This window comes from Gallinula chloropus, assembly GCF_964237585.1.
Source record: "Gallinula chloropus genome assembly, chromosome: 7".
Taxonomy (NCBI): domain Eukaryota; kingdom Metazoa; phylum Chordata; class Aves; order Gruiformes; family Rallidae; genus Gallinula; species Gallinula chloropus.
In genome coordinates, this window is record NC_140092.1 from 29,936,792 (window position 1) to 30,080,970 (window position 144,179).

Below are 144,179 nucleotides of genomic sequence, written 5' to 3' on the forward strand. Positions count from 1 at the left end.
CTCACCGCTTCTCCACAAGGTTTGCGACTGAGCCCATCAGGAGTCTCAGCCACAACGAGGAGCAGTTACCTGCTGGCTGCAGAAGAGACGGTTATGGTCCCCTTGGCCACCCATGGCCACCCTTGCCCCTTGCCACCCCTGCAGCCAGCAGAGCCGAGCTGTGCCTGTTGCTTGCCCTAAACCCATGCAAATCAAGCCCAGCGTAACCACAGCAAGGCATTGCCTTCCTTTGGGCTTGCCTATGAATACCCAGAGTCCTGCAGCCACCAGGCCCTCCACAGCGCTGGCCCTTAAAGCTGGTCTATGGCAGGACCTGGAAGGTCTCTAAGGGTTTACACATCACATGCAGCCCCTGGGAGGATTGTAGGCATAAAGTACAGGGACTGGTGAAAAGGAGGGCAAAGTGTCTGGGTTTAATTCTGCCCCTGGATGCTTTCACTCAGTAGTATTTCAGCAAGTGGCACGTGCTAAGCATAAGGCAGAGGGGTACTGGCTCCCGGCATGAGTAAATCTGAGTCCTCCTTTCAATGCTTCTCCCATCTTCCATACACCTCAGGAGGCATTTTTATCATACTAGTGTCATGAAATCTCGTACACACCCTCTCTGGGGCAAAGAAAAGGTTAACCAAGAGTTACAGACTCTCAGCTGGACCTGTACCTGAATGAAATGTCCAGCCTGAGAGACCACAGTTCACTTTGGGTTATTTATTGCTTTCTGAGGGTCTAATATTAACAACAGGCAGGCTAAACGGAGAGGGCCACACACGTGGGGTCACCGCTCTCATCATCAGTCCAGCCAATGGGACCAGGAGAACCCGTGTCAGGTGAGGAAGCCACGGTCCCTGGGTGCGTGTCTGGGCTCAGGACCTCCTGCGGCAGCACCAGCAGCATCTCCATCAGCTGAAGGTCAGCCCAGGAAGCTCACTGCCTCAGCTGAGGCAAGGTGGGACAGCTGATCAGGGGCAACCAGGTGAGGACAAGGGGTGGAAAGAAGGGGCTCTGTGGGCAAACCACTCCATGGAGAGAAGGTTACATCTGCCTTGAGCCAGCCGTGATGCCTTGCATCATGCAGGAGAGGCGTGGGCTGTGTGTTTGAGGAAGCTGCTTTTAGCTGAATGGGATAAAAGGGAACACAAAATGCTCTGGGTTTAGTAGCAGAAGTAAACAGGGAGAGAAAGAGGAAACGGCTGCGTCTGTCAAGAAGGGCCCTACAAACTTAAATCCCCCTCTAAGTCCGTGCTCAGTATCAATTGTGTTTTGGTACAGAAGAGTGCTGGTTCTTTCCAACACCCTCTTCAGAAGTCTTGTGGTAAATAGAACCAGTATTTTCTTAATGGCTATGGAGTACTATGGTAGTACTCTTCACCCATAGGTAGGTTTTTGCATGAGATGATACTTGCACAGCACTCAGCTAATACTACTACAGCTTTATGCACACACAGGAAAACCTGTTACCTGGTTCTCCCTCAGAGGTGGTGAGATGACTGAACAGTCCCTTTCTGTGTACAGTTTGAAGCCCAGAAGGCCACGTAGATTGGTCTTCTACACACCCCCTGCTGAATTTCACTAGGTAAGTCCCTGTGATGCTCACCTCTGCCAGTGAGGAAGAAACGTTTAGGTCTCCTGCACAGCGGGTGCAGCCCCATTGCTGGTTCTCTGACATCAGGGCACCAGGGGTGAGGTGCTGAATCACAGAATCACTACGTTGGAAAAGACCTTTAAGGTCATCAAGTCCAACCTTTCCTGTCCTGTGCTAAACCTTATCTCTAAGTACCTCATCTACCCATTTTTTAAACACATCCAGGGTCCGTGACTCAGTCCCCTCCCTGGGCAGCCTGTTCCAGTGCCCAAGAACCCTTTTGGTGAAGAACTTTTTCCTAATGTCTGATCTGACCCTGCCCTGGCACAGCTTGAGGCCATTCCCCTTCTCCTATCTCCTGTCACCTGGCTGAAGAGACCATCTCCCACCTCTCTACACCCTCCTTTCAGGTAGTTGTAGGTGGTGATAAGGTCTCCCCTCAGCCTCCTCTTCTCCAGGCTGAACACCCCCAGCTCCCTCAGCTGCTCCTCATAAATTTGCATGCTGATCTCAAATACTGCCGTGAACACTATAAAAACCCACCAGCCCCCTTTTGGGAAACGATTGCTGTGCACCTTGTTTTCTTTAGAGGGGCTTTAATTTTTTTGTGACTGTCTTTGTGACAGAACATCTTGGTCTCCAGCGAAAAAACCTCAACAAACCCAACCTTGTGTTTTATTTGGTTGGAAAAATCCTGTCTGTGTTTTTTTATTTGTGATTATCCAGGATTACCCTTTCACAGTTCCATTTTTAAGACATAAAAATAAAATGTAAGAGCTTACAAGGCACATTCTTCTCTCTCTGTTTCCAGGAATTAATTGCCTTTCACTACGCTGGCAAAGCAAGCCATGGCACTACCCTCCCACTTAAACACACCACAGGGATGGCAGAAGCTTTCTTGAAGGGTGTTGGGGGATTTGCTATGAAACATTACAAGACCATCAGTGGTAGAGCAGGGATCTGCAGGGGGAGATGCTCCACACTCAGAAGTGCCTAGGACAGCAGAGATAATAACCCTTTATGCCTCAAAATGAGCCAATTCTGGTTTAATTGGATGTGCAATGAGAAAGGTGTGTATGGCATGTGGGGGGGGGGTGTTGTTCTTGGGGAGCAGCAATGTGGATGTTCTCACCTCTTTGGGGCTGCAGGTCCCAGGATGAAACGACCACTCCAGCTGGCACACAGCAGCCAACCACTGAGAGCTGGGAAAGGGTTGCCTCATGCTGGAGGCTTTCGGGTGTTTGGTTGCAAAGTCCTCATCAGTGCGAGTTCTGGAGATGATTGTGCTATCTGCAGTGACACCCTGTGGTGCTGGGGCAGTAGTTTATCCCTGACCCCGCTGTCTCAAAAATAACCAAGAGTTCTGCTGTGACCACACTGATCCTGTGGTCATACACAGCCAAAAGGTAGTTTTTCCCCGTAACAAGTAGTACTCCTTATAGGATCTGAGGGTACACGTCTTTTCCTGCTGCTTATTATAATTTAACCATTATTATTCACATTGCCACTGTTCCTGAAAGTGATTTCACAGAATCACAGAATTGTAGGGGTTGGAAGGAACCTCAAGAGATCACTGAGTCCAACCCCAGTTTCGTCTGCATACTGCCCAGTCTTCACAGAAAGTGAATAAATGTGAGATTATGGTTAAAAATATAAATTGCCTAAGAGTTATGAGGAAAGGCTGAGTGAGCTGGGGCTGTTCAGCCTGGAGAGAAGAAGCCTGAGAAGGGATCTGATCAATGGTTATCAATATCTGAAGTGTGGGACACAGGGGGACATGGGCAGCCTCTTCTCAGTGTCTGTGGGGACAGGACAAGGGGCAATGGCCTCAAGTTGGAGCACAGGAAGCTCCACACCAGTCTGGGCAAGAACTTCTTCCCAGTGAGGGAGCTCTGGGACAGGCTGCCCAGGAGGTGTGGAGTCTCCTTCTCTGGAGATATTCAAGATCCATCTGGACGCTGACCTGTGTGACCTGTCCGACCTGTCCTAGGGACCCTGCTTTGGCAGGGGGGTTGGACTTGATGATCTCTGGAGGTCCCTTCCCACCCCTACAATTCTGTGAATCTGTACAATAATGTAGTTTAAAAAATCAGGAGAAACCATGTATAATTCCCAGAAAAATATGTTACATATATAATAGCACTAAATAACTTGCTGACCACCACAGATTTTAAGTTCTGTGAGTTTTCTTCTGTTATGGAGCAGAGTACCAAAAGTGTGGGTGCTGTTCTCAAGGACAGGCTGTTTCCTTAGGACTTCCAGTGTCAGGGTTTGTCCTTTTAACAAAAGCAGATCTGAAGCATGCACTGTCAGAGGAGGCTGTGGGGAGAGGGCAGACTGACCATGTGCACTCGTTCAATCATCAGAATTTGCTTAGGCAGAAGAAAGTACTCAACCTGGTATAAACCAGGCAGCATGAGCTGCCTCCCTGGTTTCAGCCCCAGGGTCTTTCGTTTCTTGGCATCAAATGCATTAAAAAAACCCCAAACACAAAAAAACCCCAACCCAAACCTATTATTTATTTATTTTTTTAAGCTTTACTAGAGAAGCAAATGTTAGCAAAACCCAGTAAGTATCTCATACGCTACTTCTGCTCATTTCATCACTGATTTATGAAAGGTTTGTGGTCCTGGTGACTTTTCAAATCACCAAATTAACTAAGATCAGGTTATTTAAGAAGCCTTTTGGGCACAATTTAATGGGTGATCCAGTTCAACACGTGAACACATGGATCTTTAGGTGAAAACATAGGCACGTGTTTTCCAGCTGAGCTTGGAAACTGCAGCCACACTTGGCCTGAAGGCCTCCCCCAGGGAAACAAAGAGCTGGTTTGTATCAGGCAGTGTAGTCAAGACACTTTGAGGCGAGTGCTCTTCCCCGGCTTTTCACCACTGGTCTCTGAAGGCCTCTGTATTTAACACTCATTTCCTTCCCCTTCTGGGAAAAAAACAAACCCAAACACCAGTCTCCCTCACATCTCAGGTTTCTCTGACAGCATGCCTCCCAAAATTGTTTATTCAAAGGATATGTATTAGGGAAAAAACCTTAATCAGGCTGTATCCAACAGCCGAAGAGAGGTAAGGCTGCTGCAGCTCCATGTCCAAGCTGTAGTAAGGCTGATGCCCACACAAACCTGGGAGGGGTGGCTGACACCCCCGAGGGCTGTGCTGCCATTCAGCAAGACTCAGACAGGCTGGAGAACTGGGTAGGAAGAAGTTTAATGAGATTTAACAAGGGCAAGTGTAGGGTCTGGCATCTGGGTACCAGTATAGGTTGGGGACTGGCCTGTTGGAGAGCAGCGTAGGGAGAGGGACCTGGGGGTGCTGGGGGACAGCAGGGTGACCATGAGCCAGCAATGTGCCCCCATTGCTAAGAAGGCCAATGGCATCCTGGGGTGTATGAGAAGAGCTGTGGTTAGTAGGGCAAGAGAGGTGCTTCTCCCCCTCTGCTCTGCCCTGCTGAGACCACACCTGGAATATTGGGTCCAGTTCTGGGCCTCAGGACAGGCTGAGGGAGCTGGGGCTCTTGAGCTTGGAGGAGACTGAGGGGTGACCTTATTCATGGTTATAAATATGTAAAGGGTGAGAGTCAGGAGGCTGGAGCCAGGCTCTTCTCAGGGATGGCCAGAGACAGGACAAGGGGCAGCGGGTGCAGCTGGAGCAGAGGAGGTTCCATGGGAATATAAGGAGGAACTTTCTCCCTGTGAGGGTGACAGAACCCTGGGACAGGCTGCCCAGAGAGGCTGTGGAGTCTCCTTCTCTGGAGACATTCAAACCCTCCTGGATGTGTTCCTGTGGGATTTAGTCTGGGTGATCCTGCTCTGGCAGGGGGTTGGACTAGATGATCTTTCAAGGTCCCTGCCAACCCCTAACGTTCTGTGATGCGTTCTCAGTAGGCACACACATATATACACACACTGGTAACACAGACAATGCTCACACTGACCCAGCCAGCACCATTGGCGTCATCTTGCTCCCCTCTGACTGAGCAGGATAGAGGTCCGTAAGCAGGAACATACAGACACTCCTCCTGCCCCGCAGCCAAGCCTGGACCCCAGACTCCCCCTGTTGCTGGCACCTGGACATACAAGTCCTTTAGGCTACAGCCCTGCTTCAGATGCAGGTAAAAACTCTCTCACACAGGGTACTGGCCAGGACTCTCCTGGTGCCCCGTTAGCCAGCTCCTCCTGTTGCCTTGCCTGTAGACATCCCACCACCACAGCCTCTGAAGCCCCTTCACCTCCTGCCTGGCTCAGTCCTCACGGGTACTCACACCCCATCACTTGTACACCCCCAGCACATGCTGCACCATGAGTACAGGGCTCCGACCCTCGGTCCTACCCCTGGGGCTGTCACCCACTCGGGTCTCCTTGGTCACCGGCACGCAGGTTTTTCAGGCCATGGTCCCAGCCCAGCTGCTGGCACCCAGATCTGCATCTTCTCTGGGGTGCCTCCCACATTTCCCATTCAGCCCTTTTTATCCCAACACCTCTATGTTCAGCCATTGTTTCTCTGCAAATCACCCAAATCCATCCTTTCCCCTAACTTTGGTTCCTTCCCTAAACAAATCCTGTAATAAATCCCATGCAAACCCCAAGTACTCGGAGAAGACTCCAAGAGGAGTGGCCTTCCAGTACCTGAAAGGTGCCTGTAGGAAAGCTGGGGAAGGACTGTTCCCAAGGGCATGGAGCACTAGGACGAGGGGTGATGGTTTTAAACTTGAAAAAGAGAGATTTAGATTGGGTATTAGGGAAAAGTTCTTCACTATGAGGTGGTGGATCACTGGCACAGGTTGCCCAGAGAGGAGGTGGAGGCCCCATCCCTGGAGATATTCGAAGTCAGGCTTAATGGGGCTGATAAACCTGATCTAGTGAAGGTGTCCCTGCTCACTGCAGGGGGTAGGACTAGATGGCCTCTAAAGGTCCCTTCCAACCTAACACATCTATGATTCTATACTGTATACAATACTCTCAAGCAGCTGCTCCTCAGCTTCAGGCAGTAAGGCAGGTGGGGAAGGGAAATAGTATCCTGAGAAAAAGGGACATAATGAAACTTAAAATATCAGATCCTAAAGAAATAATACACACAGCCAAGCATGATACAATTTAGGAAACAGTATTTAATTTAAGTTGGAAAAACAGCCCTTAATGTCTCACGTTTGTTGAGGTTTTATGTCTTGATTTGCAAGCACCCTGTAGTCATTTACCATCCTGCCTTCCCCTGATCTCAGAGACTTCCACGACCTCAAACATCAACCAACACAGCTTAACAATTCTGTTAAAGCCTATTCCATAATATTCAGAGTCAAAAGATGCCAACTGACTATTTAACACATTTTAGCTAGAGTCCGATCATTAACTGAGACTGCTATTAGATTTAAGAAGTGACATCTCTCCAGTACCACAAATCTAGGTTTCCACACAGATTAAATGTGGTATGCACAGAGCCCAAAGCAAACCCCCTCTTATTTATGACCAGGAGGAGAGCAGACTATTTGGAATGTAGACTTCCTTTTGCACCAACTCTGATAGCCCAAAATATGCCCCAGCAGGTTCCCCCTTAGGGGAAAGAAATTCTGGAAGTATGGTCCCTTTATTAGCCAGCTCCAAGGTCAGAATACAAAAATGACTTAGAAACAGCTACTGTGTTGATATAATGGCTTTACCTGATACTCCAGAGTTATAAAAAAAGTTATAAAATTATTAGGAAAAAGTGACTGTTTTCTAAATATGCTTCCTAATTGTACACAAAACCCCAAATGGCTGTTTTCTCCATACTTTATGCCCTAAGTTATAAAACCAGCTTAGGTTAGTTTAGAACCTAAACTTTGAGAACTTGAGTTAAGAAGAAATGTACGATGACACTACTATCATATTACCATCACTAGTAAACATGTCACATTCTCAATATTCTTCCCATCAGCAAAGACACAAAGCAAAACTATTTACAGGAACAGTTTCTTTTCTCTGCCCCTTCAGCAAAGTGATATGTAGCACCAAATAAATCTGGTAAGTGATCCAATCTTTCTTCAGTTTCCTCTTCCTAATTTTCCTTTCACTACTGTGAAATATGCCTGCACTTCAGCTACTCACCTTTGCATTTCTAGCATAGCTATACTATGTTTTATTTCTAATAATGCACATATCTAACTTTGAGACAGTTCATTATGCCATACAGTGTAGTGAACACTAACTCAGATTTAAAAGTGGTATTTTCCATACTAGCATTGCATATAAATTACAGGTAAAAACATGAACTGAAAAATTACAGGGTGAAATCCTTTTAGCAAGGAAAGTAAAATTCTTTGGTGAGCATAGAGACAATGCATGGAATTTGCTTCTTGGCATTAAAATCCCGGCGAGTCGAGCAGGACTCGTACTCTGCCACCCTGCGATTTACACGAGTCAGGATCTGCATGAGTTCAAGTTTCCTTCCATGTTCCTTCAGCATTTTACACAGTGACTGAATGAACCATGAGCCTTCAGCTGAATTCCTCCAGGAGTAATAACCTGTGGGAGAGAGAGGTGTCAAACTGACCAGATGCAGCAGCCCCTGATACAGGACAGGATAGCAATTAAGGGAACAAGGCATCATTTCAAGTAACAACTAAACCCTGAAAACCACCAACCAACAAAATAATCTCCCCGAATTCCAACTCAAAAAGACTTTTCTAATCCTCTCATCTTTTCTTAAGAAAACTTTAAGCATGTAGAAAATCAAAAGGCAGGAAAACTGTTGACTTCTGCAACAGTCTTGGCCACTAATCTCTTGCTACTTCTTTATATAGAGTATGTGAACAGGAAGGAGAGGTGACAGATCGATGGAGCACAGATGCAAAATGGCTTTTGGTGTCACTATCTGCAGGAGTACATGCATGAATCAATGAGCAGATCCCACTTCTGGTAACTGATAATGTAAAGGGCCACACTAAGGGCTCTGCCACTGCTAATTCTGTGTAGTGATGCATCAGAAACCCAGTTGATAAACACCAGCATATTTTTTGCCTATCACCCACTTCTGCATATACACCTACAGAGATCCAACTGTTCTGTTCTCTCAGAACCAATACCACCTTTTACTTCCTGCTGGAAATTATTTGCACAACTCAGATTACCTGAATTTATAGCAGATGAACATTTGAGGGTTTGCAAGTGAGATATATGTATTACTTGGGGGAGGTGGGTTTGTAGGAACTGAGAATAGCAATTACCTCAAAAACTCAAATCAGGGACGAAAAAATGACTGTGGAAAAAAAAATACTGTATTTGCATGGAAGAGACCAAATCAAGAAGTTGCCTGCTGATGGGGTGTGACTGCAACTTGCCATTTACAATACCAATAGAAGCTGATGCATCTCTCACCTGGAGCTGTAGAATAAGCATACAGGAAGTCTGCTTCTACAGGTATTTTCTGACACATTGGTTCATCTGATCCACTGTCTGCCTCAATACCAGAATCTAATTCTGTTCCTCTACAAGCCTATTTGGTGGAAAGAAGAATGAAAAATAAAATTAAAAATAAAGAAATAAAGGCAGCAATCATGAATGTGGATTTTTTTATCCATTTTAAAGACAAAAATATCCTGATTTTAAAAATTTCAAAAATAACAAGAATTTCTGTGTCACATTTCCATTGGATTCAGAAGAAATTTAAGTAGCATTTACTTAAATCAGCTGTACAGTTTAAGATACTAATTCAAACGTCCTCTCAGAACCTCACTATAGTATTCACTAGTGTTCAGAAAGATTTTGCATTACTGTAATTCTATGGATTAAGTAATCTTAGTTTACAAGTCACAGAATCACAGAATCTCTGGAATTGGAAGGGACCCATAAGGACCATTGAGTCCAACTCCTGGCTCCACACAGGCCCAGCCAAGTCAGAGCATGGGACTGAGCGCATCATCCATCAGACTGTGACACTTCTGGCCTTAATAGAATCTTACTGTGAAAATAATTCCATTTAAATCAATTTTAGGAATAATTAACTTTTTTTCACCAATAATTAATGGGAAACTTTTTTTTTTTTTTAAAGTATCCAGCTGACTTGATGCTCACTGTCCTGGCTGTACATCACCTGAATGAAAAAGAGCTTGGGTTTTCCTGCTAGACTTCTGCACCGGTCGCCTCTGAAAAGGCTTGTGAGAGCCTTCAGCTCAAGAGGGCCGTCTGTACCGTAGATGAATCCTTCATCACCATGGCTCAGCAGCACGCAAACGAAACTGCTTCGCTTGCTGTGATCTTCTTCAGAAACTTGGAAGAAAAAAAACAGAATTATCAGCTTAACTTCTTGCACTCCACACAGGCTTTGAACAGTCGATGCCTCCTACGTGACAGGAGGCTTTAGGAACTAATTCCTGTTGTTAGGAATTTCCAACCAGTTTTCGCTTCTGAATAGAAGTGAACTTTACTTCAGAAGGTTGGACAAAGGAAACCCCAAGTTAAAAGGCCAACCCTACCTATTCTAAGACATGGCCTGGAACTTGGCCTGGAACAGCATGAGGATATTCCCACAATGCCTCAAAGCCTGAACGGTACACCTCGCTCCTGCAGGAATGGTCAACAGTCAAGTGTTCTGGGATCGGACTCATGGGAAGTTCTGAGTGTTGGGAAAGGAAGGGGATCCCGCTTCTCCAATCAAAGATGCTTCAACTACTTGGATTACAGGGGAACTGACTGAAAGCAGCAGGGACCTAGATCCTAGTACTACCCCTCGCCCGCTGACTCTTGCCCTACAGCAAAGTTCCAGAAGATTTTTCAAGCTTCTGAACGTTGTGTAAAGTCACTTAGTCTTCATATAAAGTGCTTGTAGATTTTTATTTGTGTTTCCACCTCGAGTATGAAAAGAGCATAGAACAGATACCCTCCAGTGTCTTCTGTTGCCTGGCATCATGTATGAAAAGACACAAACACGGTTTAAAAGAAAGGATCCAAAAAGAATTCTGAGTGGGAAACTCAAGAAGATGCAAGAGTTTGTAGATGAAGAGTGTAACAGTCCCAAAGGCTGAATTCTTCTGTTTAAAGCTTGCCAAACACTGATTTCTATTCTGCAAACACTAAACTATTTAAACTTTTCTCAAGCGATGCACACTCAGGTATTGCTACAACCCACAGACAAGCACTGCATCTAGAGGAGTGAGGAAAGGTTGTTTTTGGGGAATCTCTAGTTAGGCTGCAGTCTGTACTTTATACTGTGTATCTGAATGCCTCAACCACAGGTTAAGACAGAGACCTTTCCACTTTCTACTGCTATGAACACACAGGTTACAACTATACCAATAAATTAACCATGCCTGGGAGCATTCTCTTGCATAAACTTTGACTGGCACTACAGTACTTACATCTGCATCAGCAAACACATTAAAAAAAGAAACAAAACCCAAACCAAAACCAGACACACACAAAAAGCCCCCAAAATTGCTACAGGCTACCTGGCTGTTGGGAATAAACCCTGCAACACTTTTACTGTTGAACTGTGACCTGAACCAGTCTGCAAACACACCGGTAAGCATGAGCCACAGTCATTCAGAAGATCCTTCCAACAGTTAACTGGAACAGTCTGTGTTCCAGGAATACAGATACCCCCAGGCACCATTTAATTTACTGGTTCTAGACGTAGCCAACCTCAAAAAAAACCACGACTAACACAAAGAGTAGTAGAAAGCTCTCACTTGGTAGTAGGGTGTTTTTCACAAGTCTAAACAGTCCTCTAAAAGAGAAACTCAGTCCACACACCCGCAGTTCAGGTGCCTAGGACCAGAGCACCTCTTGAGCCACACCACTAAGCATCAGCACAGAACCCCACTACCCAATTCAGCAGGTTTCTTTCCAACTCACAGCGTTTCAGTCATCCCTGGGTCAGAAGATAAATCAGTCTGCATTTAAGTTTCAGCCTTTTCTCCAGCCTTTTTTAGAAGATGAGAAAGGATAGAGAGACAACAATCGTGGCACAAAAGATGGAGAGACAGTGAAGATGAATAAATACAGAAACTATGACATAATGTCATCCTCTGCAATAAGCCACCAGTAGGTGGTAAATACCAACTAAAAGAACCACAGAAGAAGCGATGTGAGGGCTAGAGATGTATTTGGATACAGTGGCTGATTTAACACACACACACTGAACACATTATTACTCACCATTTTTCAGTAGTTTAAAAATGTCCCCACATGAAAGATCATTGTTGATCTTTATTTTATACCCCAACTTCATAAAAACTTCTCTGACACTCGCAGCATCCGCATCCGTACCCATACGGGGTAACATCCCTACAAATAAGAGAGATCTGTATTATTATTTTAGATGACATAGATGGCATGGTCTGACTGAGCTGAATTCCTTTCTCACTTAAGCCTGTATTGGACAGGAATATTATCCCATTATCCCAGATCCACTCTTAACAGAGAAAACATTGCACTGCTACACACGCACATCCCCTCCCTCCCTCTGTACCTATACTCCAGAATTACTTACTCCTCATTTTTATATCTCCCTAACTATATAAAGACATAAAAAAGGATTTCATTTACAAAACAGAAATCACAACTGAAAAGTAGGCTGGACTCATACTACCTACCAAACTCTCTCCTCATTACTATTTGGAAGAACACACTGAACTGAATCGCAGCCATTCAAGCCACCTAACTGTAAACTGTGATCAGAATTGGTCTGCACATTGAGTTTTGCCACTAAATTACCCAAGTTAAGGAAAAAAAAACTTAGATATTTGAAAGTGGTACCAGTCTGTCTGTGGAAATTCTTATTGTTTACGATCACACATTCCCCCATCTCTGGATAATCCATTTTGTAACTGTAGTCAGGCAGAATTCCAGAGTCCATAGACTTGCTAGCAGGTAGGCTCTTTCTGTATGGAAATCAGACAAACTTGAGGTATTAACTTATGTGTCTCTTCTCTAGTTTCAAAATAACAATACAATAAGATGATTTTTAGCAAAGCCACTGAAACTGGTAAGGTTTGCTACTTGTTCCCCAGAAATTCCCTCAGGAAGCTTTCTGACGACACCAAGCTGTGTGGTGCAGCCACCACACTGGAGGGAAGGGATGTCATCCAGAGGGATCTTGACAGGGTTGAGAGGTGGGCAAGGGTGAGCCACATGGAAGTTCAACAAGGGAAAGGGCCTGCACGTGGGTCAGGACAATCTCAAACACAACTACAGGCTGGGTGGAGAATGGATCGAGAGCAGCCATGAGGAAAAGGACTCAGCGGTGTTGGTGGACAAGGAGGTCAACATGACCTGTCAGCATGTGCCTGCAGACCAGAAAGCCAGGTCAAGGGAGAGGGCTCTTCTCTATTCTGCTCTCATTAGACCCCACCTGGAGTACTGTGTCCAGCTCTGGGGTCCTCAAAATAAGGAGGACATGAATCTGCTGGAGTGAGTCATAGGAGGGCCATGAAGATGAGCAGGGGCCTAGAGCACCTCTCCTACAAAGACAGGCTGCTAGACTTGGGCTTGTTCAGCCTGGAGAAAAGAAGGCTCTGGGAGACCTTAGAGCAGCCTTCCAGTACCTGAAAGGGGCTACAGGAGAGCCAGAAAGGGGCTGTTTACAAGAGCATGGAGTGATAGGGCAAGGGGTGATGGCTTTAAGCTAAAGGAAGGTAAATTTAAATTAGATATTAAAAGTTTTGGGGGTTTTTTTGTTTTGGTTTGGTTTTTTTTTACAATTAGAGTAGTGAGACCCTTATCAGGCTGCCCTGAGAAGCTGTGGCTGCCCCTGAATCCTTGGCAGGCTTCAAGGTCAGGTTGGATGGTGCTTTGGGCAACCTGTCTAATGGAGGGTGTCCCTGTCCATAGCAGGCGGACTGGAACTAGATGGGCTTTAAGGTCCCTTCCAACCCAAACCACTCAGAATGGTTCAATGATTCTAAGTTCTGTCTGTGAAATCAGTTGGTAGAGCTAATTTAAGACTAGTGTGGACTGTACCTATCCAGAGGTTGAAATAAATAAAAGTGCTTTGTATAGTTATGTTCCCAAATCAAACTTTTGTATGTGAATATTTTGCCAAACTTTAAACACAAATCATTTAAATTAAAAAGTGAAGAGTCATTTGCATTTGTAGTAATCTCCTGTGCAAGTTGTAACAAGCTTAAAATGTAAAGAATCAAGGAAGAACCGTGTCTGAAATGATAACGTGTCTGCACAGGAGAACAAGAAAAATTAGTTTAAGGAAACCAACTGTATCAACAAGAAATCAGCTGGGTGTTTTTACTATCATCTTTTGAATACTGTGCACCTGGAGGCAAGATAAGCTCTGAGGTGTTTAATCTGAATTCTAACTAAAAGTTTTATTACTGTTGAATTTTCACAAATAAATATTCAAAGCCTAGTAAAAGCAAGAATCTATATGCAGCTGTAATTCTGCTCATGGGTTAAGTGATTTCAAGACTGGAGCCCACTATCATATTGTATTTACATACAAAAAGCCTGTAATGCTCTTAAATCTCGTTTTCATTGAAATATTAAACAGAATGGCTTCAGAAACAAGTTCCCAGAGAGATCAGAACCTGAAGATAGGGCTACACCATCATAACTGGCTGTCAGCAGGAAGAACATGCCTGCGTTTCCTCCCTTCCACCACTCTTAAGTTACCACTGCACTTGAGCTTCCACACATATAACCCTAGGGCAGGTCTGCCACAGGCTGAGGAGAGCTTTAGCAGTTCAAGGAAAGGGGGGAATGTTTATAGTCCAGGGTGAGACAGAGCAGTCTCTTTTCAAGAACAGCTAACCACGTGATAACACTGTTAAGCCAAACCTAACTGCACTGTGTCCTTTAGTTCCTTGTGCATACACATGGCCTGTTTTCTCAGAGACCGTATTTACAAAGACAGTACAACTCTAATAGTTGTTTATGACTGTTCTGATTTACCATAATTGAAAATTTTTCCTTCTAGCATTATTTCTTTTAAGGCTTTTGCCTTCTGTTACAGCACAAGATTCCTCAAGACTTAAGTTGAAGGGGTCACTTACCCTTTGGAACCAAGAATAGATTTTGCATCTGTCAAGTCTTCCCCTGAATATGGTCCATCTCCTGTGTCTGCCATTATGGCTTTCAATTATTGGCTTGAAAACACAAGAAAATAGAAATACCTGACAGTTAATTTTCACAGGACACAGTATCTTCAGATTGCTTAATTTCTTATAGGTTTCCTTAAAGCCTTACGTAATTAGAGAACAGTTTTTTAGAATTATAGAGAAAATAGGAATGTTAAAAGGGGATATTGACACAGAGTAACTTCAGCCTAGGAGTATCAGCAGGCAAAAATTAGCATTTCTGAGTAATCCCTACATATCTCATATCTGAAGTTGTCAGATGCGAGCAAAGACATAGATTAGATTTTGGGTTAGGAGCGATTTCTTTGCATTCTAGTTCAAATGAATCATCACATCTAATCCCAAGTGGTGTGTGTGTGTGTGTGTGTGTGTGTGTGTGTGTGTGTGTGTGTGTGTGTGTGTGTGTGTGTGTGTGTGTGTGTGTGTGTGTGTGAAGGCAACTGAAATATAAATAACATAAACCCACAATATAACTTTGAATAGCTGATGACATGAACTCTATTCTGTGGACTGCTATTTGCTTTTGATCAGAACACAGGATAAGAACTTATGAACTATAGCAAGCCAAAAGTCAATTTAAAAGTAATAAACCTCACACCAAATTACTCTGTGTGTACTCATGATGCACATTATCACAAGTTACCTTTAACTCACGATTCAGAAGAGGATTAGGCACCATAAAGTTAAATTGCCAGATATGCCAAAGTAAGACTTAGAAGTGAAACAAATGCTTAGACCTCAAGAAACACACAAGGCACTGTAAGGCAAGAACTTTAAAGAAATTTGCTTAGTGGTATATTTATGGTAAAGAGAGAGGTATAAAGAAACAGACCAAGTAGTAAGTTTTGCTGAAGATTCTTATTTGAGGCTTAGGTTCTATGGTAGAAAACAATATAACAACATGATGATGCAAGATATAAAGTCTCTTTACTTCACATCTATACTCAAGCTATTACAGCGTGAACGTACATTTTCTGTGGCAACAATTGCTGATGCATCAGAAACTCTAATGTGGGTTATATATAAACCTCTTTCTTAAAAGATATTTACTTACATTTTTAGTGACTTCCAAAGATCTTCAAGGTAACTCTGAATACAATCTGTTTGTATCCTGGAGCACTGATGTAGTTAAAAACAATCTTCTTGTTCACAAAATTATGCTAGGGTTGAGAACTATGTCGTGTAAATTAGCAGCACACAGGGAATTTCCTGAAAGCCAAATTACAAAAGGATCAAATAAGCTTGATATTTTAGAAATAAAACTTCTAAAATCACTGCTTTGTATTTCAGAAATTCACTTTAAAGGCAGTATTATGGGGCAGGAACTACATCTATGATGCTGAATTTGCCTGCCCAGCACCACGATCTGGATTCATTCATCCCAACTTCCAAGTCCTGAAAAGTTCCCTATGTGAAAAGGGACAAGCACAGCCAAAGGATAATTCAAGTACCCAGGACCTGTGGCACCAGTGATCCAGACCTGTGCCTTATCATCGGGCAGGGAGCATTTGCACTGACAACAAAGTCTAGTCCAGAGTGACAGCTGGCGTGTCCACCCGGCTGCAACAGGGCTTCTGATCCCTGGGCATCGGAAAGGATGGCTTTCATTGACCGGAATGCTGCAAGTTCCTCTGCTCTAGCAGAGCCCAGTTTCCATGAGTTCCTATGCCTCTTTCAACCCTCTCCCTACCAAATCCACCCTTGGCTTTGTTTCCAGCCTAGCACTTTGGAGCACAACTTTATTTTGCTGGAAAACATCCGACCAGACTGTCGCACAACTCTGATGCAACTCGTGCTGTCTCTTCTTCTGGAGAAGCACTACATGCAGAAGCCCAAGCTGAACCCTTCACTGTGGCTGGGACTAGTAGGAGAGGGAAAAGGTTGACTTTCTTCCTTGTTTGCTCTTTGTTTGCCAACAGCAACGAAGAACCATACCAGCACAGTATCATATACCAAGTCCATTATCAAAACTAGTCAGCAGGTGTACCCAGAGCACTGCAGCTGTATCAGCATGGAATTCAGCTTCTCCTAAAAGCCCAGGTGTCTATCCCAGCCATCCAGCACTGTGAAGATCTGCAGTGCCAGTGCTGCAAGGACACGAACCAGCTGGTGTAAATGAGTCAATATGTGCCTATGTGAGCCATGGGCACCTCCTGTCTATCAAATAAGCCAGTGTGGGCTACCAGTAACTACCTGGAGAAAGACTGAGCTAAAGTATAGGGAAAGCTAACAATAATGGACAACAGGTGAGTCTTTGGAATCATTAGGGGGGATCTTGGGTTCACATCAGGTGTGCTCCAACCATACTGGACTGGTTTTAGCAAGCTGGTGGGAATAGCACTAGTGAACAGCAGCAGACTTACACAGGCAAACTGGAGACCTAACAGTCTGGTACGACTAATGCTTTCTGTAACACAAACGTTAAAGCATGCTGCACACAATAAAATCATCAACATGTAAGTGACCATAAATTAAGGCTTATCTCCCTGACACTTCTGCAACCTTAAAACTCTGGAACTGCTGACCTTGATCCAATGCCAAAGACACAATGAACTCTGAAGCAGTGATCAGCAAAACCTACAATTATATCGAGGTACAGTATTTTGTTTCTGAAAAATGTAAAACACGTTTTGTAGTACTGTATCATACAAATGTCTCACTAAAGCCCTTGCAAGCCCACCTGACAGCCTAGAGTTTCATTTGCTTAATAAGGCATTAGATCTTAGTGCATTCTACTGCACCACGATTGGAGCTTGTCTAAGAGTCTTTACAGAAGCTAGAGAAAGAGGAGAAAAACTGGGTATATAATACATTAGGTATTGAAAATACACATGCTTTATCTTCAGAATACAATCCATAACTCACCTTTAATCAACTTCTGAGCACCTTAACACATCAAGTCACCTGCACTCCTTTGAAGAACAAAAGACATCCACAAAGAGATAATCTGTTTTGTTGCTAGGCACTCATGCACATTTTAGTCAGCACTACGTTTTCTGCTCAGCAACACCAGTCAGGGTAGCAGCAACGCTCTCTGGAGGACAGTGCTGACTCTAACAGACCACTAAGAATTGCCTCATCTCGGTTTAGGTAATGCAATGATGTCATGCTCTGTCAAGCAGAATGCACATTTCCCGGTGGAGGATGATCTCATGCTCTCGGGATGGGGGGGCAGGACAACTCACTAAGAATTCAATCAAAAAATTGTTGCTCTGCTCCTTGATACTATTTTCTCTGAAGGTTTAGGTAAGATGTGCTTCCAACTGTAAGGAAACTTAAAAAACCCTAAATTGCTGACATAAACAACAGTCTTTTTTATAAGACAGCAAAATATGTTCTGTAGGCTTTAGGAAGTTTATTTTACAATACTTTATCTGAAAAAAAAAAAGCTTTGTTTAAAAAACCCCCAAGCATAGGAGACAGAGACAGCAAGTATAAAGATGATGCTACAGTGACCTTTAAGGGCACTAAGTAGCAAAAAACCAAAATTCAAAAGGGTCTAAAACTACGCTCAGAGAGCTACCAAAACCGACCAGTCACTCTGTGTAGCAATAAAAGCAAAAATATCCTTTTCCATATAGAGATGTGGTTCCAATGCTTTTGATATGAAAATGATACATAAAACAATGTTTTTATTACATTCCAGTCTGGATTTACTTATTCTATCCGGATCTAACAAAAAATAAACTCACATCATCATATACTGCTACTGCCATAAGAACCACCAAGTTTCTTTTTAAGCAATATTTATTTGAAAAGGGAACCAGAAAAGGTAAGTTAATATTGTGATAAAAATAATACCAAAGCTTCTCAGTCAGGGAAGGAAGCAAGTAACTGAATTGTCTGTAGTTAGCAGCTGTATCTTGAAATATGCAAACCAGAGGAGACAAGCGCACACATGTTCAATATATGTCAGCTGCTACAAAGCAACGATTGTAGCAGTATTAAAACACACAGCCAGAACAGAAACCAGTATTGTAAAACGTCCCCTAAAAGATTAAAAAAGGGGCAAGCTTCCACCTCACGTGGCTGCAAGAGAAAAGGCCAAGCATTCCAAGAAGGCACTTCATGTGCATAGACATATACACAGCACACTGCAATGCTAATGCAGATTGGCAAATTAAGAGATGATAACTAATGTTTATGTAATCAACAATGGAAGCTAAATATAGAAGGTGACTGCATGAAAAACCTAAACCCATTTGAAATAGACCACTATGTTTTCTGTGAGCATTATAACCCTATTAGGTACTGCTGTCACTGATGGAATCACTCCAACACAGCAACAGCCCTTCACATCATGACTGGTCCGGATGTGGTTGTTGGAACGCACTGATGCTGGGGCCAGTACTCTGACCCTCCAAATGCAAACAGATTTTTGGCTAGTCAGCATTAATCTGCAAAATCAGCACGACCTAGAATTATTCTGAGAGTCGATGGGACCCTTGCTTATCAATTTACCTACACCTATTAATCACACCACCACCACAACGGGTAACAGCCTTGCCAGGCTCCTTAGTGCAGGTGGTGCAGCCCTTTCAAACCTACCAACTGAAGAGAAGCAGGTAATTAAAGGAGAGAATTAGGAGCTGGAGACTAGAGATCACTAGTGCTACCTGTCAACCCAGCAGGGAACGGATGGGACACAGCAGACAGGATGTCCTACACGCTGTAAAGTAAATGTAAGTCGTAATGTGAGGGTCTCGGGTATGCTTTCCCCTGCACTGGCAGGGCCAGGCCAACAGAGGTAATGTCCGTGCCATTACTGCCCCTGTGACCCTCACCGTGGGATGATGCCTCTCAGCTATGGCACACTCACTCTTTGTCAGCAGCCGGGTGGCTGCAGAGCTGGTTTCTAGATGAGGTTCGACCCGCTACCTCCAAAGCTTTATTTTGGTAGATCCACGGGCAGAATTTGACCCCACGTTTCCAGCCAGTTATCAGCTGAACGCCAGAGAGCAGCCTAAAGCTCCTCCCCTTCCTCCCCCCTTCTTTTGTTTATGTTGTTCTTCACAAAAACGGCCTCAGAGGAGCCAACTCTCTGCCCCGAGCTTCTGGGAAACTAGTAACCGAGCCCCTGCGCCCTCCCTCCGGGGAGGGGAAAGCGGCGAGGGCTGGGACGGCGCCGCGGCCGGTCTCCTCTCGCCTCTCCCGGGAGGCAAAGGCGCTGAGGGGGGAGACACACACATCCGGCCTCACAACCGACCGACCGCTGCCTCCGGCAGCCCTGCCGTGTGGCAGGAGCCCCGCGGGCAGGCGGGGGAGCGGGAAGGCGGCGCTCTGAGGCGGGCCCGCCCCGGGAGAGCGGCGGCTCCCATCCCGGCCGAGGTGCGGGGAGGCTCCCGCTCCCCTCATCCAGCTCCCTGCGGGACAGGCACAGGTAGGCGGCTGCTCCCGCCTGACCGAGGCCCCGCGGAGCCGGAGAGCCGCAGCGTGGTGCCAGCCGGGTGCCAGCCGGCCTTACCCCACCCCCACGGCTTTGTTCGGCCCAGCCGCCACGCCCGCAGCCCAGCACCCCCCGGCCGCTGCCGCCGTCCCCCACCGGCTGTCACCTACCCGCTCCGCCGGCGCTGCGCTCTGACCGACCTTCCTTCCTCTCGGCTCAGCTCGCTGCGGCGCGGATGGAGTAAAGCAGGAGGAGCCCCGAGGCTACCGACCGCCTCGCAGCCCCCCTGGCTCCTCCCCGCGCAGGGCGGGGGAACCCGCCTTCAAACGGCACGTAGTTCAAACGCCAGCGGCGGCAGCGGGCGGGTTGTGGCGGTGAGTCGGTGTCGGCGGGCATTGCCTTCCCCATACTCCCCGCAGCAGTGTCCCGCCGTGCCCCGAGGGCAGGGGGTGCGGGGCCGGGCCGAGCGCCGTGGCTGAGGAGGCGCGCGGGGCGGCCGCCTGCCCTCGCTTTCCCGCCGCCTTCGGGAGGCCGTTACTCCTTCCCGCCGCTCCCGCGCTTCCTGCCGCCGGGCCTGGCGCAGCGGGCCGGGGCCCTCGGGCGCGAAACATCAAGCGACCGCGCCCTTCGGCTGCCGCGAAGGCTGCGGTTGCCCCGCACCGGGCGGTAGCCACACGAGCCCTGTGTGGGTCCTCTCGGAGCTGCCTGAGGGTGCCGCGTTACGCTGCGCGTCGTGCTCTCCCGGTTTGCAACCCAAATCCTCTCGTCCCTCATGTCTTTTGTTTTAGCTCCTCCTCCTGCTGAAAAAACTCCCCTATATACAACGATAATCCCCCATCTTAAATAACGTGTGGGGGTGGTTACCAGATGAGGGGCGTCCTTCACGTTTCAGCGAGCTGGGTCAGCGCAGATCACAGAATCACTGGGCTTGGAAAAGACCTTCAAGACTCAAGTCCAACCATCATCAGTCCACCGTGTCAACTAAAACGTGTCTTGGAATGCCACATCTACCCATTTTTTAAATGCTCCCCAGAAACTCCACCACCTCCCCGTGCGACCCCTTCCACTGCCTGGCCACTCTTTTGGTGAAGAAGCTTTTCCTATCCGATCTGAACCTCCCCTGGCGCATCTTGAACCTGTTCCCTCTTGTCCTGTCACTAGTTATTAGGGAGAAGAGGACTGTGCCAGATCAAGACCTTCCACTTGTGATGGGGATTATCTACCACCGCTGCGTGATGAAAGCTTGGGAATTGCACAGCCGATTCACAAGTGTAGTCTGAACGCACCGTCCTGCTAGCATCCTGCTGCCCAGGCGTTCAGCCTTACACAACAGCTCTCTGAGGCTGAGGGCGAGTTTCGGCTTCATCATCAACTCTCAGGTCAGTTGGTTTCGTATTTGTCCGCTGACATTCAGTAGCAGGAGTTAAGAGGAAGTTTCGCATTAGAGACTAAGCTTTCCACACTACACCAGTCTAATCACCAGATCTCATATCCTGCAATTTGCAGAAAATTCCTCACATCTCAATTGTAGAAGCTATGTCCTCCTTGTTACTGTTGAGGGAAGAGGAGTAGTGTTTGTCAGTATGCCACAGTTTAGTTCAATATAAGGGTAACAAAGCTGTCAACATGAAATTTAGCGCTAGGGAGGTTATTCAAGATGTTCTTCTAAGGCTGAATCAGTAGCTTGGAGAAAACCCCATGGATTTATTGGTGTTTTAGAGTGTGAATTCTGTCACAGAGCTATGTTGCATGGTACGTGCAGGCCAGAAAACTTATGTATCATGTTATTTTGAGTCATGGCTGATTTGCATGTGTAAACTTCGTTTCTCGGCAGGTGTGGATAGTTTGTTTTGTCAGAACTGTTACATGGGTTGGAGCATGCACTTCTATGTATTTTTAAACTGAAATGTAGGGACAGGTATGATGAAGTCATGCATTTGTGTTTGTCTTTCCCCTGTGGCACTGGGGGGGTGACAGTTGCCACTTCTCAAATAGCAAGTCCATTTGTTTAGAAGCAAAAATTTCAACAAGTAAACCCCAACCTTCCCCCCTCCCTCCTGAAATAGAAGATGCCCACTGGCCTCATCACTAAAAAAACCAGAAGTAGCCTTCCATCAAAAGGGGGCAATGAAATAAGTTAAGTCATATCACAGGAGATCTGTTTTTCCAGGATCTTCATGCAGTCATTCTGCTGAGTCACAAACACTAAAGTCCAGATGTGTTGGTGACAAAATTTCTTCCTGGCAGCTAAAAATAAAAATAAATAGTCCCCTTACTTCTGGTGAGATAGAAGAGAGGAAGATAATGTTGGAATTTCCCAGTGAGCTCAGAAGTCTGTAGTTACACCTAGTGTGTAGGTTTAAGTTGTACGTGCTTTAAATAGGTGTGTGGTGATAGGTATAGTTGATACAGGACCTGAAGTTACCTTGGAAAGACCTGACATGTTGGGCTGCTGAGAATCCAGGAATGGTTGGACTCCAAGACCAGTGACAAGATCTCAGTTTGAGTAGTGATCATTAGGTTCAGATATCCTCCCAGCTGTGTTTCTGAAAAATCTTGTCCTGGTCTGACTATAGGACATTTAAAATCAGTAGAGAGCTATGGGAATTGTCCTTGACTTCCCTTCTTTTTAATGGACACCTTGTGGGAAAGTGCTGGTGTAGGCACTGTCTTTTGCACCCAATTAATTTACAGCAGGGCTGACAGCATCAAAATGAAACTGAGGGTTCAGCTGACTCTTCTGAGAAACACTGGTTGCTGTCTGTAATTCAATTCTTCATTCCCAAAAAAGAAACTACTTGCAGGAAATTCACAGGTCAGGAGACTGACAAGGCCTATGGAGATGATATGTCTGACCCCATCCTCCCCCAAGAGAAAAAACCCACTCTGTTACTTAGACTTGACATAGGCACTAAACTACAAAAACATGGGCAAGCTTAAATGTAGTATGGACAGAAATGTAGGTCTCCAGGAACCTGTGGAAAATTTTGAGGGGGGTTCTTAGGATCTAAGATTTGGGCTTTGGTGCCCACAAGAGTATTTAAATATTTAAAGTCAATCTGTGGATCCAGCTTGTTAAAGGTTTGAATGCTTTTGAGTGTGAGTTTCATTTTTCTCCTTCATTGCAACAGGGAGTTTGTTAAGAGAACCAAGTGGTTACACTGAGCTGAACAAAAAGATGCATCTTCATCATTGTTACTTCTTGCTCTCCTCTTCCTTGCTCTCCTCTTCCTGTGTCACAGTTCCTTAGCAATGCACACTTGCAGGAGTTCAGAAGGGCAATGAATTTTTCCAGAAAAATAAAGTTAATTAAACTTACAAGTAGTTACAGGTGTCCTACAGCCTGTGCTTTTACTACTTTTGGATTCCTTTATGTGAAGTTTAAAGGTTGCAGAGATAGCAAGCATTTCTGTGTCAGGCTATTTCTTGGAAAGAGATAAGATTGCTACCTCAAGCTTGTGAGAAAGTACACGAGCTTTTAAAGCAGGGGAAGGTGTCACTGGTCCATAGCAAAGGTTGGCAGCAGAGAATGGAGCCCTCATTTTGGGTTTCAATTCTTTGAGATACAGAGCCTGGAGTTAGAGTCACTGAGATCTGACTTGTTCTCAGGAACTCGATCGCTGTGCTACTCATACAAATTAATTATCTCATTTGTCTCTCCAACCATAAAGCAGAAGTAATAGTATTTTGCCCTCTCTACCAATGTTGTGTGGCTAGTAAACACAGTTTGTGTACTTTTTTGAGGAGGAATGTAGTACCATTCTGTAAACAAAAATGAAAATTCACAGGCCTTCCCTTCTTATGCCTGTTCTGTCTACCTTGAGTAGTTTTAATACAAAAATCTTTTACTTCCAAAAATGTGTGGAAGGAATGAATGTTAAAATGAGTCTCACAGCAAGGCTGGGTGTTGATTTCAAGTATCAGCTACCCTCTGTTAATAAATAAAGTACAGAACTGGGATCAAAAGCAGTGATGGGTACAGGATATAGTAAAAGTCAGACACAAACAGAAATTGATACTGATTTGACTCTTTGTAGTTGCTTTAGGACAAATGAAGAGAAAATGGGAAGAAAGACTGAAGAAAGTGGAAGAACTAGCATCTCACTATGAAAGAAACCCCTTTCCTCCAGTTTATAGACCCAGACTGGCCAAACCCTCTATGCCATCTTCAGTTTGGAAAATGTTTTGTCGTCAGGCTGAAGCTTTTGATTATGCCAAAACCTGTGATGAGGTAAATTATTTCTTAGATGAATGTCTCTGCTCTTTAGGTACTTCCAGTGTTGAATTGAACCTAAAAGCTTGTTTGACAGTAAAGTCTTTATCAGATTGCAAGATTATTTTGATTTTTTTCTCCTTTTTTTTTTTCCCCTCTTCACAATCCTGAAACAGGCAGGGTTTTTTGGTTTGGTGTTTTTGTGGGTTTTTTTTTTCTTTGTAGGAGATCATAATACACTGGAAGAAGCTCTAAGAAGTACTAGTTCAAACATATTAATTGTTTGGTGCTATTAACCTTTAAAACTAAAAGGCTTTTTGAGTAAGATTGTAGTGGTAGATCTGTTCCTTCTGAAGGTGAGGTAAAGGGGAAGGTACTGGAAGTTGAGTAGTAAGAAGGAGGAGGAAAAGAAAACAAGGAAGAAAAAGATGTAAACAAGAGGCAGAGACAAAATGAAAACAAGATGACTCTCCAATGGCATCAGAGTAACAAGTTCAGATGATAAGAACTTAGGAGCCAAATAAATGTTTTGCAAAATACACTCTCCATTTTCAGTTTAATACTTCTCAAACTGCTGCTTTTAAAGGAAGTGCTGGGTTTTCTTCTGTGCTGTTTTAGGTGTTTAATCCTGACAGTCTGTTTTCCAAAATGCACTCTTGCTGGCTTGGCAGTGCTTGCTTTTTCTTGGGTTTTTTTAAAATTTTCTTTTCAGATTTCTGTTTTTGCTTTAAATAATACAGAGTCTAAAGAATACTTCCTGTAAAGCCATCTATGCTGCTATCATGCCACGAGACTGCTCTGGTCGGTATATTGTTCCTCCTCCAGTGACATGTGCTTGCCACTCATCAGATAAAAGATGATTTTACAGAGAAAACAGAGTTTACATTAATGCACAGCAAAGGGAAAAAAGCTTCCAGTTTTTACCAATTTAACTGAAATCAAAATAATGATCTAAATTAGAAACAGATGCTACTTTGGTTGAGAAAGGATGTGACCTACCTATAGTTTTTTAGTATTTACTAACCTGTGACCATAGAAATTAGCATCAGATAGGAACTTCTGAAGACTTTAATTGTTTTGGGTTTTTTTTATAAAAAAAACCTCTGAACTTGAATGTTTTTATTTTGAAAGGACGTTCATGTATTTGCTTTGGAAAAGAGTGCACAGAGTGGACAACGGTTTTACCTTGTGACAACATATTATGAGCTTTGGTTTTATTACACGTGAGTATAGGAAAAGGTATCCTAGATGCTACTGTAAGATAGAAGAGTACTGGATATCCAGTTACCTGGTAATAGCTGTTACTGGATTCTTGTCTCCAACAGTGGCCTGCTCTGACTAGCACTGAACTACAGTGGGTTGCCTGAGGTTTGATCTCAGCCATGGGGGAGGGAAAACAACTATATAAGGACAAGCCACTCTATTCTGTCAGGGTTTTCAACCTTCTTTTGAGTAGCAGACTGCCAATATTTCCTGTGAATTAAGGACCCTGTCTGCTGAACTTAAATCTAATGGCAGTAGATTTGCTTTTGCTCTCAGCTTTCCTCAGGGGATCCTATCCACATGTAACACAAACGTATTTCAATTAGTTTTATATTTATTTAAATAGGCATTAATAAAAATGTCCAGTTACTGATTTGTAGTTTTGTATGTGCATGATGCTGTTTCAAGCATTGGCAATTTGGTGATGCACTGAACTTCTTTTCCCAATTTTTTCTTTTACTATAAAACACTTGTTTATCAAGTAAAAGAAATCTAAGAGCCAAGTTTTATATGAAATTTGAACTTTATAATTTTTTTTTCAATTTGAAAATGAGATTAAGTTTTTACTTAGTTGGGAAAAAGTGTGTGTGATCTCATTTTTAGTGCTTAAGACATAGAATCATAGAATGGTTCTGGTTGGAAAAGACCTTCAAGATCATCGAGTCCAACCATGTATCCAGCCCAACTAGGTCCAACCCTAAACCATGTCACCAAGTACATCATCTACTTTTCTTTTAAACACCTCCAGGGATGGTGACTCAATCACTTCCCTGGGCAGCCTGTTCCAGTATCTGACAACCCTTTCAATGAAGAAATTTTTCCTAATATCATATAACTGATAATAAGGCTTTTTACTGTAGTTTCCCTCATTCCTTAAACTCAACAGCATTTCTGTTGGTAGTATGAATTGTAAGACTTGGCAGGGTGGGGAGGAGAATACTTTACAGAACTAAATTCTAGGCCAGACAAATATCTTTTTGATATTTGATGCTGAAGTTAGTTACATGTTTTTCAAAGCATTATAGAGCTACTACATTTTTTTTTAATATTGGTGGTTGATTGAAAAATAAAAGAACATTTAGGACTTGTGGGGTCCTTGTTGGCAACTGATAAGTATATATAATGTTTCTCATAAGAGGTTGTGATTTGGTTTTGGTTTTCTTTAGGAAAGATTATAAAACAAGTCTTATGCATTGCTATGAAGTGATTCCTGAAAAAGATCCTTGCAAACTTTATTTTGACTTGGAGTTCTACAAACCAGCAAATCCCGGTGCAGACGGCGAGGTCATGGTTGCAAAGTTAATTGAGGTAAACCAGAGCAAGGTCACCTTGTAGATTAATGTGAACTTGTTGTTTATTTAATTCAGAACCAAAGTATTTGCCACCTCATATTGTTTATTCTGTAGTAAAACAGAAAAAGAACTGTGGACCTGGTGGTTGTTTTTGATGAAGTAAAAAGTCCTGTTGTAATCAAAGCAAAGGTTCTCTCCTTTGAGTTGAAAGATAAAGGTGAGAATTGTGGTTTGTAGAAATGCCTACATTCACTGTGGGCTTACTGATATGAGGAGTTTGCTTTTGCAGATTGTTTTATGTGCTCTGCCACTTCAGAGCTGTAAAACTGAAGGAGTGTTTAGGTGTTCGTCAGAGCGGCGTCGACAAAAGTTCCATTCAGATATTCCTCAGCTCATTTCCTTTGCAGCTGGTGCAGTCATAGATCAAGGCTTAGATAAATACCTCCTGATTTTAGGTGTCTTCAGGTGGCAGTGCAATATGGCTGAGTTATATCACAGTGTAGAGAACATCAGGTGATTGCACCTACCAATGTGGTACCTAAAGTTAAAAGTCTTTGCTAATTATCAATTTCATTTAGTAGTGCAAATTTCCATTCTGTTGCAAATTCAGTATAATAGAGGTGGAAAATAAAGTGGGTTTTTAGAATAATATCTTCTTTTCCAATAAAAGCTCTTTGTGAGCGGGCATTTGTGAGACTTCTGACGCTAGAAAGGAAAGACAAAGATGATCAAGGTTGTTCCTTTGTAAGGAACCCTTCACTGATAACAGAATCTGGAGGGATTTACTCCACTGGGCATCAGTTCTGAACTCTAGAGAATCTTCAGGTTAAGAGGAGAACTTTGGATTTGTTGGGTGGGGAATCTGAGATGCTAAAATCCTTAGCTTCCAGATCCTGAGGGTCTGAGTCCTAGTCCTAAACAGGAGTAATCACAAACTTATCTTATAAAAAGTCTGTAGAGCTGTTTTAGAGCCAGACATCTTGGGGTTTCTGCTTAGTTAGTGCTCATTGGGTTGTACCTATGAATTAGCTAAGCCCTATCAGTTAATTAACATACCAGCCCTTTCTATCATGTTAGCCTCTATCTTCTGCTCTAGATACGCCTGCATTGCAAACATTGTCACTGTGGGTGTTAGCTGCTTTGTGGTGGTGAAAAAACCCTAGAAGATAAAGCCACAAAATTAGCCTTTGACCTGAAAATCTGCTAGAATGTTGACTTGCTTATTTTGGGAAATACAGTTTATGTCAAATTTGGTAACAATTTGCTATGTTATCAGTTAGTTTGAATTAGTTGTGTGCTCAAGTGAGGAAGGAAAAAAAACACCTTGAAAAAAGGATGTAGAATCTTGTTAGGATTTATAGATACCACTATTAAAAATGCTAAACAACATAGCCTAATTAATGTTTATCATTTCAGCTTGTCAGCCAAAAATTAAAAGAACTTTATGATGTAAATTGTTCAGCCAAAGATGTCTTGAATTTAGATTCCAGCACTGACGAAAAATTTAGTCGACACTTAATATTTCTACTCCAAAGGACTGTATTTAAGGATAATACTCATGTTGGTAAGTATGTTCTTTTCTCTTACACCTAGAAATAAAAGGTGAGGTTTTTACTTTGTACACTGCCATCTCACACTTGAATGTTTATTTCAATCAAATTTCTATGTGGAAAAGAGTATGTATTCCCTGCAGAAATGACTACCTATTTCTGTTTCATTAAGGCTCAGTATTTCTCAATTCACCTTCTACTTCCTTTTTCTATAATTAGTGTTTGTGTTGGCAGATATGTAACTTTTCTTTGTGCCTGTATGTTTTATTTACAAAGCTACTGGCAAGGCTGGCTTTTGGCCTGAAAATCATTTTACAGTATGACTGCTGAATGTTCAGGTTAATGTCAGTTTTCACAATTAAACCTACGAGCTTTGGCTTTATATGCAGTTGGTGTGTGCTCAGCACAGGGCCAGGAAGGCAGGACAAATATGCCACATCATGGCATAACCATCATTAATAGGAAGCCCAAAGCTGTTTTAATTGTTGATGTAAGTTGGGATTTCGTGGGATATGGCAACTCCCAACATGAAGAATTGATGGTTCAGGGTTGTCTTGGCTCCATTTTTAAAACAAGTATAATACTACTTTTTCATTTTGTATGTTTTGAAAATACTTCTAAAATGCTGGTTTTGAAGCAGTGAGGTGATCAGGCTGCCCAGGGGGTGTGGAGTCTCCTCTGGAGAGATTCAAGACCCATCTGGATGCCAACCTGTGTGACCTGTCCTAGGGACCCTGCTTTGGCAGGGGGGTTGGACCCAATGATCTCTGGAGGTCCCTTCCAGCCCCTACAGTTCTGTGATTAAGAAATGTTAATTTAATATTAATATTATATATTCTCTCTGGTGTGTGGTAAAACAGGCTTATAGCCATACATTGAGCAATGAGGGCACAGTAGGATATTAGCTGAGTTTTGACTGAGTGCAGCAGGAACTGATGGAAAACAACTGGCTCGGTGGTGGAAAGAATATCTGTATCAACCTCCAAATGCAGAAGTTTGGGTTCTTTAACACTGTACCTGCAGCCTTTGTTTTGGCATTTCTTAAAATTTGAGTGTTGGATTTTGTAACCTTTGTTCCTCTCTGTGTTTTTCAAACAAGCAAATAGGGTGAGGGAGGGGATGCAGAAATACTTCTAGAGATCCCTATCAGAAGCAATGAAATATGTATGTGTGAGGTTTAGCTCTACTGTTTGTGTTCAGCAGGAACTGTGGCAACCACAGCAAGGTTACACGTATCAGAAATTCATTCTGTGCTTTGCTCCTGGGTTTTCACTGGTAGTAGGATGGAAAGAGTGCAGGATGTTGGGTTCACCATTTTTGTCCCAGTCGGATTCCCACTTTTATTCCACTGTCTGCTTGGTCACAATCTGTCCAACTGTCTTGGTACCCAGCCTCTGTTTTCCTTTCCTGCCCTTACCTCTCCTCCTAGCTCTGCACCTTCCCTCATTCCAGTCTTAAATAATATTCTTTTTTCTTCTTTTATACCTCCTGTGGTTGTAAAGTGCCTTCTTACTGTGCATAGTTTGAGTCCTAGCATTGCTGTGCTGTCATTAATGACACACTGCTGGGCTACTTCCTAGCCCAGTACAGCTTTAGAGCTGTTTCCCTTTTCAGTTGTCTAGTCATGGGGAGAACACGTGTACTGCTGGATCCAAGTTGTGTAGGGCAGACACGTGGTTTTGTGTTGCTCTGAGGAATCATCTGTGAAAGGTCTTGTCAGCACAAACAGCTGGAGGAGGGGAGCAAACTGTACGGAGAGGCTGGATTAGTAAGCCTGGGTGCATCTGTTCCCACTGGAGCCTCCTCTTCTCCAGGCTGAACAAGCCCAGCTCTCTCAGCCTGTCCTTGTAGGGGGAGGTGCCCCAGCCCTCTAATGATTGATATCCAGGGTCTGAGTTCATGGCTCATGTCAGAAAGTGCAGGAGACGGTGTAAGTCCACAGGGAAGCTGTGCAGACCAGTGCATTTGCTTTGATATTCACAGCTGGCAAATCCCAAATATAAAAATACAAAATACAATCAGGATGCAAAAGTGTGAAACACAAAGCCTGGCTCCAACATCTGACCAGTCAGAAGAAATGTGAGGAGAGAAAACAAAGGGGTGTGAATGATAAAAAACTCACCTCAAACTAATCTTTCACTCACAGAACCCTTGCTGTTCTGACACCAGGGTAGTTCTTACTTAATCACACACCCAAAAAGGAATATTGCCAGCCAGGACTTTTACAGATCTCAAACTTGGTCATTGAGATAAACTACAGTTCTGAGAGAGGTGCATTTTCTCCCTGAGCTGGAGATCCAGGTGACTTCTGTCCCTGACCTGAAAACGCTGTCTATGACAGTGAATCATTTGTATGCCTCCCTAGTCCTGTAATGAATTACAAGGATGCTGGTACAGATGCTTGATGTGCAGAGTCACTCTGCTGGTATGTAGCACAGGAGGACTGAGAATCATATTCTTTCAGGTTCTCCCCTTGCCAGTCCTTCCACTTCCTAGTTCTTCTTCCACATCTCTATTTATTCTCCTCTTTCTCCCTGCCAGTGATTTGGCCATGGTTTTCACTTGTTTCTCTGTCGTTATACCATCCAGCAGAGCCTGGAGTACAGCAGGTCCTGGATCACAATACTGGGAGTTTGAAAAGTCGTTACAAAACACTTGTGTGAAAGTAATTGTTGTTTGAGTAAACCCTGGTCAAACTGTTACATCAGTTAATATAACATAAAGCTGCCAATAAACCTTAATTGTTCTGAGATTAAAACTAGGGAAAGCAGCAGTGAGAGGGATGAACACAAGCTCTCCAGAATCCTACATCTGAGATTGTTGGTGTCACTATGTGCTGTGTCATGAACTACTGCAGAAATACTCAGCAAAATGAGTAAAAACTACCTATGATTGGATAAAAACCCCCAATTGTGTGGTACCAAAGCTATGTGAATGCTTTATTATACAGTTCCACTGACCAGTACTTGAAATATTAAACTACATTTTATAAAGGACCTTGATTATTTATTTTTTCAACATCACTGTCATTAACAAAAGGGTCCTTCTGTTGGATTAAGTCTTACTGGTAACAGCCTAGGTCGTATGCAGAAGTGTTCCTGCTAAGCTGGCATGAAGACCCAGTTTCCTGGGTCAGTAAGTTCTGACACTCTAGTGGGAAATTAATGTTCCCAGGAATGTCAGTGTGAAAGTCTTCCTGGTATTATCCATTAAGTTAAGTCTGTGCTGCAAGCATGGGAGCAGCTCAAGATCTTGTCTGTCAGAGGCTTTAGTAAGGGCAGCAGTACAGGTGTTGGGATGGGTAGGAGGAATTCTCTGGAAAGATTTCAATTTTGCACATTTATCCAGGACTTTGAGTTTAGTTTGGGAAATTGTAGCGACAGCCTGTGCACTTCTGTTTCCTTATGTTGCCTTGATTTCTCAAGGGGAGATGGCTTCTCAGTTCTCTCTTCTCAGTAGTGAAGCTGCTGAGGGGAAGATTGTGGCTGTATGATATGATTGCTATAGGAAAAGTTATTTTCTTGTGTTGTTTTTCTTTTAAAAAGAAATAGTTCAGTAAAAATTCGTACCAAGCATGTGTGTCAGACACCTGCCAGAACCACTTGCTGCATCGGGCTGGTTGGAGGACTTTTTCTAAAAATCCAGAAGGGGAAATAAATAAACCTCAAACTCCAACCAGTTCCATCTCACAGGAGCTATCGGGTGCCTTCTTGACATTACCTGCCTTTGTGGGGGGGTTGTGTGTGTGTGTGTCTGTGTTTTGCAGGTAACTTTGTGAGAGCCGTTTTGCAGCCTGCCATAAGGTTAATGGAGAGCCAAGCTGCTGTTGAGGTTGCAGGAGGAGCAGCAGGACAGCATTCTACGGGAGCTGGATCAGATGGCTCTCTTCCACACGTGGGAGATGCCTCAGAAGACTGTCCAGCCGTTGCTCACAAAACAAAAGATACGGAAGCATCACACCAGGGAGAACAGTTGGAATTTTCCTTTCTCATAGTAAATGGTAAAGGAGGAGACAAGCAGCTGTTTGTTGATCTAGGTAAATATGCAAAGTGCTTTTAAGCATCTTTGATGTGCCACAGCGGTGAAGAAATGAGATGTTCCTTAATCTTTGCTGGCAGACAGTGAGAACAAAGTGTTTGTTGTTGTCCCTACAGTTGGAATTTAAACCACACACAATACATGCCCGAAGTGTCATCATACAAATGCTGCACTTTAACAGAGCCTGAGATTCTTGGTCCGTGGAACTTCTTATATCACTACATCTAATTACTCTGAAGTTTGAAGAAACCCTTGCCATATAAGACTCTCTTTGTTAATGTTGTCCCTAAGGACTTAATGCTCCTGTTTCAATTAAAAGAGGATAGTACATATTGCTTGTTTGTTAATTTAGAAGTTGCTTAATTGTGGAACGAATCTTACAGGTGGAGCCTTCTGTATTGTTCCACCTCTACGAGTTGAGCCTTCTTCCCCTCTCTGGAATGGCAGTTGTTAGGTTCTAATGGCAGAACAATAGAAATTAAGGGTTGGGCTTTTCATGCCCCGTTTGTGCTCAGCCTGATCATGGCATTAAAATGTTAAAAGCCTCCAGGGAGCACAACGCCTGGAGTCGGCCTGATGTGTGAAATTTTGCCCTTCCTTCATCCCCACACCTGGTCTCTCTGCTCCTTTACCCACAGCAGCCCGTTGTGTACATGAGAACTGTTTACCAACCCCTTCCTAGACAGGTTAGGCAGCGTTTACCATACCTGTTGATTTTTCGGTGGTGGTTTTGAGGTTGGGGTTAAATTTCCCGGGTGCATACTTGGCAGACTTCACCTCAGTGGTGTCTGGTACACCAGACCCGGGGCGTTTGCTGAACAGGAAGCACTTGCTGGTTAGAATGGCTGTGTAAAGCAAGTGATGCTCAGCCGCATTTCACAAAGTGCCTGCGGCTTTATACTGGGAGAAACTTTTAGCAATCGAAAGGCTTAAAGTGCCTGTGTAGAGCTCTTAAGTGTTTGTCTGAATGCTTCCATACCAACAGTGTGCCTGGGGGCATGCTCTTGCTTTGTTGTCTTCTTTTTATCTGTGGGAAGCCAGTGATTTTTTCCCCATTCCTGACAACCTTAGCTGGGTCTAAGGAAAAATGTTTAGTTCACAAGTGCTAAGTACCAGAACTCCCAGCCAGCATTAATAAATATTTGGTTTTCCCTAGGAGTTTATACAAGGAATAGAAATTTCCGGATGTATAAGTCATCAAAAGCAGGAAAAAATGTGATCCTGAAGATAGCAGAGGATAATAAGTTTGTCCCTGACTGTGAAGCAAATGTTTCCTTGGAAGAAGCTTATTTTCTTTCCTCTCTGATCTGCAACGTTAGGTAATGAAATGTTTCATTCCAGCATTATTTTAAAATAGGTATTACAGTGATGTTTGGGTTTTTTTTTTTTACCAATAACTGCTGTCAAGGGGCAGTGAATGTTGGTAGTGAAATCGAGGCATTCCCAGCAGAATTCTTTGGGTTTGAAGGATTAATTTCTTGGGACTCCTTTTATTATTGTTTTTTTTTAACCTACTTCCTAATGTGTAAAAAACAGAGCATGTGGTAGGGCCGCTGAGTTGGGCCTGGTTTCTGTGTACACACTCAGGCTGCGAAATGTAACTGTTCCTAACTTTGGTCAGGTTCTGGAAAATGTACAGATTCCCAGTCAATGAGATATGAAAAGTCTAAATATTTTCCAGTGTTTGATATAAAAATAGCAAAAATATGTTTGCATGTGCTTACTTGTGTATCACATTTCCTGGTCCAGGGATAGAACCCAAGGGAACAGCATGAAGCTGTGACAGGGGACGTTTAGGCTGGATGTCAGGAAGAGGTTCTGTACTGAGAGGGGGGTCGGGCACTGGCACAGGCTCCCCAGGGAAGTGGTCACAGCCCCGAGCTGGGCTGAGCTCAAGAAGCGTCTGGACGATGCGCTCAGTCCCATGCTCTGACTTGGCTGGGCCTGTGTGGAGCCAGGAGTGGGACTCCATGGTCCTTGGGGGTCCCTCCCAGCTCAGGACAGCCTGGCATTCTATGGAACCTCCTTAGGTTGGATACTGGTACACACAACAAGGAACCTTTCTGTATCTAGTCAAAATCTCTGATAGGTGTTGCCCTGCACTGGCTGGATCTTAAGATGATCCTAATCCTTACTGCAGCAGAAAGAAGGTTAAAAATGGCACACCTATTTGTATGAGAGCATGTCTGATATTTTTTTATCAAAATATTTCACTTCAGTCACTGTCTTGAACTGGTGGCAGGAGCCCTGCAGCACACACAGTACGTGTGGAGCATGGTCAGACCAGACATGTTGGCTGAATCTGCCATAAGTGTGGACCAGAAATGTGGCCTTGTGCAGTCATCTGGCTTCCAGCTACTGGTGTGGCAAGGAAAAGCAGTTCATTGCTTAAAGCCAAACAAAGCCAGTGCAACCTGTCAGAGGATAAGTGTGTGTGCGTGCGTGCGTGCGTGCGTGCCAGCCTTGGGTGTACTGGGGTCTGGGATTTTTGCCAGGAAACCACTTTTGCTGTTCCTTTGGAGAAAACCAAGCTCTATGATTTCCTCCTAAGCCAAAGGAAGCTGTCACAATGAGACGAAAAGAGCGCTGCAGGGACAGTGACAGGTGCTGTGCAGGCTCAGGGGGTGGCTGAGGTTCAAGTCATCTGGTCCAACCAGCAGGGCCACCTGGAGCTGGTGGCCCAGGACTGTTACCCCATACTGTGCTATGCTGTAAGAGTTACACTGTTTCCCTGTTACTCTCTCTTCAGAGTGAAGGATGACACAAAAGTTCTGTCAGCTGAGTTTTCAGAGGAGGAAAGAAAAATGTCTGCTTTTTCAAAGAGTAAACCCCCCGGAAGCAGTAAAGGTACCTCAAGCCTTGTCTACTCTATGGGGTAGGGGGAAGTACTCAAATTAGATGTACTGTGACCTACTGACTTGATAAGATTTAGGAGAGCTTTTCTCCAGTGAGCTCTCTGTGGGAGGCAGAGTTTAGTGGTACTGAAGAATGCTCTGCAGCACATCAAAGTCTTTTCCCCTCCTCTCCCACTCCCGTAGCTGTCATGCTCTGTCCCACTTCCCTCTGTACCTTAGGCTGGGGGAGCAGGTGCTGTTTAAAGACCTACAGGAAAAGAACACTGGATTTATCTCTGGTTTTATGTAATGGTTTGCTGTGATTCAGGGACATTTTCTGTCTGTGGTCTCTATATAATGTCTAACAAGTAGCCATCACAGTGACAAAACCAGTAACAGCATCCCTGGTTTTTCTCTTTAACAGATTCCATGGAAGGTTATCAGGATTCACCATACCCAGAAATTGATTGCTTTGTTCGTTCTCTGGTGAATAAAGACGGTGTGCAAGGAAGTAAAGACCACTTTATTAATTACAAATGAGAATTCTGCAGCAGTACTTTTAAAGAAAGAAAAATTAACTATTGTTTTCTTTCCCCCCAGGGATACGGCAATGGAATTACTTCTTTAAGGAGGAACTACTGGTATATGATATTTCTGGTTACCGTTGGTGTGAAAATATTGGAAGAGCTCACAAAAGTAACAACATCATGTATGTTCTTTAACTGTTTGTTCCCTACTTCCTTTAAAAGCACCTGCTTTATTTTCCTGCTTAACTGTTACCCTATAAAAACACTGGGAAACTCTTAGAGATAGACTGAGCACTGCTCTGTCACTATTTCTGCTGTCTTGCTCTGTGGGGATGCCTGGTGATACCTGAACCTGTGTTTCTAACACCTCCACGAAGCTGTCACGCCGTTTAAAATACACACCAGAAGAGGCTAACATACAAGTCAGAGTGTGTTTAAGCTCTGTGCTTTGATGCTTCTTGGCCAGGAAGCTGAGCAATCAGAAATAAGATAAAGAGAACAGACTGTTTTTAATTACAAACCCTAAATTCCATTCTTACGCTATTAACATGACAGAGGTAACTCCTGTCCCCTTCAGTCAAGGTGAGTTTTGCTGGTGACTTTACAAGGGCTCAGCCTGCTTACAGTTCTAGCAACCTAAGCATTGAAAAGTCAGGGGAGTTTAGAACTTAGAATTGCAGTATATCATTAGTAGAAACATTGTAACTTCAAAATAATTGTGCAGAACATTTTAAATCACGGAAAAATAAGGACTGTGGGTTTTGAGAATTACAGGTGTTAAAGAAACAACCCTCTGCAGCCACTGTACTAGATGAAGTTAGTGCTTCTAGCAAGCTGCTTGAAGCCTGGTGTTTGTAAAGCACAGCTGGAGGAGCTGGGTTGTCTCAGCAGCTGACAGGAAATAGTTATTTTATCTGTCTTATAATGAAATTCTCTGTAACAGCAGCAGTAACATTTTGCCTTATGGTTAGGGTCTGTATGCTAATCTTACTTTTATGACTTTTTCTTCCAAGCCTAACGTAATGAAGTTAACTAAAATTCACTATTGGATGTTAGTCTTAAGATATATATCTTAAGAAGCCTGAAGCTTATTGAAAAAAATAAGCCTGCAGAAAACAAGTAAGCAATAAGCATGTCCAAGTATGAAAGCATTGTCTGTAGACAGGGGCAGGCCAACCTCGGTCAGCTTTATACTGTGTGAATTCACTTTGGTTACATCCTGCTCCTAAAAACTCAAGTATTTCACTCTTAGGATCCTGGTAGATCTGATGAAGGAAATCTGGTATCAGAAATGCCACGATCCAGTCTGCAGAGAAAACAACTTCAAATCACAAAGTACGTATTCGCTGACCTCAAACCAGTTGCACTTAATGCTTTGTGAGGTGTTACCTTTACTGAATGCCATGTATTTGATTTAGGTTTTCCATTACCACTGGAGATTCGCCTCCCTTCTCTGTTCAGAGAGGTACGTTCCTGTCCTGTCAATATGCCAGAGTTCTTCTGGAAGTGATTAGAAGTCCCTGCTAGCACAGCCTGCTGAGTGCTGTACAGTAGGTAGCTCCCCATGCTGCTGGGCTGGTAGCTCCATACATGCCTTTTGAAGTCCCCCAGCAGCAGATCTAGCACAAAAACTGTCACAGGTGATCACTTAGGTGACTGAAGAGCCTGCCCTCACCTGGGACCAACGCTTTGCTTCCATTCCAGTGTGAGCTGAAGTTCCCTGTGCATAAACAGCAAGAGCAGGCAGGGGCAGAATGGAAAAAGGGCCCAAGTTTAGCTCTGCTCTGCACGTTTGACTACAGCAGACCTGCTCCTGGAACGTCACTCAGAGTCAGATTGAAGTCAGAGACCTTCACATCTGACGTCACTTAACACCACTTTAGCGATTCAAGCAGTTATGTTTAAATATTCTATGTGGGTGAACTGACCTGATGCTGGGCCCAGAGTCCAAGCCTGGAACATAACAGCTGTTCTGCTGAGTCAGCCATTAGAGCTGGCATCCTCACAGCTTGAAAAGTGTGGATTTAAAATGCCACACTGTAGCAGGGCTCACTAAGCACTGCCTAAGCAGAGTGTCAATAGCTGCTGGGCTTACTTCACAGAAACAGTAATCTGAATGCAGGCTCAGTACCTTTAAACAGATGCTAAAACTAGTTTTAACATATTTTTTAAGCTGTATTCAACAGACTACTATTAGTTTGCTAGAGAAGCAGCAAATTTCTATGAAAACAGGGTAACCAGGTGCACCACAGGGCAACCTGGCTTTAACTTAACCTGCAGGTGAGCTCAGAGCAGTTAAAGGCATGAAGACCACTTGCACGGGGAGTAAATTGTATTGTTGTTTCTGAAAGGAAGAAGAGGATTTGCTAATGGCTGAAAGGGGGAAGGCAGAAGAAAAAGTAAACCCACCTCCCAGTGCATCGAACCTAGAAAAAAGCTCCTCTCAAGTCTTCCCGGTGTCAGGCAGCGAGTGGGACAATGCAAGCGATGATGCCTGGTTCCTGGAAGCTACTGAAGATGTGGAACTAGCTGAAGCTGCAAGCCACAGTCTGGATTACACCATGGAAGACATTCCTGAGGAAGTTCTTTCAGAAGCATTAAGGAAACAGGACACTGGCACTGAGGAAGACAACTAACTGCAGCCTGGGCCAGCAGACAGACTGCTGGCGATGAAGCCTGTGTATCACACCAGAAATGCTGTTCCAGAGCTGTAAGGCAAAGCAGTGAGTAACTGTGAACAAACACGTGATTTTCAGCAGGCACGAGGAGACCACAGGAGGTTACAGGGGGCTGCAGAGCACTGGACTGAAAACTCGTGACGGATGCTGCCCCAAGTTTAGCACTTTTAATACTTTGCTGTGTGGTTTGTTAGTTGTATATCTGAGCTTTACTGATGAACCCAGTAAATAGATTTCTTCCAGAAATGGGAGAAAAATCTTTTTATTATATTTCTATTTTAAATAAATAATTATTGCGCATTCAACCTAAGCCTAAGAGTTCTCTTTTAAAATTGCTTTCAAGGTTACACTACTTTAATCTTGGCCTATCAAACCCCAAGACTGTTAACAGAGCAGAGAAAAGCTTTAGTACTATAACTGGAATTGCCATTCAGTGATTTCACTGACATTCTGAGCGAGTTCTCACAGGGACTATTTAACAGTCGAAGGACACAATCTCTGATAAAGTCACTGACTTAATCATTGTTACTGTTCTCTTCCATATTTAAACAATCTTCAAGCGCTATCCACTCTAATAATTGCCTCTAATGAATGTCAGAAAGTCTCTTAAAGAGCACTTCATGTGTCTGACAGCTTCTCTCTTTGTGCAGCCAGAGCCCCTTCCAATTTCACGTTGATGTTGTGGAAGTGTCTCTCTGCCCGTAGAATCCCCCGTGACTCCACCAGAAGAGCGGGCAGGCTGGACGTTCCGTACTGTTGTTAAGGAAATAAAATCACAAGGCACATTTTTAACTCCTGGCAAAGTCACTTCCATCTCTGTACTGATTTTTACTTTTATCTGAAATGGTGCAAACGTGGTTTTTTATTTTTAAAAGCAAAGAACAGCCCAAATTAGAGACTCTTCTGAAATGGCAGGGCTGCCCTTACGCATGGCACTGGCAACGGGAAGAAACCCACTGGCTGAGTCAGGGTAGAAGGGGAAGAAGTGACTCTGGTCATGAAATACAGGTGCTGTTCTGCGTTAAACAGTACCTACCAGAGCCCTCCCGACCTTTGAACCATAACAAGAAACTGGTTACTTGTTTCTCACTATTAACCTTTCTTCAGTTTACATAAAAGCCTTAGACCTGAGACCAGCTGTTATGTTTCCATGTCACAGAACTTTAGGGGGTGGGAAGGGACCTCTGGAGATCATCTAGTCCAACCCCCCCTGCCAGAGCAGCATCACCTCAAGTCTCCTCTGAATTCCTCACCACAGACAGCAAGGGAGCAGAACCCTCTCTGAAATACTTTCGCTTCTAACATCAGACCCAAAATGAGGAGTTAGATGCTGCAGTACAGCAATGATCCTCGAGTTGCCTCCCCAAGGACAATTAACAAATTATTGCCATTCAATTTAAGTTAATCATTAATGGAAATGCCCATCAGTCCAGTGGGGGAAAAAATAAAAAATAGGGTTCTGATCTAGAACAGCTGAGAAACACACAGACCAGGTACTTACTACCACTTTTGCTTTTGGGTTTTCTTTGTATTTATAATCCAAGCAGTCTTGCTGTAGCTCCTTTAAATCAGTCAGTAATTCAGTTGCTTGCTGCAAGGAAGATTGCCTTTCCTGTAGCTCAGTGTATTCTCTTTGTAGTTTTACCATTTGTGTTTCAGGTCTGGAAAAGATCAAGGCTTTGATGACGCTATTTGATATTTATTTCATGAGTAACTGGGAACATATTTCCCCTAAAGAAGGTGTAAGGGAGAGAGGTTGGTCAAAGCCCAGGTTACTGTAACACGCTGGTTAATCAGAACAACCAGCACAGTATTTAAACAGGAGCACAGCTCCAAATCCACAAAAACCTGCCAACTCTTTCCCACATCCCACCTTTGAGTCTGACAATACAGCCCCTCCCACTTAAGCACTCGAGCTTTTCAAGAGAGGTTTCCTAAGCTCCTGGTGTGCTGCTGCTCTGCACACACCTGCCATGGGCTGAGCAATTCGGGGCTTATGCTGAAGGATCTACAAACTCCACACGCCTCTGCCTATGTGAACTGGGAGGGCTCATCACACAAACTCAGTGCCCCCAAAACCAACCACCAAGAGCCATTTTCATTAATGGCCTTGCACCAGAAAAGCTTTCTTAAAATGATCAAATGAATGGTTTTAAATTGGAAGAGGGTACATTTAGATTGGCTATTAGGAAAATATTCTTCACTGTGAGGGTGGTGAGGCACAGGCACAGGGTGCCCAGGGAAGCAGTGGCTACCCCCTCCCTGGAGGTGTTCAAAGCCAGTTTGGATGAGGCCTTGGGCAGCCTGGTCTAGTGAGTGGTGTCCCTGCCCATGGCAGGGGGTTGGAATTTGGATCGGTAAGGTCCCTTCCAACCCAAACCCTTCTATGATTCTATGATTAAAACTCAACTAATTAAAAACCTGAAGACAGTTCCAATCTGTGCAGGAATTCAAACCCATAGAGGGATGCAGTGAATGATTTCTTGGACTGAAGTTTACCCACAGCATGGCAAAGGAAAGCGTTGTGGCCACAGAGGAAGGCTTCAGTCTGCCTTCATGGACCCAACCCCACGGCTCCCTATGGAGTCAACACATTATGGTACACACAGCTTCAGTATAAAGCTTGTCACCAGTAACCATCTGGGTTTGGGGCAGTTTAATGGTTCTTCCAAAGGACATTAAGTTCTAAATTGTGTCTCTAACTGATACTTAAGATTCATGGCAAGTTAGAGAGGGGGGATTGTGTGGGCCCGTGAGGTGGAAGCAAACCACGTATTCAGAGGCAGCCCTGTGACAAACTGCACAGGTGAAACACATTTTCCCACCTCAAAACCAGAAGAGCCCCCTGCATTTCCTCTGTAGATTCATGATTCATCACCTTTGTGTTTGAAATTGTAACATCAGTGGGGGGGTTATGAACACGGGGTCTGAAATACCACCCCAGGTACCTGTTAGTTAAGAGAACTTGCAAGAACGAAATACAGAAACGAGAGGTTATCCTGGGTTTTAGCACAACCAGAGACCCATCCACAGCAGATGCAGCATTTCATCAAAAGAGAAGAATAAAAACAATACCACTTGCACTTCTGAACTATAAAATACCAGACTCCTGAAGTTCTTCAGGCTGTTATTGTGCATCATTAGAAACGTACCCAATTAGCTTGTCTCTGAGTTGCAACAGATGCTGCCTTTTCTTTTTGATGTCTGTTATTACCTGAAACAGAGTGAGGAAAGTCTTTGAAATGCTTTCTGAAACTTCAAAGACAAACAACTGAAATGCTACTGGCTTTTGTCTTTGAGGTTTTGTGCTTCTGATTCTCAGTGTGGAGGATTCCAAGACACCAGACCTTATAAAACTGCCATATTTGAAATTCCTATTTCAGGCATTTTTAAAGAACTTTAAAGAGTTGAGCTCTCATTCCCATCTAAAATTTCTCTTGAGGAGCACTGGGGTTACAAGCATACAAAAGGAGTTTGTCACATTCTGAACACAGAAGTGACCAGCTCTGGCAGGTTTTTGTTTCTCTGTTTGATAAAGAGTAATGAATTTATGTTCATTATGACTGTCGTAGGTAAGGAACTCAGGATAATTAAGTTTTCTGTAACAAAACATCCAATTTTAAAAAAACCAACCAAACAACTAATTATAAATTTAAATTTAGCATCTAAAAAAAATTTAAAACAATTCTGTGAGACAAAATAAGGGTATTTAACTCTGAGAGGCTGTGAATGGTAGGTGTGTGTTAACAGTTTCATTTCACGTGCAGGGTAGCTTACTGTGTCACCTCAAATTAACAAGAGTTCAGCACATTAATTGCTATGTCCCAGAATAAGCTGGACTCATTAAAAGCTGTTTTGTCATCAAAAAAATGTGTGGAAGAGGTTAATCTTGGCAGAAAGCCTCTGGCAGACAGTGCCTGCCCTGCTCCAAATACCTCTGCTGCGGGGCATTCACCTCTCCTGCTGAAACCACTGCACTGTTGTGCTGCTCTTAGGCTGGTTCCTCCTCCTCCTGACATTCCCCTGTGGCATTTTCAGCCAATTACTGCTGGTTCTGGAAGAACAGAGGAACCACCACCTTCCCAACACAAATCTTGTACATTTAGGGAATGCAACTTCCCCATGACTTCTCTCCTCTAAGCTAAGCAACCCAATTCTGTCCTCGTGGGTCACCATCTTTGCTGCTCTCCTAGGTGTTGCAGTCATCAATATTTCTTGGCAGTCAGCCCTCACAATTTAAGTGGCTCTTCAGTGTCTTCCCTGGTGATCATGAAAGAGAAGAGTAATCACATGCCTGGACACCTGCACACCCCATGTACTCCCTCTCTGCACACCAGTGTAGCAGTATACGTATGGAGTTTGCAGTCTCTCCTGTTTCCTCAGATCTTTAAAACCCCCTCTGTCCTCTATTCATGCAGCTGATTCTGTAGCACAATAGACTTTTTTTCTGAATTATTTTCTTTCTTAGTCAACATTTTGACATGTCAGTGGCCACCTCTGTGTGTGAGGCAGCATGTCTTTCAGCTGTGTACTTACCTTAGCATTTTTCTTCTTCATATTCTTTAATTCCTGCACGCCTGCTATCTACAGGGGAAAAAGAAGAATTACAGATTTAATGTGGGTCCAGATTTCATTTCTCTCCTCCTAAAAAGAATTACAGTTGCAGGAATTACTTCAGAGTAACATAAAAAGCTATTTAAAAGAACCCATACCAGATGAAAGGAAGATTACAAGGGTATCAGTTGTGTATCAATTCTTTCCTCACTCACAGGCCAGAGGAAAGCTGTTACACAAAATTAGTTGTGATGCACTAGTTATTGCAAGTAACATGTCTTGTACCAATCAGTGCAGTAACTACCTAGCATCATTTTTCTATAACTTCAGATCAAATGTATAAATCTAGTAATCTTAAAACTTGCTCCTTCTAATGAATCACTTAGAACTGTAGTTCTAATTCTTACCCACTGTACTTAACTCCTCCAAAGTTCTTAGTTTACTAGATGTAATTAGTCTTCCAAGCTAACAAGATTTTTACAGTTAGGTTCAAACTGCTAATTATAAAAATAAAAGGATGATTTCCCCTGAACTATATTTGAGGCCTGACTCAGGAGTGACTGAGATGCGCTAGAAAGATCAAATCACCAACTTTGTAAAACTCCAGTCCACAAGACTTTAATGGTGTTTGACATAACTTTGCTCATTCAAATTCTGCAGCTCCCCAGTTTTACTACACAATGCTGTAGATATGCCAAGCACCTCAGGATTATTAGATGCTTCCAGATTCTTCTACGTGCTGTGTGTGAAGGCAGCTCTCCTTAAAGCCAGCACAGAGGCAGTGAATCAGAACCTGCAGGGAGCAGACTGCCTTCTCCTAATATCTGTCCCAACAGGAGATTAGATAATGTAAAGTACACGTGTAAAGGACAATATAGAAGCATAGGGGGGTTGACTACAGTGTACTACACAGCTCTGTAAATTGGTTTTATTTGTGGTGTACTTACAAGATTGGTGATCTGGTCCCTGAAAGCAGCACAGAAGCCATTGACAGCTCTTCGCTCAATGCCTGATTCTATGCTCTGCCTGAAGAAGTCAGAGGCACAAAACACAACCCATTTGGTTTAGTAAAGGAGAAACCTCACCCAAAAAGCATTCCTTTGAGTAATGAATAAAACCCAGTGTTAAGCAGCTGGTGGTATAAGACACCATAGATCTTTCTTTCAGGAAGCGCTTCATTTCTACATTGAAAAGCATCAGCTGAGATCTATTGTTCTTATGGTTGGAAAAACATCAAATCCCTGGAGACCACCTCAAGATCACACACAAAAAAACACACAAAAAATGTCACAGAGACCTAATGGTCACTGAAATAACGTCAGAGTTCGATGAAGCAATACTGCATTCCATAAAGGACAGCCCATTTGGACACCCACAGGCAATCTGGTTTTGAAGACTTGGAGTGTTCAGCTGTAGGAAAGCAGAATATGTACCTGTAATCTGCTGCTGTCTCCTCAAACTCAGCCAGAACAACATCCAGTTCTGTAATATCTCTAGGAGATCTCTTCAGCTCTTTGGGGCACCAAATGGGTAAAGAACAGGGGCTACCCACTGAAACGAGATGCCACAGGTAAGCACTGCATGGCTGTGGTACATGTCCCAAAATAACAGAGAAGTTCTTGTCCCCACCATTAAAAAAAACATCTAGAAGTTAGGAGTACTTCAGTATGAAACTTGAGGAGAGGGAGATGTGAATGACTTCATCTCTCTGAGACTAAGCAACTATATTCATCTGGGAACACTTCAGAATTCGGATGACCCTTCGTATACAACTGACTCTTCATCATTTCAAGGAAGTTCAGGACTTGACCAGCTACACAGCAGACTGTAGATACAGCTGTTTGTGCTGTAAGAACTAGCAGCCTGACTTTGGGCAACCTGCATTACTCTAAGAGTCAGGAGCTGTTGTAGCCTCTTTGTATACATTTTGTATTAATGCCACACATACTTCCTGAAAAGCCTTACTTCTGTAAACTTTGTAACAGTGTTATTCACCAATTCCACAAAAAATTAAACCATGCTTCCTTATGCACCCCCAAATGTGACTCTAAGACTTGACCACAATGGGTCACTGTTCCAAGGAAGCAAAGTGACAGAGAAGAAAGTTCTGCTCTGCTGAAAAAATGCCACTGCCTTGAAGCTCCTTATCTTGAAGCTGGTGTTTGTCCTACCAGCTGTGCCTCTGCTGTAAGTCAGGGGCACTCCAAGCTCTGCCCCGCAGCTGGTGCTCCAGGCTTCCAGACCATGGGATGTACTGAAGTGTCTTACAGCTCCATATCCTTGGACCCACACTTCCCGCCAAAGGGAGGGATAACACACACCTACACTTCCCCTTCAGGGAAGCAACAGGCAAGTCCAGGGACACAAACCACGGGGATCATGGTTCTAGCTGGAGGCCTGGATCCAGTGGAGTCCCTCAGGGGTGGGTACTGGGACCTGTACTATTCTATACATTCACTGATGACCTGGGTGAGGGAATAGAGTGCACAGTCAGCAAGTTTGCTGATGAACACACAAACCCAGGAGGGGTGTCTGAGACCCCAGAGGGCTGTGCTGCCATTCAGCAAGACTCAGACAGGCTGGAGAGCTGGGCAGGGAGAGCTTTAATGAGATTTAACAAGGGCAAGTGTAGGGTCTGGCATCTGGGGAAGAACAACCCCAGGTACCAATATAGGTTGGGGACTGGCCTGTGGGAGAGCAGAGTAGGGAGAGGGACCTGGGGGTGCTGGGGGACAGCAAGGTGACCATGAGCCAGCAATGTGCCCCCGTGGCTGAGAAGGCCAATGGCATCCTGGGGTGTATGAGAAGGGCCGTGGTTAGTAGGGCAAGAGAGGTCCTTCTCCCCCTCTGCTCTGCCCTGCTGAGACCACACCTGGAATATCTGGTCCAGTTCTGGGTCCCTCGGTTCAAGAAGGACACAGAACTCCTTGAAAGAGTCCAGTGCAGGGACACCAAGGTGATGAAGGGAGTGGAACCCCTTCCTCATGAGGAGAGGCTGAGGGAGCTGGGGCTCGTCAGCTTGGAGGAGACTGAGGGGTGACCTTCTTCATGGCTATAAATATGTAAAGGGTGAGAGTCAGGAGGAAGGAGCCAGGCTCTGCTCAGGGATGGCAGCGACAGGACAAGGGGCAGTGGGTGCAGCTGGAGCAGAGGAGGTTCCATGGGAATATAAGGAGGAACTTTCTCCCTGTGAGGGTGACAGAGCCCTGGGACAGGCTGCCCAGAGAGGCTGTGGAGTTTCCTTCTCTGGAGACATTCAAACCCACCTGGATGTGTTCCTGTGGGATTTAGTCTGGGTGATCCTGCTCTGGCAGGGGGGTTGGACGAGGTGATCTTTCATGATCCCTTCCAACTCTTAAAGTTCTGAGCTGTGTGGCACAGCAGAACCCCAGTTTAACCACTGCTAATGAGGATCAGATCAAAACTGAAACTAAACCCTCTCATTACTAGCAGTGGTATGTTGCTACATACCAAAAATAAAACCTTCTGAGTTACAGAAAAGCAGTCATCTTGAATGAGGAAAAGCTATACGGGAGATTTGCAAAGTTTACTTTACCAGAAGGATCTGATGTGTTCTTCTCTGAAGGCTGCTTCCTTTTTCCCTTGAGCTGAGTAGTATGCAGATCCCTCTGTGATATAAAGAGCTTACTGATGACAGACCAACACTCTGTACTGAATTTCACCACACGATTTTCAACAATTCCAATAAATCCCAACACAAAAAATAAGCCTTTATGCAAACTACTGCATAGCTCCTTTTACCAGAAGCCACCTTCTTCCAGGTCTGCAGGTCGCTGACTCTTCCTTGAAGCTAAGCAGGAGCAAAGCATTTTACACCAATAGCTGTCTAAGCCCTAATTCAAGCCCAAGTGGGTTTTGCCCAGTTCTAATATAGATTCAGAATTACCTTTGCCAATGAAAAATTTGATTGTCCCAAATACATTCTTACTTCAGTATGGAACACGTACGAGGGAGTTACATTCCCTTCTGTATGCCACTCTTTAAGAAAATACATTCCTGTTATAAAGAAGGTATTTGAAAGAGAACATATTCCCAAATGAGGAAGAGAATGGGGCTGTGGGACCCAGGAATGCCTGGCTACTATATTCGCCATGGACATGAAGACTCTAGCTTTAAGCAGGAATACTTCCAGGACTAATTAAGTACTAAGTACATTCGAAGAAACAAATGAAAGGGCTTGCTTTCCTCTCCGACGCAGGCACAGCATGAAATAAGTTAATATTAAAGAGAACACCAGCCTCCTGCAACTTCTTCCATACCTCCTCCTCCTCCTCAGAATCAGTCGTGCTCAACTTCTGAGCAGCACCATCAGGCGCGTTCGGGCCACGTGCTTTTGGACTAGGAAAAGAGAAACACCCGGGTGTAAACCTGCTGCACGCGGAGATGAGCACTATTACTGTCTTAATGTGTCATCCAAGTAAGAACTAGTTCAGATTTAAACCAAATCTGATTTAATAAATGAGAAATATACCAAATTTTGTATTAAAATACTTTAAAATAATTTTGTCATCCGTAATTTAACTGGCTTCCACCTATTTTACAATTTTTCCACCTTTTAACTTTAAAGACACCCTCACTTAAAGAGCTAATCAGTGCCTCACTGAAGTATTTCAAAAACCCTTCCATATATAACAACCCCCCCCATAAGTACTTAACTCGATGCACTGCTTACAAAAGCCAGGCTCAGATTTAGTCTTCCTTTCTTTTCCTACATCCCTCCACCTCACTCTTTTGGTTTCTCATCTGGGAAAGGTTAAAGCAGCTGTTCAAAAAGCAACTAGGGAAGCTTGACAAACACAACATTTCCCCCATTAAATCTAAAACAAAAAAAAACCCTAAAGGTTAAATTAAACCCTGGCAAACATTTATTTCACCAGACCTTTCTGTGTTTCTCCCCTGGGGAGCTGAAACATGACCAGGTGACTGACTTTGTTCCTCTCCATAAGCATCCACGGCCGTGCTGTGCAAGGGGTATTCTGTAAGGAACAGAAAATAAGCCACGTGAGAACTGTTCCCATCCGTTCAGGCAGAGAGCATGGACACACCAGCACTGCCTGCCATTAAGCATTTAGTTGGTATTTTTCTGGTTTTCCCAAGGAAATCCCATTAAAAACACTATTTCAGGATTAGGAAATATATATATATGTAAAAAGTTAAAAGCTTCACCATTTCCTTACTCAATCCACCTGCTATTCCTTTGCAAACTGAATCCAAAGCTGCCAATCCACGGCAGCTCAGCATGTACGTGTCTAGCAAGCAAAACATTTTACACAGTTTATTTAAAGTCTCTCTTTGGTATTGGCACCCATCAACCTCACATACATTTAAACAATGACTTCCTAAATTTAACCTTGTTTTTTCTTTAAATACAGATCTTTGGCTGCTTTATTTGATGCTGTAAGACAGTCACAGCTGCTACATAAAGTTTGAAAACGTACAATTCCTGAAGGTAGTTACAAAAATTGATTAAAGCTCCAAGAACCTTAAGGTTTTACTCTGCTTTCAAGCACAGAAATCTAGTGTTATCCCACATCAGTGTTAGTGTGCATCCTTTGTATAGGTTTTAAATACAAGCCACGTAAGTGAGGGAGGAAAAAGTCTTTAATTTTCAAGCCTTTTCCTTACAACAACCCTTTTCCCATACTGTCCCTTATTTTCAATGTTGTTTCTAGCAGTCACGTGTATTTCTGTGATTTTCATAGAGTAATAAACAGTACAGCTGACAAACAGCTCTTTGCATTCCTTCTACAACTTTACACAGTTTTTCAAGGATTTTTCTTAGTGACATTGACATATAAGATATATATACACACACCTATAATAACAGAGGACTTCACACAGGGCCACCTATTCCATCTAAGTCAGGTCTCTTCCAGTATACTGGAGACTCACTGCACAACTCCCACATGGAGCACGAAACCCTATGTTTGTATATTATTTTACTTAATTAGAACAACATCCCCTGTGGACATTTAAGTTTGCTGCTGTGCATACTCCTACACCAGCAAAATTTTCACTTCATAATTTGTGTAATTAAATAAGAGTAACTTAAGGCACTGAGCTTTCCTTTCAGAACACCAATTCCTATACAAGTGCCATGTTATATTGCCCAAATTCCACCATGCCGACAGCAAGACTTGAATTGATGGTATTTTCCCATCGACTTCTACTTGCTCATATTCTCTTGTTATTCTCATGGCTTCCTAAAATATTACTCTGCCAATATTAGGGGCCAGGTGGTGTTTGGAAGCTAGGTGCCCACCAAAGCCACTCTGTCACTCCCCACCTCAGCTGGACGGGGGACAGAAGGTAGAGGGAAAGGCTCCTGGGTTGGGATAAGAGCAGAGAGAGTTCACTCACCAGTTAGCATCATGGGTAAAACAGACTCAGATGGGGGAAAATTAATTTCATTTATTACAAAGCAGAAGAGAGTAATGAGAAATAAAACTAAACCATCATGGTCACCTCACCATGGTCTTCCTCACGGACTGCAGGGAAACTCTGCTCCAACACCTGGAGCACCTTTGGCTCCTCCTCTTTTACTGACCTGGGCTTCTGCAGAGCTGTTCCTCTCACATCCTCTCGCTCCTCTCTCTGGCTTCTATTGCTCCTGATATTGTACAGTTTTCCCCCTTCTTAACTGTTATCCCCAAGGCACTACCACTGGTGCTGATGAGCTCAGCCTTGACCAGTAGCAGGTCCATCTTGGAGCCAGATGGCATCCGCTCTGTGGGACATGGGAGAAACTGCCAGGAGCTTCTTGCAGAAGCCCCTCCTGTAGCCCCCCCACTACCAAAACCTTGCCATGCAAACCAAATACACCCTCAAAAATACCTCTCTCTCTCTCCTGCCCATAAATTTCTCTGGCAAAGAAACAATCCATTTTCCTAGGGAATCATTGAAATATTTTGCCCATGTGTTCTGTTCATGAAAACCACACATTAAATGGCACTGCAGCCGATACTAACCGAATGAGTCATCAAGCTCCTCAAGTTCATTTTGTTCTGCTACCTTCAATATCCTGGAGACATCTGGGTCCTCAAGCGAAATCGATCTCCGAGGAGGATGAGAGCTGGCTTTGTGTTCCTGGACGGGTACGACATCAATAGCTACTTCACCCAGCTTTTTGTGTGTAAAACAGATTAAACACGACAATGAATTTCAAGAAGGTCTGACTAGAAATAAACACTTAACCTGGATGATAGTGACTACTAAGGCACAAACTATTTGAAGCATGTTTATTTCTTAAATCAGGCTGGGTTTTAAGGCCTACATAGCCTACTATTTGATACTACCCGATAGCACCACCTTTGTCTACTAAAAATAAGTGCACAAGTTCAGAAATCTTATAACACTCTAATACCTATTTTCTACAGTCTGCAGCCTTTTCCTTTTCAGGTATTGAAACATTTCTTCTATCATCTCTATGCTCAATGAATTTCCGTCCTTGTCCAATTTAATGGCTCTCACTTTAAAAAAAACAACGAACAGCTAAGTGTAGCTTCTTATAAAAGGTGGAATTTAATAAGGACTATGCAGACACTTCTGTAAAGCAGAAGGGCAGCAGAGAATGGCAGCAGTTTATGAAGTATTTGTCGACATGTCATTCACGCCCTAAGCACGGGAGCCAACCCCCTTGCTCGTTGGTGTCCAGGCGTGGAAAGGGAATTGTGAGAAGAGAGCACCGACTCCCTGAGCTTTTAGTTTTACTACTAGCACACGGCAACAGGGGCTGTGCTACAGCTGGGAGCACAGGCACGTCAACTACTCTCTGTAGTTTTACAGGGCTGCTTTCAAAGCTTTTGGCTGTTTGAGAGCCAAAAGGCCCGTTCTGCCCCTTGATGTACCTACCCTCAAAAGGAAAACAACCCTAAAACAACACAAAGCAAGACAAACAGTATAAAAAGCCCAGGCACCCCAAACCCGGCCGCACGGCGGTGCCAGCAAACCCCGCGTCAGCGCCCACGCATCTGCAGCCAGAGCCGATGTCGGGGAGGCACCGTGAAACACCACTTCTTGTTTTAAACGAGCAAAACTTACCTTGAATTTACCTCCCAGGTGATTCCTCTTCGTTTTCTTCTTTGAGGGCATGTCACTGCTCAGGACAGGGTTACTGAACCGCTGTCCCTACACCGACCGGCCTTCTCCGCCTCAATACCTGGGGCGGAACAGGAAACCTCTGTTAATTCGACGTGTTTTGTGGCAAAACTCAGCCCGTCAGATCAGCCCGGCGCCCGCCGCAGCACTCAGGGGTCAGCAGCACCCCGCCCGTGGTAAGAAGCCCTCTCTTAGCACCGCTTCTTCACGGCTGCAGCTCCAGGCCTCTGCACTCCGGAGGGACACAAATGCGGGCAGGGCCGGGCCTGGGAGGAGAAGAGGCGGGCGGCGGCCTCACCGGGCTCCCCGCTCCGCTTCGCGCCGCCCAACAGCCGCCGCCCAGCGCGGGGTCCCCGCAGACACCGCCGCCCCTCAGAGGACCCGGCCCGGCTGCCTCAGGGGGCCCATCCGCCGGCAGCAGCGCCGCCTTTCCCGCCGCGATTCAAACCGGCCGCACAGCCGGCGGGAAGGCGGGTGGGGAGGCGGGAAGAGGAGGCGCGACGAGCCGGCGCAGCGCCGGAAGGGGAAACCGAGGGGGCGGCGGAGGCTCAGGCTGTGTCGCTTCATCACCGGCCCCTCCCGCCCCCAGCCCTGGCGCGCACCCGGCCCCGGGGACCGGGGCGGGGGTCGCAGCTGTAGTCGTGGGAGAGAGACCGAGGAGAGGCCGGGGTGCGGGAGGGCGGCTCCCCCCGCGCAGGCTCCCGTTCCCGGGGCAGCACCAGGCGGGCAGCGGCAGCCTTTGGGGCGAGAGCGCTTGCGGCGGGGGTAGCGACAGCGCCCAGCTGCCTTTTTCTCTTGCGTTTTTGAGGAGGTGAAGGAGGAGAGTCCTGGACTTGGCGCTCCAGTACAGGTCACCTGACAGGGCTCTGCTGACCCCTCCTTCCCACCGGCCAAGCCCCCCCCTCTGTCCCAGGCACGCCCCAGATAGACGCTGTGTAGGGGTGGCAGTCCCTCAGCTGGCCGAGGCGGTGTTTGCCTCACCTCTGCCCGCCTCGAGAAACAAGCGACCAGGGTCGCTTCAGTTAGCAGTAACCTGACCAGGTCTCAGCCACACAGCAGTTCCCTTGACCCAGCACTGCTTTTAAAGAGCAGCTGCAATAACGGCATGCTGAAAGCAAAGCAGGCAGGCTTCATCTGGAAAGCTCACAATTCCAGACCTCTCACAGTTGCACAGCAATGTAATGGTTAATACAACATTTAGCAATTTGTCAACTAAAGTCCCTTTATCATGTAACAGATCAACTGCAGGTAGAGGGTGTTCTCCTGGCTTCTCCCCCCCCCCCCCCCCCGGCTCCCTTTTCCTCAACCAATCCAGCCAAAACACAGGGAAATTGCCCTGAGAGTGGTCTCTCTACTTCTAGTTTGCTGGCTGTAGTATCCAGCCCCATGGAGCAGTTCCTGCAGAACAGACTACAGCTGCAGTTTTGTTTCTGTAGTGATAAACAGCTCCTCCAGGGAGCCACCTTTGATGGGACGTGTAAGAACATAAACCTTAGATGGAGCTCTCAACCATCTCCTGTAGGAGAAGGTGGGGTGACACTTAGTCTTTCCAAACAGCTTGTGTGTGGTCACAAAAGTTTGGTTTAGAGCTCCAGCAGTAGGGAAGAAGTTTAAAAAGGAACATGCAAAGGTCACTTGACTAGGAACAGAAGTGGGGTTGTTTCACAGTAACGTCAAAAAGCATCACCACCAAGCCACTATTTACTGATACGCCTGACTAAAGCCAGATGCATGGTATAAGGGGGTGGAGGAACAACAGAAGAGGAAGGACAGCCACCACCACTCAAAAGCAGGGTAAGTTTGAGAAGCCCAGATTTCACTCAAAAGTTGAAGAACAGTACTGAAGGCAGAGTAAAGATTTTTGTTTACGAATACTGAAAAAGCAAGTGCCATACAACAGCATCCCTGGCTAAGATGGATTAGCCACAGACTTGTAAGTATCAGGCAAAAGCAGAAAGTTGCTTCTCAGAAGTAATGTGTCACATGCAGCACTGATCTGCTGTTTAGCTTGGCTGTAGCAGTGGAGTCTCAAAGCTTGTCAGAATTAGCAATCAGAATGCTTTGGGTTGGAAGAGATCTCAAAGATCATCTAGTAAACCCCCCTGCCACCAGACCAGGGTGCCCAAGGCCCCATCCAACCCCCTACAGTATGGGGCTTCCCTAGCCTCTCTGGGCACCCTGTGCCAGTGCCTCACCACCACCCTCATAGTAAAGAATTTCTTCCTGGTGTCTAACCCTGCCCTCTTGTCAGCTTGAAGCCCATTGCTCCTTGTCCTGCCACTGCACCCCCCGGTGAACAGTCCCTCTCCCACTTCCCTGTAGGGCCCCTTTAAGTATCGGTACACCACAATTAGGTGCCACCAGAGCCTTCTCTTCTGAAGGCTGAACCAGCCCAACTCTCCCAGCCTGTCTTCACAGGAGAGGTGCTCCAGCCCCCAATCACCTTTGTGTCCTCCTCTGGACTCACTCCAACAGCTCTGCATCTTTCCTGTACTGGGGACCCTAGAGCTGGATGCAGCACTGCAGGTGGGGGTCTCATGAAAGCAGAGGGGCAGAATCCCCTCCCTGGACTTGCTGGCCACGCTGTTCTTGATGCAGCCCAAGACATATAAACAAAGACTTCACTGAGTTGAAATGCAGAAATATTTATTTTGGTTTCCTTCATTGGTTTTGAAAATTGTTTTGGTTTTATAAAACATAGAAATAGCCAACACTGAGCAAACATTTGAATTCCAATGTAACAAACTACTGCTCTAACCAGTCGACTCAGATTTGTGTACCTTAATTGCACACATGTATGAAATTATGCTACAGAGTAGTGCATTACAATCACACACAAATCTTAGTGCAAACCTTGTTGTGCTTGTATTTTACATATATCCATGTTTTCAAAAAACAGCAATGAATGCTAATGCAAAACCAACTCCGTTAAGGATAGCAAAAGACTTATGCTGTAATAAGGCTTATTTCTGCTGATTTATCAAACAAAAGGTAACTAGTTAACTTTGTAATTTAACTGGGAATTAGGTTTTTATCCCTGAACAAATACCCATCCCATGCCAACACACAGTTCTGTTGGTATATATAAATACTTCCAATTGCTGCAAAGCATCAGGCAAAAAAAACCCCATTCTACCTGACCTATTCTGCTATTCAGTGAAGAATACTCAGTGGCTCATACATAAAGCACAGAAAACTGAGAGGTTATGTCAGAAGCTCTTCTGCTTAGAGAGGATCTGGCACATGTTTTAAAAACACATGTTAAATACATACTCATTACAGGTAAACAAGTGGCTAGTAGGGGTGCAGTGTTTACCTGGCTGTTAGCATAGCCCAGCCTCCAGCATGGTTTTGGTTTTAGGTCTCTAGATTCCTTGCCAGAGTTAGGATCTCTTCATTTACAGGGCTGGCATTGCTCTGGATTTGTGTTAACGTAGCGAAGGCTACATTTGCTGAGTTAACTGCATCCACACTTCTAGTGCAGAACTGCCAGATGCAGGACTTACCCTTGCAGAACTCGTATTCACCAGTCTCCTTCGTGTGGAATTCTGGCATCTACCTTATAAAAGTACACTTCAGAACTGGCTGAATATAGGAGGGAGACAAAACACACTCAGATGCCTCACCCCAGTTAGTATTATGCAAGACATGATACCAGCTAAAAACCTGTCAGGGCTGGGTTTGGTGCTTGTTTGGGTTTGGTTTTTTTTGAACAGATTAAGGAATCTTTCTGAGGATGCAAGATACTGAGAGGCATTTTCAAACCTGCCAAATCCTTTGTGGAACTGACAACTGCGAACAGCAAACATGCTGGCAATAAGAAAAACCTTAGCTCCTTGGTGAAGGACAGTCCCATTTTTGGCCAAGGAAGTCTTAAATAACTTACATATATAGTTACCATTTATAGTTAAGGCTCTTTTTGGAAATTGTAGGTGACCATAAAAACAGTATGCAACACAACTTGACAGTAAGGCAGTGTTCCATTTCTTCAGCGTTCCTATGGCAAAGTACCCATTTGCGTACAAGTCAGCGATTGCACGGTTTCCTTCCCTATGTTTGCTGTAGTCAAATTACAGATACGAAGGCCAACAGTAGACAGCAGACACGTGCCACTTCCCTCACTCCACTGGCAGTTACATTTTGGCATTAGCATAGAGTTCATCTATCTGTGACTGGAAATACTTCCGCAGCTCTGGTCTCTTCGCCTTCAGTGTGGGCGTCAGCAGGCCGTTTTCAATAGAAAACATTTCAGGGTGCATGAAAATGTCCTTGACCTGGAAAGTAAAACCAGTTACTAGCCAAGCTGCATTCCTTAAGATAGACAAGGCTGTGATTTCTGTCCCTTTTCAATAGCAAAGCCCATCACTTGAAATATCTTCCAGGTGCAAATGAAAAAGCAGTTTCTGGAGACTCAGATTATATCGGTGTTGAGAAGTTTAGAGGATTAGGTGTGGAGCCCCCACAAGCATCTTACCTGTTCAAATGATTTCAAACCAGATTCTTTCCCAATCCTCACCATGTCTTCCAGAATGTGTTTTTTTAGGTCCTGTGGATACAGGAATACAATAATATAATTTATAGCTTGCAAAAAAAAGAGATGATGCAGAACAACTAGCTGTTTAGTTAGATACAGCTCACCTTGTTTCTGCATAGCTCTTCATATGAGCCTTCAAATCCCTTTTTCTTAGCCCAGCTGTGCAAAGTCTCAGGATCAGGTACCACAACAGCTACTAAGAAAGCCTAAAACAGGAATTTCTGTTACTTTTTTTCTTTAGAAGTCAACACATTAGTTCTTACATATTTCTTACTAGTCAGTGTTAGTGTTCAGACATTTCTGATCCTGCTGTAAAGTCAGCAGCTTTCTGCTACTGAACAGAGGAATGGAGTTCAGAAGCTTGTACTTCAGAGAAATACTCTTGTTACAAACCACATTTCCATTTATACTTGCAAAGACCTGGACAACTTGTGGGTTTTGTTTTTTTTTTCCCTGCACACTGTTAGCAACTTACATCAATCATTAATATCCAGTTAAATTAACCCAGCTCCTCTACCTGGTCTGGAACCAAATCCAGAAGCATGGTAAACAACTGCTAGAGTTGTAAGTACAGTCAGAATCAAAATATGTAGTGTTAAAAAATTTAAGATTCCAGTCCTAAAATTTGTGGAGTGGAGGGGATGGAGGAATAGAAGACTCTTTTCTGCAGTCTTCTTTTGCATTCACTTTTTAAGTTCCTGAAGAATGCTTACCTGCAAGCTCTCTCCATGGACAAACACCTGGGCAAGTGCTTCACATCTCAGATAGATGTTCTCTATTTTCTCTGGTGCGATGTATTCTCCCTGGGCTAGTTTGAAGATGTGTTTTTTACGGTCAATGATCTTCAACGTACCGTTCTGTTGACAGAAAGAGCTTCCACTCAGAAGAGGCACTTGAAGTGAAAAACCAATCTACACAGCTTAAGAGTGCCACGCTACTACAGTAACACACTGCTAGAGCCAGAGCGCCATCTAACTAATGCTAGAAGAAAACAGGCTTTGCAGCTACCTAACTGTAACTAGGGAACGCCTAGGGATTGACACTGCTAATACTTCTCCAGCCCCAGGCACACAGATTTATTAACAGTGGTAACTATCTCCCTCTAAAATGTCTTTCTTTCACCTAATGCATTGAGTTCAGATTCAGATTAGACATTAGGAAAAAGTTCTTCCCTGAAAGAGTTGTGGGGATGTGGAGCAGGCTGCCCAGGGAGGGGGTTGAGTCACCATCCCTGGGTGTGTTTAAAGAAAGGGTAGATGAGGTACTGAGGGACATGGTTTAGCATAGGACAGGAATGGCTGGGCTTGATGGTCTTAAAGGTCTTTTCCAAACTTGTAATTCCGTGAGTTCAGTACCAAACATTTCCTATTTCATTACATGACTGCTAATATCTACACAAGTACACCACAGCTCTACAAGTGAACTTACTGGTAGCCATTTCCCAATGTCTCCTGTATGAAGCCAGCCATCTTTGTCCAGAGCTTCTGCTGTTTTTTCTGGATCCTTCAAATAGCCACGAAACACGTTTGGCCCTTTCACACACACCTGAAAACAGCCATTTGTTAGTACACCCTCCTATGAGAGGTTAACACACACACAGTTTGAAATGAATGCTTTCTCCAGCAGTTCTGTCCTGGGTTTGGTCAGGATGGAGTTAACTTCATTTGTTGCAGCGGATGGAATGCTGTGTTTGGGTGTTAAAGTGAGAGCAGTGCTGATAACACCCTGATGTCTTTAGTTGCTGTCAGACAGTCAAGGACTTTCTCAGCTCTTCATATCTCTCTATTCATGAGAAAGGAGGGGATGAAGCCAGGACAGGTGACCCAAACTGGCCAAAGAGAGTATTCCATGCCCATTACGTCCTGCTCAGTATAAAGGGGGCTGGTGGGAGGAGGAGGGGGCGGCTCCAGGACGCGTGGCTTTTGGGGGACGGTCAGGTTCTGGGACAGCTCTGGGTGGCACGGCCTGAGCTGTGGGTTGGGTGAGAAAATGCATTGTGTAGCAACAGCTTCATAGATTTTTTGCTCTAAAGTCCTGTCAGCATTGTTATATTGTATCTTTCTGCTATTCTAGTAAACCCTCCTTATCCCAACCCACGGGCTTTTGGTTTTGGGGTTATTTGCCCCTTCCTTTTCCCTTCCCTTGCCTCACCCCCCCCATCTCTCCCTCCTTTTTTCCTTTAAGGAGCAGGCAGCTGAGTGGGTCTCGGCTCTCAGCCAGGGTAGAACCACGACAAGTTCTCAGTAACCCCAATGAAAATGGCAGTATGAAGTTTGTGCATTAGCACAGAAATCTCTACTCATGGGTCACTGGAGAGCTCGCATTGTCTGTTTGTAGGGAGTAAAGCTGTGATTAGAAGTATCTGGTCTCTTCCAGTCCAGCAGCAGTGTTCCTACCTGCTATGTGAATAATCTGAATTTTAGAGGAAGTTCTTTATCTGAAGAAAACCTGCTGGATTCAGAAATGTTACCCCTCAGCCTGTTAGTGTGTTCATTTCAGCTTTGGTAAGCAGCAGCACTGTGATAAACCTCATGACTGAAGAGCTGTGTATCAAGCAAGTCACATGTTTGCTGTCCAAAAGTAAAACTGTTAATAACTCAGGGCTTGGACCACTTGGGACTTCTCCATAAAGCAAAGGACTTCTTTATAAAGGAATCCTGCAACTTCTTTAAATTGAAGGTTGTCTGGATTTGGGTACCAAGTAGCAAACCAAGAACAACTTATCTGGATATAACTGGATGCAGAAGCATTACTAGGATCAAAAAAGTGTTCTTGTAAGGTATGAGTAAAGGACCAATGGGATAAAAGGCTTATATGAAGAGGTTGCCTGAGAATCAGGTCAGACCTTACAAGCTAAGTTAAACAGTTCAGTGAGTACCTGTCAGTAAGAGAAAAAGTAAAGCAATTAATCAGAAACATGGAGTAGAGCCTGAAATATCCAGAGATGATCCCACATTTCAGTATTTTCTTCTCAATGTAACACCCAAGGCTGGGTAAATTCTCTTTGGTGGGGAAGAGAGGGCACAGGACAGGACTTAGAGACCAACATGATAAAATACCTCCTTAGAAGTGAGGAGAGAATAGGAAAGATAAACCAGATTGAAGCAAAACTTAATGATGCCCACTGCACACCACTTTGGGAATCAGGAGTCCAGAAATCCTTGAAAGAGTCCTCAAGAACAACAAAGCATCCAAACCATCACACCAGCTCAGGAGTGGCATGGCACACCTGGATTACTGGAGACAGCAGGAAGGATCCTGGACTAGGTCCTGAACTATACAGAAGAATGGGATAGAAAATCCAGTTTAAAGATATTATCCATTTGGCTTCATCAGTGGGGGCTGATAAAACATTAGGCCAGTTAATAGTCACAGGGATTAGTACAGTTATGAAGTGGGCAAGGAACTGGCTAAAGAATCTTCAGGCACTAGAAGCAGTTTCTCCTAGTCTGAGAATTTATTATATAGTTCACAGGCCAATTACTGGAAGAACTCATCCCAAGTATTTTCAGTGCTTGCTGCAGTGTAGAATACAGATAAGCCACTGAACTACACCACAGTGACTGGGAGATGTTGTTAACAGGAGGGAGATTAGAGTACTGGTGAGGGTTCTGATAACCCTCTACCAAACTCATGACCAAACCAAGACCATGTTTTAGGAATGTTTCTGCTATAAAACAAAGTGTATGTGGAAGGATAGAAGTAAGAGAACTGCACATGTCCCAGTCAAAAGCTGATGGATCAAAGTGTTTCATGTGTCACAGCTCCTGCAGTCACAGGATGGCAGCAGCTGACAGCTTTCCCCAGCAGACACAAACATCTCTCTGTATCCTGTGAACTGGCACTAAGACCTCATCTGATGCACACCAGCATATGGGACTCTATTCATAAGTGTTTTTCATGAACATGGGTAACTAGCAAAAGCAAAAAGCAAGGCTGACAGAGCAGATACTACTGAAAGCTTGCTCTCAGAAAGGAGGACTTGCTAAGTGTTTAATCCAGCCAAAGAGCACGCAGACAGTGTGGAGGAAGATCTATTTTGGGCAAAGGATAATGAGAGTCAGTTCTATAGCTATGGACAACCCCTGGTCATTAAATTCAGAACAGTTCACCGTAGGATGTTAGAATTGAAAGACTAAGATGGTACCTGATATATTAAGGGGCTACCATATTTATTCAAGTCTAAAGTAAATCCTAATGCAGCAGACTTTCACAGTAAGTACAAGCAAAACATTTAAAACTACTTTAACTGTTTCTCATTACAATTTAAACCCAGTTCCTCTAGCTGACCAAGCTTTAACAGCAAATTTTAAAGTGAACCAAAAATTGCTGACAGACTAAAGATTGGGTCAAGAATCTGCATCCAAGTGGAAAGCAATGTTAAGTTTCCCCACCACGCCCAACTAAAATCCTCAAGTATTTCTGGGAATTAAAGCCCAATGATTTGTCTCTAGTCTCATACAAGTTACAACCAAAAGAAGTGATTAATATATTGTATGCAGTCACAAGTTACTTGCTTAAGCTACTTTGTATCTATCAATTTCTCACCCCCAAGGCCTCCCAAAACACATATAAAAGAGACCACAGTTAATTTGCTTTCAGGGCTTAGGGAAAAATAAATTACTACATGGACATCTATTCAAAGCATATACAGGAAGGTGAAGCTGTGTGTATTTTACTTAGGAAAAAACACAGAAGGCAACAGCACATAGTATTAACATATAATGCAGAGTCCTCAAAGCACAGTCTGTAAAGCTTCAGTGTTCAGTGTGTGCAGGCTGCAGAAAACAGCTCAGAAGAACCTGCAGGCAGCTGTCACAAGCCACCAGCAGCCTTTATGGTATTTTATCTCCGTTCCTTTTAACAGCGTTCAAGCCACTTTAAAATTACCTCCTCTCACACATCACAAGCTGGGTAAGGAGCTACTTACATCAGCTGTTCTCCAGCACGTGGTGGGGGCAGGGAAGCCCTCTCTGCTAGTATCTGACTGAAGAATGACTGCAGTACAAAGTAACTAGCATGCAGCATGCCACAGCAAGTTCCCTGACCACCCCGCAGCTGGAGGATGGCACACTGATCACACAACCGTACCTCCACGGTGCTTTACTATCCTGCAGTAAGCTGCTTTCTCTCCCCTCTGATACACTGCTTTCAGGCTTGCTTCTGCAAATCATTAGCTGCCACACAGGCAAGGCAGGTGTCCAATTTTAGGTAGCAGGCCACATTTAGCACTTTCAGGAAACTCAGCTAGTTACTTCAGGAGCAAAAGCCATTTTCCAGGACTTCACAACAGGCTCATATTGACCTTTCAAAATTAACTTACCTCACCCTCTCCTTTGGCAGCCAAGTAATTCATTTCTTGTACATCAACAAGCTTGATGATGCTGCATGGCATGGGTGCTCCAACGTGACCTATTAAGTAGAGCAAGAATTCAAGAGCCAGAACAGCTTTTTTAGTCAGGTTCTTGAAACAGGAAGCCAGAGATGGAAAACTGGTTTCTGGTAGTATAAGACACCAATACTAGTACAGTAATAGCTTAAACTTGCAGGGACTTTCTCAGGTATTCCTAGAATTTAGAGAACAATCACATATTCAGGCTTTTTCTTATAATCAGGATCCTCACTCTGTGGACATGTCCAAGTACCAAAGTTCCACCATAGTATCAATTAATCAGTATTATTTCAGTTAGGGAGCTAGAGATGTAACAGCTGATGGAAATACAAGTTGGTTGTTCCAACACTAAAAAATGCCACTTAAGTTTCCAGCACCATTGATTTACATATTAGGAATCTACTGGGTAATTACAAGGGTTGGTACCACGACCTCCCCTCTCCTAAATCCACTTCAGCTTAGAAGGACATTAAAAGTTTGGATTACTGAATAGTCCTAGCTATTTAGGGGTAGAAGCTTCAAGAGATCCTTTCAAAACATGTTAGTTCACTTGGAAACATGAGATCCAGGCTTTTTTCCTCTTCATAAGTGCACTGAAGACTAATGTGATCAGTGAACTCCACAGCATCCTGAAATTTAACAGGCAGGCAGACAGACCATTAAACACCATACCTGCTGTCCAGTCACCAGGCAGTGACAGGGAGCATCCAGCTGTGCACTCAGTCTGTCCATAGCCTTCATAGAACTAGGACATAAAACAAAGATTACTTCAAAATCTTACTCTTCAATGTAGTTTCTTCATTAAAATTAAGTATTATGCTTCTTTTTCTAGCTGTTCAAAGTTGAGCTTAGCAAAATCCCCACCATCTTCTGAAAGGATTATCACTACATTACACAATACAGTTTTGAGTGCTAATATACTACCTTTGGTTCCCATATTTACTCAGTTTCACATTCACGCGCCTGAATAGATCAAAACAAAGCAACCAAGGGAGCAAGAGGAGGAAACTAAGAACAGCAGCACTAGCAATGACTTCATTCACATCATTTAAGGACAGGTGTGTCCAAGACAACCACAAAAAGAATCCCTATGCCCCATCCCAGACAAGATGAAATACAAGAGAAGCTTCCCTTTTCTATGCAGAATGCAGTAGTGTGCTGGTGCAGCAATGAAGAACGCAGTAAGTCAGAGGCCTCACATTTTGGAGTGTAGTTTGTGATTTCTGTCCTTGCAATATGTTTCAGCACATTTGTTCCATCCTGTGCTACTGCTATTGAGATTTTAACTCAAAAAGCATACACTTTAAGAGGCTCTGAAGATAATGCAGTGTGTGCACTCTGATTCTCCCCAGTCTTGTCTTCAAACCAACACCACTACAACATCCCCACATTGATTAGATTTTTACAGTAGTTATAAATCTTTCTGTAAGGGATGCCCCAGAAACATAATCCAAGAACATTAATTATTGCTTTCAGCAGTCCTCCAAGATCTTCCCCTTCAGAGAGTGACGCTGGTTACTTCAAGTTGTAATAAAGACTTTGGGATGAATACAGAAATCTCAGGGGACAGAGAGAAACTCTGCAAAGGAGTACAAACTCATGTAGTCTCCAGGGAGAATGCCAGAAAGAGCTAACCATTTAATCAGACAACCAGAGGTGCTCTAAGCATCAAAGATGGAGTGAGGTACTACAATCTTTATGGGTTAGGATTAAGGCCAGGAAACTCACCTGACAGCCAAGAGCTGTTCTCAAGAAGGTCAGTACACTTGCAGACACTGGTGCTGCTCCTGTGACCATGAGCCTTACTTTTCCTCCCAAGCTTGCCTACAACAGACACAAGATACTGTGGACACCAAAAGCAATTTAGAGAAGTTTCCAGAGCCTTTTTCCATCCCACCCTCAGCCACTGGTCACCTACAGTGCCACCCACAAACGTTAGAGATCAAAGTTCAGTCTCCTATCACAAGCTGTCTTGCAGTGTTTCATTAACGGCTGGAAGAAACAGTATCTCAAACATACAGTATCTACAAAGACTATGCACACTCAGCCAAAACCTAAGTCACGGCCTTAGAGCAGTGGCTATTTTTAGCTACCTTCTATCAGCTTCTCCTACGTCCTGAGTGCTATAAAAAGCAACCACAGGGGCATGCTGTACAACCAAGGTTAGGGCTGTAGCAAGCGGGTGCCAGATACAGCACCAGGCACAGCTTGCTAGTGACCAACAGCGAGGAGCCTGCAAGGGCTGCAGGTGGCACCGAGTCACATTCAGCATTCCACCTTCAGAAGGACAGTGCTGGCTTTTGGAATGGTGAGAGGAGCACCAGACTGGTTTAGAAAAACCTCCTTAATAGTTTGCTGTTATTACAAAGGGAATTGAAAGACAAAGCTGGGAATAAGACAGTTTGGGGGGTTATTCTGAGTAGCCAGGCAGTCTGTAGTCAGTGCTGAGAGCCACACCATTCATACAAGCCTCAGCAACTGCCACCTGATGCCTATAAGCTAGCACATAGGTAAGATACATAGTGATGCTTCATGCTTCCAGTACTGAAAACATGTCAAACCACTGCTCTGTGACACAGAAAGCACATTTGAAGCTCTATTCTGAAAATAATCACAAGCAAACAATAGAACAGCCCAATATCCACCATACAAAGGCTCTCAGACCAAGGCTTCCAAGCTTACCTGTATCTTGCGGAAGATGACTTTATCCCAGAAGCTGTTATTTCTAACTATACCACTTCTGAGTTCTGCTTCTTTCCTCTTGGAAGCAAAATCCAGCATCCACCTCTTCAATGAAGTATCTGCCTGTCCAAAAATCTATCAAAGACAGACAGTCTGTGGTTAGAAGCCTCACAGATTACCACTCTATGCATATTTCTCTAAGAAAGGGAGACTCTTAACAGTGAGAGACAAATAAATTAAACGATCTTTATTGGAAACATCTTAATTCTGGTAAGCAACACAAGTATTTTGACTTTGGCCTCTACCTCAGTTCAAGGCTTAACTAATTGTTAGTTAACACCACTTAATTGTTGTTTCCCATGCACTGGTGAGACGCTTTTTTCAATGTATGGTTTCTTCATTAAAATGTATAAATGAAAGCAGATGCTGCAGTTTTCTACTCCAGGTGGATCAAAAGTCAAATTAAATGTAAACCTCAGCATACTCTAAAGGCCACAGTGTGATACATGAAGTAACACAGGGTTTTCTGAGGGGGTGCAGGTCCCTTCAGAAATACCAGAAAGATCTGTGTTGCGTATATAAACTTGCTTTTTAGATCACTTTTCAAAGGCTGCTTCTGGTTGCTCGCTACAAGTCAGAGCATAGATCAGTATATTCACTTGGAAAAACAGACCCAGCAGCTCTTCAGCATTAGCCACCTCCCTTGCCCCATTCCCCACTTCACATACTAGGTTACTGCAAGGCTGGGTGAGGTTGAAACAATGCCATGGAAGCATGAAAGCCTCTGGGCACCAGAGTCAACAAAACAAGATGACATCATGGAAGAGGAGAGTCCCAGGCTTTGGCTCTGTTTCTCAAACTCCAGTACAGAATGCACAAGCAGAATAAGGGTCTAAGTTTTAAGCACTATAGACAGAGCTCAGAATGTTCTTCCCTCCAAATTTATCTGAGTTGCACTATTTGTTCCTGGGGCTGAAGAGAACCTTGTATTACTTGCTGTTCCTCTAGTCTCATGATTAGGGCAATGTGTCTTAGCTAAGACAGCACAGACACATCTGTCATTTCTTCAGCATTCACAGGATTTCTTGTTCTAGCCTTCAACTCCTTTGACTGTACCCTGCAGAGTGTCAGTCATCCACATACAAAAATATGATTAAAATCTTAAGTTCAAGAAAGAATCTACTTCTGAATTCCCACCTCAGATGACCCTAAGAGGGGAAGCAGCAGGCACAGTGGACTAGGGCTGCTGACACACCCTCTCTGCAGCACTCAGGACTGGCTGGTGTATAGTTCTCCCTGTTAGAACATGCTGGCTGCTGTGTAGGAAACTTGTCTGTGTCCATGCAAACACCTGACCTTGGTTTGCAAATTCCACTCCATGAGTCAGATGCTAAAAGCGTGGCATGCAGATGCTAAGCCTCAAGCTCGTGTTGTAGACTGGACTTACTGTTTTACTCTGAGCAAGTCATTTAAGTCATTAATCAAGCTAGAGAGAACTAAGTCCCCTAGTCAGCCTTCCCAGCAGCAAACACCAGTGTTGAAAAGTGGTTTGATACAGCCAGTACTATTCACTGTACTCAGCTCTGTTTTAGAAGAGATACACCAAATTGCTGGCATGCTGATTTCACATCCAGAGCACAAGAGTTCCTCCTACCATGTCAGCACAGACTTTGCAAAGCCTCTTAAAACCTCTGTGCAGCTCTAAACACAGGCCAGTAGTCTTACCTTATCAAACATTCTGTTCAGCAGCCTTGGTACTACAGGAAACACAGTTGGCTGCAGTGTTTTTAGGTCATCCATAAGTAGCCTGATGTCCCCTTGAAAGAATCCTATTCGAGCTCCATGGCACAGGATCACACACTGTTAGAAAAAAAGCATAAGAGAGTCAGAAGACACAGCATGTATGGTGTCATACACACACATCTAGAACAAAACTATGCAGAATGGACAGTGCAGCATCCACCTTAAGTCCTCTCAGCTTCTGGACAAGTTCTGCAGCATTCCAGTCTCATCCCATAGTCCAAGAAAGTGTAAGTAACAATACATGCCTGGTATACACAGGCCACACACTTTGACAGAATGAGATATAGCATAAAAACCCCTCTCCAAAAAGGGGCAGGTGGCCAAATAAGGCAATTCCAGCAACTCAAGGGAAGCAAGAGACTGAAAAGCAGAACTTTCCTATTTTAAGTATTTATCAGGAATATTTAAATACTTGAACTTTTTCAGTACACAGCAGGGAACAAAGGCAGCTCATGCTATGCACTGGTCTGGCAGAGATTCCTGATTTGTGCTACCTGCTTTTCATTCTCTTGTACTCTGGTTTTCCTTCCTGTTTCACTAGACTAATGCAAAGAGATCTGTCAGTAGGTGATCAAGATGCTTTCTTGAAGACTAGCAGAGCCATTCATTACTTGTGCATCACTTCAGACCTACACCAAAACCAGCAGACTTAATCCTGTCATGTTTTATATCCTTTATGGTAGAATCTAGCAGCTCTACCTCCCCACTCTTGTACACCCCTTTTCTTCATATTTTGTTTGGGTCATATTTATTCTTTTTAATAGCCCTACTCTTGAGTTTCTCTGAACCTACTTGGTTTTATTTCTTCTGCTTCCTGCATAACACCTCTTCTTTCATTCCCTGTCATCCACTCATCTTTTCTGCACACAAGAGGTACTACTGTGTCATTTTCCCCCTTCACCTGTGCTTTGCCATCATCTGCTAAAAAGCTGCAAATGCATCAGTCCAGATGGAGTAAGCAGCACCTGCAGTGCTAGGTGGGAATATGTTTGCCCTGTCAAGTTCACTGACCCTCTAACTTCACCAGGAAGCCCCCCCACCCCCCACCCCCAAAAAAAAAATCAAACCTGAACTTTACAGCAGGTGCAGACTCTTAAGACTCCTCATCAGAGTCCATGTTCATACCTACTGTAAACAGTGACAAATCTTCTCTTTTCTACCAAAGGTGTCCTTGTTTAATTTCCTTATATAAATATACATGTAAATACCTACTTTGTAAATACCTCAAACAGCAGAGAAATACTGAGGTCCAAACGTTTTCTTCTCCTTTTGTCCTTTAGAACAAAAGCTCCACCCTGTTTCCACTACATGATCAAGAGCTGAACACTAACCTACAGAGCCTGTACCTTCACATGCAAGACAGGCATCAGTAAAAGAGATACTGAAGTGTAACTGCTTTCCAGGTTACCAGGAAGAAAGAGAGTGCTGAAAACCTAAGGGCATCTATACATACCAGTTAAGTTGTATTCCCAATCTTCATAGAATACATACATACATAAAATTTATGTACGCATATGTATCTATGTGTGCATATAGGTAGAGCACTCAGGATTCTTCACTGAAAGAACAAGACAATTTCTGGCTCCCTGTACCTTTTCACACTTGCATGGAGGCTGTTTATTTCCCTATGTAAACTGAGACATGGCTGCAAACATACCTGCCATCTCACCCAAGGTAAATGTGTTAAGTCTACTTCAGTAAGTACAGTAATTAAACACTCATGCCCCAACTGTATACAAGGAGCTTCAGGAAATTCCATCCTTTCATGAATGGGCTTAGAGTTCCTTATTAAGGCTGCTGGTATTAAGACAACCTGAGCTCCCTCATCCTCCAGAGTAAAGCCCCAGGTTTTGCTGCATGTATCCAAGGAAACTCCAAAGGCTGTCATTAAATGGTATCAAAAGCCATCTCTATTTCCTGCAGAGGAACTCCACTGAAACAAAAATCACTCCCTTTTTATGAAAGTTTCTTAGAACCTACAGTAAGTTTATCCAACCTAAAATTAGCTTTGTTTAAGCAAGCAGGATGCCACTTTTTTTAAAGTCTGCATACTAAAAACCAGCCAGGATTTTAATAGTTCACTGAGTGTATTACAGAGAACTTCTAAGCAGTGTGCATGTGCTAAACTGATTTGCTAGAACATTAACAATCCTTTATTAACCCTATCTCTAAGGCTAATGTTTGTATTTCAGCCTGAAAACCAACTGCCTAGTAGTCACTAGATACTGTTTATGTACTGGATATTGTTTTCCTGAACCTCACCTCAAGGTTTCATTCACATGTGCAACAGGAATAAAAAGGAATAGCATGTAACCAGGATTCAAGAGACATGCCTTATTTAATAGAAGGGAGCTTCCCAATAGTTCTGAGGGAGCTGGGGATGTTTAGCCTGGAGGAGGCTGAGGGGAGACCTTATCACCACCTACAACTACCTGAAGGGAGGGTGCAGAGAGGTGGGCGATGGTCTCTTCAGCCAGGGGACAGATGGGACAAGGGGAAATGGCACAAAGCTGCACCAGGGCAGGGTCAGATTAGGTGTTAGGAAAAGGTTCTTCACTGAAAGTTGTCAGGGCCTGGAACAGGCTGCCCAGGGAGCTGGTTGAGTCACCAACCCTGGATATGTTTAAAAAAAGGGTAGATGAGGTGCTCAGGGATATGGTTTAGCACAGGACAGGAATGGTTGGACTTGATGATCTTTAAGGTCTTTTCCAACTTTGTGATTCAGTACACACAGATGCTTACCTCAACAATTCTCTCAAACATATGAGCCAAGGGCAGGAACGATATCAGAACGTCATCAGAGGAAGGCAAAAATGTTTTCTGAAAGTGAAAATGTTAATAAAACTAAATTTAACTCTCCTTGATTATGAAATCTGTCATCTAAACTCTAGAGCACAGCCCTTGCCTCAGTTTTCTGATGAAGCTGCGTTGCCTTTCCTTCAAAAATATTACATCAATGGCTTCTAGCATGCTTAAGAACACTTTGCAGAACTGGTCATCTTTTATAGTTGAGTGGTGACCAGATTGATGCCATTTACCATTCATATAAGTATGAACAGAAAATTGTGAGAGAAACTACAGAAAGTTCCATTATACTCACTGATGGGGGCAACAAAGGACGTGTGCCACAGGGATTTTAAAAAATACATTCTGATCAAAGGTGAATGCTAAGTTTGCTTATGCAATTTACCATCAGGTTGCTATCAATATCTTATAAGACCAGCTGTGTAATTTAAAACAATCCTATATGCAGAGTACTTGACAAAATAAGTACAACTTTTTAAAATTACATCTGTATGCATTAGATCTTCGACTCATCATATCAGCCAGCCTACAGATGAACTGTAGCAGTCTACTGTAAACTGAAAGTTAACACTGTATCAAGTAAAAAACCCCACAGTCATGCTTCCTGCTCATTGATACCAGGGTTTTAGTTATTTCAGGGGGTTAAAATACATTATAGCTGGTCCCATCCTTAGTGCAAAAGGTTAGCCTCTGCACCAACCCTCTGATACAGAGCTTGCACTACTGACAGATACTATAAGCCCGGGGCAGAATATAATTTATAGTCACTTTAGGACCTTTATAGTATTTTGCTTGGATCAGACTAAATTAAGTCTGTCAAGTTCTTGACCCTGACAGACAAAACCCATAAACACTGGCATCTGACCTAGCATGGTCAGAGTGCTGTCAAGTTTTATTTTCACTTGAATCTTACTAAAAGTCAAGAGCAAAGTTACTGAGATTTTAACATTTATTTTACTCCCAAGATTCTTCCCTTCAGGCATATCCACAGCATTAACCTTTGCAGCTTACCTCTGTAGTCTTCACAAAAGCTGAAGCATTGCTGACTATGTTTTGATGGGTGATTATAGCTCCTTTGGGATTTCCTAAGGAGAAAGCACATAAAAGATGAAACAATGAAGTTTTTTGATCCTTTAAGTTACTAAGCAAGAATAAAACTAATCTAATAGCATTTCAATCAGTCCTTTCATCATCACTATCTTTATTTGTATATTAAACCAAGGTGCAACTTGCTACCATGCTTTCAAGAACAGCTGGTAACAGTTTAGTAACTTTGTGTTGAAGTTCAAGTTTCATAAGGAGAGCAGATCTTTAAGATTTGATTTTCATTCAAATTTCAACACTTCTGTGAAGATGCAGCTATTGAACCCAGACTAATTTCTGCTCTCACATCTGCTTTAAAAATGTAGCTTGTCATAGTACTCTTCCCTACTGCTCCCTTCCAGTGCTGGATATTATATTAAGCCACAAATATCAGGCATATAACATCTAGACAGTCTTTCTGCTGTGAGGTTGCTTAGAGCCAAGGAACAGATTTTGCTAATACAATACAAAAAAAAAAGGACTATGTAAGAATTAGAAGCCTAAAGTCTGATGCAGAGCCCTTATGAAAATACAGGTTCAGTACTTACTTCCAAAGCCCAAAAATGTAAAGCCACCACCCACCAATAACTTTGTACTGAACAATGGGGGAAAAAAATAATCAAAGGGAGCCTTACCATAAAACTTCCCCAGCTACTATTTGCCAAAAAGATGCAGCAGCAGGGGAGAGTCTTGGAAAAAAAAAAAGTAGGAGGGCTTCTGAATTAATTTGTACATATGGGATAATAAATTCTGCACAATGTAATTAGGTGTACCTGTCGTTCCACTGGTGAAACAGATGACTGCTAGATCTTCTGACTTTGGAGGCTATGAGAGTTAAGAAAGTATTAGTATGGTTAAGATAGCAAAGGAAAAAGATTTTTCCTGGACAAAACACTAAAACTAGTGTTACTTTTGAGCTATGGGAGATAGGGAGATTTGCTAGTTTGATCTACAGAATGCTATACAGCTTCAGATTGAACTTACCATAGGTTTTTGCCTGTGTGTTCTTCCCAGCTCCTACAGAAAGGAGAGAAGGTGGAGAGAGAGAGTTTAGACACAAGCATGTAGTTTTTCTGGCTTTCAACCTACCAGGCAAGCACTACCAAGCACCATAATATTCCTTTTAGCCTATTTAGGCATTTTAACTTATTATAAGAGCAACAAAGTCTTTAAAGGTCATTTTAAAGATACATGGAATAATTACTATGCTCTACAAATAAAAAAGTGATAGCTAATCTAAAACTCAAGAGGTTTCTTTAGCTAGTAAGCCAGAAGCCATTCACTGGAGAAGCTCAAGGTTAAGTAGTGTTATGACAAGACACAGCAGACAGTCAATCTTATACACCAGGCAGAAGACACGTGCCACTGACAACTGTTGAACAGATGAAGCAAAATTGATCTCAGTAAGGATCTCACACCAGCATCACTGCTTGTAAGAAGGAAGACTGGTTTCCCCACAAATGCTCATTGATGGTTTGTACTCCTTTTACACTGAAGAGCAGAGATAAAGCACAAGACTCTCTCCCCTTAGGATTATGTAGGTTGTCTAGTGTTAGGCCGAAGGAAATGGATACCAAGATGATCCTTTTATGATCAAGGATATAATGACTGAGTAAAGATTTGAAAGCTGATGTTCAGTATCTGACTTACTGTCAAGCCTAGCAATAACACTAACTTAAAGACTTAAAAGGTCCATTTTAATTTGCATAACTATAGGGTTGGAAGCACTCTATGGGCAGACACATCAACTTCACCACTGCTTTTACACTCCAAGTACACAATAGCACTAGACATTCCTTTATTAGCCCTAGACTTGAGGTATGATGTACCTCTAAGATTACCCAAAGAGGTTTAAGAAAAAAGACATGTCTGGAAACCCAGTTAACATTCCCATACCTGTAAGTTTACCCTTTTGAAACAAACAGTGTAGTTATGCAAGAACTTGTCAGTATGAAAATGCAGCTGTCTGCTCAAGACAACAGCAACTGCATTTCAAGTACCACCACAAGCTCAATCCTTCCCTCCAGCCTGTTTTGAGTAAGCTCTGTTATTTACTGAGTATACAGCCAAGTTCTCCACACACTTCTTTTCATCTCCTAGATCAGAACTCCAACAGCTTTTCCCATTAAAGAGCTATTTATTTACAGCTACTTAGCTATAAATAAGCACAGTATACACACAAATATTAGACATCAGATGCCAAGCTTACAGCATCTGGGAGATACACTGACAGACTGGTCACATAACCTATAAGCATAGTTGAGCAATAAGCTCAAGGCAGAAATACAGAAAGCAAGTACTAAAAGCTAGAAATAGTAATTTTATTCTAATCTAGGCTTCTAAACAGTTCTTAGGTGCCTTTCAGGAGACACTAAGAGCCTCTACCACTTGGGGCAAAACTTGTTCCTGCTCACCAAGACATTAGAAATCTTTAAGCTTGCCAAACATCTCAAAATTAGACAAGAGGTTTTTGGATCACCTACTACTGCATTAATCTAAACACCAAATATCTTTAAGAGTTACAAAGTACTACTGGAAGTCACCATTTAGGCATCTAAACGATAACTTAAAAAGAGCATTTACTCCTGTTTTTCTGTAGCCAGCTGATCTAGTGCAAAGCATCTTCCTCTATCAAAAACTGGTGTTCAGTGCAAAGAAGCTGATTTTAGTTTATCAACTTGAAGCTGGGCCAATCTTTCTCCAGGTTTAACCTAACCCTTTTGCCAGTGAGCTGTAAGCCACTTATCTGCATAATGTTTTTAGCAAACAGGGAGCCTTGCTGAGGCTAGCTAGCTATGACACATCTTTTGAGACATGCTGGCTTTTTTCTACCTTTACCAGAAGGTGGCCCTGTTAACGTAACAGTTCAGGCTGTGAGACCAAGTTCTGTGAAATGCATTTCACACCAGTTATTGACACCTGCACAAGACCACACTTCTTTGGAGATACTCAAGTCCTAGTGAGCCAAGCCTTCACCAGAACCCCAGCCAGAACCAGGCCAAACCCCATTTCATAATCTCCCAGTAAAGTTGTACCTTATGCAATGTAATCCTGGGACAGAGTTCTCCAAATAACTGGTGAAGTTACGAAATAAACTTGCATAAGAGACCTATGCAGACAAAATAACTACAAGCAAAACTAAAACTGGAACATTAGGTGGCTAAATAAAATGGTTTCTATTTCCAAGCCTTTAGGTCTCATTCCCCTACATTACCATAAGCTTATCCTGGAACAGCTTTACTGCCATTTTCCTTCTCACCCTCAGGAAAACATTTTGTAGATTCAGTGTAAAGGTGAAGATCCTACTTTTCACAAGACCAAAAACTTACTTATTTCAAAAAGAGCCTGTGTATTTCTGAAGTATTAGTCACAGCATATAATTATAGTGTTACTGCTTCACAGGGGCAAGCCTTAACACTCAGATTTGATGTTCTGTCTGGACTATGTTAATAAGCTTTCATTCTGTCATCCTGGCACATGCACTTGTACATTTGGAGCATTGTGAAACACCATTAATAAGTTACTTTCCTCATTTGTGTTTAATGTATTTGTATAAACTGTCTCTTGGATTGAAGTGAATTATTTTGAAACTAATCCACCACATTTCTTCTCAGTCCTAAAAATCTGTTCAACAGACCATCTTCTTCCTCCACAAGTAAATGCAATGAAAGCAACCAAACAGGTCAAGCATACTTGCCTCTATTTCTCTCATGCTGAAGATTTCCACCCCACACTTTTTGCCACGTTCCACGAGATCCATGCCAAAAGATTCCATGATGACAATGGTGTTGAGTATTGGAGCTTCCCCCTTTTCCACGCTGGTAAGCAGAAGTTTGGCCTTGTCAGGTTTGTCACAGAAAACCAATGACAAGTCAGCTGATGAAAGAAAAATTATCAATGTGAAAAGTGGAGTCTAAACTAGGTCCATGCATACTTCAAGCCATGTTAATAGAAGATTCTTCTGGAGAAGGCTACAGCTCTGCCCTCAGTCAGCTATGCCATCATACATTCAGTTGAACTACTTAGTGTCCTACCTTTGTTCACAATGTAGGTAATTGCCTCAGTTCCCAGTGTATCGTAGAGTGGCACCACCACCATGGAGAATGCATAGCATCCCTGTTCAATGATAACCCACTGCACAAGAGAGATTCAAGTCACTATGTGTTTGCTTATAACAGACCTCCAAGATAAACTCACATTTGTAATCTAACCAATAAACTAATAAAACAGCTCATTTGGACAAGTCTTTCTTAAAAAAAAGTGCCAGTTTGCATTATTTGTTTACTTTGGAGACCTACTAAATTTTTATCTGTGGAAGGAAGAGAAAACAAACAATAAGGAGCTATGGGAAAGCATCCTATCCCATGAAATCCAATTCTGCCTGAGTGTAACTTTAAGGACTTTAGAAAAACTGTACCTATTAACAGAAAGGCTCAGTAAATGTTACACTAAGTACCAAAGTACAAAAATACTTTCTTCACTTTAGGTTACTGAAGTAGCCAAAGCCTTCAATATTCTGTATTACCATGGTACATCAATCAGTGAAGGACTTGCTCACATTAAGTTTACGTGCACACAGTATTCTTAACTCTACACTATCAGCATCTCATTTGATGGCCAGACATGGAACTTTAAAGTCCTTTGGAAAGCCAGCTCCAGAAAGTGTCTCAGCATTTCTCAAGACTAACCACCCTCCTTTAAAAGAATCTAATCTGAAGAGTTCTATGAAAAGTGCAATTACATCCCTGCAAGCTGCAATAAGGCTTTGCCTGCTAACAGTGTCAGTACTCAACACAATGAATATTGCAGGCTTACTGTGTGCAAGGTAAGCCAGTGAAGCATTACAGCAAGCCTGACTTTATCCAGAGCAACATCAAGGTAAGATGGTCATGCAATTCTTCCTCCAGATAGTAGCTACTGAGGGAGTTTGTAAACATCTAGCTACACCAAAATATGGGGTAACATGCAACTCCTGAAGTTGGAGCTGACAGACACATGAAGAGGCCAGTGGAACTGCAACATTTCTGTTTTTCCTCAAAGACAAGTGAAACTCTCAGACAAAGCTTGTATTAACAAGGGTGCTCACTCCCCTTCCCCACACCCAAACTTTGTCACACTCTCCAATGTTTTTACATGACACTAGCCATTTACCTCACCCTGATGTGGTTTAGATACCATTCAGCTGGTTATTCAGTATAATATCTAATATAGAGGCTATGTTAAAGTTGCTAAATCTCAGTTTATTAGAGTTAAGTTTCCCCAAGTAAGTTCTCTATTGATTGAGGCAGCCTTAGAGGCAGGGAATTTTAATTAACATTATATACCTCTTGTCCAAAAAGACTTCTTTTAGACTAGCACAAGGCCAGCTAATGGGTAACTAGACTTTCACACAGGCATCAGACATACTGGTAAGTCTAAGCAGGCACATCTATACCAGCTATGTAAGAATATACTGAATATTTCTTCCTGTATAGGATCTACCTGTACACATAACAAGGGGGCAGCTGTATTGCTGTTCAGCAGCCTGAAGTTTATTTTAATAAGGTGGGGGTCTATTGTGGTTGACTTCAGAAGCTGCACACAGTGATAAAAGCTTTCTGCTGCAGTCACCAACAACTCCCACACCATCATTCTCAATACAACCAGCATCATTTACTGCATTAAAGAAATTTTTCTTCCATTTAACTTCTAAAATCAATAGTTTTTAAATACAAGTATCAAACCTTGACATCTGAGTTCTCTCTCCAAACAGAAGCAAGCAACTAGTACTGAATACAGACAGCAGTCTGAAGGTTTCAATTTGTTTTCTGACATGACTCTGAATCTATTAAGGGACACTGTACTTTTCACTGTCCTGTTTCTTTTTTTTTCCAATCCAAAACAGAGCTTCCTTGCTTGCAGAAGAGAGAATCTGTTTTCCAGTTACTCAAAAAGAAAGTGATATTTATTTATAAAGCCAGGTTTGGGGTGTTTCTTTTTAGTGAACATTTAAGCAAGTAGCATGCTGAGATTTTCCCCATTAGGGGATTTCCCAGCAGCTTTTCCCTGAATTGACAAATGGGAATCATTTCACACAAAAAAGCCCAGTTCACATAATCTCCTGTCTGGGCTAGTGATTAAGTTGGGGATGTCACAACACCCATCCAGTAGTTTTCAGTAGGGAAAGTCCCTGATTTAAAGCTGCTGGTTTAAGCAAGCATTCCTAGCTCATTCCTGACCCAACTCAAAAGCCCGCTGGAGCAATGCAACATCTTGTCTGTGACCCAAGAGCAGACAAGGCTATTGTGCTCTCCCTCCAGGGAATCCATTGACCCAGCAGTCAAAGGCTTTGCACCCAAAAGCCTACAGAGAAACAGTTCAAACTGGCACACCACCAACATCTGGCTCTTTTTTACTTCCAGTTCCTCTTGCTATAAGCACAGGAGAGTGAACTGAAGAGTCTGCCACACCACGTCACTTAACAGCTTCCTAACTGGAGATGTCCCAGCCTTTATTACAGAAATAAAACTGTAGTCACTAGAACTAGAGTTCCAAAAGGAAAATCCGAACTACTACAGATTTAAAAGCCTGGAAAAAATGTGGGTTTTATCTTCATCCATACAAGGCTAAAGTTAGGGGCTTTGTGTGGTGTGGGTTGGAGACAAGGAAGAGGGTCAAGGGCACTTGTCACCCAGCTTGCATTTTAGTGACAGCTGGAAGGCTGTGTTACAAACTGAAATCAGAAGGGATCCAACAGCAAGCTGTTGTCCAGTACAACCAAGGCACTGATACAACTTCTAACCTGTCAGCACTGTAGATGGCTAATCAAGGGGGACTGTGTATTTCAACAAGTTACCTCAGGTCTGTTCTGTGAAAAGATTCCTATATACTGAATCTGAGAGGGTTTGAAGCCTCGGTGGAGTAACGCCGAGCCCACACATTCAGCTCGCTCTGAGACCTAGAGATGCAAAGAGAGAGAAGATAAAAATGAGTAAGCTTATCAGTATATAAACATATTTCACCTTCAATCTTATCCAAAAAAAGGCAAATAACTAGTATGAAGCAGACTGAGATTTTCTAGGCCATTTCAGATGTCCTCTGTGACTTTGATAACCGAAACATTACAGTGCCATTACGCTGCAGTGATTACAGAAACTTCTGTTGCATATTGAGTACAAGGGCAGCAATAATTCATCCAGTTGAAAGCATTAAGTGTAAGTTTAAGTGTTAAGCTCACACACACAGAAAAGGCTGATTTCTTTTATCTTTATTAAACCCCAGAAGTGACAGAGCAGAAATACAATGCTAAGTGATTCCAGACAGCCACTACGTATACCATCACCCTCCTTCATTCAGCAGCTACAGGAACAGTATTTCTCCCTTCAAAGAGTGGGGGAAAACAAGGCAACCCCAGCTAGTTCTATAAACAAAGCTTGGGAAGGCAACTTTATAAATTCTTTCCATATAGTACATGACCTGAATCCATATTAGTCACATGGACTCAACAAGAAAGCCTTAAAGAGGTTGCACCTAACAAGTGCCCAGCGAAATCACCATGGAAAACAAGGTCTGCTACAGAGTGCTTAATGACTTTAGTAGCATACAACAGGCAAGGTTTATGCAAATCTGGAGTTAGTAACTGATTAAATCAGAAATGACCCAGAAGTGCACACCTGTTAAGATTTGCATAAAGGTATTTTTAGCAGTTATGAAGGAACATACTACTACTTACAAGCATATCCATTAACACCCTGTTCAACCATCCTCCAGCACTACAGAGACAACAATCGTCTCCAAATTTGTTAAGAAGCACAAGTAACATGTAGACAGGACTTTTCCTAGTGTACAATGAACTTCTTAGAAGCAAGTACCTAAAGCAGTGGCTGCAGCTTTTCAGAAGCAGTGTCTAAATTTTGAACAATGCAGCTAAGAGATACTAAAAGCTGCCAAGGTAACCACAGAAAATTCCAAAATAAAGTTGTTAATAAACTAAAGGCAGGAAATATTTCTCTCTCCCTTGCACTTATTTGAGGCTGTTCCTTTAAGATACTTCAATAGGAACTAGAGCCTTTCTGCAATATTCTGCTACTGCTTTAAAACATTTATAAATAATTAAAATTTGTTATATCACATTACTGGATGTTGTAGCAATGGTCTCAGCAAGCAAAAACAGACCTAGCACTATGTTAGACTACTTACCTCCTTATAGGAGATCCACTCATATGGCTGGTTTGGTTTTCTAACACCTAGACATGGACCATTATCTAAAAATGACAAATCAAAAGTTACTCAACATTTAACCCCTGACACCATGCTAACTACACTCTCCGTGTCAAAGCCTCTAGATTATTTGCAGACATCTTCAGAAGACAAACTGCTTTTTTAGAGGGAGGCAGGGAAGGAAGCTGGGTAAGGGCACAGCAGCAACAAGGTTGGCTTAGGCTGAGCAGCACAGTACTGACTTTATTCACACAACTCTGCTTCCCAGGAAGTCACAGTAAAATTTGCTGTTGAGAAGGCTCTCATCCGATACACTTACTGCATGGCTAGGCAGACACCCCCTATCACCAGCTATACTTCTAGAGAGCCCAGACTTTTAGTACTTGGCATATTATTGAAAGAAATTATCCTATGGACTTACTTGATACTTGCACACCCCTTTGGAAGATATCATAAACAGTTCTCACATCATCATAGTAGTAAATCAGTGGTTCGTCACTGTTAAGAAGAGAAGACCTTCGAGCATGCTCACCACCCTAAGAAAAACAATTACAAAGGTTACAGACACTTGGTTATAAACCAACAGGAGTTTCCTGAAGGAATGAAAACCACCACATCCATTAAGTTTGTCATGAGCCTCAATAAATTCTGCTTGAGACAACTTCAGTTCTTCTCACCAGAGATCTGCAAGGTTTCCCGTAGAATTGTTTTAAGAGTCAGACTGTTCCCTGGATCACTTAAGTTGACAGATGAAATCTTATTCCTCCACTAACTATGAGACAGCAGAACAAGTAAGAATGACAAAATGCTCTTTGACACTTCTTAGACACAGTGTTTTTCTTAAGCAATATTTTACTTTCTTATTGCAGTATATAACAATTAATTCCATCAAGCTTTCTAAATCTCTCCAGCCCCAGAGCTCTCTAGATACATTAATGCTGAGATCCTAATCTACTTTTCTAATTAAGATTACAAAACATAACCATGTTTGAAATGCTAAATGATTTTAAAAGGTGGTCAACAACACCCTAAACTATCATTAAAGTACTCTATGCCAGATAAAAATTCAGTCCTTTAATCCAATTTAGAGTTCCACCTTACAAAAGTTTCCTCCTGATCTAGAGGCAGTCAAGAAAATACTACCTTGAGGACTAAAATCACTGTTTTCAGCAGGTTAGCATTTACAGAGGCTACAACTGGAAGTCAATGCAAGAACTTAAGAGTTTGTGCTTTTAACATAGCCTTTTTAAAAATGATAATATCATTTTATATCAATCAGTTTCACAAACAGCAGTTATACAAATGCTATTGGGCCACGTTTATTAGTCCTGCTATGACAACAGACACCTCCAAGCAAGGTCCTCACAGGAAGAGCCTAGTTGATCAGACAAGGGGGTCTTGGGTAAATGTGTAAGATTCTCTATCAGTGGTTGTATTGGACTCCTGGCTCTTTCACAAAGTCAAATCCTGGAGTAACAAATCTGTTGTCTGAATTGTGCCATCACCCACATCAAAAACATATTCATATGCAATCACAGGCTCTTTCCAGCCACTGGTTTATTTCCCTGTTTCCAAAGTACTCTGGAAGACTAGAGACCATTTATTTGTATACAAACTAGATAAACACAGGTTTATCTGCAGATGATGTCATAATGCTCACATCCACAGAAAGGAGTTAGCACAGAGGCAGAGAGAAGAAAAAGTGCATTTTAAGATGTGTTTTGTCTAACTTGGTTTAGTAAAACACTAAACATAGTACAGTATTTGCCACTCCTTTGACAATAAGCAAAAGGTGTGCCCTGTGAACATGACCCACACATTAGTGTCTGGCTTACCTCTGAATATTCCTGACACTAGAAATTCAAGAGCATACTTGCACTCAGACCAACATCTAACTCTACGGGGAAATGAATAGATCACTAGGACATGTCTCTGCCTGGAAAGAAAAGCAGCACTGCTTGCTTTATTACACTTTCACAGACACTGGATAACCAAGGTTAACTTCCAGATTTCTCCCAGTTTTACCACCTCTGGAGCTAACCTGAGGAAGACAGAGTTTAGTTTGTAACCAGCCATAGGTAACATTGCACTTGTTGATGTATTAGCACCATGTTTGATGTGCTACTTTTCTCTTCAGGCAGGAACTGTAACACCCCTAAGCCATTCCCTGGCAACAGTCAAGAAATAACTTGTTTTCTCCTCATCTGAGCTACTACTGTTTGTTTATACCCTATTACTCAGCACCACAAAAATGGTTTTTGCAGGGCCTGAGGCACTAACCAAACCTGAGGATGAAGTATAACACTGACAGCACACTGCTTAGATACAAGACCAACTGCATTGTCCTTCTGAAAAGCAACCCACCCAACTCTGTAACAGACTGCTATCAAAATACTTCATCAGCTCTCCTAACTTCTCAGTGAAGGGAAACCTAGCCAACTGAAGATTCTGCTTACTTCATTAATTTCACTTTACCAGGGGAAAACGAATGGAGTTTAACAGCCCTAGAGATAGGAGTTTTGCTGAAAAATACCCAGCTCCTCCATTTTATTTTTAGAAATGCACCAAAACAAACCTGGATATGCTCAAGATCATTTCAGCCTTATCTTACACTCATGGTCTGAGTTTGATCTACCCAGCAGTATTATGGCATTGGCCAGCATCTCACTTGGGAGCAGCAAGAAACACCACTGGGCTTGTTCAGCCTGGAGAAGAGAAGGCTCAGGGGGGCCTTAGAGCGGCCTGACAGCACCTGAAAGGTGGGATAAGAAACCTGGGGAAGGACTGTTCCCAAAGGCATGGAGCACTAGGGTGTGGGGTGATGGTTTTAAACTTGAAAATGGGAGATTTAGATTGGATATTAGGGAAAAGTTCTTCACTGTGAGGTGGTGGATCACTGGCACAGGTTGCCTGGAGAGGTGGTGGAGGCCCCATCCCTGGAGACATTCAAGGTCAGGCTTGATGGGGCTCTGAGCGACCTGATCTAGTGAAGGTGTCCCTGCTCACTGCAGGGGGTAGAATCACAGAATCACAGAATGGTCTGGGTTGGAAGGGACCCCAAGGATCAGAGAGCTCCAACCCCCTGCCACAGGCAGGGACACCAACCTCCAGGCCTGGAGCTACACAAGGCTGCCCAGGGCCCCATCCAACCTGGCCTTGAACACCTCCAGGGACGGGGAATCCACTACCTCTCTGGGCAGCCTGTTCCAGCACCTCACCACTCTTTCTGTAAAAAACTTCCCCCTAATATCTAATAGGGTAGGACTAGATGGTCTCTAAAGGCCCCTTCCAACCTAACACATTCTATTATTCTAAGAGCCTGTCTAAAGGAGTCCTGAACCAGAATATTCATGCAGTATCAGGGGAAGTTCTGTTTACAGCACACTTTTCTAAATATCACTGGTCATTACAACCACCAAACATCTGAACCTCAGGGCTAAAGTGTCTGGCTGATTTCACACAAATTATTTGAATGGGATCTAACAGATTTGTCTAGTACAAGGGTAAACACTCCAAAGGTTTGTCAGTTTTACCCAAGTGTTTTTAATAACAGGCAATAAAAATCTTACTAATGTGAGAACAGCCTCTGGTTACTCATATAAGGCAACCTTTGCAGCAGCTCAGGATATTGCTGTGTAATGGGTCCATTTCCTGCAAGTGCTGGACATCAAGTTAAACCTTGGCACTGGTTCAGAATAGTAGTAGCTGAAGGAAACAGATTTATTCTACAACAGAAGCCTACTCTAGAAGTACATATTTGGGTCACCTAAGATGCTGCTTCTGTTCAAGCCAGAAGTTTGCTTCTTGCTGACACAGGCTGCTCAGAACTACCAGTACTGTCGAAACACACTGCTGGCTTCTCCATGCCTCAGAGGCAAGAGAGACAATTCCCATTTCCCTGAGTGGAAGAGTGTATTAGCAAGTAGTGCTTAGGTCACCAACACACACATTCCACGCAGCGAGCAGCACAAGGTTGAGTTTTCAGACCAGCCATACAATTTTAAGTATGCTGCTGCACACAACAGCTAAAATTGATCACTTAATCAGAAGACCAGGCCATATCTAATCAAATGATTCCTGAAAGACAAGGCAAACTAGCATTCTGGTAATGCATCAGGAGAATGCAAGGAGGTTTAGAAGTTTTCATGAGGTGAGTACCTCTCCATATTTCAACATCTTTTAAGGGAAGAAAAGCCAGAGTCAAATCCAAACTCTTACTACTAGAGAACACTGACACCCTACTATCTATATGCTGTCCTTCCATTGCCTTAGCAGAACTTAAGCCAGATATAATTATTTGGGGGTTTAAAGCAAGATTTAATAAATTTGACAGCCATCTACCCTGCACTCATACCAACAGTCAAAGTTGCTCAGCTATCAGTCAGAAATGGAAAAGGCAACCCACAAGCAGAGAGACCCAGATGTGCCTATAATTAGACATTAAAGGTGCACAAGCTTTGTGAAACACAGGAATAATACCCTTTTGCTGTCACTACTGTAGCACTGAAATTCTTAATACAGTGTCTGACTGAGCATAGCATGAGTCTCAGCAATGCAGTCTCACACTAGTCAGGTTTCATTTAGAACTGTTCTTCATTAATGTCTTCTCTCCACCTAAAGATAAGGGATTCAAGTGGATCCTGAAAGATTTCACCTATATATACACAAGAAGTATCCCTAGAGAGACCAGGCTGGGAGCTTTGAAGGCAAGAAGGTTACTTTCCATGAAATGTAACTGCAGCATGCATACTTTAAAGACCACATTCCACATCTTTAACTGTAGCATATACTCTAGAAGAACCAATACCATCAATAAGTCTTTGTACCACTATTCAACTAAGCATGCAACCTTCATGCTCACTCAGTGATGGTTAAAATGGGTGCTGACCTCCCCCATCAAATCTTTCCAGAGATGGGAAGTGACTTGAAACAGCAGGAAACAAGATTTTTCCTCCCTTATAAAGTTATTCTGATAATCTCCATATGTAGAAACCCTACTCTAGTCACTGACTTCACTTAATTTAGAGGCCAAGGAAATAAGTTGCAAACAGGAATTAAACAGTTTGTTTCTAGTTCAAAACTGTTACTGTTAATGAGTGGGTAGCTTAGATATTAACACCATAGAGAAGCAGAAATGCCTTCTGCCATGACTTTTTTGGAGCACACTGCTTACTCCCTAGACCTTTTCACATTGTGTTGCTTGAGAGTAGCATTTGATATTTTCCTTCTGTGGAATTGACAGTGCATCTTAAAACACATGTAAAGTAGTAAGTGAAGTGAAATGAAGCAAAGTGTAGTCAGCAACTGGATGTTAAGCATTGTATTGAGAGCTCTTGTTACTATTGTAAAAATGCCAGTTCCAATACACACTTGAAACGTGCTTCAAAGCATGTATCCTCATTTGATTAGTGAGATACAGCCCTTAGTGCAGTGTTCTAAACTGTATCTCAACTGTCAAAACACAAAACTGGACAGATCTTGGTCATTTCAATTTGTTGTCCAAGTTTAAGCTCTATCACCCAGACATGCTAGTACTCAGCTGTTTTTCATTTAAGTTTTACTACTGTCCAGTCTTCCTATTAAAATACATTTTCCTGAGACAATGAAACATAGTGCTGTTACACCTGTCTTGCTCTGTACACTATACATTAATGATGTGTTAAGTAGAGAAGTCTCATACTACCAGTGATTTTGATCAGAATCCAGCAGTGCCAAGCTTGAAGAGGTACAGTCCATGAACTGAGACTGCTGTCAAGAGTTTCAAGCAAATAAGCACTTGTCCCTGGTTTTAGGGTCAGTTAAGAGCCACCTTCCAATGCAAAGCCCCTCAAACCTGATGAATTCTGTACTGGCTAGTGAGGCCCTCCACAGCTGGAAAGCTTTCACTACTGGTTTATTAGTCACCAAAACATGCTACTACTCCACCTACAGGCTAAGTGGCTGCTGTCAGAATTGAGAAAGCTCACCAAGAGAAGCAAGATCTAACTTCTGGATCCTTCCTCAACTCTTTAAGGAAGAAGTGTAATTTTTTGCAATCACCATATTTCCAGAGCATGGGGTTTTTTCCCCCCCTTCTTTGCCTAATTCTAATAGCAGACCACTACTTGCTACCATTAACATGGCATGTCAGTAAGCTTACTGTATACCACGCTGGGAAGAAGATTAGGAAATAAGTGTACTAACTAAACTTTTGAATGGAGGGGCCAGCTAAAGCTTCATTCTTCAATTTCAGTATCATGAAACATTGCAAAGAAAGTGTCTGATTTGAGGCTATGACAGGAGTTTGCTTCACTACAGTACATGAAACTTTACCTGCTGTACATTTCAAACTGCCCTGACACATTTGTTTACATCAGCTGGTAGTCACATCTACTCTTAAGCACAAGCAGCCATGTTAATTGCACTTGATACAAGACAACTGGATGCAGTCTATCCACACAGAAGAATGCACTGTAAAGGGAGACCTGAGTTGTAAGTGTTTATGAATATATATAAATCTATATATAATGCATTGCATTATATATCTATATATATGTAATGCAAGAAACTGGCAACCTTGTACTACATTTTGTAAGTAGCTCACTTTATCACAACCTTTCAAATATGCCTCACTCATTCAAAAAAGGAAGCACCTTGTCTACCCTGAAGAAAAGGAGAGGCACTTTTGAAAGAATTAACTGGTAAAAATCTTTATTCTGTGAATTCCTCTGTGAGCAAGGGAATTAATACAACTGCTGCTCAGGAAACCCTGGACATGGAATCAGTTGTCTGTCTGCTTCTAAGCAACAGCTCCTCTCAGCCAGACTGTTTCCATATTCAACTTCACTGTTAGAAATACCACCTAACAGCAACTCTTTCTAATGCTAAGCTAGCATATCCAGAGTTTAGCATGTGGTTACTTTAATTTCAATTTACTTCATGGCTGGGATCTCTTGGCAGGATTAATATATCATCCTACAGACCGTTTGAGGACAGTTAGTACTCTCATCAAGCTTGTAACCCAATATAAAGTCTCATCTGTCAGCTATTATAAATATTGTAACAGAAAATTATTAGCCTAATCAGTACTCACCAACACACATATTCTGAACCCCAAGACCTAATTTAATAGGTCACGTGTCCAGGAATTAAAAATTAGACTGGACAATTCTAACATTCACAAGTTTTCTCCCATCAGTCTGATCAGCAGCTCAGTTCTCAGCACAAAGTCTTTTTCTCCAGTACTAGCTACCAACATAACAGACTCAACCCTCAAGCTGGTTTTCAAATTCAGAGAGCCAAAAAGCCTAGTTCAAGTCATACTTCAAAAAGAAAATGAACGTGCCCTGAGATGTAGTGTGGGAGAGATACAAGTTGAGAAACACCCTCATGGAAATCAGCATTTGGCCTCTCTCAATACTGCCTTTATGCTTCGAGACTCAGCCAAAACCAGAGCCCATTACGTGACACTCACCTCTACTTCCACAGATTGCATTGCCAAATCACATGGTGGTTTTAGTGCCTTGGGTCTCGTCGCATACCAGTAGGTTGTGAGAGCTGCGAAGGCGCCGAATCCCATCAGCGTGTTCGTCGGGAGGGTGCGCACGTACTGCCTGACGTCCCCAAGTTCTGGCATCCGTAGGTGTCTGAACAACTCATGTGCTTGCATTGCAGTTCAGTGCAGTTGTCCCAGCGCTGGAATCTGTTGATATGAAATAAAGTTACACACAAAGATCTGTAACCCCCTTTCAACTGGCTGTTGTTGTAGGAGAGCAATGCATGCTTTGTCCTGCTAGCTTCCCACTATCAAAGTAATTTGTTCTGACACCAGGCAGGCAGTATCTTTAGACTTCTGTGCAGCAGGTAAGCAAGCAGCTACTGGCTCATCCTCTAGAAAAACAGGCGGGCCTGACAGAAGGCCATTTCTGCCAGATTTTAATATTGCTTTTAACAGACAGTGCATTTTCACAAATCTTTCACCTTTCTTTTTTTGCAGGACAGCATCTCATAAACACTAAATATTTACTTGTAGAGTAACTGTTTGAGCAGCCTTACAGCACAGCAAGTGTCGAACTGGGGTGTCGAGGAGAGGGAGGGCAGAGGTGCAAGATGTTAACTTGCCTACATTAACCCAACAGAAAGCATCCTAATCCTGTAACAGCATAGCAGGATTTCTCATCTTTAACAGACTTAAAGAAACCCGTTCTGTTCTGTGCTCCAACTGCACACAGCCAGCTCACTACAGCAAGCTGCTGGTATCTTCCCATAGCTGATATCCTCCCACAGTTCCTCTATGTTAGCAAGCTTCCTATTTCCCCTGCGATTTTCCCCTGGTTGTGGGGCAGGCCCCTGAGGCGGCCCAGGGCAGCAGCAGCAACGGAGCACAGGAAGCACACTTGATCTGTCACGTTCACGCAGAAGGAAGAGCTGAAAGGCTGCTCCCGGACACGGCTATCCCACAGCACGGACCAGCTGCAGAAACCAAAGGGAGCCTGCGGGCAGCTCGGCTGGTGCTCCGCTCCGCAGCCAAGGTCCCCCGGGACGCGTGTCACATGCCGGCCCCGCCAGCCCCTGCCCACTAGGTGAGAGGTAAGCGGCAGGCAGCCGGCTGCCCGGGGCCAATGGCGGCCCGCGCCCTGTCACCCCACCGCCCGCTGAAGGGCGCCCGGCCCTGCCCGCGCCCGGCCGGCAGCGGCGCCTGTCACAGGCTCGGCCTCCCGCCGCCACCCCCAGGGACAGCTGACAATGGCCGCTGCTGGGGGCGGGGTGTGTGTGTGGGGGGAGGGAAGCAGCAGGGCTTTCCTGCTTGCTTGAAGAACCCAGATGTGTTTATTCAGGTAATTTAGGTCCGGCCATTTCCCCGCGGACAATACAATTAAACAAAAGACCCGAAGAAGGTCAAAACGCGTGGTTAAACGGCTAGTACGTACTGCTTCAGGCTACACCGCCATCCTGCAGCGTGAGAGACTTCTGCCTGCCTGGATTTCAGGATCTGCTTCCAGTATCTGCTCCTTGATTTTAAAACCAGATTTCTATTTCCACAGGAAAGTCTCTAGTTTACAGTCTGCCTTTATCTGTACTGCTGCAACCGGTTGTTCAGCCAGGCAACAGAAGAGTTGCCTGGTTCACTCAAAAGCCTAACCAGGTTTTGGACAAGGATTTGCTACAAAGAGCAAAAAAAAGCCATAAAAAAAAGAGTTCAAAGGGCCCACGGCTTCGTATCAGTAGGACAGACTGAAGCATGGCCACGGACAGGGACAACACAAGGATTAAATCAAGGTCCATCTCTGGAAGGGTCCAGGACCCTTTGAGAGGTCCCCAGCCTGTCGGCACTGCCTGTCCTACCCCTCCTTTTCTTCACTCCTACAGCACAGCCTCCGGGCACAGGACTGCATCACCTACATAGGCAGTTCAGGGCCCTTACAGTAACGCCTTGTGGTTATTCACCCTGTGATACGCAGCAGAATATACTCAAAATCCACAACATGTTGGGCTCTAGTACTGGAAGGTAGGGGAAAATGGGAATATTAACAAGGAACTGCTTCATCTTCCCTTGGCATAAAAAAAAATTTAAAAATAATCAAGTACTGACTTAGGAGTTCGGATTCCCATGCTGCTGCTTTTTAGGCATCCATCATGGTTATTAGCACTGCAGGCATGAAAACTACCTCAGAAGTTTTCATGAGCAGTAAGAATAAAAAGTCATTTCAACAAGGGAGTCTTGGTATATAAGCTAATTTGGGGGTCCACAAAACACACCACGTCAAGAAACTAAAAGAGGAGGGGCTATAATATATGTAAGGGTTAAGAGCACACCTTAGCTCTTTCTCCCTCAAGCTCCACAATAAGCACCTTGGACTTTTAAACCTGATACTTGCTTTCCTCTCAGCATTAGTCATGATGCACACGCTGTATGATTTAGAAACGCAGTGTCATTAGTGTGTTACACTTTCAAAAGGCTGTGGTGCCTTTACAGCTAACAAGCACCAAAGTAAACACGATCATTTCATTCACATGAGTCCCACTGTAGTCAAGGAGCTGCTATGATTTCAGCCTAGATGAAGAGAGATGCGCGCCACTACTATTCCTTTCCTTGACCAGTTGTTTTAGAGGAGCCTGTAACATCAAACCTTTCTTGAGCAGTCATACTGAAAGTTATCTGTTAGGTAATATGTTTTATTGCCTAGGTTTATAATCGAGGGATGACATTTTTATTGCACATTCTGCCTCATCAGCACAAAAAACAAGCTTAGGACCAAGTTTTCTGCATGACCAAGCAACTCCTAGCTATAATACTGTCTGCTATACTTAAGATAAAGCCAGATACAAGAAAAAAATACACAATCTTAACATATGCATCCAAATGTGCCCCTATCAAGAAACAGGGCTTCAGTGCCCCCGACCTTCTTGGATACATTTCAATATATACTTGGCTCATGATCCAATCACATTAGATGCCCAAGGTCTATATCATGACCAAGAAGAGCTGTTTAGAGCCTCTAGATTGAGATACAAAGATCTTCCCAGTTGTACCAGCATCTGGCCTTCAGTCCTCTTCCTCAAGGAAGGACCCAGTTAAGTCTGCTCACTCAAGACAAGCAGAAAAGGCATGCCCTCTTAAACACAGTTCCTGCAATTGCTTCTCATCCAAACAGGATCTGGATCACAAGGAACAGGTCTCAAAACTCAGCCCCAGTGTGAGACAGGGCATGGCAAGTGACTAGAAGTCACAGCTTCAAGCCCAAAGGAAGGAGACCCAGGTAAGTACCGGTCTGAGATACTCAGGTTGCTACAGGTAGCAAAAAATTTGGAGCAGAAGAGATAACATTTGAGGTCAAAAGCACCTTCCACAATGCAAACAGCAAATCTTACTCTGTAAGGTTAGGCACCATAACAGTCAGATATTGGTAACAGGACAAAACTGCTTCAGAGATAGCTACCTATCCTGGCCACCTCCACAGAAACTGCACTTCCCAACATCCAGCCTATGAAAGCACCCCCTCTGAACTCAGAATATCAATTCAGTTAAGAAGTTCTGTATGTCTCAGACAAAGCCAGCTCTCTCTGCTCACACACAGACCCCACAACACCCAAGACTCATTCTTTACAGCACAGCCAGTATCTCAAGGCAACGACCCAAGTTGGCAGGACTCGGCCGTTCTCCGCTGCTCCTACTCTCGCTGTACAATGGGCCATTTACAGCGGGCAGCAGCCTGCCCATTGTCTATCCATAGCCAGACATCGTTCGAGTGCAACGGAAGAGAACAGGAGAGCAGCCGTCAGCTTCTGTGCTGCAAAGAAAACAACCCCAAGAGCCAATGGCCTTTCTTCCTCTCTAGCCCAATATTTAGATGAACAGCACACTACCACTGCAGTGACCTGCCACAGGGGCAGGGCCACCACATGGCCTTTTCAGAAGTAGCTGTGTTGCTTCTACAGCCTCTTGCAGGCAGGAGAAAGCTACAAGACAAGTTGCCCATCTCTTATGAGCAATACAGGCCCAAGATATTTTCAGTAGCATACGCTGGAACTGCTGCTGCAGCTCACTGCTGTCTGTGTTACAGGTTATGCTGTGTAGCTCCCACAGATCTGCTTTACTGAAGTCTTTCTCCACTCAGTCTTTGAAAGATTAAGGGTAGAATCATGTTCCAGCTCCTTTATTGATTTTAAGAGGCAATGAAACAAACAGCTTTGGCTATTAACAAGAGAAATCCTTTTGTTCTAATGAAATATATAATCCTAATCTCAGAGTGCATTAACAATCAGCTTAAATTTGAGCCAGTCCAACCTGTCCCAGATACATGCTCCCACACCCCTCTTTGTGCTGGCCAGGCACTCATCTTGGTTGTGCAGCCACACCAGAGAGGCAACAGAGCAAACACCATTTTCCTGGGTTGGTTCTGATGCTAGTTCTCAGCTAGATCAGCTCTGGCCTGCACGCTGGGATTAGCTTCCAGAAGGAAACAAGACAGCACAGCTGGGAAAAGGACAGACTGCTGTAATACTACACCTTAAGCATGTAACTCCAAACACCGCATGCAAGACCTCCAGGCAATGCCTCCCTGTCAAGGCAGTATCGTGACTGAGGTCTTGCAAGAACCTGTGACAAAGGCAAACTGCAACCAGCAAGGAAGCCACAACCACCCTCAAGTTACATCAAAGGAGCATAAGCAGAATGAGAATCTACCTCTGAAGGAGAATCCTCAGTTTAAGCCCCGTATTACATGAATGTGACAGAAAGATGCCTCCTGTGGTGCAGCCTGTCATGTATGGCATGACAGCCTCTCCTTTTAGCAAAAAAGGACTTCCCTGAACAAGCTGAGTGCTGCTGAACTGTCTAATCCACTACTCTGCCCACCCTCGTCCCTCCCCTTCAAGAAACAACCCAAACATCTCACCTTACCCAGAAACACCTAGATTGCCCAGCCAGGCTTCAGAGCCATAAATGCTCCTGCTGAAGTGGTAACCAACAAAGTCCCTTTCCTGCAACACCAGAGGTAAGAACTAAAGAGCTGTTAGGGAGAAACCCATCCCATGCACAGAGAAGCACCAGCAAGTCCTTAATATTCATCCCCCTACCTCCAACCCAGCTACAGCCAACCCCCAGTCTGGCTCTGAGCAAGCACAGGGCACTTCAGGTTGCCTCTGATGGTTCAGTTTCTGCTCCTGCATTTGGGATGCGGCAGGACCAGAGGGAAGCAGCCTGGAAGCTGACTTCAGCCCCACCAGTTGGGCTATGGTGACATACTTCACAAGCTGTAGCTGAAGTTAAGACTCTTCCTGCAGCCTTTAAGGACCACTACATCTGATACTGATGTGTCAAGGCTCTGTCCCCAGCTAGCAGGAAAGTCACAGCCCTGTCTGTCCTCAGACTTTTGGCTGCAATCCTCTTGCAATCAAATAGAACAACACCTGGATTCTTGCCTCTTAATGAAGTCCAACAAGTAATCTGAGTGCACACCAATGAGGTCACTGGAGTTTATTCAAGTTCAGGAGCTGAACCACATGACAAGAACCTGCTCAGTGCCTTTTGTGCAATTACAGTCCTCCAGCAGCACTTGGTAACCCCGCATAGTAAGGAAAACCAATACTTCCCACTAAAACCTGTAAGACAGCGATTGATTTAAGTTTCCTTTGATCCATGCCTATGCACACACAACACACATCACTAGACAATCCTACAGAAGATACTTATAAATATATATTTTGCAGCTTACATTGCTACTCATTAGAACTGCATCCATACATTCCAATTTGCAAGTATGTAGGGGTACTACTCTTTAAATTAACCTCAATTCAAATACAGTTTAGAGGGGGAGAAAAACAAGAATTGCACTACAGGAGGAGACTGCTACAAGTGAACATTTTTCTTGTGGCATTAACAGCTTGAGTAGATCATACCAACTTATTCATTCTACTCCTCCCAGGAAAGGGCTACTATTAAGAAAGCCCAGTATGCAACATCAAGTCAACACATGCTTCAAGCGCTCACCTGAGACTCTACAAGAATGAGTTTCTTCCTCATACTTCTATCACCTGAAGTCTAGCAGAAAGCAACCTGGGTCAGGCACACTAAGCTACACTGCGTCATACTAGAGTGTTTACTTTCATGAGGTTTAAAAAAACCACACACCCAAAAAGTAGAACCCTAAACACTACGAGACTGGACAGATCATTAAGTACTTTCAGGAAGCAACTGGTTCACTGAGTGACCTAACAGCAGCATCACAAGAAAGAGTAAGTCAAGCCAAGCAATCTCTTGACCTTAGGTATTAAGGTATCCCTGTATTTCCTCATATTGATAGGAATCATTGTCCTCTAGCTTTCCTAGGAAACTAACCAGGCAGTCAATGCAGCCCAACTGCAGAGGCCAAGTTGCAAAACAAGGCGCACTCAGTATCCCACTAAAAAGCTTAGGAGCTCTGGGTTTAAGAACAGCAATTCCCACAAAAAGCCAGGAGCCTTTTCTGCAGGCATGACATGCACTTCTGAAAGCCTTAAGCAACAAAAACCATTTTTCCTCTAAATCTCTGTAAAACCCATGCAAGCTGTTTTCAGTCAGTGTTGGACAAGCTACCAATACTACTAAGGCTCAAATCCTAACCAAAAGGAGTATTTGTCTATCATATCCTACTCATTGTAGGTAAATAACCCCCACAAGGGAGAGCAGAAGTGTTACTGGGTATCCTTGTTTCCAGAATTCAGGCAGGGTGAGCTGAATGAGGTACCAGCCCCCCCATCTACAGCCAGGGTTCAGTCTAACACCTGTAAAGGTCAGTGCTGTGCAGCAGCGCTTCCTTGAGCTGCACGGCATTGTGAACGCCCACGCAACACCATGTACCAACAAACAAACCATCTTCTCTTTTTGTGAGGGTTTTGGGGGTGTTGCTGATGGTTATATTTAAGTTACATTAAAATATTATACCTGAACTTGTAATTTAGCACAGCAGGGAAGGACGTGGCAGGCAGTCCACTGATTGGATTACCAGAAACCAGATTTATCAAGTAATGTGTCCCTTTGGGCCAGAATTTCTCCTGCTGCATAAGAGTTTCATGCCACTAGCCTTTTTAAGTACCTATTTCAATTGGCTGTATTACCAAGACTTAGTAAAACAACCTACAGAAGCCTATTGCTATCTTCTATTGCTCATGTTAGTCAAAGCATTGCTTTCTTGGAGGGGAAAGAGAGAAGAAACCACTTGATATTCTTCCGCACTAGAGATCAGGACAGAGATGGCATAACCCACCTCTCTTGCAAAAAGAAATCCCATGCAGGATTAGTTTCTAGTGGAACAATGAGCTGGATAACCAGCTACAAAGACCTTAAGAAACAGGAGAGTCACTTACCCAGATAAGTATTTCTAAGTTCTTTCCCTCCATTTTGAATTACTGGGTTTGTTTTTCGATACCAACCTTGTACTTGCCCTTGAAGCAAAAAGGCTACTTGGGGTTTGCCTCTCAAAAACAGAAGACTTACTTCCAGCCTCACGTGGGGTGATTTGTAGTTGTAAAATAGCATCTAGCAAATTTAGAAGCTGCCTTTCAGATTCATTATAATCATGCACTCCTCAAAATAGGCTAAGGCCATTCACTTGAGACCTTGAATTGAGTATGCCACACACAACGGCTACTTGTAATTACAAGCTTTACATTGACCCCATCGGTTGTCCTCAGACACTTCCATATTCCAATACAAGCAAGCCAGGTATTCTCAGACTTTAAACAATCAGGCAGTACCAGCACGCTTCCATGAGGAACTCTGGATATCAGTTCTCACATTAATACTACTATTGTTGCATGAGGAAAAGTATTTTCCAGTGAACTCAGTATCTTCTTACACTCGGGATGTCTAGATCCAAGAAATTTGAGCCAAATCTCTTGAGCTGAGAAATCTCACCTTGTGAGTTTGAGAGCACGTTCCAAAGCAGGGAGATGAATACAGCCACTCTTGAACAGGCTCAGGAGATCGCATGGTAAAGCAGCGTGGGTGAAAAAAACCAGTCTGCTCCCACCACATGGAATAGCTCTGTGGTCCAGGTACAGATATAGAACAATAGGGTTTCAACAGCAGTTTCTCTAGATGCCATTCCTGCCTACCACAGGACCTGACCATCGTATCTCAGACTCTAAGCCAAGCAGAGCACACGTTTGGATGGGTCACTAGGGTGCCTGCAATGCCCCAGACAGCTCACGGACGTGCCCTTTAGAATTTCAGGGGGCTTCGAGTGTTGCAACTCCTGTTCAACAGGAACAACACATATATATACGCAACCTAGAACAAAAGCATCGTGCAAGCAGACTGAACCTCCGCACCACAGCACTGCCAGCCCTACCTAACAGCCGAGAGGAGGCCTGCAAAGTCAAAGTCACCCAACCTTCCATTTTAGGCCAGTCTGCCGTGCGCTGCGTTTCCACAGGCGCTCTCGGGAGCTTAAAAATAATCTTCAAAAAAGCTGCTACAAGTACATGCCGCACTCGCGCCCGTGAGAGCGGCTTGCTTGGAGACGGGACCCAGCAATCAAGCGTTAACCCACCCCCGTCCTCCCCGGTTAGCAGGCAGCGCTGAGCCCCCCAGCCCGCCGCCTGGCTCAGCGGCCGGCCAGCGCAGGGGCTCGCTCGCTGCTCCGGGAGCGGGACCGGCTGGGGAGACCACCCCGCGGCCCGAGTTGTTTACCCCAGGCCGGTCCGGGAATGAAGGCACCTCCGGAGCCAGAACAATGCCCTGCCGACCGGAGCTGCCGCAGCGCCGAGGGGAGGCCTGAGGACGCCGGCTGCGCTCTCCCGAAGGCTTTTGTGCCGAGGGGAAGCCGAGCCCCTTCTTCTCGGGGACGCTGACCCCACCGCGGGGCGAAGGGGAAACACCGCAGCCCCGGAGGCAGCCCGAAGGCAACGGCGGCAGGACGGCCCCGCCAGCACCCGCCGCCCCGCACCGCCAACCGCCCGGCAACCGCGGATGACAGCGGCCCCGCGGCGAAGGGCCAGGCGGCGGCGGCGGCGGCGGCTCCGGCAGGCCCCGGCAGAGCCAGCCTGCCTCAGCGGCGGACGGGCAGGTTGCGGCCGGCGCGTCCCTGACAGCGCCCGGCCCCGCGCCGGCGACAGCGCCGCCCGCCCCTCATCGCGGCCGAACCCACGGCCTCGGCCCTCGACCCCCAGCGAGGGCAGCAGCACCCCCGAGCCCCGCTCACCTACCGGCGGCTGCGGCGGCAACAACGACCACGGCTATGCCCGGCTCCCCCGGCGCCGCCCTATTTAAGCCGAGCACGGCGGGAGCGGCGTGTGCGTGTGGCGGGCCCGCCTCCTCCTCCGCCCTCCCGCAGCCCGCGCCATCCGGCGGCCGCTAAGGCCGCGGCCCGCCTGGGCCCGCCCCAGCGCTGCCCCTGCCCCCGGGACAGCGGCCCGGCTCCGGCGCTCGCTCCGCGGTCTGCCGCGCCTCCGCGGCATCGCTCGGCTGTTCCGGGCTGCCGACGGCACAGTAATTCGTACGTAAGCCCCGGTGAGGGCGGCGGGGATTCTGTACGCGCGGGCAGAGATGAGGGGGGAGGCAGAGGGGACGTGAGGAGAGCGCGGGCGCCGCAGCCTCTGCGCCTCGGGAACCCGAGACGGCGGCTTAGGGAAGACGCTTTCCTTAGGGAAGACACCTGCAGCTGGTATGAGCAGGCGGAGGGACGCGTGTTTCAGTATGAAGGCGTCAGAAGAGGACGATGACCTTGTTGCCATCCGGCGAGTCATCTGTTCGTTGCCACTGAGCTGGGCAGTGGGTTGGAGGCACCCGTGGTAAGGCAGCGGGCCGAGCCCATGACCTCAGACACTTAGATGAGCTGCCTTTGGTTTGGCTGAGTGCTTCCTCGCTCCCTGCCACCTGCAAATCATCAACCCATATCCCAAAAGTCCCACTGTGCTGCACACTCTGCATTGCCATAGTTTTTCCTGTGTCCCATGGGTTATTTTAAGGGGGTAGGGGCGTGCGTGTTCGTGTGTCCATACGCATCCGTATATGAATATATATGTGCAATATTTTGTAGGTTAGTGGAGGTACTTTTATGTTATGTAAAGGTAACCACTGTTTTGTGACGCTCCACTTTATACAGGAGTATGCTAGGCATAGGACTGCCAGCAAAACTGAGTTTTTAAAGAAGAAACAAGCCTGTATTCACTTTGTAGCGCAAAGGAGGAAGGCACTTGTGAAGCTGCTGGTAGTCCCCCCTTAACTGCGCTGGGGTTCACACTGTGGAGGGGCTCAGAGATGCAAAATCGATTCCTTTCTCAGGAAAGGAAGCGGAAGCACGTAATCCAGGGGTGCATCTGACTGACTGCAGCTGCTCATGGCCGTGGAGTCCCTAGTGCCACTAAAGCTTTGTCCCAATAAAACCCCAAATGAAGCACAGGCAGCACGGGTATCAGCTGCTCTGGCATGGCTGGGCTCTACTGGTTTGTTCCTATTGCACCACACTTCGTGCTCATGTAGACAGAGTCAAGTGATTTTTTGACTTGCAGCCAGGGTTTTGGATAAAGAAACTAAGTGATGTAGAAAGACACCATCTCAAGCACTGGTGACCTCGTGTTTTGTCCTGAATGCATCAAGGTTCCACCTGCCAACCACCTAAACTCACGATTTTGTCCACTATGCTATTTAATTATGACATCTTTCTCCACACCTTGGTTTCTAAAGGCCCTAAACCACATGTTTTAGCCCTCTCAAAGAAACTGCAATGGACTGGTTTTCTCTAGCCTCTAACTGGAAAGAGGGCTTCTGAAAAGTCTCTCTCTCTCTTGTACAGGAACCCAGACACTGACATATAGTTGCAGAAGTCCTAGCTATACAGTATTTATATAAGCATCTCTCTAATGCCAGGTATCGCCTCCTCAATTGAGACTCGGCAGATTACACATCCAGGGACTACATTGCACTCTGAAATTGGCTTTTTATCCATCTGATCAGAAAAGAGAGGGAGCCAGCCTCAACCAAACTAAGTAGAAAAGCATATATAGGCAACAGGCAAGTAGGAACTTACATAAACAAAATCTACTGTGAGGATACTGGACTGTCTTACACAGGGGAGCTAAGGAACCTGGGGCTCCCGTGGATCAGCAGGAACAAGGACCCTTTAGCGACCACGTGCACATTTTGTCACTATATTTGAGATGTCACCAACTCTTTTTATCAGTGTGTGGGGCATGCAGGCTCTAAACCCACTTCATTAGGGAAATCCACGCTTGTTAAGTACATCAGATAAACCAAATAAGTAAATAAAGAGTTCCAAAAGGAGATTCTGTTCTTCTTGTTTAATGGGTTCTCCCTGTGTTATGGTCAGTGCCCATTGCCTCTTGTCCTTTCACTGGGCACCAGTGAGAAGGGCCTGCCTCCATCTTTCCCCCCAAAATAGGTATTTATACCCACCAGCAGGATCTTTACTACCCGAAGCTTTCCCTTCTTGAGGCTGAGCAGTTCTATCCTGCTCAGCCTCCCCTGATACAATGAAATCTCCAGTCCCTTTATTATTCACAGCCTTTCACTGGACTCTCTCCAGTATGTCCATGTCTGTCTTGTACTGGGGAGCACAGGCTGGACACAGATCTCCAGGTGTGGCCTCCCCGGGGCTGAGTAGAGGGGAAGGATCTTCCCTTGACCACCTGCACAAGGGGATGGACCCCTGTTGAGCTTGGAGAAGGTGATCCTTGAAAAATCAACCAGCTCTTGGATCCCTCTTCTCTCCATGATTCTTATGTTAACAGGGCTATTACCACCGTAAACAGACTACCCAAACCCAAGGATTTCCATTTCAGCAGTGTATGGATATTACAACATTTTCTGTGCTGGTGAATAATACTGATATCAAAGTACTGTTCTTATATAGATGGATTGGCTAGCATTGACAGTCTAAATTAAGCATCTGCCAGGAAAAATAAGACAAACCAAAACCAAACCAAAACAAACCCACCCCACCCCCAAACAAAACCCCAAACAACTGAGCTGAGTTCCTTTTATTTTGATTTACAGGGCGTGCACATCATTCTACTGATTCGGGTTATCCCAAGCGTTCCATCTGAGAGCCATCCCAAGTGTATCCTTTTTGTACAAACCAGACTGCCTAGCCTTCCACCATACTGTGCCTGCATCTGCTAACGCTTGTGTGGAATCTCAAGAGAAGAAAAACAAAGAAATGTTATGTAAATAAGCACTTCAAAATGTCTAGCATAGACTGCAGTTAAAAAACATGAGCTACTGGGTCTGTGGAGCAGGCGTAGTCACGTCTCGTCGAGCCTCTTCCTAGTGGGAAGTGGAATGGATTTGTTTCTGTTTCATACACTCCAGAAAGGAAATATAAGTCCTGGGAGGAAATTCCAGGGAGCAGGAAGCGGGGAGTAGGGTCACTAGCAAGGAGCAAGCAAGGAATCAAAGGCAACTCCATCAGAGGCGATGTTCTCCCCTGAGGAGCAGTCCCAGGCCACCCGTTGCAGGTGACACTGACCAGTTGAGGTTATGAGTCAGGGCTGAAGTCCATGCAGAGACCCAGTGGGGAGCAGCAGGATCCAGCACCAAGACTAAAGACAAAGCTGGGACTCATGCTCATCCAGGAGACAGGGCTGGAGACAAGCTACCTGCAATGTCCTTCCAGACTCTATCTAAGAAAAATAAATCAGAAAACTGGGAGAGCAAGGGGCAGGGCTAGGAATGGCATGGCCCAGGCCTGAACTTAAGTGGAGCTCCTAGACCCCTGGGCAGGGGTGTGGGTGGAGGTCCCAGGCAAGCCTGCTCAGGGCCATTAAAGTCTACAGGTGTCCCCAGGGTCCTACCAGCTACACCAGTGCCTCCCACTCACAGAAATACATGGCATGTGTCTGGTTGCATGTCACCTGGGGTATTCCCAACACCCCAACAGTGTTGACACAGGGACCTAAGTTTCTTTGAGGTTCTGTGGCAGCTACAGCAGGGACAAAAAGGTACTCTGTGAAGAAGAGACTAGGATAAGACTATGTAGCCTTGCAACAGATAGACTGATTGGTTGAGGACAGCTCTATTAGGTTATTTCTATACCATTTTTTCCAGGTCTATGTCATTATATGGGTGCGTTTTCATCTAAGAAACAAACATCATATTAGTCACAACAGCAAATAACTGAAAGGCAGGAGCCTCCCAGAAGTAAGAAATTCTGTCCTAGGCCAGAGAGAGAAATATATTTAAGGGGATTCCTGAGGACAAAAGTCACCTGGCTTCCTTACACACAAATGAACACAAACTCAAACATACTGATGTCATGAATGAGCTGTACTGGCAGGATTCTGGATAAAGGTCTGTGTAGAACCAGCCTAAACCATGCTTGTTATGTTACCTTAAATAGTTCTTCAACTTAGAAAGACAGAAGAAAGTCATGAATGCATTGAGTTCCATGAAATACAGGTCTTCTGAACGCTGAGGTACCTAACCAGACACAAGGAAATGTTAATGAAACCCTCTGTATAAAAGCACAGAACAAAATTTGCAAAGTTTCTGTTGTATACCAGAAAAGAAGCATTATATATATATGTTTACATGCATATATATATAAAGATCTATGTATAAAGATACATATATATATATAAAGATTTTCCAGAATAAAATAGAAACAAAACTAGAAAGCCAACTTGAACAGTAACTATTTCTTTTTACACAGGCCATGATTTTGTTGGGGTTTGAAGACTTTTTGGGTTTTTTTTTAATAGAGGGAGGATTTTTCAGAAATGCCTACTAGCTTTCCCTTCCACTTTCTATTACTGTCTATCAAATATTTCTCCTGCTCTCTACACCCTTAAAGATAAATATGTTCACACTTGGCACACAGGAACTGCCCTTCCCACAGCACTGGGGTGTCAGCTTGAACCCCAGAAGATATGAAGAAGGTAGAGGACTCTGATGGAAATAGTGTTCTGCCTGGTAAAATGAAGGCAACCTGGCTGTAACTGATTCAGCACACCTATGTCAGGCTAACAAGAATGCTATACCTCAAATGACAAGGTATGTATGAAACAACCCAGGGCTGGAAAAGACAGGATAAAGCAACAGCAGGTTTAATTGTGCTGAAGCCAGTTTGTTTGCCACCGATCCCTTATCTTTGTCTGAACTTCGGTTCACAGACCACATTTCCTCCCTTCCTCCTCCAAGCTGTACATATGCAAATCGTTTCACTACTTGATCCAAATAACCCACACAAAGCTTTTCATGTTTGAGAGTTTTTAAGTAAAAACTGCATAAGGAGGATGTTCTGCTGGTTGGCTCTGCCAGCACCATGTGAACAAGCCAGCCATGCCCATTTGTTCACTGTTCCTCTTGTAAAATATTTCCCCCAATCACCATTCCTCTGCACATCTATATCCTTTGGAGGAGGGCCAAAGGCATCACACACACACAAAAAAGATAAAGGTTTACATTCTTTGCTTCTAAGATATACTTGAGACCAGAAGCTGCAACATATAAGGCTGCATTGCAGAAATACATAAACTGACAATAAAATTCTGTTTGCTTAACAGAATATTAAGTAAAATATTACACAGGGATAACCAGAGCAAGAAAGCTCAGAAGTTAAATATTTATTATCTTTAAACTCCAACTAAGAAACAGAGTGCCTGTGTCAAAAAAAAAAAATACCATCTCTGGATGGTATTTTAAAATTATATACCGCCTCTGGATAAAATACCGTATGCTGGGATGTATCCCAAGCACAAGTATTTCTGTCTGACACAAGGAGCAAGTTGTTTTATTTCCTACAGTTTACAGTTCACCAGCACATGTTTAACACAACCTCAGCAGCAGAGCCCTGCACAGTGCCTGACTACGGTATATGGAACGTCCCCCACCAGCCGTGACCTCTGAACAGCACACAGCGTGTTTTCACGTGTTTTCACATTCTTCACATACCCAACACCTTCTTGCAACTTTTCCCAATGAGTGTTGGTGCACAAACACAAGTTCCCTCCTGGGAGCCAGCCAGATGTCATGGCAAGGAACATCAAATCATAGAACCATAGCATGGTCTGGGTTGGAAGGGACCCCAAGGATCACAGAGCTCCAACCCCCCTGCCACAGGCAGGGCCACCAACCTCCAGGCCTGGAGCTACACAAGGTTGCCCAGGGCCCCATCCAACCTGGCCTTGAACACCTCCAGGGATGGGGCATCCACCACCTCTCTGGGCAGCCTGTTCCAGCCCCTCACCACTCTCTCTGTAAAGAGTTTCCCCCTAATATCTAATTTATACCTTCCTTCCTTTAGCTTCAATCCATTCCCCCTTGTCCTGCCATTGTCTGCCCTTTTAAAAAGTTGATTCCCCTCCTGTTTCTCCCTTCAGGGACTGGAAGGCTGCAATGAGGTCCCCCCGCAGCCTTCTCTTCCCCAGGCTGAACAAGCCCAGCTCCCTCAGTCAATATTCCAACATCTGCTTTTCAAGTGGAGATAGCTCACATCCCCAAACCAGCCTGCTAACCAGTGAGCCCCACTGCTGCAAGGATTGATTTGGGCTCCTCCAACACAGCGGGCCAGAAAGGGAATGCTGAAAGAATGAGAACCAAGCCCTTTCCAAAAGCCAAAGAGCTTGTACATAGTTATTTTGATACTCTGATTTTAAATCCTTGCCCAGCATTCATACCGAGCCCCAGCAAATCTTATTTCTTGCATACCAGAACACGTACATCAACTCCATCATTTGCATTTTCATGTAACGCCTCTGTCACCACACTGAAACCATGTGTGCAAATAGAGCTCTGCTTTTGAAAGGACAGCCCCACATCTCATCTTCCCAAGCCCATCAAGTGCCAAACACAGAGAGTGTGCAGATGCCAGTCCAAGATGATGGGACTTGCAGGTTGTCAGCTGCCTGGCTTCAACAGATAGAGAATCATAGAATCATAGAATTGTAGGGGTTGGAAGGGACCTCAAGAGATCATTGGGTCCAACCCCCCTGCCAAAGCAGCTCCCTAGGACAGGTCACTCAGATAGACATCCAGACGGGTCTTCAGTCTCTCCAGAGAAGGAGACTCCACCACCTCCCTGGGCAGCCTGTCCCAGGGCTCTGTCACCCTCACTGGGAAAAAGTTCTTCCGCATGTTGGTGCCAAACTTCCTGTGCTCCAACTTGCAGCCATTGCCCCTTGTCCTATCCCCACAGACCACTGAAAAGGGGCTGACTGATTCCCCCTGCATCCCCTGCTTAAGATAATTATAGACTTTAATTAGGTCCCCCCTTAGTCTTCTCTTCTCAAGGCTGAAGAGTCCCAACTTACTCAGCCTATCCTCACAGGGGAGATGTTCCAGGCCCCTAATCATCTTCATGGCCCTTCTTTGGACTCTCTCCAGGAGATCCCTGTCCTTTTTAAACCAAGGAGCCCAGAACTGGACACAATACTCCAGGTGGGGCCTGACCAGGGCAGAGTAGAGGGGGAGGATCACCTCCTTTGACCTGCTGGCTATACTCCTCCAGATGCACCCCAGGATCCCATTGGCTCTCTTAGCCACCAGGGCACACTGCTGGCTCATGGCCAACCTGTCATCAACCACGACCCCCAGGTCCTTCTCCACTGAGCTCTTCTCCAGCAGGTCAGAAGATTCACAGGAGCCACCCATGTCAGCCTGGAGCATGAAAAGACACCGAAGAACAGGCTTATGGAAAAACCTTACGGTTCCCATGTGTGGCAAGCCCTGCTCCAGTGCTTGGCTCCTGTGGGAAAGGGGGACTAAGTGCAGAGAGCTCAGGTTGGCAGCCAGAGTCACCCAGACTTTAGTTAATACTCTTTCTTGGCTACAAAACTGAGGTTGCACACTCCTTCACGTATCGGTGCAAGGCTGTGTTTAGACAGGGAGAGAGCTGGAGGCAACACACGGGTTGTCCTTATGGGGAAGAGGAGTCCTGGGAATATTTTCTTTAAAAAGGCTTGTAGGATGCGGATAAGATCAGCCTGGCCAACATACACCCCCATTAAAGTGTTCCACAACACGGTATGTCAGTAAGATACATCTTCATTTGGGATAAAAGCCAATTTAGGGATTATAAGAACAACTTGTCAAGGCCCTTCATCATAAATTACCTGTATTGTCTCTGGAAAGGGGTGGAGACAATTCCACCCTCCACACTGGGATGCGGTGATTCACAGAACTGTTACTACACAGGAAAACAAAGGGGTCTGCCTTGTGAATAACAAACCTCCCTAAGCAGACTTGCCTTTATAGCAAACACACATGAAAACCAGGCCAAATGTGCCTCTCACTGGGAAAATGGTGTCAGCAAGTGCAAAATAGTGGTTGTTTGGCTGTGTCTATGTTATCGGAGACAACCAGTAATCAAATTACATGTTGAGCATATTTCCAGTTGTCTACACAAAATAACAACAGGGTGTTGGCACCATGTCCCTGACGTGAGTGCTGGCACCATGCCCTTGTCCACAGATCCAAGCAAACTTCAGAGGTGGGGCACTGCATCGTCCTTGGAAATAAAGTTTCCCTATCCCACTCCTGAACAAGATGAGGTGATCGAGCCAACACTTCTGGCCCAGCGCATCCCATCCCCCAGCTGCCAAGGGATCCCTGGTATGGTGTGCAGGAGCTTCTTCCCCACACAGAAGCACAGTTATCCTTGCAAACTGTCCTTCCCTAGTCAGTGTTCAAGCCCAGAGGCACGAGCAAGGCTGCTTGAGGTTGTTGCCTACACGAGACAGGAGGTCACACGTCAGCAGTCACTACTGAGAAGCCATTCAGTGAAGAGACGATGTGCAACCTCTTGTCTTGTGGGAGGGGTTCATGAACACCTGTAGAGATATTTTAATGGACTAAGCTTATTCTCTGTATTGTTTCCTTATATTTCAAGATGCAAATCTCCTGGAGTCAGTCACATCTAGCGCTGTGTGTTGGGTAGGCATTTATCCTTAGGAAGGTATATTTTACTATGCATCCTGGTAATGAAGCTCCTCTTTCTTACATAGAGATGAGCCTATAGGAACATTTGAATACTACTTCATGTAGCAAACTGCTTAATAGCATTAAACATTATTATTATTTGAAGTGCTTAGCTTTATTTTTATGTAACATTCACGGACACCTACATACCAGTGATTCAGAAAACTGATTTTCCAAAACCTCTGTCTAGAAATATCTAGCAGCAGCAAACTTTTACTAGAGACAAAAAAAACCTCTCCAACCCTGTGTCTGTCTCAAAAATAACTACATTAAGTCCCTCCTTATACTTTCTTATGTGAAACAGTGGCAGATCCTGTTGCATTGAGATCTGAGTCTCCTAATCACTAGAATAAATTTGGAATCTAAACCAGGCTCTTGTCATGCTGTTTTTTTCATGATGCCTGATTCTGATTTTGTTGTAAGAATCAGGATGATGTTGTAAGATAAGGATGATTGTCCCTGCCTCTTTCAAACTTCAAGATACCAATTAAGGAAATGGATCTAGAGGCTATGGAACGGGCTAGTGAGTCCTGGATGCCACCAAACCACCCAGTATGATCACTGCTTTTCAGTGGCTAGGACCAGTTCACAACAAAACTATATAGCACCTTCAAAAATAAGTGACCAGCTTGAATGTTGACAAAGAGGCAAAGCACTCCAGCAGTTGGGTCACTATTTACATAATGACTCTTCCATTCCATGGGCAAAGGCAGTGTGGCAGTGTCTATATAAATTCTCCCTGGCTGAAGAGAAAATTGGGAGCTAAGAAATTAGTAGATCAATACAATGGGTGAAAAGAGCACTTGATTGTAAGTTCAGACTTGAGGTTTAAAGTTCAATTAAGTTTTAGTTGATTAAACCAAACTTCAGCTAAGAGTAGCTAAACTGAAAGGAATCCTATATAAGCATTTTACAATCTATTTTCCTGTTTAATCTCCCATTAATTATTTCCATTTTGATGTAAATTAATATTAGGAAGACATTGAAAGAGAAATCACACAACCAATCAAATTGAAAGAGCAATTTTAATCCGTGCAATAGCATCCAGCACTGCCTGGGGTATCTATGAAGCTGATTAAAGACCTGGAGCATCTCCCCTACGAGGAAAGGCTGAGTGAGCTGGGGCTGTTTAGCCTGGAGTAAAGAAGCCTGAGTGAAGATCTGATCAATGTTTAGCAATATCTGAAGTGTAGGACACAGAGGGACATGGCCAGCCTCTTCTCAGAGAGGGACAGGACAAGGGGCAATGACCTCAGGTTGGAGCACAGGGAGTTCCACAATAATATGTGGAAGAACTTCTTCCCGGTGAGGGTGAGGGAGCCCTGGGACAGGCTGCCCAGGGGGTGTGGAGTCTCCTTCTCAGCAGAGATTCAAGACCTGTCTGGATGCCGACCTGTGCCACCTGTCCTAGGGACCCTGCTTTGGCAGGGGGGTTGGACCTGATGATCTCTGGAGGTCCCTTCCAACCCCTACAGTTCTGTGAATCTGTGATCTGGTCACAGTAGCACTAGTGCTGGGTACAGATACTCACAAGGCTGGGAGGAGCAGCAACAACACATGAAGGCCATGGGTCTTGTGCCAACCACAAGCATTTTGTATACCTTAAGCCAAATTGCTCTGCCAGGGTGCCTCACTGCCCTTCTGGGCTCTGCGTGCTTCTCCCCGGAGAGGTCAGCGCTGGCTCTTGCTGGCTGGCACACACGGCTTTTGTGTAAAAAGGGCAACAGGTGGCAATGCTCACCCCAAGGTCACAGAGGAGTCCTGCCTCCCAGCCGCCTGGCACGTCCTCCATGGCTGGGGAACCACAACTGCGCTCACGTTCCCATCCCAGCTGTGTGGCAGCAGGTACCGCTGCAGTTACGCTTGGGGTTTCCATTGTGTAAAGGGTTTGCTGACAGAACTTCAGAGTAACACGTGTTGTTTTACTTTTTCCACCCCCACCCATCTTCTATTTACCTGAAGTGACCGTGGAGAATGAGGGCCCAGGGGTATTAACATGGGGTGCTGAGTCCATTTAAAAAACAACAACAAAAACACAAGATTAAAATAGACTTACACCTGAAATTACTAAAGGTTGAAACATATGATTTAGCACAACCCCCCAAGGAATGCAGCAGATATCAGTTTGGCTTTGACAAGCTGAAAGTTATCTAATAATCACAGATGAGGAAGCTTTTGCTTACTCATTTCTGTGTTTAGGTGATTAACCGTACGCCCGCGAGGTTAAACACAGGTATCGCTTTGCGTTAAACCCACGGTGTCTCAGAACGAAACCACAGACTTTAGGATTGTTCAGAAAAAAATCTCTAACGTGGTAAAGAGTTTGGCATCCCATTCTTCCTCCGTGAGGTTTGGAGTTTAACATAAAAAAACCCACCAAAAATATGCAAAGGTGCAAGTTGCATTAAGCTCTTCCACTTCACAAGAGCGCGAGTACAGGAATGCAGACTTGACTAATGCCCCTTAACAAGCAATAAAAAGCAGAGGTAAACTTTAGATAATGAATTATTAATTTAAAATTAGCTGTTAATAAAAAATAAAGGGGAAAAAATAATATCCAGAAACTAGCAACTTTCCAGAAAAGTGGGATATTTTCTTGTCCTATTGATAGGACAAGGGGAAATGGCACAAAGCTGCACCAGGGACGGTTCAGATTAGATATTAGAAAAAATAATTTTACTGAAAGTGTTGTCAGGGCCTGGAACAGGCTGCCCAGGGAGGGGGTTGAGTCACCATTCCTGGATGTGTTCAAAAAAAAGGGTAGATGAGGTACTTAGGGATATGGTTTAGCATAGGATGGGAACGGTTGGACTCGATCATCTTAAAGGTCTTTTCCAACCTTGTGATTCTGTGATTTTCCTTTGTGGCAACTGCTTTATCCTCTAGCAGCACAGCTCTGCCCTGCCCTCAGCTGGCGTATGACCCCCTCATCGGGGGCTGCAGGTGAGCACACGTGATCCCCAGGTTCTGTACCCCCTTTGACAAGAAACCAATATTAACACCGGGTGCATCCTGTAGCAAGTCCTCTTAGCATGCAAAGGCTCATCCTGAACCATCAGTGGTAACTGCCAAAACTGAAATACCTCTTCCAGCTCTGTGAAAATATGAATTCGTTCCCTTTTCCTTCAGTACACTCCATATTCTCTTTTTTTCCATTCAAAGGCATGAAGAACACAAATTCCTCTCCACTCTAATCTACCCCACTAAGCACAGGAAGAAGATAACCCACCAAACCCTTCAAACCCCTAGCTATAAACCCTAGAGCAGCCACAGTGATGAACTATGCTGAGTTGTCAGAGGTCTTGCTTTCACAGTGATGAGAGGATCGTTGCCACATTGCCAGAAAGCAGTGGAGGGCACGGCTTTGCCCCATGGAGTCTTCCCTCCCATGGGAAGGAGGTCTGAGCTTGCCTACAGTGCCACAAAAACACACCAGCATCCAGCAGCATGGTGCAGTTGTTCAGAATGCAAAGTCAAAGCTACATCACCCTAAACTACAGGAAAAATCCACCCAACTAAAGCATGGCAACAGATGTTTCCCAAAATTTGTTCTTGCCTGGTGTAGCAAGACCGAATTGGGACCACAAGGACAGGTTAATTCGGTAAGAATTGTGAAATGGAAGTTCAAGGCTGGGGAGGGGAGGGCAGAAATTGTCTTCAACCTTTTTCAACCAGTCCAAACAGGCCCTGTACCACAGTGGTCTCCTCCTCCTTACTCTAGAAACTAATAAGCCAACACTCAACTTTTAGCAGTCCTCTAATGCGATCACATACGTACAGGAACACTGGGGCCAGCTAATGGCCTCATTTGGCTTCTGGATTTGATGAAAATCTTTCCCCTAGCTTCAACAGAATCTAGATTAGGATACTAATAAATCACAGTGGGTGCTGTGTGCTGCCTAGAAGATCTGTTACTGCTTAGTGAGTTTTTATCTACAGAGAGATGGCACTGGCTTTCCATACTCTTACCCACCCTTGGTACAATCAGATTTTAAATGCACACAGAGTACATACATCTTAAAATGCAAGTTCTCCAGCAAGCAAAAAATTCCCTTCAGCATCCATAAAGGATTCCCACACAGTTCGACAGCACCAAAGCACATGGGTCTGATCAAAACACCATTTAAAAACTTCAAGTCCCCAAGCCCTTCACGACATTCATTCTTCCATTTGTGAGCTTTTCCACTGACAGAGTGTGTGGCACATCAGCAGAGCTGCAGCACCCTCCTGCCAAGCAGGGACTTCTCTGCAGAACCTTCAAGTACAAAAGGGTCTCCCCAGCCAATGGCAGCTTGGGTTAGGAAAAAAAGCAGTTGAAATCTTGGGAAGCAGAACTCTAGGTATGGGGTTTTTGGATGGAGGGTCTTGGTTTTTTACTCATTTGAGACCACAGCTGTAAGAGTAATCAGTTAGTTATGCTTAAGAAATAAAAACAAGAAGTAACTTCAAAGTGAAAGGTCAAAAAACACTGTTTCAATTTCGCAGAGAGCTATTTGTATCTTTCAGATAACAGGCCAACTTTAAGATTTCTGTAATTATTTTGGGGCATCAAAATTCTTTACAAGTCACTCCTAATCCAACAGAAACAAGTTATTAATGTTTGCTTAATGTTATTAAATTAATGTTTAATATGCTTAATGTTATTAACCTTATTAATGGTTGTAAATATTTAAAGGGTGAGAGTCAGGAGGAGAGAGCCAGGCTCTTCTCAGGGATGGCCAGTGACAGGACAAGGGGCAGTTGGAGCAGAGGAAGTTCCATGGGAATATAAGGAGGAACTTTCTCCCTGTGAGGGTGACAGAGGCCTGGGACAGGCTGCCCAGAGAGGCTGTGGAGTCTCCTTCTCTGGAGACATTCAAACCCTCCTGGATGTGTTCCTGTGGGATTTAGTCTGGGTGATGCTGCTCTGGCAGGGGGGTTGGACTAGATGATCTTTGGAGGTCCCTTCCAACCCCTAATGGTCTGTGATCCTGTGAAGTTAACTTTTGGTGCTGAGGTTGATCTGATGCTCTCAGTCCTACTTCCACTGAAATCCAGGACAGGATTCCCCTGACTTTCCACACAGTAAGGTCTGATAAAAAGTCAGCCATCTCCAATTTGTTTAATGTTTCCTCTTTGAATCTGCAACTCCAAACCCAGACCTAAAGACTTACAAAATAAAAATTCATTCTTCTTCCTCAGACACCCTTGCTCAACTCAATATCCATTTCTTCCTTCTTTCGGTAATTTTCTGGCACAAAAGTGTTCCAGCTTCTAAGTGTAGGGAGAGCATGGCTGTTTGTTGGGTGTTGGTTTCTTATTTAAAACCTTGTATTAAGATCCTTTATTTTCTTGCAAAGTGGGAAGGGGGCCAACAGCAAGAAGACCTGGCCAGTGGGGAGAACCAAGGGGAATTTGAAGCCCTGTTAAATTCCCCTTTCTTCCCCAGGAGCCACATTTCTGTCCTGATTCTTTTCCAAAGCAAGCAAACAAACAGATTTTATTTCAGTCCTTCAGCTCATAGAAAAGCACTTGCTTTGGGATAAATTAGTCAGGATTAGTAATCCTCTTTCCTGTTTGCAAGTATTAGAAATAAGTCTAGAACTCACAGGCTGTGTTTCAGGGTGATTATGAAACCTTCATTTTCCACATGGTGCTATCCTGTAGAGTTTCATTTTCCCTTATCCATTTTATTCACGCACAGTTTGTGTGCACAAGTAGACTTATTCAGAAAATTAGATGTATTTAATAATAACAGACTTGCCACAAATGTCAGGTGTGACAAGGACACTTGGGTTGAGTGGAAAGCAAAAAAAAAGTTCAGCCAATATCCAGGTTTATCAAGGGATGGAAAAAAGTGATGAATATTCTCATTTATGTGTACAGCACCTGAAAGTACATAGTGCAAGTGAAATTCAGAAAGATTATGGGGAGATGTTTAATCAAAAGATCTCCACACAGCTAAGAAGCACACACTAGGTATCTTACTCAACTGAATGGGCTGGTAGATAAGCACAGGACACAGTGACTACGCACCTTATCAGGATTTTATGACCATAACTAAAGCACCAGGCATCTAATGGTATATCCACACCACATTTCATCAGGCTGCTTGTCCTGATAACAGCCAGAGTGCTTTCCGGGTAAAGTCAATAGCAACAGCAAAATCTTTGGACCAGGGATGGGAAGAAGATACTGCCAGGGTAAACCCATTACTTGATGAAAATTTATTTTAGTGTCTTAATCATTACTTCTTACCTTTTTTGCTGCTGCTCTGGTGAGAGTCCATATGTTGACTGTCCACATGTTGTCACACCACAACCACCTTTGCCCTTTCCTCCGCTACGCGGCTACCCCAGCATGGTGATTCCACATCTCCCACACCAGGACAACAGGCCTGACTTGGCATCATCATTCATTCTGTAGCATCAGAAGCGATCAGCCTTACACCAGCTGCGTACCAGGCTGGTAAATTGTGGACTGAGATGGAAGAGGCAATGTTTAATTGACCAGATGCTTCTTTAGGAGACCATGGTATGCAACCAGTGACAGGGTTGAGCCAACACATGCACTGGTAGGTAATCCAAATCCCAGACTGAATATCAAGCGCAAGCCAGCAAGGACTTCTGAGACCAGCATCACTGGGTTACTTAAAAGCATCCATATACTCCACTTCTCTCTCTGCAACAGGGTCCCTCAGAGAGCTACTATCACATCTGGACTGGGAATCACTCCCAATTTGGCTCTCAGGACCATGACTGCGAGCCAGGAGAGATAAATCAGAAATGAAAAACCTTCACAAGCAGCTGCTGGGTTAAGTGAGGTTACAAGGAAAGAAAACCAAGGCCCTTTCCACAAGCTGTGGGAAAACCAGCATTCCCGTGACAAAGCTTCCATCCACCCTGTGCACTGGGTGCAAAACCCCGACCCTGTGAAGTCTTCTGGAGTCTTTGCATTCAGTTTGCCCAGGCCCTGAAGGCGGCTCACATGGACCCTCAGAGGGTGCAGCAAAATAAGGGAAGCATAGGTGCAAACCTATGGGAAGCACAGGTATAAACTGAGCAAAAACCACCCAAATGAGTAAGTGCTACGGAGACATCACTGTGCTAGTGCTCTCAGTGGTTCAAGACAAGCAGATGATTGGCAAGATTAGCCTAGTGCTGACATCCTTAAACATCTACTTAAATAGATAAACGACTCCAGATGGCTGTGAATAGGTGATTATCCAGTTGTTGCCTAGAACGAGCACGACCTGAGAAGCACCATGAAGACAGCTTCCTCTCTGCAGTCACTAGGAGCTGGAGAGGCTCAGCCGTTGGTGGCCATTTATCTCCTTGTCACCGCAGAACACAGCATGGTGCAGCTCTTCAGACAGCCCCTGTGCCCCAGATCCTGCTGCAGCTTCATTCCCCTCCAATACAGCAGATCCAAGACCCCGTAGCAGGCTGTGCTGAACTCAGTGTGGATCACCTGCGAGGGAACGGCAGCAGGTGGGCAATGAGTCTCTGCCTTCGCTTTGAGTCCCAGGCCAGCGCCGCTGCACAGCCACAGAGGGCTGCTCACTACTGTTTGTGGCCATGAGAAGATGGGAAGTTGGTTAGTGTTAGCCCTACCTTCCTACTGCAGGAAGGGAAAAGCAGAGGTGTCTCCAACTCCAGGGAATTCTTCAAACATTGTCTACTCTCTGCAGTATCCCACACTTTGCAGTGCCTTCAGGTGTAGACAAATACCAAATACAGTATGTCAGCGCATTTGACTCCTCCCCAGTACCTTCAAGAGAGTACACAGCTTTCTTCTCAAAAAGCTTGCAAGCTTCATTTATTTGAAGACAGACTAAACTTCTCCCTTAACCTTTAAGTTCTGGAAGAATCACAGAATCACAGAACTGTAGGGGTTGGAAGGGACCTACAGACATCATCGGGTCCAACCCCCCTGCCAAAGCAGGGTCCCTAGGACAGGTTGCACACAGAGGCGTCTAGGTGTGTCTTGAGTATCTCCAGAGAAGGAGATTAAGAAATTAGGATCAGTAATTGTTCTGTTCAGCAATCCTCTCTTCTACATGATGGGTTGAGGCCAAAGCGAAGCTAAATCACCCCCCAGGCCTCCAAAGACACATGAAATCACACCTGGCATTTGCTGCAACAGGCTTCTCTTCCCAAACACCCTCCCCAGCTTCACTTACATAGCAACTTCATTTTTGAAACCTCATACACATACAAGTAAGCTGTGCTGCTTGCACATGAACCTGTTGAAAGACCAAGTGTCTGAGCATTATTTTAATGGAAATGCTGTAATATCAGCCTATCTGAATATTGTGCCTACTGAATATTTTGCTACCTTACATCTGTTTGTGGAAGGTTACATTCAGTCAACACATCCAAAACCAGCATCAACTTCCAGTATCCCATGCAAAGCTCCTGAGGCTGGCTAGCAAGCTTCCTTATTCCTTCCCTACTCCTCTACCTGTTGTGCTACCATTTCCCAGGAAACACACTTCCCTTTCCATTAGGAAATAGCAAGTGCAAAGCATCTAGCAATAGAGGGTTGAAGCATACTGAGTGTAATACTGATACCTGTATCAGTATTACATCTACAGTCTTTTACCATAAAAAGCACTTTACAAGCACCAGTAATAAACCCTCTGTGAGGCAGGAGTGGGTAATATAGTGCTGGGCTGGACCTGAAGAGAGATGGCCCCAGATAATTTCTGACTGATAGGAAGGGCTGCTCTGCCATCGATGATCTTAACAGTTATTCAGGACCTCCTCTATGTGATAGGTCTTAACAGGTTAGAATTCAAGGCTTTATCACTTAAAACAAAAATCCTAAGCCGACAGGTAGAGCAGCACTTGGGGCTTGAATGAGAAGGTCAAGATAAAAAGCAAGGCTGATTTTCAGCTGACTCTGGCATTTCAACAGTGGCAGGGCACTTATCACTATCCCTTGGGGGAGACAGCAGTGCAAAACCATAAAACCCAAGGAGATGGGGAGCAATGTTTTAAAGAGCCACGACATAGACCATCACACACCATTGGTCAGAGCACAATAGGACAGTGTAGACAGTCATAACTACATCTCCAAGCAAGCCCTTGGTCTCCATAAGTAGCAACCACAACTCTGACCTACCCTCTTACATGGTTCTGTAGGTAACTAGTCTGTCTCTTACCTCCTGACTAGCCCGGCTGGGAGGAAAAGCTCTGTGAGTACCCAAACAAAATGTTAGCTACAGTGAAAGAAGGCATTCTAGCAGCTCCTACTCCTCTGGATTAGCTTTATCGGTTTATTCAGTGGGGATTTTACCTGTGTGACCTGTCCTAGGAAACTTGCTTTGGCAGGGGGGTTGGACCCAATGATCTCTTGAGGTCCCTTCCAACCCCTACAATTCTGTGATTGCTAATGCTTCATGTGTATGGTTACCCACCCACACCACATAGGTGTGGTGTCTACAGACAGTGGAGTTGGGAACCACATAGGTATGGTGTCTACAAACAGTGGAGTTGGGAACCACATAGGTGTGGTGTCTACAGACAGTGGAGTTGGGAACCTGCACAGCTCACAAAGTAATTTAAAGATAATGGTTTGGAAATTATTTGCCATTTTTAACTGTAACTCTCTGGTAATTATCTACCTCTTTCTTCCTTCCTCCTTAACACAGGTGCACACAGTGCTAGGAACTCACCAGAGATTTACCCCCCAGCTCCTGACCCACCACCTCCGAGGGCAGCTCTCTGATGTTTCTGCACTGCTGGCCACAGCCATCAAAACCCGACCATCTTCTGCACCAATGCAACAACAGTGGTAAATGACCATTGAACCCTTGGCACTTGCCCTCTCTTTTGGGTAAAAAATCTACCCCAGGGTCAGTTCAAGGATTTTATGTGTTAATAAATTAGGAAGGTAAAAGTCCTTAGGGTTAATATTTTTCCAGGTGGGCTATTCTCTCCATTTCCTGGCCAGAGAGAGGAATGTGGCACTGAAAGGTTCACTCATAGAGCTGACACCTCTTCAGAAAGGATGGAGTATATGAGTTTGGAATTTACAACCATTCTCCACGATGGTGTTTCATCACTTTGCCACTTTACAGCCGTGCTGCTGCTGGGAAGCACTTCACATTGAAGCAGTCTGACACAGCCAGGGCTCGAGCCACACATTCATCTGTGCTCCCTGTGAGAGTCAAGAAAAAGAGTATTTGTTCAGGTTTATACCTGTGCTGGCATGTTTGTTCAAGGCCATGTCAAAGAAACAAGGAGTCCTGAGCTGTTCTCTGCTGTACAAAGATGCACTAATAACTGCAACTGCCTTTAAGCAGGAACTCTTTTTGCTTCAGAGAGCTCCTATGGGGCTAGGGGGGGTGTCTGAGGTCTGACTGGGTTAAGTCATGGTACGGCAATCCTGAGACCAGACTGCCCTGACTTAGGTTTCAAGCAGTCAGCTGAACTCAGTTGATTTACATGAGTGCAGGAGGAAGGGGGAAAGCTTTTGATGCAGTCAGGGAAGGATGAACAGAGGAAGAAGCAAAAGACCCTTATGCACTGCAGTAAGGTCAGAAAGGTTTGGACAAACCTGAAAAAATAAGCACATAGGCTCTGTACCTTAAGTATCGGTCAGAGCTCTGAAATGGGAACAGAAATCACACCAGGTGCAGAAGCCAGGAGTTCAGGGGATGAAGCAGTACCTGACCCTTGCACAAATCTAGGCTATAAAACTCGGCCGCTGACTTAACTGATTATTTAAGTATGAAGCTTGGCCAGTGGCCATGTTGTCCCAAAACTGGGGGTTCGTTTACCCAGAGCGTGATAACACCAATATACATGCAGAGCAGAGGCATTTTATTGCCTACTTGCACAGATACGGGTGCCTGTCCCAAGACTGCACACCCCAAAGCTCCAACTCAACAGTTATTTGTACTTAAAGCACTAACAAATTCCTCTAATACACATGGCATTGTTATGCCAGTTAGTGATTTGTTTAGATTTCTTCCCCCAGCTGGCACACCAGCAGGCATGCTCTGTTCTTTTCTCCCCCTTTATCACCTGAGTAGGTGGTGTTAATTAGGGTAGGCGGTCCCAATCCCCCCTGCCACGATTACCTTTGCCCTGCTTTCCCATTTCTTTTGCCAAGTCCAAAAGGCTCCTCATGGTTTACTGACCGATAGAGTAATCTACCAGTGAAAGTTCAGCTTTTGCCAATCACGACCTGCTGCCCAGGCAAAGATAGGTGATTCAGGGACTTCTTGCCCGGCCTTGGGGGTAGGGCTGCAGGAGGGACTTTGGCAGCTGGACTCGTACCACACCTCAGACAGCAGCAGAGAAATAGTCCAGCTTCTCTCCAACCCACCATGCCCGTGAGCTCCAACCCATTGAGGCAGCACACAGCTTTCCAAGCAGGCTCTCTGGCAGCAGAGTTTCTCACTCTCTTACTCGCAGGTGTTACATTGGATCAGTGATGGCAAATTTAATTTCTATGTAGAAATGACATACAAGATATACCGTGCCTCCCTCCTGGCAGTTGTTTTCCTGCTTGCTCCCCATCTAAAACTCCAACACATACCCTGACCTCCTTTCCCACGCCCAACTCCTCCCAAGCACAGCACGAGCATGGTTTATATCCCCCAGCTTCAAGAAGACAACCCACAATTTTGCCATCACCCTTTTTTACCTTGCTCTAAGCAGCTGTCTGGACATACTGGGAGGAAAAAAAAACACCCAAGGAAAAGATCACTAATTCCCTTCCTGCTTCTGAATTTGAACAACAAACTTTAAGGGTGACATCAACGTGACACACTTCAGCAGCAGCAGGTCCAGCCGCTGCTTTGCAGGGACTGAGCACGCCCCAGTCAAAGCCCTGAGGTCATGGGGAGAAGCCACAGCAGGAGCTGCGATGCTCCTTCCTACGTGCTCCCTGAGCCCAGTTCTCCTTTGTGCTATGGCTGATGTTCTGTGAGGTTACACTTCTTCCTTCCCTTTTCAGAGAGATACAGGGACAGGCTCTGTCCCACAGCGCCCTGGTTCCAGGAAAGCTCTGATTGGCACAGAGGTACAACTCCGGGGCAGCTTTGGGACTAACGTCTGGACACAGACCCACAGCAGCAGATGCCACGAGAAGCCACCTACTTCTGCTGCGTGATGCAATGGATCACCAGCCTCTTACGCGTGTGATGGAGTAAGAGAGAAGAGGAAGTCCTGAACCATTCCGTGTCAGCACAAGTTTCAGGGAGGTTAAGAAACTTCCTGGGGGCTGTGCAGCCCGCCAGCTCTGATCAATGGGAGCCGGCAAATCCCAATGGCTTAGAACTGAGACGAGAGAGGTTTCAGCTACGATTTCACTCCTTGTCTGCATAGCTTCTCTAGTGACCCCTTCCCACCCCAAGCGCCATTCATAGGGGATCTGAGAGTATACCAGCTACATCAAGCAGCAGCACTGCAGCAGAAAGCTCTGGCACAAAGCCTCACAGGGCTTGAGTGGGAAATGGAGAGCAGGAGACCTGTGAGGACACCACTCTTCTATCACTCCAGTAATTCTGAGTTTTTACTTCTCATGTCACACATCACATTAGACTAAAGCCCAACAGCCTGTTAAATCTCTTCAGTGGAGATTTTTATCTGGTCTCTTTACTGTTAGGGTGGCCCAGACCTGTACATAACATAGACTCTGCTCCCTTTGGAACAGAGAAAAGGAGAGCAATAGTATGGGAGCTTAAGAGCCTCAGCTGGCAGGAAGACAATTTCCCCCAGTACAGGTACAGCTATCTCCCCACTATCTCCTCTGAGTCCTAGATGGGAGGCTGTGCAGCTATAAACAAACCATGGACAACTTACAGGGCTGCACAGAGGGTGAGCCGGAGCGTGACTGGAGAGAGGGTGGTGTAAGTGAACCAGCCTTTTGGAACTCCCTTGGAAGTTGAATGTATCTTATTTCCAATCATTAAACAGTTAAGTCCTGCTTTCCTATGGAAAAGAAAGTAATTGGCTAAGAAGGCAAATGACATCCTGGGCTGTATAAGAAGGGCTGTGGTTAGTAGGTCAAGAGAAGTCCTTCTCCCCCTCTATGCTGCCCTGCTGAGACCACACCTGGAATACTGGGTGCAGTTCTGGGCCCCTCAGTACAAGGAGGACATAGAACCCTTTGAAAGAGCCCAGTGCAGGGCCACCTAGTAGGTCAAGAGAAGCCCTTCTCCCCCTCTACTTGGCCCTGCTGAGACCCCACCTGGAATACTGGGTCCAGTTCCGGGCCCCTCAGTTCAAGGAGGACACAGAACTCCCTGAAAGAGCCCAGTGCAGGGACACCAAGATGTTCATCATTCCTTCATCATTCACTCACACCTTCCTTATGAGGACAGGCTGAGGGAGCTGGGGCTCTTTAGCTTGGAGAAGAGGAGACTGAGGGGTGGTCTTATTAATGTTTATAAATATGTAAAGCATGAGAGTCAAGAGGATGGAGCCAGGCTCTTCTCAGGGATGGCCAGAGACAGGACAAGGGGCAGCTGGAGCAGAGGAAGTTTCATGTGAATATAAGGAGGAACTTTCTCCCTGTGAGGGTGACAGAGGCCTGGGACAGGCTGCCCAGAGAGACTGTGGAGTCTCCTTCTCTGGAGACATTCAGACCCACCTGGATGTGTTCCTGTGGGATTTAGTCTGGGTGATGCTGCTCTGGCAGGGGGGTTGGATGAGACAATCTTTGGAGGTCCCTTCCAACTCCTGATGTTCTGAGATTCTGTCTCCTAGTGCTCTGGTCAACCTTTTTTTTTACTTTCACAACCACATTTCCTAACATCCTCCCAGATTGACAGCCGCCACCACAAAAGCAGCCGCAAGACACCACTACGCCACAAGCACATCTGCTTTAACAGGGCAGATCTTTCCTCCCATTTCACGGCATTGTCATCACTAGCAGAAAAGTCACAGTTTCAGACTTACCCTCCAGAGGTCAGGTTTTTTTGCTGACACATACCCAGACCAAACCAGGACTGTTCCCAACTAAGTCACAGTGATGCTGACTCCTTTAGGTTTCTCAAACTGCCCTGGGATTTAGCCACAGTGGCACCACCCACCCATCTCAAATCTCAGAGCAACGTTATCTCCGTTTTCCAGATTGAGAAAGAAGGGCAAAGAGAAGTGCACTGATTTGCCCACACAGCAAAATGCATACCAAAAATAAGAGCAACCCCCTGAAGTATTTCTGCCTCTATGACTACCAGCAATATTTCAATGAAAAGCTGCAAGCTAAAAGTATATATTGGTTCTCTGTTACCCCAGTGCCTACTCATTAGAGAATAAGGCTGGAAAACCAAGGACCTTTATTTAAAATTAAATGGGGGAGATCCATATTGCAAAACTTCCTTGACATCATTCAGGGAAAGGTGGCGAAACACAGTTCTGTGAGGGTCTCTGGTGTCAACACTCAGAAGAGCTAGCACAGTTTATTTCACCCAGAAAAGTAAGAAGGAGTCTTGCCACGTCCGCGCTGGTTGGTAAGGGCCATGGCAAACCACTCCTTTCTCAGGCTTGGTTGTGCTGCTCCACTCAGGATGGACTGCTGCTGCTGACACTTCCCTAACTCTCTATAGTACTACAGTAACTTCTTGAGTATTAGCTTTTGAAAAAAAAACACACCCACCCACTCTGTACATCCTCTTTTACACCTTCTCCACCATCAAGTATTTTTCTTAAAGAAAAGGAGGAAAACCCAACAACACAAAAATGGCAACACGATTTTCGAAGCAGAATAATGCTGTTACTCTGGTTTACTTTGCACCTGTCAGCTTTGCCCTTTTTCATTGGACAAAATCTATTTGATATCTAGGATTTTCACAATAGGAGCCAAGAAAAAGTGACCTTCCTGTGGCAACCACAGTGCTGACTTTTGGTTTTACTCTCTGGTTGCTCGCAGCTGGAGAATTTCTTCTCTTGCAGACATCCTTAGGACACTACAACTTGAATCATGCTGTTGACTCAGTATCAAAGTTAGTGTGTCCTACATTCAAGTGCATGGCAAAGTCATGAACTTCTCCCCAGTACATCAGCATTGAGACCTTATTTCTAACATGATGCTCGGACCTTTGTGCCCTCCATAACCTTTCGGTATTCCCATGGTATAATTGGAGCCAGAGTCCTAAACACGCTCATTCACCTCTGTACGGTGACCATAACCAAAGGAAGCACCAAAGATTCTCTCCTCAGTCAAGAAAAGTGCCTACAGTATCCATGCTCAAGTAAAAACTACTGGTGAGACAGGAGTTTGTGCTCTGTGAATTTATGGTTACTTCAAGAAGAAGTATGTGTGAATCTGATGTTTTATCTCATCTTTCTCCATACAATAACACTTCTGAAGGGATGAATCACAGAACATTAGGAGTTGGAAGGGACCCAAAAGACCATCTAGTCCAAGCCCAGGCAGAACGGTAGTAAAAGTACTACTAGATGCAAGGTTTGGGTAAAACCTTGGGTATCAGATGAGTCCTAAGAGGTTCTTTAGACATTTACATGGCTTTCATGGACAGTTGTCCCACCGCTGGAACAGGTTTGAGACATTATTAGGCTGCACAGGAAGAACAGCAGAGATTATCACTGGAACAGCATGATTTTGAGAAAAACGTGTCAGATTTGAGATTTACCTGAGAAATGTGTTGGGGGAGGGTGGGAAAGAGGGAAGGAAGCCAACTGCAGCACCATAGGATGTGAAGTAGTATGGAAATATGAAATTAGTTTATACACAGAGTGCTGCTTCCTGAGATGGTTTTCTCACAAGCAGAGTAGGAATCATGTCCAGTTTAATCAGAAATATTAAAAAAAACCTCAACCAAAAAAAAACCCCACCAAAACCCCAAACCAAAACCAAGCAAACCCCAAAACACACAAGCTGCCTAACGAATAGAGAGGAGATTGTGAACTGAAAACCTGCACCCTGTGGGAGACCATGAAAATCTCCCGAGGTTACTACAAAGCAACTGTTGCCGTTTCCTCAGGTGCTTGACATCTGCTGTCCACAAAAATCAGTGAGGTAAGGACACTGGTGAAAAGCAAGCAGAGATTTCCCCCAGTGTCCACACTGGGAACCTTGCTGTCATTGGAAAGGCGGCAATCCTATTTCCAACGAGACAAAGCTATGGCTGGATGGAAAGCAAAGATATGAGAGGGAGGGAAAAGCATAAATAAAAAGCTGTTATCTTTTGAGTGTCACTGAAAAGGTCTTTTCTGGCACAATCCATCAGGAGACATAAACCCAAGCGCGCAGCATTCCGGGGATTACAGGAAATCTGGAAAGCCCAGGGGATTTCTGGATGCAGACACGTTTCCACTTCCCTGCTTTGCAGAAAGCAATGCCACCCAGCTGAAGGCAAAGCAGCCTCCCCACAGCCAGCCAGCCAGAGAGAAGGGCAGGCACTGTATGGGAACAACAATACAGCCGTTGTCAACACAAGCTAATGGAGATGCCTGCAATCTGCAACTGCAGCAAGTAACACCGGAACTCTTCAACCATTACTGCTTTCTGGAAGCAACATGCATTGACAATCAAAGCCCAAAGCCTTGCAAAATAAGCCATGACTAAGACAGACGTAAAAGCTAACTGAGGTCCTGAGCTGTGCTCAGTTGGAGGAGGAGGTACCCAGAAAAAGCCCGGCATAAAGTGATTTCGGATCCTTTCATGTTCCTGTTCTAGTGGCACGAGGTCCCCTCCTGTCACCGCCATCCAAAAAAGGAAAATAAAAATATTAGGAATTGCCTGCTTTCCCTGCAAACACGTAACATCTGCCCAGCACTGGTGTCCCAAAGCTGGGGGTTCATTTACCCAGTGCACAATACGCCAATATACACGCAGAACAGAGGCGTTTTATTGCCTGCTTGGGCAGATACAGGTGCTGTCCCAAGACTGCACACCCCAAAGCTCTCTGCCCAGCCTGCACACCAGCAGGCATGCTCCGTTCTTTTCTCCCCCTTTATCACCAGAGTAGGCAGCATAATTGGGGTAGGTGGTCCCAATCCCCCCTGCCATGATTACCCTACCCCTGCTGTCCCATTTCTTTTGCCAAGTCCGAATGGCTCCTCGTGGTTTACTGACTGATCGAGTAACCTACCAGTGACAGTTCAGCTTTTGCCAATCACAACCTGCTGCCCAGGCAAAGGTACTTTGGGGTAGGGCTGCACAAGGGACTTTCACTGCAGCGCAACAGCTTGACTCGGACCACACCTCATATTTGGATTTGACCTAACAGCCCTGTCAGGGTGTAGCAGCAGAAGCAACTCCTCTGGCCTAAGCTTGTACAGCGTACTGGCGCAGCACCCTGTACTCAGCCCTGCAACGCTGTGCTCACCACGCTGTCTCCTCCCCAGCTTGTAATGCCTAAGAACAAAGGGGCTGAACTCAAAGAATCCAAAAAACAAATTGAGAAGACACAAACAAATTCAAAATGTACTTGCTAATACATCACCATCCATAACACATCACCATCCAACGACTTGGCTGTAATTTCAGGGTATGTGACAGACAACTTAGCTTACAGGGAGCAATCTGTTGCCTGTAGTCAAGCTACTTTTATGAATAAGGGTTTCTGGATCCTGCCCTTTAACAAAGGGCAACTCAAAACACTCACAGACTAGACCAAAAAGTAAAGCAGCAACAGTACCGTTTGCAACTTCATTTCACATGTCTTGCCACGATGTGACTTTTCTTCCCATAAGCCCGCATCATTGCAGCTTGCAAATGAAGGTGTATAATAACCCATGGCTTAATAAACAAGAAGTTCTAAAAGGTACTTGTCTCCCTACCCACTGCTTGCAGAAATTTATGTAAATATCAGTCACCCACTATTTTTAGGCAGAACTTAATAGGAATTTAATGAACTGAAACAAGTCATATATATACATGCACATATAGTTGGTTTATATAAATCAAACCGATGCTTCTGTAATATCCAGTCTACAGGAATCCCAGATTCGCTAAGGCCAAATACTTTTTGTCCTACAGCACTCCTTCCTAAGGGAAAGCAATTTCAGTTGGTAAGGCTGAACTGGGGATTATCTTTATACAGCAAGATCTTGGCTGCATGACAGAAAAATTAAAGGAGCCTGCTGATCAGCTAAAATACTACAGCTCCAAGTATGTTTGGATGACAGCCAAAGTCTTGGAATTGTTTTGCCATGAAATCTGCTTTAAGACAGGAAGAACAGGAAAGTTTTCAGTCTGGAAGAAGCTTCGTGATGAAAAGCTTGGAAATCAAGCCCATTATTCACATCCAATCAAGTCTGCCCCTCCCTGCTCCTTGCTCCTTTCTCCCATCACCAGCACAGGCATGCCCATGCATACAAGTGCACCTCACACACTGTGCATCCTCTGCGCCTCCTGTACACTGTTTGAACTTTAGCAGTCAATAAAGTTGCTCAATGTTTAAATCCAAATTAGGCTGCCAATGTGTCATTTGAGCAAGCTAGGCTTCAATCGAGTAATTCATGGCATAGGGATGACTGTCCTTTAAAATAAGCTATTTGCAAGTATTGAGTGCAATTCTTGGCTCCGAAAAACAAAGTCATTTCAGGTGTTACAGAGAGGCTCTACCTGCTCTTTCCTCAGCCTGCCTGCACTCCAGCCTTGGTCTGCAGTTGCATTTCAGGCATCATGTGCTCTTATCTGACACCTAGGCTTCTGTGTGGCTGGTACTGCACAGATATATGTTTAAAATGCAGAACTCTGCTGCTCTTGTGGCCGTAATACAGGGAGGAAGCTCTCCAGAGCTGCCGTTGCTGGTCAGTTATTGCAGTCATGCTCTCACCCAGGTCAGCAAGAACACAGTTCAGGGTCTAATCCTGCAAATCACAGGCAATTATAAAACCAAGCCTGCAGAGCTGCAAAACCTCCCTGAGGCAGAGTGTTTGGCTGGCTTTGCTTCAGCAGGGACAACCAAGGAATGCCCTCCATCCCTACCTGGGCCTGCGTGTAGCTGGGCCCCAGCAAGGACTGGATGCAGTGGGGGAGCAGCCCCAAACACTTACTCTGCACTGATCCCATCTCTGTTTCCATGTGAAGTGTCCGAAAGGTTTTCATAACGCCTGGGTATTAGACCATACAGATATCGTTGTGGTTTCACAACTATAAACCTGGTTTCACAACTCCAGCTACTGAATCAAAAATCACCTCACAGCAGATGGCAGCGGCCTAAGGTTTGCTAAGGAGCCATGACACCTTAACTCTGTGGTAGCAGGCTTTGGGCTGGCTCCGGTACTGTCCCCTCCTCTTTCACACTGGCATCAGGGCACGTGGATGCCACAAACCCAGCGTCAGCTGCTCTAGTGCATGGGATGGAAACACAGCTGCATGTCCTCGGCTGATCCGGGCTCTGCTATTACTGGCACAGCAGCATTAGTTTGCTTGAGCCCCGCTGAACCAGCGCGCGTGCCTTCCCGAAATCGCCGTGGCCACTGACACAGGGCACTGCCATCAGGGCTCCAATGCTGCTTTCTGACTTGACTCCAAATCTGATCGAGCCTGCCTCACACCCAGGCTTGCCCTCTCTCCCTCCCACCAACTATTTAAACTGGATCTTAAGTCTGAATTTCAAGCAAGCCGCTCTTGCCCCACTTCTCCACAGGAGTGTTGTAACGACCGCTTGCTCTAGAAAAATTAACTTCATTAAAAGATTTCTCAGTGTAATTTACATGGCTGAAATACAGGGGTTTATACCAACAGGTGTTGACAAATTAAATTCAAATTAACTCATTGAGTCCCTTTGCCTCCAAGTTATTTTTATTCCAAGCTTGGGAGGGCATGAAAATTGTCATACACACGTATGGCAGGGAATGTGGCAAGGGCTCAAGTCACTGAAGGTTAGGCATGTCTGAGAGACATTTAGGCATTGCTCTGAGGCCTTTTGTCTGTGCTACATCTATACTTAGCAACCTATAGGCAATTTCATAATTACAGCTTTAGGCAGCTGTCCCTTGGATCACTTGCAGCTACTACAGAAATACTGGAGCGGTCACTCAGCCCCTCGCGGTGTTGAGAGCTGAAGAGAGCTCATTACGACCCCAAACATAGTTAACTCACAGCTACCGAGCATCTCCTTGGCAAGTGGAGAGAAGCAAAGTCTACCTACCTGGGCTCACAGAAGCTTTTTACAGCCATCAGCTGCTTGATCTCACCCTGCCCCTTCAGCAGGAAGAAAGTCTGCAGGGAGGACAAGACAGCTCCTGTATCCCTAAGTACCTCATCTACCCTTTTTTTAAACACATCCAGGGATGGTGACTCAACCCCCTCCCTGGGCAGCCTGTGCCAGGCCCTGACAACTCTTTCAGTAAAAATTTTTTCCTAACATCTGCTCTGACCCTGCCCTGGTGCAGCTTTGTGCCATTTCCCCTTGTCCCATCTCCTGTCCCCTGGCTGAAGAGACCATTTCCCACCTCTCTACAACCCCCTGTCAGGTAGTTGTAGATGACCACTTCTTGACAACTTTCACCTTACAGAGTGTGATATGCTTTTATATTATGCTGCGTACTTGCTAGAAATATTTCCTTTATGAGGTTATTTTACTCCTTGGTGACTTCTTTTTCATCCTGAACATCCTCAGAAAGCAAACATTCCATTTAAAGGTCTCTACCTTTTGAAACCTGCAGAATAAGCCGTTTCATGCGTTCCCAAACGCAGTGCCTCAAAGCGTGATTTATTTCCTCCGAGTTCCACTAACCAAGGTTGCCTGAGTCATGGATTTTCTGCCACTTAAGTGTGTAGTCCAACTATTACTTGCAAAAACAGTGCTGAAGTCTGGTGTGGCAAGTCCGATGGCTTCTGTTTCCTTCCCACCTATAGCCAGAGATTCAACTTCGCGCTGGCAGCCCCATTGGACTAACGGAGTGTGGCTGGTTCTAAGCGCCTGGTGTTTCTCAGCAGCCAAGGCAAAGTCAAATTGTCCTTGCTCCGAGGATGAAGGAGAACAGCACGCCTTGCTCTCCCCTTTGGAGGGGTCAAAATTCAGCTCAGAGGCAGAAGAGCTCCAACAGACACTGCTGGCTCAAAGAACTAAAAGCTAAGTGAGCTCCCCATTGCCAGGAACAGGAGGCTGTGGTCTAGCTCACCTCTTTGCATGCTTAGATGTCCATAGTACTCAGCCTATTCTTGTTACCCTCCTCATCACCTGCAAAATACATACATACATATATATATACACACACATATATATGTATCACTGTTGATGTGGGGGAAAAAAATATAGAAGAGAAGAACATCCACCTTGCAGCCCATAAATCCCCTCACCTCACTGCTGGCTTAACCTGGGATTTGGAGGGTCCATCTTGCCTGTTCCCCCTTCCATACCTAACTCCTTCAGATCATTGTTTCTTCACCCATACCCTTCTACACTCAGGCAGCTGCCAACTTGGCTCACACCCAATGCCAGGTTTGGATACTACCAAATAATTTAATATAACTTTAAAGAAGTAGAATTTCAGGTATGACCTTGAGACCTAGTGTTATCTCAGGACTCCTGACCAAGATGCTCAGTAACAGGTTTCCCCTTCTCTAAAAAAAATCAAGTAACAACCATGTTCTCCTTTGCTGTGCTGGTACTACCTAACAGTGCTAAGGTACTCTGGTATAGGAGTCCACAAAACCACCATATATTTACCCCGATCTTCAAAAGGGATTATCTTTTCCCAATTTATTGATTGGCTTTGTCACTGGTTGGGTGTGACATTAAATCTATGCATACCTGTGCCTGCACCTATCGCTCGCACAGCATTTTGACACAGGATGTCGCAAACAGACGTGTCGCCACACGAAAACTGAAAGTTTGGCTAAAACAGCTTTCAAAATCAGCATTGCTGGAGAAATCCACACCAGTCCCCTGGGTGGATATTACTAAAAGGGTTTAAAAAGAAGGCTGGCATCACATCGTACACCAGCAGCAGAGCGCTCGCACCAAGGAATTCAGCTGTCGAGCTGTTACGTATCGGCAGATACTATTTTATTAAGTCAGATCTCATCTCAGGAAAGGTTGGGAAAGAGAAGGTGATTATCATTCTCTGCATCTTTTTCACGTTGTTAGGCTGGTGTGTGGAACGGCTGTGAGGGTATTCTTGCAAAACTAATTCTAGTTCACTGCATAATCCTATTTGTTTACTTTGGTTCCAAAGAAAGCCAAGTGGAACACGTCAGTGGACACGTTCTCAATGCTAGGGTGCTTCTACGTGTCACACCAGGTACATTTCATCCCACAGCTGGAATCTCCATGTTTATTTTGTTCCCCGGTCACGGGTAGGAGAACAGTTCCAGAGAGGAACAAAGGAAAACATCTGTTCTGTTTAGGAATCACAAGTGAGCAGGAAAAGCGCGAGTAAAGCTCTACTACAGGACTGTGAGGTCAAAACGGAAGCCAGGCATTGTTTTGTTTGCAGTTAAAGGCCAGAGCGATCCCAAATTACACCAAGACCCAACCCACTTTGGCTGAAGGAGTTTCACTGCATCTGAAAGCAAGTAAAAAAAAAAAGGGGGTGCTTAATCACGCTCAAGGCTTCTGCCTTCAAGCACTGCAGCTAGGCTTACAAAGACAAATATAACCTGACCTGAAAATCCAGTACAGTATCTAATTTTTCTCACACTTCTCATCTTGGATCAAGCCCAAGAAAGGGAGGAGAACAGACTTAATGAGGTGGGTTGTCTCTGCTGTCTTGCTGCTGCTTGCAGTCACGTCTATCTCCATCATCCTCACACAGCGCTGCACAATCTCATCTCTGCAGTGTTATCACCCAAACTTCACCTAGCTCTTTCCCACCAGCACTTCTGAGGACAGGCCTTTCTTACTCCCTCCTCTCAATTTGTCACATTCAGCCACAGCAATTCCATTTTCTGCTTGAAAATACCTCACATGCCTTAGCTGTAAGCTGTGTGTTTTACCACCATCACAGCTTCTTTCAATTCACAGCCCTTTTTTCTTCCATTCCAAAGAAGAGTGTTCCATTAAGGTGCCCTTTGCAAACAGCTCTCCAATTCCTCACCTAATCTGTAGCTGCTTTTCAGCCAGCAGCTCCCTAAGCTTTTTCCCCCAAGACACTCCTTCACCCTGTGAGATACAGTTTGCAAGCAATTATTACACTTTGGGCCTTTCTTCTTGGTTTCTCCTATCCATTATCATGGTGCTACTTCTCACTGCTCCACCTCCTCTTCTACTTTTGACTCCTTTTCCCTTCCCTCCCATTTCAACTTCAATCTAGCAAACCCAGTACTTCTAGTTCATCAACACCCATTGCTTGAATTGATACTACAAGTCATCTCTGAGAGAAATCCTATAGCAAGGATAGTCTTCCTCATCACAACAGTGTTCTCCCCTCATCCAGAGACATCATCTCCCCCAGTTTAGCCCTTGCCTATAACATTATACCTTTCCACCCACCCTCTTTCACAAGATCTTGCTGAATTCATCCATGAATATGGCTAAATATTAATTCCCCCACAACCTTCCCTTTCATCCTCTCACATCACCAGATCAGAAATGTCCCATCTTCACAGGGGCTTAACCTTGCTTCCAGTCTGTAACAACTGCCACCACCAGTACAAACAAAAAAATCCCAACAAACGCACCCACTCCCAAAACAAACAAAATCCATCAGGAAGAGCTTATTCCACAAGCAAGAGAGGGGGAAAAAAAGAGCCCACAGATCTCTGAACAAAAATTCTCAGCATCATCTCAGAGCAAGCATCAGTGCTTCCCCCAAAATAACCCAGGGAAGAGCCACCAGTTACAAACACAGTCCTTCTGCAGGGCTCTTCCTTGAACAAACAAGCAAACAGTCCCAAAAAGAAACATTAAACCCTACCTGCTGTGCTTGGCCTCAATCATGCTGTGCATGATACTCAACTGGGTATCATGCTCCTGGGCACACTCCCACCACCTCTATGCTGTTCAGTTAAACAGGACCAGCTGCTCCCTTGCATCTCACTGGTGACCCTATCCCACCTGAGTGCTGGAGATAGCTCACAGTTGCTCCCGCCCCCTCCTCTCTTGGTCCTAAGCTTGCCATTCTTCTCTCCCAAGGCAGAACATGTTGTGTCTCCCAACTACTGACACCCACACCTGCTCACTGCCTTTCTGAGATGTTTCCATGTTTTCCTCCTTCCTTTCATCTCAGTGCTTTCTTAATATACTGCTACTGTAAGAAAGCCTTCAGAAAGACCTTTAGAAAAGGTCTGTTGGTGCCACCATCTATCAAGCTGTACTACAGCTTCTCAGTTTCCTTCTACCCTGCAAACTTGCCTCCAGCCCTTGTCCCAGACTGAGCTTCTTGGAGTGGGAATATTTATTTGCTCAGAACCTATTAGCATCAGGTCCAAGAGCAAACTTCAAGGTGCTACAGGAATTAATAACAATTTGCCCACCTATGGCAGAACACCTCACAGCTTGATTGCTTTACGTAAGGAGATACTTTCTTCTTATTTTGCTTTTAAGGATACATTTTACTCAACTGTCTTACTGTCCCTCAGGCTAAGGGAATGGAAAGGAGAAAGACCGCCCAGAAACGTTAAGATGGATAAGTAGAATGGCAGTATTCCTTGAAGGGAACAGTGTTCATGCTGAAAATAATTTTATCAGAACAACTGTAGTCCTAATTCCTGGCTTGGTAAACAGAGATTTCCAACCCATGCTCTGCAGGTCGTTGTGGACTCTTTCCTGCAGCTCAGTGAAACTAGTCACATATTTGCATCGATGTCCATGGTTTCAGGCCTCTGCCATTTACTCACCACTACGTTTTCCTTTTACCTTTTGACATTTTCAACCCAAGGGTTGAGCTTGTCACTGCAAACTACTCTTTCAAAGTAAATTTAATTTTCAAATAGCCTGAAAGCAAACAAAGAAAAGAGTGCTTTGTTCAAGCTGGTACAGAGTTGTGGGATCTCTGATTCAGAAGAAGGGGGAGGGGGAAGACAAAATTCTATCAATTTCTCCATTTTATTCCCGCTCTCACCAAGCCAGAAAAATGTTATTAGCACAACTTCAGTCTGTAAGCACCTGTCCCAGCCTGAGTGGGCACATCACCTTCTCTTGGTTTCCAGTGTGGAAAAAGAATGGACAGATTTTAACTTTTTTTTCCACCAACACTACAGAGGGGTCAGAGGAGCCCACTGCAGATTCCTGAGACCCATCTGGTGGCCTTCTGCCTCTTCATTTCCTGTCCAAGCACACACCTCGGTGGCACATCACTCCACCAAAACACATTCCTGGGCTAGGTGCCTAAAGAGCTACACCTGCATGGCACTGTGCAGGCAGACTGCCAAGGAGACATCTCTGCAAACACCCTGGCCACATCCCTACAGCCTCTTTGTGCAGCAACCGAGACATTCCAGCAACCCTTCTCATGACCATCCTTCAGACCATTGTGAGCTGACGAGGTCAGGTCCACAAAGCCTGGCACAGGGACAAGGCACATTTAAACACACCATTCAACAAAAGGCACCTAAGGTGCATCCCTGACCTCTCAAATCACATTAAATCTGGACAGCCAGGCTGGGCCAGGCTCCTTTCTCTGGGTCACCAGCACCATGGGCAAGCGGGGCAGGGCACGGCTCCCCACACTCGAGGTAGACTTTGTGACCTTTACGCCTTCTGAGGCTCCAGCAGATCAAGTTTCCCCGGGGCCTGGACTCCTCTCCACATTCCCAGCGCCCTGCCTGCAGCTCACCTCTGCCTGACTTGCAACACTGCTTTCTCCACAGCGTTTCATCAGAGTGCTGGAGCAATTCGGGCCTGTGCATATTCTTTCGGGCCGCCTTTGCCAGCCCCGTTGTGACACTGCATCTCGAGGCAACATCTCCCCATCCATAAACTGCAAAACTGTTTAAAGTGGTGGTCTCTGCAGTTTCTTACCCAGCAAAGACTGCAGAACAGCACATTGGGGAGGATTATTTTGGGGGTGACGAGCATGCGGCCTTCACACGTAAGCAGCGTTAGGTATTTGCAGGGAACAACGTTTTGCTCAGTGTGCAAGGTAGATGGAGAGGAGGGAAGCACAGCTGCTACAGGAAAAGTTATGTGGGTAAAAGGTTAAAATAATGTCATTGGCTTGGGCTTCCCGCAAGAATGTAAGCGGTTATCTGAGATCAGAGTTAACCATTCACAAATGCTGATGTGCCCCGAGGGGGCAAAATAGGATTGTTCTGCACCCTACATTGTAGTTGGTACAGATAATTAGAGGTTATTCGGGAGAGGATCATTGAGGCAAGAGATAACCTAATAAAGAAGGGAGGAGGTCACAAAGCCAACTCTCATTTTCACAATAATGGTACAACCTGCGCTGGATGCTCACTGAGTGATCCTACAGTCAAAAAGAAGAAGGGGGGGGAAGGAAGAAAAAAGAAAGGTCTCCTGAGAATACAGCAAGCACAGTTTTTAATGAAAACCACGCAGAAACATTCGTATCCTTATACATTAATATTCACATCTGCACATTTCAACGTGCTAACTCACCCGTGCTCCTCACTGTTGGCCCAGGCCCCACATAAATATAATTATACATATCATATGTTATACTTGGGCCCGTATAGCTAAAGGCTAACCAGCTCAGGCCGGGTTTACACAACCCGGTCAAAGACCGGAGGAGCCCCTGTGCAGCTGTCTGGCAGCTAAAGCAGCTCTGTGGTCCCACTGAAATCCTCCTCGCAGCCTTTTGCCCCAGCCACGGAACGGTGTCAGCGTGTCGCTGAGGAAAGCCACCGACGTGGTCACGCCACTTTGTACCATTTTAACTCACCCTTTTGAAATGCATCATACAAGTCTACAGCTTGTAAAACTTATTTGTGTTATAGTTTTGGGGGTAAAAATATCTGTAAACAGTGTTACAATTCCACATGAACCAGAAACTCGCATGTTTGCAGGCAGAGGTGCCCTGAAGCTGGTTTAGCTCTGTATCGTGATAGCATTTTTAAACAGGTCTTTTTCTTCTGTTTTTTCTTAAACACATCTAAGGCTTATAAATACCCATCTGTGCCTAAAATCCCTTATGACATTGTGAGACTTCTCAGTGAAAATCTCAGCTTAAAGTGCTTGGATTGTATCTAGAAATGCAAAGTACGGGCTGACTCAATCATCCTAACAAGCATTCAGCTTAAAGTCCAGCTTTCAGTGACAGTGTTTCTTGAGCAACAGGAGAGGGCTAAGCACCTGGCTGAAAAGCTGCTTTCAATGCAAGTCAAGGAACCCATCTAAAGATCACCACACCTTTCTTGCCAGGAGACTGTAGTTGCAAGGGCAGATCAAAAGAAACTTCCTAGCAGAAGACTCCGAAGTGGCAATACCTCTGCAGGCATCCCACCTCCAGTAATTCCTAAGGCATTGCATTTACGCTGCTGTCTTGGGTTAGTATTCCTCTTTTCACACCTGCAAAGAACAGGGGAAAGAACTACATGGAGTACAAGAGAAACAGGCTAAGGAGGTATGATTGTTGGTGGATCAATATAATTTTCCAGTGCTGAAATGCTGAAATAATCCAGGTTTCCTCCTTAAGGTCCTCCTGAATAAAGCACACTGCCCCACTAAAGACATCTATGGGTTCCATCAGCGTCTTCCAGGGGCTGCTGAGCTCACCATGCTACCAGACAAGATACATCAGTCCAGTCACAACTTCTCCACAGCTTAATTCCTCTTGAGCCATCACAGCTCCTTTCTTTTCTTCACTCCTCACCAGACTGCCCGTCACATCCATGTGCAGAGTGAGAGGGCAAAAGCAAGCCACTGCGGTGAGGGAACACAGATCTTTGTGGGGAATGCTCTAAGATCAGTCCCAGTGCTGCACAGGTAGAGCCCAGACACCTGGATGGTGGATCTTTGTCAGAGTCTTGGCTCTTAGTGGTTACAGAACCCAGGTAAAGAAACTGGGAGAATCATCGTAGGGAAGACTTAGCATGTGTTTCACATACAAGCCCCAAGTCCCAGTTAAAAGGAATACAGTCAGAAATCAGCCCAATTTCTGGTTAATGGGCAGCTAAAAAGCACTTTGTAAGAGCTTCCAGTTAACCAAGGCAGATGATGCCAGCTGTGAAACGTTGTATGAAAGGATGGAAATTGAGACCTGTAAGCAGCATAGCTCTAAGGACAAAAGGAAAGAGGAAGCAGCAAGAGGATCCATGACTGGTGGGAGGTAAAGAGCTACCTTTGAGAAGCTCAGTGAACCTCTAACAAGGGACATTGTTCGGATCTGGAACAAGAAGACATTTAGCAAGATGCTACAGGTAGATTCAGGATTAATTTGGGACAAAGCAAAGGAAATGTGCGGGCGAAAGAGAGGGACCCCCATCGCACCCACACAGAGCAGCTTTACAGCATTACAGCAGTGCTCTGATACTGTGAGCCCAGAGGAGAATCTAAAGTAGCAGACAAAAGCAGATGAGAATCAGAGAGCAAGGTGCAGGAGAGCAGTGCCAAAGTCCACAAGAAGTCAGAGAACGTTCTGGAAAGACAGCCAGTGCCAAGTTTTTTTCTGTACTTCATGTGTCAACATTGTTGTGCTCTTAGCATGTCAAGCCGTCGCTGAAAGGGCCTCCCTCTCCCCCTGCTCCCTTGAAAAATGTTGACTTTTTTAATCCCCAAATGGGTGATTCGTGACTTAGACCACAAATTTATATAACGTGCTGAATGAAGGGCTGGTGAAGGGCGAAGTCCAGAGCTGAGCTGGCATGTCAATCCAAGCCAAATACACACTGGTGTCTCGTGGACCGCGAATTGCAGCTGTTAGATGAACTACTCTGGACCAGACCCTGAAGAAAGCCATCAAATCTCCTAGCATGGGATGGTATGGCCAGCATTTTCCTCCAGCACTATTACTGATTTAAAGAAGAACTCTCAGAATTAAAACAGGTTTCACCTGAAGGCACCAGGAGGCTGACTCCTAGCATGATGTGTTAGGAAAAAAATGACTGGCAACCATGCAGAACTTGAAAAAGCCTCATAGAAATGACTCAACTGGAAAGCAACTCTGATACAGCTGTAGAGACAAATGAAGAAGACAACAGAAGCACTTGGGTAAAGCTGCCCAAAGGGAAGCTGGCACTGGTGCTTTGGTGTCAGAAGGATGTTGGTCAGTGTCTCCTCTGTGCCTGGTGACAGTAACCACCGGGCTGCAGTAGAAAAGAGTCTCAGCTCTGGATCCTGTTTTGAGCGATGTCAGATACGCCAAGCGCTGTGCAGGGCGTCCTTGTGATGGGCTTGTCAGGACTCTGCTTCTGCAGTGGGACACCTGGGGTAAGGCTCAAAGCTCCTTCTCAAAAGTAGCCCATAAATACAAAAAAAAGTCAGCCAGAGAAAACATGGTTTTCTACCAAAAAGGTGGTAAGAATCTGGGCAAACAGTGGGAAAAACTATAATCCACTGTTTATTCTAGACCTAGCCTTGCTGCAACAAGCCTGCATCTGCTGGAAGAGCTTTCCTCATCCTGTGGGAGATACTCTGGATTGTTTACAAATCTTCACAGTGTGATTAGAGGTCAGATTGTATCACCTTTCATGCATGTGCTTTTCCAAGAACCACAGGAAAACAAAGAAACACACAAAATCCTCCCTCTGTAGCAGCTTATTTGGTTGTTTGGCCACTTGCTGATCAAGTTAAGCACTTCACTGAGAAACCTTTCAAAGGGATGTGAGAGTACAAATTCCACTGGGAAAGAAACAGGCTTAGTCATAGCTGTATTTATTGAGATATGTAAACAAGTACCTGAGCTTATCTGGCTTTGAATTTCTACAAAATCGGACCCTTTCTGACAATAAGCCTCATACTGGCCATTTGCCTTCAGCAAGCTTATTACAAAACACACTCCTGCGTGTCTGGAGACTAAAATTTACACGGCTAAATAAAGGCACATGAAAGCCCAAAATAGCACTGGAAAATGAAGTTCTCAGAAAAAGAGGGAGAACTGTCTGACCTGAAAAAATTTATGACTCTTGCTACCACGGCTGCTGCTGCTAATGCTCAGCAATGGGGATGAAATTCAGTAAGGATTACAAATGAATAATTGCTTATTAAGCAATTTACTTCTGCCTTTGACCTGGGTTGGACGATTCCCTACGGTGCTCCCTTGAGCTTTCTGTCCAGGGTGTTTAAGGATGACCCTGTTAATGCAGCTTCTTAGACTGTGCCTCAGTATGATAGATTTAATCAAGAAAAGCAGTCTGGGTTTCTGCATAAATATTCTTTTAACATCCTCCTCCTTCTCCCCATACCTCTTTTGCCTGAGGCCTCGCTTTATCTCCCTCTCCAACTGCCTGATAACAGCTGCAAATAAAAAAGTGCTTTGAATGAAAGAGAAGGTATGTACCATGGGTTGGTAAACAAGACCACTTCCAGTGAAGAATGTCTGTATAAAAGTCATGCTGCTGCTTCTTTCCAGAACTGTCATAGCTTTGGAAAAAAAAAAAAAACCAACCCAAAACCAACAAAAAGGGAAAGAAAACAAAAAATAAATTGAATATTTGCAATGACACTTCCACAAGGCCATGAGCTGGTGCTGTCCCAAGTGGCACCACGTTACAGATTCCCAGCTAGGTCCGAAATGCACCGTGCAGAGTGGTAATGAGATGTCAAACCTCACTTCCCAGGTGCAAGGTGGTACCTCCACCTGGCACCGCAGAGTGTACGGGTGCATCCCAGCTGGTGCTAGCTGCAGGCTCCCAGCACCATGCCCTGCTGCGTGGCATGTGTTCCCCCAGCTTTCAGATCCCTTATGGATCTTTTACCTTCTGGCACCTCTCTGGCAATCGCTTGTGCTTGAACATCAGCATGAGGAGGTGTTTTTGCAGCTCAAGCTGTCTTTTATGTCCTTGGTAGCTGTGAACAACGAAGAAATCTCTCTGTGTTACCAAACAGATCCCCAAGACCTATTTTAGAGCTTTTGTAATATTGAGGTCAAAGACCAGAGCAGATTGCCAGCTGCCCAGAAATGTTGGGTCAAATCAATCCCTTGTGTAAATTCACTAAGTTCAGAAGCAATAGAGCAGTGGGTGAACTCAACCTGCCGATTCCACCCATATCTGAAAAAGCCTGGGCTTGTTTCAGGTGTTTGCTGCCTTAAAAAAATAAAGCTGTGTTTTTCCTGGAAATAAATATGGATTCAACACCAAAAAAATCATTATCATCATTAACAGTGGAAGTTTTGCACTGACACTTCAGTGGTTTGTCTTTGGAAAACCAAGAAGATGAAGTGTAACAGAGACCATCCAGCATGCCAACAAGGGAAAACAGAGGCTTCCATGCCATCAGAGACATCATTTAATGCCTTCTGGTGCTGATGGGATGACGCCAACATGGGCTGTTCTGGAGTTAAAAGGCACAATGGTTGTGCAATAAAATCAGTCTGGCTCTGAAAGCCAAGGGGCAGGACAGGGAGTGACAGCACCCATGGTCCCCTTTCCTCCCCCTGCTCACCGCCCCTGCCACGCAGCACCTCCACCCCCACAGCATCAGCTGCCAAGCCCAAGTGCTCCTCTGCACCCAGGCAACATCCCCACACAGAGAAAGCCAAAAATAGCATCATAACAACAAGTCCCACACACATTTGCATTATAACAGTGAATGCCATGAGGAGGGTGATTCATGAGACCATCTCTGCAGCAGACTGGGAATGGCTTGAGAAGCACCCAAAGAGAAGCAAGCGGCAGCAACTGCTGCTCACACAGAAAGAGTGAAGTAAAGAACCAGAAACCCTGCCTGAAAGGACAGCCCCACGGTCACCTGGCCAACCAAAACTAGCACGTAGTGTGTGTCGAATCACTCTGTACCTCTGGAGAAGTACCCATATTTCTGGCTGTCATAGCTGCTCACAGCAAAGGACTTCTCTGGGCTGTAATCAAAACACACCTAAAGGCTCCAGCGCTGTCATCCATAGCAGAATGGTTTGGTCAGTGTATTTAGCCTACACATCCAGTGCAATGAAAAGCTGGAGTTTTGATTTATCTTAGAGTCATAGAATCACAGAATGGGCAGGGCTGCAAGGGACCTCAAAGATCATCAAGTTCCAGCCCCCCTGCCATGGGCAGGGACACCCTCACTAGACCAGACTGCTCAAGACCCCATCCAACCCGGCCCTGAATACTCCCAAGGATCCAGAGGCAGCCACCACCTTCCCTGGGCAACCTGCTCCAGTGCCTCACCACCCGTTTAGTGAAGAATTTTTTCCCAATATCCAATCTAAATCTATCCCCTTCCAATTTAAAACCATTCCCTCTCATCCAGTCATTCCATGCTCTTCTAAAAAGTTCCTCTCCAGCTTCCTTGTAGGCCCCTTCAGGTTCTGGAAGGCTGCTATAAGGTCTCTCAGGAGCCCTCTCTTCCCCAGGCTGACCAACCCCAACTCTCTCAGCCTGTCTTCTTAGGAGAGGTGTTCCAGCCCTCTAATCATCTTCATGGCCCTCCTCTGGACCCATTCAAACAGTTTCATGTTCTTCTTAATTTGGGGACTCCAGAACTGGACACGGTACTCGAGGTGGGGTCTCATGAGAGCAGAGTAGAGGGGCAGAATCACCTCCCCTGACCTGCTGGCCACACTCCTTTTGATGCAGCAGAGGACACAGTTGGCCTTCTGGGCTGTGAGCATGCACTGTCAGCTCATGTCGAGCTTCTCTCATCCATCACCACCCCCAAGTCCTTCTGTGCAGGGCTGCTCTCTATCATGTCATCTCCCAATCTGTATTGATGATGATGATTGCCCTGACCCAGTTGCAGGACCTTGCACTTGTTCTCATTGAACCTTATGAGGTTCACATGGGCCCACTTCTCCAGCTTCTCCAGGTCCCTCTGGATGACATCCTCTCATTACAACATGTCAACTGCACCACTCAGCTTGGTGGCATCTGCAAACTTGCCTTTTATAAAAAGGGAAATATCCAACTTCAGATTTTATGCCAAACTGGGTTTGGTTTGCAGGTGGCTGTATGCTGCTGCATGGGGATCAAGAACAGAACTGAACCCATCAGCAACTCTTGCACAGCAAATGCACTGAAATGCATCTCTGAGCACCGCTGGTGCTGCTTGCTGATGCTCTTGACTGCTTGAATAGCATCACCACAGACAGCCCTGTGTGTCTGCCCATTATTATCTCACACCAGATTCTTCTCAAACAGACACAGGTTAACACATGGTCAGTAAAAACAACCTGCAAAGGTGCATGCTGAATTAATAACCCACTTCACAGAATCACAGAATCATGAAGGTTGGAAAAGACCTTCAGGATCATCTAGTCCAACCATCCCCCTACCACCTATATTACTCACTAAATCATGTCCCTGAGTACCTCTTCCAACCTTTCCTTTGACTCCACCACCTCCCTGGGCAACCAGCTCCAATACCCAAATGCTCTTTCTGAGAAGGAATTTCTCCTCATTTCTAACCTGAACCTCCCCTGGTTCAGCCATTCCCTCTTGTCCTGTTGTGAGTTGTCTGTGAGAAGAGGCTGACCCCCAGCTCACCACAACCTCCTTTCAGGCAGCTGTAGAGAGCAAAAAGGTCTCCCCTGAGCCTCCTCTTCTCCAGGCTGAACAGTCCCAGTTTGCTCAGCTGCTCCTCATCAGACTTGTGTCCCAGACCTTGCACCAGCTTCATTGCCCTCCTCTGGACACGCTCCAGGCCCTTGATGTCTTTCTTGTAGTGAGGAGCCCATTTCTACAGTGCTGTCTTTGGGCAGGCTACATTCCTGATCCTCAAGCGAGTGTCTGTCTGCTATAGGTTTTTAATCACAGGCCTAACACAAAGAGGGGAGGCTGTGAAGGTTGTGACTTTCTCCTCCATGAAAACATTGGCAAGAGGAAATAGCAATACATGGAAGACTGCTTGTGTACACCCCAGACACAGGGAAAAGGACAGAGACATGGAGAGGTGGATTGAAAAGCACAAAAGAGAGGACAGAAAGGGAACTGAATATGGCAGAAAGGTGCTGAGGAAGCAGTTTTCATGGGAAACCCAATGATCTTCCCTTCTCAGTCTACCTCTTAAGACCTTTATGTCTGCCACTGGGTGTCCTATGCACCTGTGAATGGTCCTAAACACAGTTTACTTCATCGGCCTTGCTACCCCGCTCAAGAAACGCAGTATCTCCTCTCTGCTGCCCTGTGGTGTTTGGGTAGTTTCCTCAGACCGGGGCTCTGCACCCAGGGAAGCTAGTGAGCAGCCAGCACCTACCAAGCAGAGCCAGGAGTTCTCCATTAAACACAACCCCATGCATGGCAGGAGCAAGAGGAAAGCTTTCACCGCTTAAGCACTGGCTACTCCCCCAGCTTTAAATTCTACCTCCCATCACCCTTCTCCCTTGTTCCTCACTTGGCTCCCATTGACCTCCCCACTGCAGCCAGAGCTTGTGCAACCCAGCCCCACTACAGAATTCAGATCTGCTGTGACAGGAGTCCTTCCTCACCCGGCTTCTCCATGACATGAGATTGCCAGCTGCCAAACTAGGTAGAAGGGACAACATGGGTGGATTCAGGTGAAAGGATTAAATTGAGTCTTTCTGCTTTTCACCTTCACAGGCAACCAGGAGCAGGTCTGAAGGAACACCATCCCAAGAGAGCCTTAAAAAGTGTAGGGTTCTGCAGACCAGGGTTTCCAAAAGGAGGAGGGAGACCAGTCCTGTCACCGGAGAAAGCTACTTCCCCAAGATGAACTCTCTCTGTCCTTCCACTTTAGCAGGCAGCGCAGTACTCTGGTCTTGTACTTTTGACTCTCGTGCCAAACATCTGCAAGTGCTCCCACAGAAACCATAGCATGGGCTCTGCTCAGGCAGCAGTAGAGCCTGTTGATTCCTTGAGCTGCCACTTACTAGGTTCCCAAGGGTTTGGGACAATTCTCCTAGGGACTTCCCAGCTGCTCTCAGAGCTGTTGTGCAGACCACAGGCTGGCTGATGCATCGGGAGCAGCTGTTTGTCCAGTGCAACCAGGATTTTCACACTATGGATGCTGCTCTCATAAAGATACTTAAGAGATCCCTCTCTACCTGGCATTGCCATGGGCTGATTTTAGTGGAAATTTGTTTTTTTTTCCAGATTCCTGGCTTTTGCTGGAGTCAGTTTAACTCTGATAAGAGCAGGGGAGAACTCCTATCAGGTTCCTCCTGCACAATCTCTGCAGCAGCAAGGGAAGGAAGGAGGCAGTCAGGAGATCGGGGCAGGGGGAAAAACCACCCTGGCTCAGATTTAGCCAGATTATAGGGATCCTGAAGTCACCCTAAAATAGCTGCTTTACCCCACTACTTGTAAAAATCTGCTTGGTGGGCACAACGTTTGGTGAGATCCCTGTTCACCTTTTTGAGTGGCCCAACTGCCAGGTTACTGGACATGGTACCTCCCTACCCCTGCAGTTGCCAGCCATAAACGAGGTCATCTTCACAGATATCTCAGGATACACTGAAAACCATCAAACCCAGGAGAATGCAGCTTTCTGAAGTGCAGTACTGCAGCAGACAAACACCATCTCCCCATGGAGATGATTACAGAGCATTGCATCTCGTAGCCAATAATTTTGCTGACATTGTAGGAAAATTACTGGAAAAATTGGCATCTCCAGCACCAGACTATTTTTAGGACCATTCAAGATCATTTCAAGACAAGTGATGTTGAATTTGAAACAGTCCTCAAAACACAGAGTGCCTGTCAGCACAGCTTAAACAGAACTGAACTGGGATGCAAAACATGCTCTCCCCCAGCTCACTGGTTTTTCCACCCCTATTATTTGCTTCTCTTCCCTCAGCTGAATCGTGAATCACTATCCTCTGACAAGCTCACATTCAGGAAAAAAAAAAAACATTTACTTTCTATTTGCTCCAGAACATTTTCTTTCAAGTCATATAACTCTGGGCTTTGCAAATTATCCTCAGGCCTTTGTCAGGTTTGATTTTATAGGGTTGACTCAGAGACATTTTTCTACAGCAGGCAACTTTTACTCTATAGGAAGCAGCCTGATTGGTAGATAAAGCAAATGTTTTATTACCCCAATATATCTCCCAAAATATCAACAGATTACACAAGAGACTCTCTGCTGATGATGATTTCCTCCTACATCATATGGCAGATGCCAAGAACTTTTGTAACCTTTCCCCTCCATAATTCTGAAGGAAAAGTGATGAAATATGAAGACGTGGTACCTAAAGATGTAGTAGTCATTGGCCTAGAAGCAAGAGCACAAAAGGTGTGACAGAGCAAGTAAGCTGCACTGTGCAGATGTCTTGGGTCCCTGAATCAAAACCTGGAGCGGTCTGTGTAACCCTGGAGAGAATTTAAGCACATTGGTTTCACTAAGATGTGTTGCTGAAAGCAAATCAGAGCTGTTAGCCACCCAGTTAGTCTTCCAGAACAAAAGTAAAGGTGACTCCCAGTCCCTGTGTGCTTAATAGATCAACACACTCATTTCTTTGAGCATCTCATAATTGCAGCCATTCTACCTGCAGAACTATTCATCTGTCCCAACCTGTGGCTGTTGATGTTCACTGATGAGTAACCCAGCTGTGTGCTGGCCTTAGAATCACAGGATGCATTAGGTTGGAAGGGACCTTGGAAAGCCATCCAGTCCAACCCCCCTGCAGTAAGCAGGGACACCTTTAACTAGATCAGATTTCTCAGAGCTTCATCAGGTCTCAGGCCTGACCTTGAATGTCTCCAGGGATGGGGCTTCCACCACCTCTCTGGGCAACTTGTTCCTGTGATTGACCACCCTCAGAGTGAAGAACTTCTTCCTAATGTCTAATCTAAACTTGCCCTGCTCTAGTTTCAAACTCCTCGTCCTATCTCTCCATCTTTCCTGTAGGTCCCCTTCAGGTACTCAAAGGCCTTCTCCAGGCTGAACAAGCCCAACTCTCTCAGCCTGGCTTCATAGGAGAGGTTTTTCAGCCCTTTTGATCATTTTTGTGGCCTACTCTGGACGCCCTCCAACAGGTCCATGTCCTTCTTGTGCTGAGGGCTCCAAAGCTGGACACAGCACTGCAGATGGGGTCTCCCCAGAGCAGAGCAGAGGGGCAGAATCCCCTCTCTCCATCTGCTTAACATAATGAAGTAGTTTTTCTTAATTCACTCCACTGCATAAATAATAAAGCAAAAAATAGCCGTGTCCTAACCTGCTTTAAAGAAGATCCAAGCCAGACTGACAGGCAGAAACTCAAATGCACCCTCACGGCTGCCCTCTAATGCCAACAGCAGAACCCTGCTCGGACAGCGCTTGCAGCAGGTAAGAACTGGCAGCCTTAACATCCTGAATCGCTACCCTGGGTGAAAAAACACCAGCAGCCAATTGCCGAGCAGCTGATTACTCACTTCAGCACAGAGAAATAAAACATACGAAGAGAAATCTCTAATGCTGCTGACAAATTCTCAGCTACATCATTATTTTGAGCGGAACACTCCATTTCTCAGTGATTTATGGGCTATAATGTATCCCAATAGCTATTGTTAGTGTTATTTTCAAGGGAGGGTGACTGACTTCTTGTTAAAAGATGCAGTTTGAGAGGCAGCAAGGTTTTTATTTAAGTGCTGACTCTATTAATAATCTCATTCAAAGTAAAGTAGATTATTTTGTCAATAATTTGGAAAGAACTAACTTAGATGATAGTAGGGATGTCTAACCCAGCGTGTTTGGATTGCATGACCAGTAGTTTAAGGGATGTATCAGCTGGTGTCCATGCTAAGGACAGTCCATACTGTCACCTGGTGTAAAGCTTGAGCTCACGCTTTGCACAAGAGATCAGTGCTAGCACCTTTCAGGTATTAGTGGCCTGCCAGTACCTGAAAGGTGCCTATAAGAAAGCTGAGGAAGAGCTGTTCCCAAGCACTAGGATGAGATGTGATGGTTTGAAACTAGAAAAGGGGAGATTTAGGTCGGATGTTAGAAGAAAGTTCTTCACTATGAGGTGGTGGATCAGTGGAACAGGTTGCCCAGAGGGGTAGTGGAGGCCCTATTCCTGGAGATATTCAGGCTTGATGGGGCTCTGAGTGACCTGATCTAGTGAAGATGTCCCTGCTCACTGCAGGGGGGTTGGACTAGATGATCTCTAAAGGTCCCTTCCAGCCTAACGCATCCTGTGATCCTATGGTTCTGTGATCTCGTCCATCAGCCACTGCATCATAATTCAGAATTCATTAATCTGATCACACACAAAGTTAATTTTAGCAAATGGATTAAATAAAGAGATAGATAGATAGATAGATAGATAGATAGATAGATAGATAGATAGATAGATAGATAGATAGATGATAGATAGATAGATAGATAGAGGGAGGGCGGGGGGAGGGGGAGGGAGCGGGGAGGAGTTAGAAACCTTAGCTCATGCTGGAGATCACTAGAGGGCAGTAGCCAACCCCTAATCTCCCCAGAGCTTCCCACAGAGCTATGAAGGCTTCCGCAGGAGCGGAGCAGAGTCGGCGGTGCAGGTGCTCACGTGTTCGAAGGTTGAGAAGAAACCTCCCTGTTCGGAACAGGCAGCCTCGGCATTAAGCTGTTCCATATAAAAGTCCCTGGTGACAAGCAGTACAGGCAACGCTGCTTCCTTCTCCAAAGCTGCCCTCCTTCAGCTCCACGGCCGGGCTGCGGAAGACGTGGGGTGTTCCTGCCTTCCGAATGCCGGGAACAAGCTGTGGGGCTGATGCTCCGCTCCCTCCTGTCGTGTCAGCCACACATGACGTGGGGCAGAGTGACACCATTCCAGTCTGTGTTTGCATCAGTCGCCATGTGTTCATAAATATCTTAGACTTGGGATGCAGGGGGAATTGGCCAGCCCCTTTTCAGTGGTCTGTGGGGACAGGACTAGGGGCAATGGCTGTAAACTGGAGCACAGGAAGTTCTGCACCAACATGGGGAAGAACTTTTTCACAGTGAGGGTGACAGAGCCCTGGGACAGGCTGCCCAGGGGGGTGGTGGAGTCTCCATCTCTGGAGATATTCAAGTCTCGTCTGGATGCCTATCTGTGTAATGTGAGATAGGGAGCTGCTTTGGCAGGGGGGTTGGACCCGATGATCTCTTGAGGTCCCTTCCAACCCCTAAGATTCTGTGATTCTGTGATTCTGTGATATGGCAAAACAGTGCAGGCTGGGTGCTCCTTACATCAAGGCCAGATATGGAATTGCTTCAGCAAAACAAGGCCGGATCAGTCACACCAAGTACATGTTTCCACGCCCACAGACCCTTCCCAGCTCCTTCCCAGCACTGGCACTTTCACACTTCATTTCCCCAACCCCATCCCAAAACATGATGTGTTACAAAAAGCAGTAACCTACACCCAAAGCTCCACGACAGCCGTGGGCAGCTCCACTGCCCAGACACGCTCCCATCTGTGCCATCGAGGGGGCAGGGTCTGAACGTGAAGGAAGAACGGGCCCCGAGACCATGCGTGAGGTGGCTACACCCTCTCATGACATGTAGAACAAACTTCCATCACGTGGTCCATGTGGAAAGACGCAGGATCAAAGCCAGAGGGAACATGGGCACTTCTTCGCTGCCTGGTATGGTTAGTTTAAAACATGAGCTGGATGAAATGAAAAGTGGTGGCACCATATCTAGCAGAGACATCCTTTCCAGTGCTCCTGAAAACATTTCAGCAGCTCCAATGGCACTTGGTGGCTTACACTTCTGCTTCAGGATTTAAGAAAAAAAAACAACAAAAAAACCCCAAACTTTTCTATTCTGACAGTTACAAGGAATGCTTGAAAACAGGAGCCATAAAGGCTGGAGAAAGAAAACCCAAGAATAGAAAATCACTGTAATAACCCATCTTCTGGTGGCTCAACCACTTCCCTGGGCAGCCTGTTCCAGCACCCAATAACCCTTTCAGTGAAGAACTTTTCCCTAACATCTGATCTGACCCTGACCTGGCACAGCTTGAGGCCATTACCCCTCGTCCTATCACCTGTCACTTGAGTGAAATGACCAACACCCACCTCTCTGCAACCTTCTTTCAGGTAGTTGTAGGTGGTGAGAAGGTCTCCCCTCAGCCTCCTCTTCTCCAGGCTGAACATCCCCAATTCCCTCAGCTGCTCCTCATAAGGTTTGTTCTCCAGCCCCTTCACCAGCCCCTTCACCAGCCTGGTTGCCCTTTGCTTGAAGAAGGACAACCTAAACTTTCCAGAAGCAGGACACTTTTGGGCCCTCAGGCAGAGAGGCAGGTCTTACACAGCACGAAAACTCGGGTAGCACTGGGAAGCCTTGAACTCTTGTAGCGTGCGTTTTCCCAGCAGTGAGCAGAACAGTGCCTCTCAGCTGCGTGTCCTAGACCTTCCTCTGGGGTGGTATCCATCTCTTTTCTCTTTGACTGAACAAGGCAAGACACTGGGTTTCTCAAATCAACTAGGCTTTGGTGCTCACAGAGAAATGAGTGACTGTTCTGCCTTTAGCAACAAGAACCACTCCTAATCCAAGTGCTCTGACAGGAAGGCCACCCACACACCTGCTCAGCTGAAGCTCCTAAAGGCAACTGCATGAGTCTGCAGTCCTTGTTTAGAAGATGCAACAGAGCCTGGAGGAATCCTGAGGCATCAGAGCCTTTCTCTTTTTTTGTTTCCCAATACAAACATAACACCAGCTGCCTTCATGAAGTCTCTGAGACGTTCCATTTATCCCACTAAACCTCTCAAAAGCCAACCGTTGGTGTAACATGCAAGACCACTGATACCACCTCACTGTTTCTGCAGAGGAAGGGCAATCACAGAATCACAGGGGACCTCCAGAGATCATCGGGTCCAAGCCCCCTGCCAAAGCAGGGTCCCTAGCACAGGTCGCACAGGGAGGCATCCAGACAGATCTTGAATATCTCCGGAGAAGGAGACTCCACACCCCCTGGGCAGCCTGTCCCAGGGCTCCCTCACCCTCACTGGGAAGAAGTTCTTCCCCATATTGGTGCAGAGAATGGAGGGGCAGTTCCCATCACCTAGCCTTTATCTCCATGTTTGCACCATGACTGTTACAAGCCCAATATTTAAACCTAAAAAGTTGATCACAGCCTGTTCATAGCAGCATCTCAACATCCTCAACCCCTCAGAGTTAGCAACAGGGGCACATTTTGGAAATAAACCTCTGGAAGCCAAGGTAACGGCGTGGCGTTTGGTCCACTCCATCTCTGGGAAGTCAGAGCAAAGTTGGACCACCCCAAAGGTTATTGCTTTGCTAGAAAGAAGTCCTTAGACCGTGCATTAAGCTCAGTACTGAGGGCTCATAATAACAGCATGCTTCTACTACAGCATTACTAAATTAGTAGGCTTTGCAGAGCCGGTAATTCTC

At 44.8% G+C, this 144,179-nt stretch overlaps 4 protein-coding genes across 4 annotated transcripts; 1 reads left to right on the top strand and 3 right to left on the bottom strand.

The window, feature by feature from the left end:
* Positions 1–6,677: 6,677 nt before the first annotated feature.
* CASP3 (caspase 3) lies at positions 6,678–12,435 on the bottom strand. Its single transcript, XM_084266848.1, has 5 exons — positions 12,318–12,435; positions 11,718–11,846; positions 9,655–9,830; positions 8,940–9,057; positions 6,678–8,087 (listed from the first exon to the last, which is right to left on the bottom strand). The coding sequence occupies exons 1-5, from the start codon at positions 12,415–12,417 to the stop codon at positions 7,861–7,863; spliced, it is 750 nt and encodes a 249-aa protein (XP_084122974.1). The 5' UTR covers positions 12,418–12,435; the 3' UTR covers positions 6,678–7,860.
* Positions 12,436–24,087: 11,652 nt separating this feature from the next.
* On the top strand, positions 24,088–38,789 carry PRIMPOL (primase and DNA directed polymerase; the record flags this gene model as incomplete). Its single annotated transcript, XM_084266615.1, has 12 exons — positions 24,088–24,267; positions 25,381–25,472; positions 26,679–26,820; positions 28,221–28,368; positions 32,121–32,390; positions 33,549–33,711; positions 35,142–35,239; positions 35,651–35,737; positions 35,827–35,935; positions 37,006–37,088; positions 37,172–37,218; positions 38,105–38,789. The coding sequence occupies 12 exons, from the start codon at positions 24,088–24,090 to the stop codon at positions 38,387–38,389; spliced, it is 1,704 nt and encodes a 567-aa protein (XP_084122741.1). The 3' UTR covers positions 38,390–38,789.
* Positions 38,790–39,049: 260 nt separating this feature from the next.
* CENPU (centromere protein U) lies at positions 39,050–51,097 on the bottom strand (the record flags this gene model as incomplete). The annotated part of the gene is made up of 12 exons (XM_084267041.1): positions 39,050–39,184; positions 39,933–40,092; positions 41,584–41,645; positions 42,968–43,015; positions 43,933–44,011; positions 44,419–44,536; positions 46,542–46,614; positions 46,731–46,796; positions 47,266–47,344; positions 47,886–47,982; positions 49,975–50,092; positions 51,047–51,097. 12 exons carry the CDS (start codon positions 51,095–51,097, stop codon positions 39,050–39,052), a joined length of 1,086 nt encoding a protein of 361 aa, XP_084123167.1.
* A 2,635-nt stretch (positions 51,098–53,732) lies between these two features.
* Positions 53,733–94,319, bottom strand: ACSL1 (acyl-CoA synthetase long chain family member 1). The gene is made up of 21 exons (XM_084266765.1): positions 94,270–94,319; positions 85,055–85,282; positions 78,023–78,137; positions 77,581–77,645; positions 76,238–76,339; positions 73,437–73,536; positions 73,100–73,278; positions 70,387–70,419; positions 70,176–70,227; positions 69,331–69,404; positions 68,257–68,334; positions 65,437–65,571; positions 63,712–63,846; positions 62,758–62,853; positions 61,702–61,774; positions 60,961–61,049; positions 57,066–57,182; positions 56,351–56,494; positions 55,742–55,843; positions 55,578–55,649; positions 53,733–55,377 (listed from the first exon to the last, which is right to left on the bottom strand). The coding sequence occupies exons 2-21, from the start codon at positions 85,247–85,249 to the stop codon at positions 55,237–55,239; spliced, it is 2,097 nt and encodes a 698-aa protein (XP_084122891.1). The 5' UTR covers positions 85,250–85,282; positions 94,270–94,319; the 3' UTR covers positions 53,733–55,236.
* Between the last annotated feature and the right edge of the window lie 49,860 nt (positions 94,320–144,179).

What these genes read in the sequence shown, in the direction of transcription:
- CASP3 (XM_084266848.1), bottom strand. Translation starts at nt 12,417, where the DNA reads ATGGACTCTGGAATTCTGCCTGACTACAGTTACAAAATGGATTATCCA. An exon ending in GAATTTCCACAGACAGACTG is followed by an intron (nt 11,847 to 12,317) that starts GTACCACTTTCA and finishes TCTTATTTGTAG; the next exon opens with GGATGTTACCCCGTATGGGT. An exon ending in TTTTAAACTACTGAAAAATG is followed by an intron (nt 9,831 to 11,717) that starts GTGAGTAATAAT and finishes TTTTCTTCCAAG; the next exon opens with TTTCTGAAGAAGATCACAGC.
- ACSL1 (XM_084266765.1), bottom strand. Translation starts at nt 85,249, where the DNA reads ATGCAAGCACATGAGTTGTTCAGACACCTACGGATGCCAGAACTTGGG. An exon ending in CTTTTGTGAAGACTACAGAG is followed by an intron (nt 68,335 to 69,330) that starts GTAAGCTGCAAA and finishes TTTCACTTTCAG; the next exon opens with AAAACATTTTTGCCTTCCTC. An exon ending in ACATTGGGAAATGGCTACCA is followed by an intron (nt 56,495 to 57,065) that starts GTAAGTTCACTT and finishes TTCTGTCAACAG; the next exon opens with AACGGTACGTTGAAGATCAT.